General features: G+C 36.1%; 11 protein-coding genes and 1 pseudogene across 14 annotated transcripts; 8 read left to right on the forward strand and 4 right to left on the reverse strand.

Moving 5' to 3' along the window:
* The first annotated feature begins 4,994 nt into the window (after positions 1 to 4,994).
* On the forward strand, positions 4,995 to 6,995 carry LOC147558917 (beta-amyrin 28-monooxygenase-like). Its single transcript, XM_086660675.1, has 3 exons — positions 4,995 to 6,184; positions 6,275 to 6,462; positions 6,592 to 6,995. Exons 1-3 carry the CDS (start codon positions 5,242 to 5,244, stop codon positions 6,892 to 6,894), a joined length of 1,434 nt encoding a protein of 477 aa, XP_086516801.1. The 5' UTR covers positions 4,995 to 5,241; the 3' UTR covers positions 6,895 to 6,995.
* A 1,598-nt stretch (positions 6,996 to 8,593) lies between these two features.
* Positions 8,594 to 14,485, reverse strand: LOC147558918 (uncharacterized). 2 transcript variants are annotated; one of them, XM_086660673.1, is made up of 5 exons: positions 13,959 to 14,485; positions 11,962 to 12,074; positions 11,502 to 11,873; positions 9,735 to 10,422; positions 8,594 to 9,065 (listed from the first exon to the last, which is right to left on the reverse strand). In XM_086660673.1, exons 1-5 carry the CDS (start codon positions 14,203 to 14,205, stop codon positions 8,983 to 8,985), a joined length of 1,503 nt encoding a protein of 500 aa, XP_086516799.1. In that variant the 5' UTR covers positions 14,206 to 14,485; the 3' UTR covers positions 8,594 to 8,982. The 2 variants fall into 2 exon arrangements, with proteins under 2 accessions (XP_086516799.1, XP_086516800.1); XM_086660674.1 differs by lacking the exon at positions 13,959 to 14,485 and adding an exon at positions 12,591 to 13,654.
* A 17,371-nt stretch (positions 14,486 to 31,856) lies between these two features.
* LOC147558919 (small ribosomal subunit protein eS28) lies at positions 31,857 to 33,117 on the forward strand. The gene is made up of 2 exons (XM_086660677.1): positions 31,857 to 31,947; positions 32,733 to 33,117. The coding sequence occupies exon 2, from the start codon at positions 32,741 to 32,743 to the stop codon at positions 32,936 to 32,938; it is 198 nt and encodes a 65-aa protein (XP_086516803.1). The 5' UTR covers positions 31,857 to 31,947; positions 32,733 to 32,740; the 3' UTR covers positions 32,939 to 33,117.
* A 1,275-nt stretch (positions 33,118 to 34,392) lies between these two features.
* Positions 34,393 to 37,686, reverse strand: LOC147558920 (phosphatidylinositol 4-kinase gamma 8 pseudogene; annotated as a pseudogene). 2 transcript variants are annotated; one of them, XR_015234464.1, is made up of 4 exons: positions 37,492 to 37,686; positions 37,152 to 37,189; positions 36,947 to 37,070; positions 34,393 to 36,744 (listed from the first exon to the last, which is right to left on the reverse strand). The product of XR_015234464.1 is annotated as a phosphatidylinositol 4-kinase gamma 8 pseudogene, transcript variant X1 (transcript). The 2 variants fall into 2 exon arrangements; XR_015234465.1 differs by having other exon boundaries at positions 34,393 to 36,784; positions 36,846 to 37,070; positions 37,492 to 37,612.
* Positions 37,687 to 40,061: 2,375 nt separating this feature from the next.
* On the forward strand, positions 40,062 to 41,403 carry LOC147558921 (F-box/kelch-repeat protein At3g06240-like). The gene has a single exon (XM_086657680.1). It carries the CDS (start codon positions 40,091 to 40,093, stop codon positions 40,934 to 40,936), a length of 846 nt encoding a protein of 281 aa, XP_086513806.1. The 5' UTR covers positions 40,062 to 40,090; the 3' UTR covers positions 40,937 to 41,403.
* LOC147558922 (F-box/kelch-repeat protein At3g06240-like) lies at positions 41,000 to 45,887 on the forward strand. The gene is made up of 2 exons (XM_086659122.1): positions 41,000 to 41,020; positions 45,210 to 45,887. The coding sequence occupies exons 1-2, from the start codon at positions 41,000 to 41,002 to the stop codon at positions 45,807 to 45,809; spliced, it is 621 nt and encodes a 206-aa protein (XP_086515248.1). The 3' UTR covers positions 45,810 to 45,887.
* Positions 45,888 to 56,288: 10,401 nt separating this feature from the next.
* Positions 56,289 to 57,446, forward strand: LOC147558923 (F-box/kelch-repeat protein At3g06240-like). Its single transcript, XM_086657681.1, has one exon. It carries the CDS (start codon positions 56,325 to 56,327, stop codon positions 57,432 to 57,434), a length of 1,110 nt encoding a protein of 369 aa, XP_086513807.1. The 5' UTR covers positions 56,289 to 56,324; the 3' UTR covers positions 57,435 to 57,446.
* Positions 57,447 to 60,559: 3,113 nt separating this feature from the next.
* Positions 60,560 to 61,824, forward strand: LOC147558924 (F-box/kelch-repeat protein At3g06240-like). The gene has a single exon (XM_086660678.1). The coding sequence runs from the start codon at positions 60,596 to 60,598 to the stop codon at positions 61,700 to 61,702; it is 1,107 nt and encodes a 368-aa protein (XP_086516804.1). The 5' UTR covers positions 60,560 to 60,595; the 3' UTR covers positions 61,703 to 61,824.
* Positions 61,825 to 66,801: 4,977 nt separating this feature from the next.
* Positions 66,802 to 74,339, reverse strand: LOC147558925 (uncharacterized). The gene is made up of 5 exons (XM_086659123.1): positions 74,276 to 74,339; positions 73,447 to 73,620; positions 70,362 to 70,480; positions 67,370 to 67,487; positions 66,802 to 67,091 (listed from the first exon to the last, which is right to left on the reverse strand). Exons 1-5 carry the CDS (start codon positions 74,337 to 74,339, stop codon positions 67,063 to 67,065), a joined length of 504 nt encoding a protein of 167 aa, XP_086515249.1. The 3' UTR covers positions 66,802 to 67,062.
* An 11,186-nt stretch (positions 74,340 to 85,525) lies between these two features.
* Positions 85,526 to 91,545, forward strand: LOC147558926 (F-box/kelch-repeat protein At3g06240-like). Its single transcript, XM_086660679.1, has 2 exons — positions 85,526 to 86,808; positions 91,216 to 91,545. The coding sequence occupies exon 1, from the start codon at positions 85,574 to 85,576 to the stop codon at positions 86,678 to 86,680; it is 1,107 nt and encodes a 368-aa protein (XP_086516805.1). The 5' UTR covers positions 85,526 to 85,573; the 3' UTR covers positions 86,681 to 86,808; positions 91,216 to 91,545.
* LOC147558927 (uncharacterized) lies at positions 89,707 to 90,657 on the forward strand. Its single transcript, XM_086659124.1, has one exon. It carries the CDS (start codon positions 89,707 to 89,709, stop codon positions 90,655 to 90,657), a length of 951 nt encoding a protein of 316 aa, XP_086515250.1.
* Positions 91,546 to 94,971: 3,426 nt separating the features above from the next.
* On the reverse strand, positions 94,972 to 101,045 carry LOC147558928 (mediator of RNA polymerase II transcription subunit 15a-like). The gene is made up of 4 exons (XM_086660681.1): positions 100,658 to 101,045; positions 100,356 to 100,467; positions 95,540 to 95,657; positions 94,972 to 95,261 (listed from the first exon to the last, which is right to left on the reverse strand). Exons 1-4 carry the CDS (start codon positions 100,744 to 100,746, stop codon positions 95,233 to 95,235), a joined length of 348 nt encoding a protein of 115 aa, XP_086516807.1. The 5' UTR covers positions 100,747 to 101,045; the 3' UTR covers positions 94,972 to 95,232.
* Positions 101,046 to 108,248: the final 7,203 nt, after the last annotated feature.

A 108,248-nucleotide genomic window follows, 5' to 3' on the forward strand; every position in this document is an offset into this window, starting at 1 on the left:
ATAGATGCTCCGGTTAGCTCCTCCTCTTTCCTTCTCGGTTTCCATCTCTTCTTTTCTTTCCTTTTCTATATGAGTCTAAAATCTTCACTTTCCATCTCTCTTCCTTTTAATATAATCACGGAAATGGAACAGAAGGTAAGAGAGAAGAGAAGATTTTGGAAATCTCGGCTGACTGTTAAGTGAGGAAGATTTAGTGTATCACGATGTAGTTGGGGCTTGTACGGCGCATCCCGAGATTCAGCCACGTGTTGCTGAAGGCGAATCAGTCGCTGCATCACGCGGTAGTCTATTGCATTAGTTGTACTGACCCATGAACTCCCGATGTACCACTCTGTGTGACCGAAGACAACCCGAAACCAATCCGAGCCGTCGGGTTAATCCATCTTGCTCGCCACGTGTTGCTGAAGGGATATATGCTGACCTTGGTCCACTGATTTTGACCATAACTTTGACCTGCTCCCATTTTCGCATCCGGACTCCGATTCCACTCCCGCTTTCGCCGATGGACTCGTATTGGACTCTACTTTCACATGAGCACTAATATTGACCAGAATACCCTTGTCATAAAAATGACCAAAATGCCCCTCAAGTATGTCTTCACCACGATGTTTTCGCATCGAACTCCGTAAATGAGACCTGAGGAAGAAAATCAAACAAATAATCAGAGTAACCGCTCGAACTGGACTAACTAACCCGAGTTAAGAGATTCAAATGAGACATTTTCATGTCTCATCAATTACCCAAAATAAGATGAAACAATATGCTGACAAAGGACGAAGGGATGTAGTATTTCAATTAGGAGAGTATGTGTATTTAAAGTTATAACCGTATCGACAAAGTTCTACAGTAAGAAGGGTGTCTCAGAAGTTATTTCCAAAGTACTATGGTCCATATAAAATACTGGAAAGAATCAGCCGAGTAGCGTATCATTTGGATTTTCCAAAGAGGACTAAAATTCATCCTGTTTTTCATGTTTCTGTTTTAAAGAAGACACGTATCTCCAATATTGCAATTGATGATGAAATACCAATTGTCGAAGCTGAGGGAGACCCGGTGTTAACTATGATCAAGACCATCCTTGAGGGCAAGGATGTTGTCAAGGGAGGAGGAATGATAGAGAATGATATTATCTATATTTAAAATTAGGAGTTTTATCTTTTAGAAGATATTTTGTAGTTATTTAATATTAGGAGTTTCTATATTTTAGAGTTTCTAAGTAAATTAGGAGTTTCTCTATTTCTAAATTTCTAAATATTGAGTCTTAGTTGAAGTCTAATTAGAAATTCTAGCTAGTTGGAGTCTAAATTGTCTAGTTGTAGTCTATATATATGGTTGAGTTCATAGTAGTTAAGATATTAATCTTGAAGTTATTAATAAAGTTTTCTATTAGTATTACGTTTATCTTTGGCTGACCTAGTGTTAAGGATAAGTAATTATTCTCTCATTAGGGTTGTAACTTAATCAAATTAGCTTAATCAAGATTGGTTAGTGAGGTTGTTATGAAATCGTTAGAGTTAGTTGAGAAAAGAGTTAGTTGTAACTAACTTTCTCTCTCTACACTTTTCTATTTGGCCAGCGCTTTGGGGAAAGCTAAATAGTTTCCGGGGTGTGAAGACTTGGTCAAAAATTGGTCAATTTTGTTTGACAATTTTTAGGGGGAAAGCAAAATAGCTTCTCCACCTCAGCTCTCTCTCTCTCCACCTCACTTCTCTCTCTCCACCTCTCATCTCTCTCTCCACCTCACCTCTCTGTCTTCTCCGATTAGGTCGTCGGCCGAAAAATTTTCCGGCCGGCGACCATGAGAAAAAAATAAAAAAAAATATTTCACTCTCTCTAGAAACTCCGGCGAAGGGAGTTCCCTTCGCCGGAGTTTCTAGAGAGAGAGAGTGAGTGACAAAAACTTTTTTTTTTTCATGGTCGCCGACCGGAAAATTTTCCGGCCGGCGACCTAATCGGAGAAGACAGAGAGCCAGGTGAGGTGGAGAGAGAGAGAAGTGAGGTGGAGAGAGAGTGAGGTGAGGTGGAGTGTTTTTTTTTATTTCCCCGGAAAATTTCTAAAATTCTACATATTCCCTTTAAAATTTCACACCCCGGAAACTATTTAGCTTTCCCCAAAGCGCTGGCCTTCTATTTCTCTCTCTCTTACTTGAAACTCTATTTAAACTCAAAGAGTTGAATTGTAATTAATATAATAATTGAATGAATTGAAATCAATTTCCTCTTCTTCTTCTATTCTAATACTTAGAGAAGGACTTTAAGGTTCTTATCAGGTTGTTCCAATGATTTGCTATGTAAGATATTAAACTGAAAAGTATACCAAAAAGACAAGTATTGAATGTGTGTTTGCATAACAACAGATGCAGTTGGTGCAGGGAGGCAAAGTTGATCATATTGTTCATTTTTCGGGCTTTAGGCCTCTTTTATGTTGTTGGGCTTTATGCCTCTTTCACTCATGGTTCAAATTAGGCGGTTATCATGTTCATCACATCTTAATGATGTATCAATGCCTTGTAACGACTAACGTAGATTGTAGTCAATTTCTCAAAAAAAAAAAACTTGTATATTTCCTGTAGTTGTTTCTTTATAGCAAATATACGGATAATCAGTCACTACATAAGTGTAATTCGAAATCAAGAGATTATTTTTCCAATCTTTGAATAAAAAATACTAGATGAGCCAACTGGTAATTCTAAAAATGTACTCATTTCATTAGTTTTCAATCAAAACGTTGTTGCCTTCATCTACTGTTCCATAAAACTTGTTGTTGTTGTACCTGCAATACAAATGGAATTCATATTATAAAACGTTGATGAAATAGCAGCGAGTTTGTTTCTAGCAGTACTGGAACATCAAATTGTGTTCTGTATAAATAATTTGTGGGGTTTCATTATTGAGTGACGGCAGTTTACTCGCATTCCCTAAAGAAATTTTGCCATGTTTCTGGAGTTAGTCGACAAAGAGGACTGTGTGCGGGCATATATCTAGGGGATGTAATGATTCATTGTAGTAGTCAAAGGAACTATGTTTGTTGATAGCTTCCGGCTACGCATCTTCACTCAGGGTGCCACTTTGACCTGAATTAGTTAGCTCCTATGAGAATAGTCTTCTACTATATGAGAAGGCAATCTAATAATCAAAAATATAATGTTTAAGTAATCTCTACCCATTGTCAATTGGTTTTCGTGGATGACCACAAACTTAACAGCTCTCAGACGTCGCATTATATCAATTAAACATCTGGTTGAGGAGTGGAATTCCGTTGGCGATTTTGTAGTGATGAACTCATTAACTGTTTTATCGTATTGAGTGCTTGTGATTGTCCTAAAGGCTTACTTCCTGGTATCCAACTTATCAACCAAGATGTTTATATTACCCCTATCTTTTATGTCCCATGTCTTCCCACTGAATGGTTGCTGGCACTTCAAGAGTCAGTTTCGAAAACGGGTCAAGTATTTGACCTTCCTGTTTGTTCTATCGTTTGGAGTATTGGAAAATACTACTAGCTCAGTAGCTCTTCAATAATAAACTACATAAAGAGCTTGATTCATTTTTCTTATGTCTTTGAAGCCAAGACCTCCTAATACTTTTTTTTTTTTTTAGTTGAGTGAGCTCTTACTAGGCTTTGAGATAATACCCATGCTTTTATCACTAAGAGCAAGTCCAATGAAGAGCGGTCCCGGGCCCTTAATTCAAATTAAGGGCCTGGGACACCCCAAACTCTCCATTGGAGTGCAAACGGTCCCGGGCGGAGGGCTGAGAGAAATAAGGGTCGACCCTTTATTAGGGGTCGGCCCTTTGCTCCCCAACCCGCCCGCGTCAACCCGCCAAACTGCCGTTGGATGCGAGTAAACTGCCGTCACTCAATAATCATTACACCATAACCATCATTACTCGGTCATATTGGGGAGCAAATCCCACCGTTGGATCACATCCAACGGTGGGATTATTTTTTTTCTTTTTTTTGTAAAAACAAAATAAAAATAACTCATTAATTTAAAAACTTAAACTTAAAAAAAAATTAGTTAATTTGATTAATTTTTAAAAAAAAATTTAACAAAAATTCACACATTATTTGTTTTTAAAATTTAACAAAAACGCACACATTTTTTAAAATCTAAAGTATCGGTTCCCGAATAATTTTTCAACCTTAGATAAAAAATATTATTTCGAAAATAGTTAGAACAAGTGTTTCGTACATACACAAGTTCTTCGCACACCCACGAAAAACCCACACACGCGTTTCCCACATGCACGTATTAAGGGTCCGAGACCGCTCCCCATTGGAGCTGATTTTGAGGGTCTGAGCCCGGGTCCTTAAATTTGAATGAAAAGGTGAATTAAGGGCCCTTGGACCGCTCCCCATTAGACTTGCTCCCCACCCCAAGTCCATCTGAAGGGATGTTATGAACTTCATCTATTCCAATTTTTGCAATTACCAAACAATAAGATTTATTGTTTGGGAGAAGATAAAGAGGAGTTATCATTGTTTAGTGTCGGGGACCTCTAGTTATATCTCGCCCTAGCTCGAGAGACTTCTCTTGGGGCACGTGTGCGGAAGAGAAGAAGATCTAGATAGTCTTAAGAGAGACAAAATGGGCACCAATAATTCAAAAAGAGTATTTTTGCAATTTCCTTTTTTTCTTAGACAAGTATTTTCTAAATGAAAAAACTTTGTCGCCCAAACCTAACTTGTTAAATGCCGATAGGTAAGTTCGATGTGACAAGTTTCAAACTCCACCACCATATCAATATACAAGACAAGCCACAAATATAAAACCAATGTTTGTGAAAAGTAGTAGGGTAATTGATTAGGGGGATCACATATACACAAAAGGGACACTCATAACCAAAAATATGACAGTAGTTAGATGCCCCAATCAATGTCCTCTATAAAGTCAGATCTTGGATTTTGCAGCCACCAACTTGGATGGGCCTCATTGAATGTGGGAAACTTATCATTTCTAATTTAATTTCTTTGTTTTCTTTGGGAAGACAATAAAATAACAAAATAACAAAAATTTAATAATTTTTTTCTTATCACTTGCTCCAATATCTTATATTTTAACTAGTCCACTTGTTTATCCTTGTTACTTCTCTTTTTAGTTCATTGACCTTCTTAAAACTTCCTTTTTTTGTTCAGGAGAAGAGAACTCTGAACTAAATCAGATCAAATCATAGATCTAAGTGAGCTCAGTATATTTGATTTAGGTCTATCATCTCTTTCTTTCTCCCCTTAGTTAGATGGAGCTACCTTTACATTACTTGTTCTACATCTCACTTGGTGTTTTGGGTTTTGTATATTTAATTTTTCAAAAATTCATCAACAGCAAACATCGATTGCCACCGGGTAGTTTAGGATGGCCAATCGTCGGTGAAACGTTGGAACTACAAAGTTTCGGTAGATCAGGAAAGCCCGACGAATTTGTACGAAGAAGAATGACGAAATACAGTAAAGAAATATTTAAAACATCGTTACTCGGGGAGAAAACCATAGCACTATGTGGAGCAAGTGGTAACAAGTTTTTGTTTACGGGCGAAAAAAGCTTAGTGTTAACATGGTGGCCTACTTCTCTTAACAAACTCTTTGGTGTTTCATTTTTCACGGCGCCTTATGACGAAGCTATTAGAACCCGGAAAGTTATTGCAAGTTTCTTACAACAAGAAGTGATGAATCAATTAGTAGAAAGATTTGATATGACCTGTAAGAAATGTTTTCGAAGCGATTGGATTGGGAAAGATCAAGTTTTAGCCTTCTCGTTGATAAAAAGCTACGCGTTTGCTCTAGCTTGTAATATGTTTGCAGGCATGAATGACCCAAACTGGCAAGAAATGATCTTGAAAGAGTTCAATATTTTGCTTAAAGGAGTATTTCAATTACCTATATATTTTCCGGGTACTAGGCATTATAAAGCGGTGAAATCGGCAACTGTAATTCGTCGAGAATTGATAAAATTGATTCAAAGTAGGAGGAGAATGGGGAATTCGGATAGGAAAATAGAAAAGAACCTGATTTCGCATTTGATGGAGACGAAAAATGAAGACGGGGAGTTACTAAGTGACAAAGAAATTGCAGATAATGTTATCTTACTCATGGATTCAGGACATGATACAAGTAGTTCTACTATGATGATGTTGATGAAACATTTAGCGGAGTCGCCCGATTGCTACCAACTAGTATTTGAAGGTTAGTTTTTCATCTATTTCTCCCTCCATTGATCTAAAAATTTGGGATATGTTTTTGCTTAATTTTGAAGATGTAATTATTTATGCTTAGAGCAAAGAGAAATTGCTTCACAAAAGGGGCCAGGGGAGCTATTGAGCAAAGACGATATCTCGAAGATGAAGTATTCGTGGAACGTTGTTAATGAAGTCCTCCGACTCTCGCCTCCCATTCAAGGAACTTTTAGGAAGGCCAAAGTAGACTTCACTTATGCTGGATTCTCCATACCAAAAGATTGGATGGTAATTCTCCTAGATAACTCCTAATATTCTCACTGAAAATCATATCATTATTCACCTTATTTCGATTAAAGACTAGACAACTACTTTATATTACTCCAACTAATCGTTTTTAATGATTTAATTAATTAGGTCTGGTGGACTACAAGTACTACACACAAATCTGCCGAATACTTCACAAATCCAGATGAATTTGATCCAATAAGGTTCGAAAGAGACAATATAACACCATATAGTTTTGTACCCTTTGGAGGAGGACCAAGAATGTGCCCTGGAAGAGAGTTTGCTAGAATTGAAATTCTTGTTTTTCTACACAATTTGGTTAAAGAGTTTAGATGGGAGCTTGTTTTCCCTAATGAAGTCATTAGTGTTGATCCTATGCCTACTTCATCCAAAGGCCTCCCTGTTCACCTATACCCACACAATAATTTATAAATATATGTATGTATTGAATTTTCATTTTAAATGTATGATTATTACATTGTGTTATCTAATAGAAAAGAAAAACATGGATTCTATTTTTTTTCTTACAAAAATTATGTCGAGTTAACGGTCAAAGTTGGTGAAAAATGAACGTCGAAAGCAATGTCACCATAAAATAATAATAAAAAAAATAAAAATAAAAATAAAAACTAGCCAGACTAGACAGCATCCAAGGATAGTGATAAAATCATGCCAGGGGATTAAAGATAGGTAAATAGATAGAGATAGAGCCAGATTTGACTAACCAGATCTGACACAGATCTGAATTATCACCCGGTGACCCGGATAATAGGAAATGATGGATTTCGAAATCCAATTTGATCTTTACTGGAAAACTTTATTCAAAAAATGTACTCTAGATTCAAGGCATTCATAAATAATTTGTAGTGAGCTTGGAGATACAATCACATGAATGTCAATATCCAATGGTTTGGCAACCAACTTGGTTGGCCCTCATTAAATATCGAAAATTTATAGTTTCTAATCTTTTTTTATCAATGTCTTTACCACTAAGTCCAATATTTGCTTGATGTCCTTTTCGATTAACTTTTCTACTCTTAGTTATAAGTTGTCCTTTCTTTAAGCTAAGTACAGTTGATTATCATCTTGTGTTTTCGGTCTAGTATATTTAGTTCTTCAAAGGTTCATAAACCTTGTTAGCAGACTTCAATTGGCTCCGGGTAGTTCAGGATGGCCGATCATTGGTGAAACATTAGAATTACAAAGATTCAGTATATCAGGAAAGCCCGAAAAAATTCGTCAAAAAGAAGAATGGTTAGATAACCGAGATACTTTTAAAACGTCGGTTCTCAGAGAGAAAACAATAGCAATATGTGGAGCTAATGGTAATAAGTTCTTATTTATAGGCGACAACTTGGGAATGAGAAGATGGGGAGGTGGAGAAGGGGAGAGATGAAATGGAGGTGAGATGTGATGAAGTGGAGGAAAGAACATGAGATGAGGGGACTTTTAATTAACAATTTTGAAAATTAATTCTATTTTGGCTAATTAAAAGTTTTAAAAATTAATTATATTTTGGCCTCTAGGAGTATTTTCGGAAAAAGTTGGAGCATTTGTAGGTCTCACTCCTTGGAGGCCAAATCGAAATTAACCCTTTTTATATAGACTGTGGCACATCCATCTCCACAGTATTCCAAGGACTTCCACCTAAAAATTCTGTAACGGTCAGACAGTTTATCAATGACAATATCCTCCAAAGGTAAGGCAACTCATATTCGCCTTTTCAACAAGGAAAAAAGTCATATTGGCGTGGTAAAACAATACTCTTCGAGTCTTTGTGGGAAGTAAAAATCTAATTGAGGGCTTTTGGATATATTTTGTTAGTCAAGATATCCTTCAAACGATAGAACCGTAGATACAATCAGTCTGAAACGAGTGGCCAAGAGGAGATCGACTTGTATCTTGCATCCGTTCTTGATAATGTTAAAAGATTTTCTAAATGAAATTGTTATTTACTATCTTTCGATCAACTGCACTACGACAACAGTTAGGTTTAGCACTTGGGCTCAAGGTTTAAGCCGAATATACGCACAAGTGTATATAAGATATAAGCTGAAAGATTTGGGTCCAAAAGAGGCGACCTAGCCACTCATGCCCTGATAAAAGAAATTAAAAAAATAACACTGTAATCTTTTCGTCATAGGAAGAAGCTCATTTACCTCATTTTTAACATTTCTGCAGAAAAGAAGAGTATATCATTCATTCATTCATACACAGCAACAGCAAAGACTACATGTATCAAGGGCCTGCCAGCTCTGTGACTTTGACCCGAAAACATGTCTGCTGACTGAATTATAATCAAATATTTACAACACAAAACCAAAATATACCCGATTTGATAATTGTTGTCAGACACGCCCTTTTGCGTTCCTCCAACTTTACGGTGCTCGCTCCCTCTATTTGTCTCTTTTTTTTATATTCAGAAACATTGCAAAACTGACCAAGATCCCCGGTTTTTGTCAGCACAAACACAAGTGCCTATTCAGAACTAGAAGACAAAAGAACACTTCTCTTTTACCCTCATAGTAATAAATGAGATGCGAGCAGAGGTAGAACCAGTGCAAATGGCCATTGAAGAGAAGAAACATGACCACCTGCGGAAACTGCAAGATCGGTAAATTTTAGGTTACATCAGATGCAAAGTAAACTTCGAGAGAAAAGAAATTCAAGTGCATAACATTAGATTGAAAGAAACAAAAAAGATATGATTGACCGATTACGATGCACTTAATCTAAAATTTAACCTACAGTGAGAACAGTATGGTACTATGGTCCCCGTGGAAATCATACTCAATGGAAACTAAGGCATTTCTAAAACTTCCGAAACTTAGCAAAAATATTAGTTTAAACTTCAACTGTAGAAAAAAAAACAACAAACTGGATTACTGGTCTTGTCCTCCCAATTTCCATTAGGAGAAGTGGCTGAATGTGCAATATCTTAATAAACTGTTTAAACAGATCTAACCCTCAATTTGTATATTGTATATGACAAAACCGAACAAATACAATAGACCTATCAAGCAGTATATGGGTCAACTATACTGACTGTAACACCATGAAATTTTCATCAGGAGAAGTTTCCTGTACAGAGATAAACCTAAACAACTTCTCTTTTGTCATATGTACAATGGTGATTTTTCCTCTCTATGCTATCATTATTATTTCATTTCGCTAAATAGATAAAAGAAAAACAGAGGATGATTCCAATGATATGTAGACAAAAAACGAAAGTGACTTTAGGGAAAGTAAAATGAGATGATGATGGAACTCACAGGAAGATGGCAATGGTGAGAACACCGGCGTTAAATCAGGAGGTTCTACATCTGGTGTATTCTCACTTGAACGAGGAACGGGAGCAGCAATCATATCCGATGAAGGGGAAGATGCAGAAATCAAATTTGGAGGTGGAGCTGGTGGTTGTTCACTAGGACTTGGAGAGGCACCATACCAGCGTGGAGCAACAACTGGGGAAACAGTAGGAGTTAGGTACCGATGCTTGTTTTTCCCAAGCCGCCCAATTCCACAACCCGATGGTGGTTTGGCATAGAGATTTCGTTGAGGTGCAGGTGCAGGAGCGTTCTGATAACCATGGTGGTGCTGCTCAGGAGGCTTCCCAGAAGGCGGAGAGTTATGGTGATGGCGGTGGTGGTGGTGGTGGTAGTGATGACCACTCCTCGGATGAGGCAAAGGAGTTGGGCTAGGAGAAGGGAAGCCAGATGGGCCATTTCCCTCAAGAGAGTGCTGCAAAATTGATGAGAGGCTTACTTGTTTAACTCTACCAAATACAGTGTTATTGAGGCCAAGGTTCCTTGCAGGAGAATCTTTGATTGTCTGAGCTAACTGCTTCAACCTTGGCAATGGTGGAGGATTATTCCCTACTGTCAGCAAAACCGATGCCTGAACCGTAGTATTATGAGCCACTGTTGACCCGTTTACATTTGTCAAGCTAACATACACATTCTGCATTCAACAAATGTCATCAGTGAGATACTATATGCTAGATTTACATTTTCATTCTCTGATTTCATTGTTGTAGGATGTTTTACATATTATCTTTCTGTTCTTATGAGAGCTTGCAAAAAGAAAATTTAAACAAATCCGTGCATCTTGGAATATCAAGCACGAAGCGAACTATTCAAAAATGAATATAAATTTTCTACTTTCTAGCTATAAAAGATGAGATAGATTTAACTTTTAAAAAGTTGTGCATATTTGGAGTTGCAAAACGCAAGAGCAGAAAGCAGACGCCTGACTGTAGTGTCTAAGAGCTGACGCAATCCACTCCAATACCTATTCCAACTGGCAGGACCCACTTGCCACAGTACATTCATTAGCACGATTTGGAAGAGGAAGTCCAATCACCATCATATCACCTCGTCATTTAGTGTCCAGGTTAGTGGAAAAACATAGACGCTGCTATGGCTCATTGTTGCATTTTCATGACCTACAATTCTTAGCACAACATAACAAGAGGCTACCATCTTGCCTCGATTCAACCGAGTCAGACCCACACCACGTGACTCTTTAAGTTGTTCGCTTGTATGTTGTTTTAGCTTTCCACGATACAAGTTCTCTATCAATCCACAGGGAGTAGACAGAAGAGCATGTTAACGTCGACAATAGGGAAAAGAATACCCCGCAGGGGATTCCCCATCCGGACAGAGGCTGAGTTTACAAACCACAGATGAGCCCGTTGCGACCGTCGCTTCTTAATTATGCTCCACTTGTGTATTTTAGTTGGTATTTTTTAAGATCTATCTTTATTTCTCGGGTAAGAATCATAAACGTAATATTAGAGGATTTTGTTCACCTGTAAACAAGGCTAGAGATCACAGAGTTCTTAAGATTAATTTTTATATTTTTATGAATGAAGTTCAGAGCTTGTTCTATGACGAATTATTTTCATTATACTAAACTTGCATAAAGGCTTCCTACTACCTTTTTACATAAAGTGGCACTAGCCATTAAGAAGTACGAACGGCACAAAAGATGCACCAGAATGCCAGATATGGAGCAAATGGAGAAGAAAATGATCGAACCTCATAAGAATTTAGATGCAAGCCTGACTTCAATTGACCCTTCAACTCGCCGAAATTTTGTTGTATTTGATGAATGGAGAAGTTCAAGGTGAAATTGAAAAGGATCTGTGTTTTCTGAAGAAGAAATGCTTTCTGTGGAGGGATCACTGTAATTCCTCCTTTAAATTTCAGGACCTCAAACGAGATAGGATCACCAAACAGTGACTGGGTCAAACGGAGAGATGATGGTGTCATCAACAACGCTCCAAATGACTCCCTCAATACACTTAAGCTAGCTGATGAAATTTCTGAGTATTTTGTATCTGGGTCAACGGAGAGCACCACATTTGTGAAGTTTGAATCATCCAAGGGTTCTAGATATATAACATTGACCTGGTTCAGTTAAAAGTGTTAAACAATTGAGACAATTATAAAGGGGGGAGAGAGAATACATGAGAGAGAGAGAGAGGTGCATTTGTACCGTGGAGTTGACAACGCCAATCTCTTCAAAGATGTCGAACTCAAGCTGCTGAATATTAGCCTTCAGCAAGGAAACCGGCTTTTGGAGTCTGAACACCGCCACTACATCATGACCTGAAGTATCCATCTATGTCAGCCTCATAATGTGTCAAATGATAATTTTAAAAGTTTGATATACGGTGCATGATCATTGGCAAGCATTATAGCTGTTAAGATCATTTCAGAAAATACATTCTGGAAAGATGAAAAAGCAAGCAAATATAACAAGCAAGCACAAAACACAAAGATACATCCGATTTTTAATTTGAAGCCTGAATATAACCCGCCTGATCAACCAAAAGAGAAGAGTTCCCGTATATACGTGATGGATGTGCTCCTTCCTGAATTGAGCCGTTCCAGACAGATGTTCTACCTAAGAGTATTAGCCACCACAAATTGAATCGCGGACATTTTCATCATGAAGGTTTGATTTCTTTGTTTTGTTTAAGTTGTGTCAAACAAGGAGAGAGCTCCAGTTGTTGTTCTTTCTATTTCTCAGGTTGTAATAGATATTTTCTTAAAGCATGATTTAAGTAGATAAACACGATCTTGAGTTATAAATCTATAATAAACTAATACATCCACCCATACCAGCTCCATAGTCAATAAGCATAAAATAATCACCCTGCAATCCGTAGAGTAAAACCCATGCTACCACTCACAGAGCCTACTACCGGAATATGATCCAAGAGAAATCTATCAAATGTCACAGAATTGCAACCTTGAACGTTAAAAAGTGTTGAAGGAATCACAAGATGTACTTTTCTCTTAACCAGTAATTAGATTTCATTTCAGCATTATAAAGAACTAGATATGGGCAACTAAACTTTCATAATCTTCCAAGTTTCTAATATCACCATCCCAAACTGTGTTAACAGTCCAAAGATTTAACCACCTACGGATGGTTTTCACATATCCTTCTAGTTCTAAAAACAATCATTGTCCTCTTAGCTTACTGTAGGACAAGAAACACAAATGACATGTCCAATCAATCTTATATTCGAAACATCTTTGCTCAAGGGACAACCTAAGGATCCTAAAATGCAAAGACCCTCTTTCGCTCTGTGTTAAGGGCCTTACGAATATTTTTAAACCAGTAGCTAATAGTAGGAGATAGATTCGCTGTTCAAACCAGTAGAATTTTGACACATATTAGTCATTCAAATGCGTAAAGCCAAATCCAAGAGGCCAAGAAGTTGCGTCAACTGTTGAGACAAACATGGTGATTGGTGATCATGCAACTTCATTCCTATTGTCATTTAGCAGCTATTGATAGTGGACTGCTGACTAAACCAATCTTGTTTTCCATTCCTGTCTATGCAAAAGCATATGGGATCCCAACTCAAACTTAAATCCATGGAGAAATGAGATACAAGCCCACATGCCCGCCAACACCAACCTCCAATTCACAATTTCTTTTCGGGTTAATCAATCGTGCAAAAACAGGCTACGGCCTGAACTGTTCAAGCGATCCGGTGGATCATTCAAGTTTTCAACACCCTCTAATTCCAAAACCATCTAAGAAACACAGGACAATTGGGGGTATTCGCATAATTGTCATAACCACCGAAAAAGTTTAGTTTTTATTACAAAAATTAGGATCACAAATTAGGACACAAGTTTCTAACTCCTTGACCTCCTATCATTTCTTATCCGATAAAAAATCCCCAAACACAGGGATTCAAAGTTTCTATTAATGCCCAAATGCAGGTCAATAGATCCTATAAATCCGATAGAACCACCTAAAATTGGTAAATGCACATAAAACATCGACTCAAAAACAGAATAAAAACCCCCCAAAAAGGAGAAAAACGTTCATAGTTTCATGCCAATTTTATAGAAAACTACTAGAAACCCTAGACCCAAATCATTACAATTTCCAACCAATCCATAACCAGATCGATGCCCTAACCTGAAAAAACCTAAACAAACACAAGAAATCGATAGGAATATTCTTACCTTTCAATAAGGTGGTTGGATCCAGATCCGCTCGATCTCTATAATGATATAACGGCGGCAACCAAAAAATAGCAGAAAGAAAAACAGCAGCACTAAAAAGAAGAACAATTACACATCTGAAACGAACGAATTTGAAGATATTTGTACATGGATTATGATCCACATTTTCATTTGGGATTGAAATTCCAACAACACCTGAAGAAGAAGAAGAAGAAGAAAGTGATGATTCTTCTTCAATTTTACCCATAATGGATAATTGTTTTATAGATCTTGTTATTTCTCATATCCCTTTTTAGATACCCTAATTTTAGACAAAACGATTCACCATTTTTGTTTGAGTTTTTATCTTTTTCCCTCAGCTACTATTTTAGAGAGAGAAAGAGAAAGAGGGGAATTGGAATTGTAGAGAGAGAGAAAATAGTAGTAGTACTATAGGAGTACTATAGTCTGGTTGTGTTACTGAGTTCCAAGGAGTAATGTTTATTAAACTGCGCCACCAAAGCGGCATTTAAGCATATCACTGCGACAAAGTAAATAAACTCACGCGCATCAACGCATCGTTTTTATTGGTAACCTAAAAACAAAGGAGAACCACTCAGCGTCGCGCGTGTACATATTAGGCGCGTCTAATTCTCTACTAATCAGGGGAGTTTAATAGTTTTTACCTTTTGATTATATTTGGCGCCTGAGAAAAAAAATGAATTAGCATAAGAGGGGATGGGAAATTAGGTCGGAAATGGATTGTTAATAGCAAAAAAAAATCAACATTTTTAATTGTTTTGCCGTGTTCTAGGTGTAAAATTACCAAAAGGAGTTAATTAAAAAACAGACTATATTTTGGTTTTTTTCGTCTTTTTTCCTACTATTTATGTTGTTTTTATCTGTTCGTTCCTTTACCAACAATTATTTTCAAAATATTTTGTTCATGATTATTACTTTTTCATTTGTGTGGTCAATAAAACACAACGTCTTGAACAAACCAGAGTTTGCCTAGAATAAACAACATCAGTTTTTTTATATTTTATTTTTCGGATAACATGATTATCCAACTATTTGTATCGAAGAAACAACAGTTTGTATCGACCAAACAATGTCTGTTTGTCTTGAAAATACAATTGTTGTTTACTGTTAACAAACTATTGTTTGTCTTAAACAAATTGAAGGAACTAATGTTTGTCTTGAATAAATTGTTTGTATCAAGCAAAAAAACAGTTTGTTTCAAAAAAAAAAAAAAAAACAGTTTGTCTTGCTTGTTCGTTCTTCATTTTTTATTTTTTATTTTTTTCAGGTTACATGTTTGTCACATTGCCCAAAATGTTTGTATCAAACAAACTACAATTGTTTGTTCATTAATAATTCTTTCGTTTTTTTTTTGTTCATTCTTGTCCAAGTAACTTTTTTGTTACAGTGGCTAATAAATTTGAAAATCACATTCCATATTGTTTTTTTCTCTGGATCGATCTTCATCGAATGAATGTGAATGTTGTATGATATGTTGTTCAACAAAGTAGAAAAAAAATTTCAAACTCGTTTTGTTATCAATCTAGTCTTTCTTAATTAATGCAAGAAAAACATAAATTTGAGAGAGAAAGAGGCGGAGAAGAAATAAAACTCGTCGAAAAATAAAACTAAAACCTAATTTTCGCATTTGGATAGGGAAGAATAATTTTGTTATCATCAAGAAAATGTGAACGTCACCCACATAGGTGAATAGAAAATTACAGTGTTTTCAACCACTAAAGCAGTTTATTTCGGCTGAAGCAACCATCTTCTTACTAGATCAGAATATGCTAAAATCTGAACGCGGAGATCAAAATACTTCCAACCCATTAAAAGAAATAGACAACGATATAATTGAGTCATTCAGTTCGAATTTCGGGTCACTTTTTTCGACTTTGTTATAGTATTGTATCTGGAATTGCAAAATTCGCGATGCGATGCAATAACTTACTTTTCCATTTATCATGAGTTAATTAGTAGAATTTAATTTTATCAACTAATTACGTAATTAATGATTCCAAGATAAAAAAAAAAGAGACTCGTTAGTTTCGAGATACATATATAAAAAATTGTTTATCTGTCAAAATGTGATCTTGGTATAATTTTAGTACAAAAAATTCCATTAAAAACTTGTGATTTGTAGCAATAGAATTTCATTGTGGCCTCTAAAAGCTGATTAATAAACTTAAAAACTATGAACTCGTAGGTAGGGCTGGGAAAACGGTCCGGCACCCCGGGATCCGGCCCGTTCGGCCCGGACCGTTTAGACCCGCTGCCCGCATGTTAACCGAGCCGGGCTTACCCGGCCCGATGGTTCGGGCTTATAGGGCCGGGCTCGGACAAGGACTCAAATCCGAGTCCCGGCCCGATAAACCCGCCCGATGAACCTGCCCGATACCCGAGCCCGATGACCGTCCGCTACCCGAGCCCGCATGCAATAGTATAGATCCAACGGCTGAGATAGGTGCCTCTTCACATTATATGTCAGCCGTTGGATCTAAATAAATGGCCCTTGGAATCTTATAAATTGGTTTCTCAAACAGAAAACCCTAATCACCAGTCACCACCACCTCTCTCTCCGCCTCTCTCTTTCTCTGCCTCTCTCTTTCTTTCTGCCTCCATTCTTATCTTAACCCTAAACAAAAATCTAATCTTCCAATCCCCATTACCATGATTCACAGAAAAACTATTGGATTGGAAAAACGGATGTTCTTGAAAAATCAAAGCCCTCTCTTCACTATCTTCTTCAATCTACATGTGGGTTAATATTTTAGAATCATGAGATGAAGTTTAGAATCATGAGATGAAGTTCGGTATACGCCGATGATCTCGGTTTTACTGTAATCTCTATTGTTGTAATGTTCTTTTTTTTGCTAGGTTATCTTTAGATCTTTTTTTTGTTGCTAGGTTTTTTATATTTTGTTGCTAGGTTTTATGATTCGTTGTTAGGTTTTTATGATTTTGTTGCTAGGTTTTTATGATCTTGTTGCTAGGTTAAGACCAGATGTGAGTGTTGGATTAGATGAAGAACTTGAAGAAACAGAAAAGATGCAAATGGGTTACCTCCAATTGTTTTAGTTCATGGGATTTTTGGATTTGGCAAAGGGGTTTGTGCTTTTACTTATGATTTTCATCATCATGGGGTTTTATCTCTTGTTCTTCATTTTTCACTCTTTACTTTCCATTAATGGAGGTTGCTAGTTGATTATATGCAGAGATTGGGTTTTTCATAGATCAGAGAATTAATTGGGTGCTAAAAACATAATTTTCAAAAAAATAATAATTAAACACATAATTATAAATGAAATGGTTTTTTGTTAAATTATAAAAAAGTGTTTTGATTATTTTATTTTTTTTCTTGGAATAACCCGAGCCCGTCCGGCCCGTTACCGTCAAAGCCCGCTCGGGCTAGCGGGCTCGGACGGGCTACGGGCCCTAAATATGTTGAATTTGTCCGGCCCGATCCGCCCGACTCCCTATCGCGGGCTCGGCTTATCCGAGCCCGATCCGCCCGAGTCCGGCTCAAAGTTGCCCGAGCCCGTCCGAACCCGTCCGATTCCCACCCCTACTCGTAGGTGTTCGGTTACCAAATAAGGTAAAATCTCAACAAAAAAAAAAAATAAGGTAAATAGTGCCAACCTGTTGAATCGAGGTTGAAATGTCAAATTGAATGTGGGTCCTACTTTATGTATTGTTGATGTTAATAGATGCGCCGTCTTTTTCTTGATGTCGCAGTGATATGGGAAATGGTTAAAAGTAGTACTTGTCTCTCTACTTCTACTTACAGAGAGATGATGAGACAGGGTAACCATTATGATGTGGCAATGCGATGGCAAAAGGTTACTAGCTTCTTTCTCTATTTTCTCTTCTGTTTATTCAACCCATTAAATATTTTTTTGGATTATTTCCCTAACGGCCCCCAACTTTGTGACCAACTTCCCGCCTGGCCCTTTACTTTACGAAAAATACCCATATGGCCCCCTTCTTTTATAACACCGTCACTCTCTCTCCTCCATCATGTTTTCTCTCTCTGCCAAGTCACGCCACATCATCTTTTACGCCACCTCATCATCTTCTCCGGCATGGGTCGCCGGCCGGCCAAATTTCCGGCCGGCGACCTTCAAATTTTTTTTCTCTCTCTAAAAAAAAAAAAAATTTTTTTTTTTGTTCTCACCTCTCACTCTCTCTCTAAACTCCGGCGAAGGGAAACCCTTCGCCGGAGTTCGAGTCTGTTCAAGAACAGACGGATTTGTTCTTGAACATACTCGTTTTTTTTTTTAGAGAGAGAGAAAAAAATTTGAAGGTCGCCGGCCGGCGACCCATGCCGGAGAAGATGATGAGGTGGCGTAAAAGATGATGTGGCGTGACGTGGCAGAGAGAGAAAATATGATGGAGGAGAGAGAGTGACAGTGTTATAACGGAAGGGGGCCACATGGATATTTTTCGTAAAGTAGGGGGCCAGGCGGGAAGCTGGTCACAAAGTTGGGGGCCATTAGAGAAATAACCCTATTTTTTTTGGATTAAAGGTCCGAATTTGAATCACATTAGTACTATTAGTCCATCCCTAAACTAATAAATAGCTATAAGGGAGCGGCTAAATGTACTCGCGGAATTGTTATTTTGTCGCAAGTGCCTGTTAGCACTTCGTACGAACTTGGTGCCTATTGTGGAGGCACCAAGTCCACCCAACTTTAATTTTTTTTCTTCTCTTCTTTTTCTCTTTCTTCTTCATCTCTTCTCCTTCTTGGAATGATCATCGACACTTTATCATTATAAACAACTTTGTTTTAAAATCCATCATCATCGATTAACAATGAGGAGTTAGACTGATCCAAAACAACCATTAAAAATATTCTCGGGAACCATACTCTCGGTCAATCCGAGACCTAAGCAAAGCTTCAGAGTGACTAATTTGAAACCCAAAGCAAGGGCTTGGACTGATCCGAGTCCGAAGTCTTGCTTTGGGTTTCAGAAGGGTTGATCCGTGCCAATAGATGTTTATGGTCAAAAGGGATTTACCTTAGTCAATCTCATCCCCCGATTGCTAACAACAATTTTCGGGTGCTTTTAGCCGATCCCCAGTTAAAATAAAATTGTACATCTAGTCTAAGAATCACATCTCCATGCAAAACACACAAATGTATTAGGAGATGAAGTTCGAATTAACGTTGATGGAGCTTTCACATATGGTGAAGGAACTTCTGCTGTTGTGATTGGACATTTTGAAGAGGCATTCATGGCTGCTGAAACAGAGTATTGTATGACAAGTAGTGCTCTTCAATCAGAAGCAAAAGCTGTCTTGATTGGACAACGACTTGTTAAAAGATTACTAATGAGGAAAGTAATCATAGAAGATTTTCTCAAAGACAGTCTCATACACGCATGTGAAACTGAATCTGATCATGTACCTTGGCAAGTTCGTAACATAATCGATGATATCAGGGATGAAACAAGATACACAAATAAGGTGAAGTTCTATCACATTTCAAGGGATCACAGTAGTGTTGCAAATTCTTTAACAAAAGAAACTTTTGCTACTCAAGTTAGTGGTGTGTGGGGAATAGATGAACCACAACATTACATTGTAAGAGCTTTGAACTTTGAGGTGATTACTAATGTAACAACTGCTATTAATGAATAAAAAAAGGCAAAAAACCTAACTTCATAAAAAAAAATATTTATCTAATTCCCATAATAACTTTCGATATGGAATGGCACAATGAGTCAAGTACAAGTTCAGAGTTTAGTGTGCCTTGGTGTTATAGATTACAAAAACAATTTTTTATATCACAAAACATATTTTGTTCGAGAAAGTCCCCTTTTGTTCCCAAAAACAAACCCTAGACTACTCCAAGAACAATCAAAATTCTCCTAATCTACTACCCCAATCCCACATGTAATTACATATTCTCATCCAACCTACTTACATAATTCCACAAACGAATAATCATCACCTTGCCGCTAGTATCCTCTCACAAACACCACATTTAGTAGCCAAGAGTAAACCCAAATTTTAACTACTTCAGTAAGCAACAATCTTCATAAGAGAATCAAACACACATAAACCCTCTCATCCTCTCGATTATCCTTATCATTTCATTTTGAAATCACATCTGCTATTTATCAATTTTAACCCCTTAAATCCTAGGCCGATCAAGCGATTGTTCCAATTAGCAGGAAAAATAACCCCTAGAAGATGAAGGTTTAGACTCAACAACCAATCACATCAATCGTCATGGATGGACAAGAAGACACCGCCATGAACGAGGGTCATAAAAAACCAGGGAAGTTCAACACTAGCTTGTAGTATTCTGGGTTTTTTCTTGGTTTAATTTATTCACTGCTTCATGCACTTGGTTCTTGCTTGATTTTCTTTGCTCGATGCTAATCTTGATTTCCATTCACCTATGCCATGGTAGTAGTAGGATATTCAGGTTAAGGTGGTATCTTCTTTACAGTGGTTAAGCTCCATATGCACTTAATCTCTACATGTTAATTGTTGGCACTCTTTTTAAGTGGTTTTAATGGATTCATCATCCTGAATAACATCAATCCCTTTTAGGGGTGGGATAAAAACCCGAATGCCCGATATCCGACGCGTTCACCCGAGTCCGATAAGGCCCGCGGACGCCCACACCCGTCAGTGGGTAATACCCGCCCAACCCGATAGATTTTAGTGGGCGGGCTCGGGTGAATTGCTTCACCCGGCACCCCGCCCAAGCCCGAGCCCGCTGGTAATGCCCGATGAGAACTAACTGTGGGCGCCCGTATAACCCGCTCGATTGGCTGCCCGCAAGCTCTTCTCTCTTGAAATACGGATTAAACAACAATCGTTGGATCTAGGGTTAAATGTTTTCTTTTCCATCCCTCATATATAAAGTCCAATGTTTCACCTAAATGTGTTTTTCCAGAGAATAGGAGAGAGAAAGAGCAATATGTTTCTTCCAAGACATTTAACCTTCACATCTTTCTCTATTTGACTCTTTATTTCTGCCTTGATTTCTTTCTCTATTTCACTCTTTCTTTCTGTCTCGTTAACCTTCTTGTAATACCTTTCGTTTCTCTTATATCTGGTTTATATCAGTAACAGGTTTGTGTATACTTGTAAGTTTATATAGATAGTACCAGACATATGTTTTTGGTGTCAAATGTGTTTCTTCTTTTTACTATTTATATTCTAGATCTTGAAGGAAGTAGCATACGGACTGAACAACAAAAGATGAAGAATACCATGAAACTATTGTACAAATTATATTTTTCTTTAGAAAATTTAAAGTAGTTGATCTATCTTTTTATGTTCTCCAACTTTCAAATTCTTCAATCATATGTTCAGAAGTTAATGGGAAGATTTATATCTATCTTTTGAAGTGGTTGATCTATCTTTTTTATGTTTCCAAATTTTAGAAAATTTAAAGTGGTTGATCTATCTTTCAATGATTTATATTTATTGAATGCAGATTTCTAGGGTTTTGATTGATACAATTCTTCAAATTAGAGAAGCTTATTCTGAATAAAAATAATATCAGATTAGAAACCCGACGCCCGACTTGCCCGAAGCCCGGCTAACCCGACACTTTAGTGGGCTTGGGCGGGCTTTGATCATAAGAGATTTTAGAAAAGCCCGCCCGAATCCGCCCGAGAACCCGAGTGGGCAGAGGGGAAACTTACCCGACCCGCCCGAGTCCGACTCTGACCTACCCGCGGGTGCCCATACCCGCCCGATTCCCACCCCTAATCCCTTTACTGTTTTTTTGTATCTCTCTATCTCCTCTGCTTTTATTTTCAATTTGAATCTTTTGTGTTAGGGTTTGTATATTAGTGTCTCTTTATCTTTTTCTAGTTTGTATAGTGTCAATTGCTAAGTTAGTGATTATTTGTGTTCTCTCTTTTTTATATATAAAAAAAAAAGAATAATATCTTAGGAGTTATAGATTGGTTTTTTTAAGTTCGTCTATGTGAGATCTGAAGGAGTTGTCCTTCGACCAAGGTGACAATGCGAACAATTTGTCGGATAGGACAATTGATGTGGAAGATCATCAAGTCCGATTGATTTAGGGATCGTAGAGTTGTAGCTAGAGACCAACTACGATCGTCGAATTACGGAGTAATTCGCGGCTAACTTCGATCGGATCCTACAACGGGTTACACATAAGAGTGACAAATTGATCTAGGATATGACTAGTGGGAGTGAGATATAATCATGGGAGTGTCCCATAAACCTATCTCATAGGCCTAAAAAGGAATTAGGCAAAGATAGTACAAAAGGGCCAAAAACAGGGTTTTTGGGCCTAGACCGGTTCGGGTACTTCTAGGACTCGGATTGGGCTGAATTTTGGAGGGTTAGTTGCTGATATAATAAACATTATATCTGCCAGTTTTCGTGGTGTTTGGGCACCTCCTCCTTAGGGAATTGAGAAAATACCAATAGTTGCTATTTTCGACTATTTCCCTAAATCTTATTCTAAAGGGTGTTTTAGGAAACCTAAAAGGAGGTGGATTCTTATTAGGGTTCTATATAAACACTCTTAGGGCAGAGAATAAGGTGTGGAATTTCTCTCTAAGCTTTCTTACTCTACCACATCAAGTAGAGAGGAGAAAGTGAGCTAATTCCCATTAACTATCTATCTAGTCAAGAAGAAAGGAGTTCTTCTTCCAACCACCATTGGTGTGCTAGCTATACAACAAGGTGGGAGATCAAATTTGTTTGCTCGTGTCCCAAGTAGAGGAGCTACACTTGAAGCTCTTGGTCTTCTCATAAGCAATTGGAAAGGTTCGAGGGAAAACTAGCGAACAAGGTATTTATCTTTCTAGTTGTAATTAATGATTATCATAGGTTTATGCATGTGATCCTGGGAATACTAGTGTAGACATTAGATGTCTTAATTCCGCTATAAACACTAGTAGAAGGGTGTAAAACCCAACAGTGGCGTCAGAGCCTCTTGCAATTAGCCTATCTTATCTAAGTTTTGGACCAATTCCATGCTTTCCTAGATAGATTATTGTGTCAAAAGATTTCAAAATTTGTTCTTGAAAAGAGTTTCAAAACCTAAATTTTGATCCAAATTGGTTTGATTAAAAGAGTTGTTTTAAGTTTTTGGAAACTTGTGAAAAACAAAATTTGGAAACTTAGAATTGTTCTAAAAAGAATTTGAAATATTTAGAAGTGTTTCAAATTTTGGAAAAAGCAATTTAAAATTGCAACACAAAAAAAAAGGGGAGACTATTGAGTTTTTTAGAAACTCAATAGGTCCGGCCAGGAAGCTTCCTGGCCGGACCAGTAGCCTGGAGGACGCGTCTGGTAGACGCGTCCCAGATTACTGATGGACGCGTCTGAGGACGCGTCCAGTAGCTACTACCAGACGCGTCTTGGAGATGCGTCTGGGGTCCTGGGTGTCTCGGACTAAGTCCGAGACACCTAGTGCTGGTCCGGTCCAGCACCAGATGCGTCTGGGACGCGTCTGGTGCTTGGACTAGCGTCCTGGCTCCGGCCAGGACGAGATCAGGCCTATTGGCCTCGGCTCGGACATGCCGGCCCTATGGGCCGTGCCATATCCGGACCTTGTCCAAGCCCTTTTGTGGGCTTGGGCCGGGACTTGTCTAGGACTTGTCCTGGGTCTTTTCAAGGCTTTTCGGACCACGAAAAGGGACCACTATTCGAGTGGGAGTTTTATCCAAATTTTCTCCCAAAAAATTCCAATCCAAATATTTCTGAAATTAACCCGGGCCATTCAAGGCCCAAACGGAATTTCTCTTTAAAATCAAATTTTAAAATCAAACCAAGACACACCATTAGTCTAATCTTTTGATGTAGACTTAAGGTGCGTACATGACATACGGATGTCGACAAAAGTATCTCCCGGATATACATGCATATATAATTGATAGCCTTGAAATATATTATATGATTGCATGTGATGTGAATGCGGAAACTAGTATGGCCATAGAATTTATTTCGTGTTCTTGTTTTGAGCACGGATGGGTGCATGTTTTGTAATAATTTTAATTTCAAGTTTACACGATCTGCGAATCGTTTGAGTCTTGTAATTAGAGTTTAGGGTTTATGAGTCCATTGATGAAACTCAAGGAAGAAATCCAAAGGCGAGTGGGAGAAATCAATGGAGGTTCAAAGACGGAGATCTAGACGAACTAAAAGGCGAAACAAGAAGCAAACCAAAGGAGATTAGATCTTCTAGGTTAGGGGCCATACTAGGATCCATATGTGCTTGATTTACTTTCTCGCGCGCATTTACTTACTTATTTACGCTTTATGTCGTGGATGTTAGTTAGGCTAATTAGTTCACTAAAACGAACGCCAGACTAGCGTAAAAGTCCCTAAAAGTAATTTTGAGTACAGTGCCTATCCAAATTAAGACACTCCTTGCGCCCTTGTTCGAGGAAGGTGGGTCGGCCTTCGCAGAGTACCTCCTCTACCTTGGGACATTGCGGGTAGGCCTATAGAAGAGGCCTACATGTCTAAATGATTCTACTCAACGAGATCAGCAAGAGAATCTTGGATACTCGAGGCAAAAGGATGGATTTTACACTAAACATGTAATCCATCAACCGAGAATCATATAGTATGATCAGTGAAAGTATTCACTCACCTAAATCAATGGGAATTAAGGGCAGGGCCCTAGTCCGCTTAATCCTTGAGAGATGGGATCTTGGAATCGCATTATTCATCTAGGGACACGTTTTATCTTGAATAATGTGGCAAAAACTTAGGACTTTTTGCAAAAATTATCGAATGTAATACTTAGCAAAATCCTTTTTCTGTTTCATGTAGTTTTACTATGGCAAAAATCAATCTTTTCAACCTATGTTCAATCCTTGATGAGGACAAATTGAACATGGATAACTTCCTTGATTGGGAAAAGAGATTGAGAAGTGTTCTCAAATCTACAAACAAAGAAAGCGTACTGGATACCCCTATTCCAAGAATAACTGCGAACTCAAAGGATGAGGAAAAAAGCAGGCCAAAAGTATCCGGATGAAATCAATTTCAGTAACTTGTCTTATGTTGGCAACCATGGAGCCTAATCTTCAAAAGAGATTCAGGAAAATGGATGCGCATACAATCATCCGTCGATTAAGGGACATGTCCCGAAACAAATCACGGTTGAGGAAGTACGGAACTTCTAAGGCAATCCGGAGAGGCATTGGAATGTCTGAATCAAAGAAAGAACTTCAACTGATTCAGAAGAACAAAAAGAAAAAGGAAGGAACTCACGATTCCGACCAAGGTATCTATGTTATCGAAGTTAACTTAGCAAATACATTTGATTCTCAATCCTGGGTATTCGATACCGGATGTGGTGCTCATATCATTTATGATGTGCAGGGCCTTAAGGGAATCAAGTATTTATCTGGAAGGGAGCTTGTCCTACGAGTAGCAAATAGAGCAACGGTTGCTGCGAAAGCTGTAGGAACTTTCAGTCTACCTCTAGAAACTGGTCTAGTTTTAGAACTTCATAATTGCTATTATGTACCCTCTATTTCTAGAAACATTATCTCTGTCTCAGAATTAGACAAAGAGGGATATCACCTATTAATAAAAAACCAGCGTTGTTCTTTATACAAAGGTGAAATGTTTTATACCAGTGCTAAGCTATACAACGGTCTCTATATTACGAATATTGAGAACGAAGTCTTCAACATAGAAACCAATAGGCTACGGTCAGATGATTCAAATCCAAGTTACCTTTGGCATTGTCGTTTGGGTCACATTAACATGACACGCATGAAGAAGCTCCATGAACATGGACTTCTAGGTTCGTATAATTTAGAATCATATGACACATGCGAATCATGTTTAATGGGTAAAATGACGAGGTCTTCTTTTAAAGGAAAAGGAGACCGAGCCAAAGAACCCTTGGAACTCATACATACGGATGTATGCGGACCAATGAGTACTCCGGCGAGAGGTAACTATGGCTACTTCATCACGTTCACGGATGACTTCACTCGTTATGGTTACATATACTTGATGAGGCATAAGTCCGAATCGTTTGACATGTTCAAACAATTTCAGAACGAAGTAGAGAATCAACTTGGCAAGAAAATAAAAGCCATTCGATCCGATCGAGGTGGTGAATATTTGAGTCAAGAATTTGACGATCATCTTATGAGTTGTGGTATAATATCTCAACTCACTCCGCCAGGAACACCCCAGATGAATGGTGTTTCTGAAAGGAGAAATCGCACCTTGTTAGACATGGTTCGATCTATGATGAGTTTAGCAAATCTTCCAAACACGTTCTGGGGGTATGCTCTAGAAACGGCTGCTTTCACACTTAACCGAGCTCCGTCAAAAGCTGTAGAAAAGACGCCATATGAGTTATGGTTTGGAAAGATTCCAAAGCTGTCTTTTCTCAAAGTCTGGGGATGCGAAGTTTATGTAAAACGCTTACAAGGAGACAAACTCGCACCTAAATCAGACAAATGTCTCTTTGTGGGCTATCCAAAAGAGACAAGGGGTTACTACTTCTACCACGAATCTGAGAACAAAGTGTTTGATGCTCGAGATGGTGTCTTCCTTGAAAAGGAATTCCTTTCCAAACAGACAAGTGGGAGAAATGTAGATATCGATGAAATTCGATATTAGCAACAAATAAACACAGATATAAAAATATCAAGAGGTTTAGCGGCTCCTATCTATACACAAAGTATGGAAGAGGAAAATGAGGTCGAGAGAGTACCTCCCGCTCAAGTCGAATCAAATTCGCAAGAGACATCTCAACTAGTTGAGAACACTCCAAAAGTTGCTCAGGCCCCTCGTAGATCTCAAAGGCTCCAAGAATTATCTCAGAAAACAGATATCCTACTGTTAGAAGATAATGAGCCGAGTACCTACAACCAAGCTATGACGAACCCCGACTCCGAAAAATGGCTAAAAGCCATGAGATCGGAAATGGATTCCATGTCAGAAAATCAAGTATGGAACTTGATCGATTTGCCCGATGGAGCAAAACCAATCGGATGCAAATGGATTTTCAAAGTAAAAACTGACAAGGATGGAAACGTTAGCGTTTTCAAAGCTAGACTCGTGGCAAAAGGATACAAACAGATTCATGGCATAGACTATGATGAAACCTTTTCACCTGTCGCAATGCTTAAATCCATTCGGATCATTCTAGCAATTGCAGCTCATTATGATTATGAGATTTGGCAAATGGATGTCAAAACCGCCTTCCTGAACGGACACTTGGAAGAGGATGTGTACATGACACAACCCGAAGGTTTTGTAGATTCCAAAAATGCTGGAAAAGTTTGCAAGCTTAAGAAATCCATTTATGGACTCAAGCAAGCAAGCCGGAGTTGGAATCTTCGATTCGACGAGTAAATCAAAGAATTTGGATTTCTCAAGAATGCAGAAGAATCTTGTGTTTACAAGAAGGTTAGTGGGAGCGACCTAGTTTTCTTAGTCCTTTATGTCGATGACATATTAATCATAGGAAACAATATTCCGATGTTGGAATCAGTTAAAGACTGGCTTCGGAAATGCTTCTCTATGAAGGACTTAGGGGAAGCAGAATACATATTGGGAATCAAGATCTATAGAGATAGATCAAGGAGGATGATCGGACTTAGTCAAGAAACTTATATAGATAAGATTCTTCAACGGTTCGAGATGACAAACTCCAAAAGAGGATTCCTTCCTATGTCACATGGTATGGTGCTTAGCAAAGATCAGTGTCCTAAGAGTCCTGATGAGCTAGCACACATGATGAAAGTACCCTATGCTTCGACAATAGGATCAATCATGTACGCCATGATCTGCACTCGCCCAGACGTCTCATATGCTTTGAGCATGTGTAGCCGTTACCAATCAAATCCAGGCCAAGCGCACTGGCACGCCGCCAAGAATATCCTAAAGTACCTAAAAAGGACTAAGGATCATTTCCTGGTATATGGCGGGGAAGATACACTAAAAGTTATAGGCCATGTGGATGCAAGCTTTCAAACGGATAGAGACGACTTCAAATCACAATCTGGGTTCGTCTACTGTCTGAATGGAGGAGAGGTATGTTGGAAAAGTTCCAAGCAGAGCACAGTTGCAGACTCTACCACTGAAGCAGAATACCTAGCGGCCTCGGAAGCTGCAAAGGAAGGAGTTTGGATCAAGAAGTTCCTGATAGAACTTGGTGTCGTACCTGGCATGGAAGAGGGCGTGACTCTCTATTGTGACAACAACGGAGCTATAGCCCAAGCCAAGGAACCAAGAGCGCACCAAAAATCCAAACATATCCAAAGGAAGTACCACTTGATTAGAGAAATCATAGAAAGAAAAGATGTGGTAATTTGCAAGGTTCATACGGATGATAACGTTGCAGATCCGTTAACCAAACCGTTACCTCAGCCCAAACATGATTCACACATGAGGGACATTGGTATAAAGCGCATTGGGGAATGGCAACAAATGTAATTTGGATTCATAATAGAGTTTATGTGCCTAATTACTTACATTCGATAAATAAAATAAAAGAAATTTTATTTTGTCCTTAAAATTTGGTTTGGTATTTTAAGAGACAGTCCACACGATAAAGAAAACGCTCCGAGTAGGCTTGTCAGATACGTGATCTGATGAATGAAACCCTACTAAGTGAACTTGGAGTGATTCATTATCAATTCCCTAGTCCAGGTCATTGCATGGACAACAATGACTCACGAAGACTAGTACGGGAGTCGATGGGATAGCGCAGTTTCATGGACTACAGGAATAGTGTATTCGATTCGACTACGTGAGTGCATAATAGGGATTATACGCTGGAATAACCCTCAACGTGAGAAGTTCATCCAAAGAATGATGAAATCGTCAAACTTCTCACAAAGACAAGATTGAAGAGATTCCTCAAAACATGAGTGCTCAGCTCATCTTATGTAAGGAATGTCTGACTTTGGTTCCGTTAAACGCCGCGCCGTAAAAGGAGGTTATAAAGGCGGATACTGGGAAGGACAGGATAGATATGAAGTTGAGTGAGAGCGCAAGAATGGATTATGTCCTCCTAACCATGTTAGGGTACAGTGTCCTCGGGCCACTTGACGAGCAACAACTGAAAATGCATGGCCGTGCTCAAATGGATTAAAAGTTAATCATTTGTTTTGACAGTTGTACTCGAGATCAAGAAAGTCTGAATGACGTGACGTATCAGATGGGATACTAAGTGACATGGGAATCGAGCATTGTACTTGTTCTTAGTCCAAGTGGGAGTCTGAAGGAGTTGAAGGAGATGTCCTTCGACCAAGGTGACAATGCGAACAATTTGTCGGATAGGACAATTGATGTGGAAGATCATCAAGTCCGATTGATTTAGGGATCGTAGAGTTGTAGCTAGAGACCAACTACGATCGTCGAATTACGGAGTAATTCGCGGCTAACTTCGATCGGATCCTACAACGGGTTACACATAAGAGTGACAAATTGATCTAGGATATGACTAGTGGGAGTGAGATATAATCATGAGAGTGTCCCATAAACATATCTCATAGGCCTAAAAAGGAATTAGGCAAAGATAGTACAAAAGGGCCAAAAACAGGGTTTTTGGGCCTAGACCGGTTCGGGTACTTCTAGGACTCGGATTGGGCTGAATTTTGGAGGGTTAGTTTCTGATATAATAAACATTATATCTGCCAATTTTCGTGGTGTTTGGGCACCTCCTCCTTAGGGAATTGAGAAAATACCAATAGTTGCTATTTTCGACTATTTCCCTAAATCTTATTCTAAAGGGTGTTTTAGGAAACCTAAAAGGAGGTGGATTCTTATTAGGGTTCTATATAAACACTCTTAGGGCAGAGAATAAGGTGTGAAATTTCTCTCTAAGCTTTCTTACTCTACCACATCAAGTAGAGAGGAGAAAGTGAGCTAATTCCCATTAACTATCTATCTAGTCAAGAAGAAAGGAGTTCTTCTTCCAACCACCATTGGTGTGCTAGCTATACAACAAGGTGAGAGATCAAATTTTTTTGCTCGTGTCCCAAGTAGAGGAGCTACACTTGAAGCTCTTTGTCTTCTCATAAGCAATTGGAAAGGTTCGAGGGAAAACTAGCGAACAAGGTATTTATCTTTCTAGTTTTAATTAATGATTATCATATGTTTATGCATGTGATCCTGGGAATACTAGTGTAGACATTAGATGTCTTAATTCCGCTATAAACACTAGTAGAAGGGTGTAAAACCCAACAAGATCAACCCTAGTTTTAGTATTGCGATTAATATTCTGCAGTTGTTAATCTCCATGTTGTCATCCTCCCCTTCCTCCATCCCCTCTCTTCTCCCTGCTTAATAGGTGGTGCCATTAGCGCGTTGTTGGTTTTGGGCTGTAACCCTCTTGGATTCCAAAGCCTGTTAAGCTTTTAGGGGGCCTTTAGAACTCTGGCCTCCCTTCTCCTTTTGTGGGTTTGTCTTTCCTTTCTGGGTCATCACATGGCCGCAATCACTAACACAAACCCTACCACCAGCCTCTCTTGTCTTAGCTGGAATATTAGAGGCACCTCCACGTACATCTCAAAAAAATAATCTTCTTAGCCTCATTACCTACAAGCAGCCAGATATCGGACTAAGAACAGATCTTCTAACATTGCTAAACACATTCCTATTAGTAAAACCTATGCCACCACTTCATAGAACCAACCAATAGAGCGGGTGGCCTGGTCCTTTACTAGAAGCACTACTTAAACCTCTCAATCATTCAATCTAACCCTATCATTATACATGCGGAAATAAAAGATACAAACAAATGGAACTCCGATGGTATTGTTTTTGGTGTTGTGAGGTTATAATTGGCAAAATACTTAAATGACTAAAAAAAATACATTTATTTTTATTGTTGGATCTAAAATCCTTTTTAGTTTTATTTTGGACTATAAACCTATTTTTTAAATTTTAAAAAATTGTCTTGAAATCCATTCTATTATGTCCCGGCCGAAAGTTATTGAAAAAATAGTAATATAGTTGACAGGAGGTCTAAAATCAATTTTTTCAGACAAAAAACCTTTGTGGTTGTGGAATCCCGAAAATTCTCATAATGCTTTATGATTGATAGTAATTTATTATGAACGACCATAATGCATTATGACAAAATCTTATTTCGATCTTGGATTCGAATACAAAATCATTTTTCATTGTAAAACAATTTAAAATGGTGTTTCAATGGTGAAAATCATGAAAAATAGAATACTTTCAATGGTGAAGACATTCTGAAATTACATAGTTATCTTCCTCTAAGATTATATTCAAATTATTTTGATCCAAATAAAATTATAAAGACTGAAGAAGTACTTACTAAAAAGGTATAGAAACAATTATCATCTTAAGTTTTGTTTTCAATGAAAGTGGTCTTATCTTAAAAAACAAAAAACTTTAAGAAGGTAACCTAACAGAGATACAAGTCCTACCGATTGCGTTTTAGGTCGACACAAAAGCTACTGATGCCTTATGTTATACGTCGGTGTCATCTTTCTGTCAGTTTAAGTACAAAATCGTTTTCATCTTACCAATGAAAAGCTTATCGAATACCCTTCAAATGTTACACGTCGATTTCATCTTTCTGTCAATTTGAGTACAAAATCGATTTCATCTTACGAATGAAGAACTTATCAAAATACTCTTCAAATTTTGCTCTTTGTTTTTCTGTAGGTAAGGCTCCTCCGACGCTTTATATTATACACAAGTTTCATTTTTTTTTCCAATTTGTGTATAACATCGGTTTCATCTTACCGACGGAAAAACTATTAACATTCTTTTAAATGTTGCTCATAAGACATGGAGAGATAAAAATTACTATATAACACTTCATTTTTCATTATGTATATTAGAACGGGCCTGAAAATCTTGGGCCGTCTACTTAAGGCCCACTCTGGTAATTCATTTGTTCATATAAAATGTGAACTTAGGGTTAGGTCTTGTTTCTTAAACGTAGCGAGAAAGAGAAGTTCACAGAGAAACAAACCCATTTCTTGTTCTGCCGATTTCTCAGTAGAACTTTTCTAGGTAAAATCTACCCATTAATTTGTTATTATCTTTCTCTTCTTCATAGTAATTTGTTCTTATCTTTCATATCTAGTTAAAATCTACCGATTTCTCATGATTCTTACTTGATTAGGGCTCTTAGTCAAAGCTTATGAACGAATTCGTGACTGATTATTTGTTTATATGTAGTTAACGTTTCTGTTTTTGATCTTAGCTCATCTTATTAGCTGATCTGAAACTATTAGTAACATCCCGGTTTAATTTTACAGCCGAAACCCTAGAAAAATTTGTTGTAAGCTTTTTGTAATTTTTGATGTGGTCATAAGATTAAACCTAGTTCTTGAAATTTGTAGCTGTAGTTTGGCTAGATTAGTTTTTTCAATCTCAAAATCATTTGGACTTGAATTTTCTTAGAGGAGTTTGCCTTATGGTAGTATCTTTTGTTAAAAGAGTTAATGGGGTGCTTGAATAACTCGATTTCCCCGATTTAGAAGTCGTTTGAACCTTGAAGTCAACTTAATAATATTGGAATTGACATGATCATGAAGCCATTTTTGTTCTTGATTTTCATATTGGGTAGTATTTTATGATCTTGAATATTCAGTAAGTAGTATGATCTACTTCTAGATGCGCATATGCATACGAAAAAACGAAACTTGTGCCCTATCAATTGATACATGGATCTTTCGTGGTTAATGATTCTGGTTTTGTAAAATACTAGTTCTTTGTTTTATGGTTTGTAATTGTTTATGCAGATTCTGTCTTAATTGAGGTAACCCATTATGATTTTATTGTATTTTTATCAGGAACAAAAATGGATTCTCAAGTGAAGCTAGCAGTTGTTGTGAAGATTATGGGCCGAACTGGTTCAAGAGGACAGGTGACTCAAGTGAGAGTTAAGTTTTTGGATGATCAGAACCGTCTGATCATGCGTAACGTCAAAGGACCTGTTCGTGAAGGCGACATTCTTACACTTCTCGAGTCTGAAAGGGAGGCTAGAAGACTACGATGATCTTGCATCTCAGTATCTTTAGTATTGGTCGAATTTTGAACCATATTATGCAGTTTTGAAGAGTAATTTGTGTTTTTAATGGGGTCTCAGTTGAATACTATGTTAAAGTTTGGTTCGGATTAAGTCGAAACGATTGCTTATTGTTATATGCTTGAAGATATTGTGCAACTTTACCTTCATTGTTTGTCTTTTGGGGTATTACATTTGAAGTTATTTTACTTCCATTTTCTAGTCTTGGATTTTGCTTGGATGACTTGGCTTGTTTATTTCAAGACTTCACATTTTGAGTTGAATTTTCTTATTGGTTTTGTTCACAAAACTTTCCTCTTATAAGTTTATCGAGGTATGAGACTCTAGAGCCTGATTCAATTTGTTGTGAGAGTTAGACCTTAGGGATGAAACATAACTAAGCTCCTTGAAGTACTATGTTGAGTAAACTTGGAAAGTTGCATTTACAAACAAAATTCACTCAATGGATTGCCTTCCTCATTGCGAAATTGTACTGAGTTGAGGATAATCCATCTTGGTGAGAATAGACTCACAGGTGTGACACCAACATGGATAGGAGAAAGCCTAAGGTTCTTCATGGTGAAATTCCTTGAAAACTTGTTTACCTTGTTATGCTTCAAATAGGTAGGTTTTACCTTTCAGGCTGTGAAGCCTTTAGCCTTCTTTCTTATAGTGGTAACATTTAATAAACAATGTAATAAATGTACAGTGTTGGGCGAGGTTCGATCCTTCGTAGGAACATGTGAAGTTGTGAACCAGTTCACTAGAAAAAGAAAAAAAGAACGAGAGGAGTCTTATGTAACTTCCCCGTTCGGAAAAATCTACCGCCCGATTCATTTGACAATTGTTAGGTGAAGGTGGTTATTAGAGCTTCATGGACAACTTCATGAGGGGAATTATATCAGAACTAGTGTTACTAACACTTAGACTCTATGCATGGACGACTCAGTGTATACTTTCGATTCTACATCATTAAATTTTTTGCAAAAAATTGATAAACTTATGTGTTCAGAAGTACACGACATCAACTTTCTAGTCAAACTAAATAAGATTCAAGCATGATTTCCAAAAAACAAAGAAGAATGAACCATCTAACTCGACGACTTCAATACGTCATTTTTTACTTGGAAAGAAAAAATTGTCTCACTTTGGAGTTATGATATCGGGGTAGGTATTCCTTTAATTTTCTAGGTTTGTTTTTTGAGTACTCAATTCGCTTTACACGGGAGATGATGTTCAAATAGAAACTATTCGTTCAAAGTTCATCATAGGTAAATTGTTGTAAATCTTCTATCCTTAAGCCCTAAATAGATTTATCTATAGGACAAGGATAAGATAAGTGCGGATATTCAATATTTGTTGTGCTGAAACAAGACATATACTAAATTGAATAAATCTGACCACTTCTATGTTAGTAGAAGTAGCAAGTAAATTGAATAAATCTATATCAAAATTAAAGTAATAACTTTATTGTGCAATAATAATTTACATGAAAGTAAAAATAAACAAACAAATTGAAAGTAAAATCTAGAGGAAGGAAATGAGTTGTTAATCTTCACAAAAGGGTGGTTCCTATTCCGCTAAAACTAAAAAATTTACAATTCATTTTTAAAAGTAGGAGGTTCCTCGACCCTACTCTCTCTCTCACCTAACGCCTGCTTCGCTCAAACATTCCAACAGGTTAATAATCTTTTATACGTTACTCGAAATACAAAAAGGCATTATATCTCTTTAACCAATCATTTTACTTTTAACTTTTCTTATGTTGATAGTCTCATTAAAATTCACATGAAGTTCCCAACCTTTGCTTCATTCCTACTTTCTTTCTTTCCTCAAAAGCCTTTGGCAATAGCTTCTCAAAACTATCCAAAAACAATAGAAATTCCTCTTCACTCATCCCCTTAAATGAAATCCCCTCACTTTCACACTTTTGGTTCGATATTGAGAAACTCACACTCTTCATTAATCCCCATCCTCCTACTCCCACACCACCTTCATGATCTTCATTACCTTGTTGCGTTTCTTCTTCGCTTTCTTCTTCATCTTCGTATTTATTGTTTTCTTCATGTAATGGAGACAAGACCGTATGAGGAAACCCACTCATTGAACGTGTAGACGGAAGCTTAATGTGAGGAATTTTCGGAGGCTTACCCATTGTCGTCATTTTTGTCTCGGGGTAGCTTCGAAGGAGTCGAGGAAGATCTAAAACCTCATTATCTTTATAGCTATCTTCACGCTCTAAATCGAATTGAAACATTTCCATTTCTTCTTCTTCTTGGCTTGGAACAATTTCAAATGGTTTTTTCATACTAGCCTTGGCTTTGATACATAAGGTTTCTAGTACACTAGGTTCTTGCCCGGTACCGATAAATTCTCGTGTCATCATATGACCAATATCCGCGAGGCAAATTCCGGCCACAGAGGCAGCAAATTTCAAAAATGTCGTGCATAGAATAAGAACCCGAATTGAAGATTCTCTTAGTGAAGGCAATTCGGATCTTAGAAGATCCGCATCTTTAAGCGGGTCGAGCTGGCTTATATACTCAGCTTCTGACTCCGAAAACGGCAGTGATGCTTGAGGCCAATGTAACCATTCGAAATAAGGGTCATCAAGTAGTTCGGGTAAGCAAAGCCCATGGTCTATTGGGACTAGATCGGCCGATCCAACCGCATAACTACTTTCACTTACATAATGACCATCCTTTTCTTGCATATTTTTCTTCACTAGGATATTTCCTGCATGCCTATCAAGGTTTAGAAGCCTTACATCTAGAATTCCAATCCGATGAACCGAAGAAACCGAAAACCCAGACGGGCCTAAATCACCCGCATCAAAGTCATGATCCACAAACCGTTGTAACGATGCGGTTTTTGACATTTCTGTTATATTAGAGTCATCGGTATGAAATGCGACATGTGAGATTTGTACAAGTGCAGTTGGAGGCACTCCAGAAAATCCGTTATGATCAAGTAAGTATGCGGCTACTTCACGAACCCCGGTTTCACCATCTCGAACTGAACTCTTGAATCCGGTTTGAGCAATGAGCCGAGACGAAAAACCTTTTTGGTCAATAGGTTTAGCCACTGCAATTTTATCCCCATTTCGACTACACAAATAGTAAGCACCACCAAGTCCACTTGAAATAGGAACCGGGTCAACACCAGAGGCCATTGCTATGGCAGCTTCAACAACAAGAGCCCGTATACCGGGGGCTCCACGACCCGCAACAAGCTCAACTCTAGGACCCGAATTTGAATTACTATTGTTGTCGATGTCTTCTTCTACTCTTCGAGAATTTGATAAGCAAGGAGTAGAGAAGCTACGATGCATGTTAGTGACAGCCACAACTGCTTGTTTTAAGGATTGTTCGAGGACTGTCGGATCGAACACATCGAAGAAGAAAGAAGACTCAATCTGCGTGAAAGATCGATGTTGCTTGCATCGATAATGTTGTGGTTTTCGGGTAGCCAAGGGAGGTTTGAATCCATTATGGTGATCAACTACTACGGCCATCAGAGGTTTGAATTTCATGCAAGTGTCTCCTTCCCAATGCTACAATTATTTCTTACCCATGCCCACAAACACTCCTGGTCTGTTCTTCTAGATTTGTCTCGTGTAATAATTATAAGATGAACGGTATAAATCTTACTGTTTCAGTAAGCGGAAAATCAAAGTGTTTATAGATATTTGTCGTAGGACATTCTGAAGCTTATAGTTTACCATGAATTATATTAACGCTTTCTACAAAATTAGCACATTATCGATGTAACCCATATCTTCCGATCATGATGTAATCCTACAAAAAAACAAAGGAAAATTATATGCATATTCCATAACTATATGTAAGAGTAGTAAACGGTGCTTTTTTTTATCTGACTCGTTTCAATAGTCTAATACAAAGCCCATTTCAAAATGTTTATTCCACTTGTTTGTGTGAATCGTCTAAACAGCTAGCTTAAATCGACGAAGGAAAAGCACAATCAATACTAAATACTAACCGCTACCCTCCTTTCGAGGCATCTCCTTTCATGATTTTGTTCCTACAGTTTCTACTTTACAGAAGTCAAGTCAGTTAGTAATTTTATGGCTTATAACACCCAACAGATCCTTCATGAAAAAATCCTGAAAAGATAATATAATCAGAATTATTAAATAATTAAATCAATATTTAATTAAGGGTTAATTAAATAAAGGAAAACATACATATAGCCCTCACACCTCCCCTCCAAGATCACGAATTGCTGTAGAATAAATAAATAAATATATTAACAACATATTTGTCTAAAGATAAATAAAAGAACAAAACACAGTAATGAAACCAAAACAGGAAAAATATCGTAATTTTTTTGTCCAAATATGACTTGTCTTATTGGTTCGGGTGTCAATACACATATAATACTCATTATTTAATAATTTATGCAATTAGATCAAAGAATGTTTGAGACATAATTAAACAATGATCTTCTTATTTAAAAGTACACAAATATAAACCTAACGGAAGTAAATTTTAGAATAAGAACAAGAAATTAGAGTCGCGACATACCCTGAACACGGGTGAGGCATTCAGGGAAACACGAAGGGAGCGCGAGAGAGAAAATCAAAACTAAGACGACCACCGGAAAATACCACCCGGCCTTATACAAGAAACCACCATTCCTTTTTCTCTTTGGCTCCTTTTTATATCTCTTCTCCCTCTCAAAATGGTGGTAGGGGTGGTTTTCTTTTCTTAGGTTTACGTGAAATCAGATCCACCTTTCATTTGTTAACTAAATAATTGTCTTGTCTTTCAACAAAAAAAAAAATAATTGTCTTGTCACCTATTTTGACCAATTCTACTCCTATTGTTAAGATTTGCCACTCATACTATTTACAGACCAAAAGTTGGCCTCTTTCAATGGAAAACAACCCTGATAGAATGCCCAGCCACAACCCCATTTTCCCAATTGAAAAAAATAGTAGGGCTGCTTTTACCATGTCCCATCCACACAAATGGGCAATTGAGTCTAACTTGTTTAAATTTAGAAAGAAAATGAAAAAACAAGCACAACTTTAAAAACAGTAAAATCGAAAATTTTCGATCGATAATTAACATCTAGACTAGACTTTCCAGTAGATAAAAAATCTATTTGTGATTAGAGGTTCATTGTAGTTCTCAACTATGACTCTTAAAAAGTAACAAATCTATAGATCAGATAAAATCATAAAAATACCCCAATACAAATTATATGAGAAAAATAGAATACGAATTTAGATATCCAAATACAACATAGTTAAAACCACAAACTGATTACATTTGGGGATCATCCACCAACCTTTGGTACAGTGGTTTGGACACCCCTCTTAAGCCCATGAGGTCGTGGAATCGAGTCTAGGTGTAAGCAATTTGCCGTAATTTAGACTATAACTAAAGTAAATAATGTAATAATTTGTCGGGCTTTAGGTCTCTTTCATGTTGTTGAGTTTTAAGTCTCTTTCATGCGGTTATCGTGCTAATCACATCTTCATGATGTATCTATGTCTTGTAACGGCTAACGTAGATCGTAATCGAATTCTCAGAAAAAAGAAAGAAAAAAAGATTACATTTAGGGACCAAACAACATTTAATCCTAAAAGTTATCAATATTTACTTATGTAAACTTTAACAAAATCTAAAGGACTTTTTCAGGCTAGAACATGATTAATGAGGTCACTCAGAGATTTTTTTTTTGTTGCAAGAAATAGGAGTTTGAAAAAAAACCGTTTTTAGAGGAAAAACGGGATTTTAGAAAAAAGTTATTCTGTAGAAACTAAAGATTTTATTTTTGGGGTTATTTTAAGTATGAAATTTAGTTATAATAATCTAAAATTCTAGTAAAATGTTTTTTTTTTTGTTGAAGATAGTAAAATGTTAGTATAAGGTAAGGTGGAATTTTGACCAGATACAAATTAGGACTTAGTTTGGGATTCTAGAGTCTTGGGATTTTTAGTAGTCAAACAGATCAAGGAATATTGATTTCCTATCAAATTCTATTATTGCAGGAAATCTACTTACAAATCCGGCATCCAAACACATCGTTAATATTTCTTTGTAGTATGTCGAACTCTTGGTTTGTTCGCATTTCTCTTTATAATGTGTCTCTCTCCAATTAATTTATTTTGCCCCGCACACACCCTTCTTTTTATGTCGTCGGTATACTTGCCGGGAGGTGATTCTTGTCGGAATTCGTTATCTTCTCATCGTCATCTCTTTCCCTCTCTTTTCAGCCTGTCTCCCTCTCCAATTTTCTACACCTTTTTCTTTCTCTATCTAAGTTCCGGCGACGGAGAGACCCTTCCTCCGAAACCCCTCGTCTGAAAATCAGAGGAAGTAGGTGGTTTTCCAGATGACTCTTCGACTGGAAAACCAGATGAAGATTCCGGCGAAGGGGGCCTCCCCTTTGCCAGAACATAGATGAGAGAAGCAAGAGAGGGAGAGAGAGAAGAGAAAGTACCGTCAAAATTGATGGTGGAGGTGTCCCCAAAATTGGTAGTGGAAGTTGTCGGAGTTGATGGTGGTAGGGCCCCTTCGCCGGAACATAGATGAGAGAAGAAAGAGAGGGAGAGAGAGAAGAGAAAGTATCGTCAGAATTGATGGTGGAGGTGTCCCCAAAGTTGGTAGTGGAAGTTGTCGGAGTTGATGGTGGTGATAGGAAGAGAAGACGGAGGAAGAAGAAATGAAAAAACATTAAGGGTGACTGGTGTTTGGAGGAAACAAAACTACCCAAATTTTTTTAACCTCATATTTTTTTTAATCTCTCCAAAACATCCATCCTTATTTCTTTTGGTTAGGACGCGGGGCTGCCCGTCTCTCTTCTAACACTCTTCTCTTACTTACAGAGCTTTTTGAAGTGTTGTCCGTCAAATTAATGGACTGGCACTATAACGTAATACCTGTTTGGTTCCAATTCGAAAACCTGTTACATTCTGAATCCGAATTAGGAAACTACTACTTTCTGAGTAAGTATAGTCTATACCTTAATATCTGTTACATACTGAACCCCAATTAGGAAACTACTATTTGAGTCCGAATTAAACTTCGATTCGAGCTTATGTCTATACATACGTATTACTAAAAAACTATTGAAATCTGAGAAGGAAGAAGAAGAAGAAACACAAGGGTCCCGATGACGAAAATCTCAGAAGATGTTATTATTAATATATTTTCAAGGGTACGAGGAAAATTCATCTTAAGATTTAGATGCGTATGTAAGTCATGGAATAGGTTATTTAGAGATCATTATTTTATTCAAAATCATCTTAACCTTTCTAATCAAAGAAACGAATTCAATCTCATGTTTAGAGCTAAACATCTTTACTCTCCATCTCCAAATCATTATGCTAAATTTTTTTCATTAACAGATGAATCTTTTAGGGCTATTAAACTTGATTACCCAATGAAACTGGATTGTGTTTGTGTTGATATTATTGGATCTTGTAATGGTTTGATTTGTTTAAAACTGTCTCGAGTTTTAATTTGTGTTTGGAACCCACTCACCAATGAATACAAGAGAATACCATTACCACCAAGGAATAGCTTAAGGAATGCGGCCGAATACGGGTTTGGTTATGATGATCAAACAAAGGATTATAAGTTGGTAAGAATTGTGAGAACTACTTCTTGGAGTTCATCTGAAATTTCTGGTGAAGTCCATGTCTATACATTAAGATCCAATTCATGGAGAAGTAATATTATTCAGTCCATTCCTAATAGTTATTATAATGTACCTGGAATCTTTGTTAATGGAGCTCTTCATTGGATGTCGAAATCTTCAAGAGTTATTGTTTCTTTCAACCTTAGAGAAGAGAGATTCTATGAAATTTCACTACCAGATTGTTTTGATGGGAGAGGGCAAACAACTTTGGGTGTTTTGGGAGGTGATCTTTTTTGCTGTTATCCTTATAATTGGAACCGCGGTGTTGATGTATGGGTGATGAAGGAATACGGAGTAAGTCTTGGAGTAAATTGTTAATCATTCCTCGACAGACATGGTTTGAAAAGATTTATTTCAGAAAGCCACTAGTTTGTTATAAAAATGGTGATATTCTATTTGAAGGTATTAGTGGTACTTTAGGCGTGTATGATAAAAAGCAAGAAAGTGTGAGAAACATCATAAAGGTGAATGGCATATCATCATTTTTTCGTACTATAGTTTATGTGGAAAGCCTAGTTTCACTTGATTCGGGTACTTATGTGGGTCAAGGAGAACAAAGAGAAGAATCAATAGAACCAGTAACAAAAAAATTGAGAATACTATGGTGAGCTATAAAGAAAGCCTGAAGGAGAAATTGGAGTCAAAGTTCATTTACTTTGGATTCCTTACGATATAAAAATCATGATTATTGATTTTTGTTTTGCTGGTTGTTTCTTGTGTAAATTCTGATGACGTTTTATCTCTTTCTTTCAAATATAGTTCATAAAAAAAATGTTTGAGTTTAAGGTCTAAAAATAAGAGGGGTAATTAACCATATATTCACTCCTAAATCAATAAAGACTATAAAACCAAAATAATACATGAAATGTAAAATAAGTCCAAACGTGTACTTTTTTGTGGGCACCAAGACTCAAACTTTATTTTATCTCAATATTGCCCTTATATAAATATATTTTAAACTATAACTAAACCAAAAGTTTCTTAGGGTTGAGTTAATCAAAATATCGTTTCCATAAAATATAAGAGAAAAGATTAAAGGCCAAAATTTATTGTCAAAATTTATTTCCGAAATCCATTGTTGCCAAAATTCATTATTAAGGTATTTTCATCTTAAAATATATGAAATCTTCTTATAACAGTTTTTCAATTCTAACAACAAATTTAAATACAACACGTTTTCTAACTTGTTTGGTAAAAAAAGAAGTTGAATTTTCAATCACTGCAATCTTATTTTCATTAAAAATATGTCTGTACACTGATTTGTATTTTGTTGACATTTTCAATATTTTTCAAGCATTTTCTTGATTTTATTAGCATTATATGTGTGGCATGTGCTACTACTTAGTTAGAGTAGGTGAACAATAACTTATCGGCAGGGCCGTGCTTGAGAATTTGGGGGCCCAGTGCCAAATATTAGTTGGGGTCCTTGTATAAACAGATGTAAAATCGTATTTTGAAAACAAAACAACAAAACTTTGAAATAATTTGACCATAAGAGGACAATAAATCGTTTATGAATTAAATCACAATGTATTGCTCTCTAATAATGAATTTATTTATAACATAAAACTATTTTCTTCTTTGGTTTGTTCTTATACCTTTACAAATTTCCAGATTTATATTTTTTTGTGCTAAAGATATAAAATAACTACACAAATAAAATAACTTATCAATAACATAAAAAAATGTTAAATATTAAAATCTAAACTTAGTTGAATATTTACTAAGAAAATATACAAATTATTTATTCTGATACAAAAATATGAAGACTAAATAATACTAAGATGAAAAATAAAAAATCACCAATATAATATTATTTTGATAGAGTTGTTTTCAGTTTCGATACATATTATTTTCTTCCTCTTGCTTGTAAAAAGCTAAAAGTAACACAATTAAGTTATTACAATAATAATAATAGTGTAATTAATACGTATCTAATAACTAATTTTTATAAAAGAATTCAAATTTGTGAATAAAGAGAATTGATTGATATATTATAAAGAGACTAACTAATTAAATATAATAATTACCTGAAAGGTCAAATTGTAATAAAAAGACAAAACCTATATGGTAGAGGAGACTATTGAATATGGAAATAAAACAAAAACTACTTTTGTATGAGATAAATTCTAAAAAATTTTCTACTCTATAGAAAATAAGTAAGAGATTTTTAAATACAGAAATAGGTTCAATATTTAGAAAGGGAATAAATCCAAAGAAAGGAAGAAATGAAAACGAATGGAAAGTAAAATTTAGAGTGAAAAAAAGTGGTAACATATATTACCTAGAGAGTAAGTAGTAAACATGGAAGAGAGAGAGAGAGATTTGTGACGTAACATGCAAAAGGAAAGTAGTTTGGTTTCCCAATATACACAAAGTGACAAAGGGAGTACAAAAAATAACTCCTACCCAATTAATAACCCACACCTATTTAACTTTTTCAAAGCCTCTAAGGTTAAATAAATTTGTGGGCCCCGTGTAGTGGGGGGCCCAGTGCGGGCGCCCTGCCCGCACTGCCCACTGCACGGCCCTGCTTATCGGTCCCGGAGCAATGCGAGAACTTTCTAGCATCTAGGAGGCGATTCTCTGGGAAGTCTACCTTCTCGCCGTAAATCATTACTAGGGATTGATAAATCAGCTAGACTAGATTGCAAAGTAGGTGATCAAGAACTATGGAAAATGATTATTGATGAGATATGAAAATGTCTCATCTGAATCTCATAACTTGGGTTAGTTAGTCCATTTTGAGCGTTTACTCTGATGAATTACTTGTTTCTCTGAATCATGTGTCTTCTAAGGAATTAAGCACGAAAAGCGGATAAAAATAGGAGAAAGACACATCAAGGGCATTCTGGTCATTTGTTGATTCTGGAAATTTCGACTAATAATGATACTCCGATGAAATATAGAGTCCAAAGTGAACTCGTGGGCGAAAACAAAAGTGAACTCAGAGTCCGGACGAGCAATATAGAGCAAGTTGAAGTTTGAGTCAAAATCAAGTGACCAGATCAACATATACCAACTCAGCAACATGTGGCGCAAATCTGACGGGCTGGGTGAAATTTTCGGTACAACTGGAGGACGCACGGGTTCAATTCGGGAAGGCAGATGAAGAATGATCCAGTACTTGTGTGTGTCCAAACTTCCGAGCTCTTGGAGATGATCTGACGGACATAAACATATGGGTAAGGATCAGACGGTTATCCATACTCAAAGCAAAGTAACTCGGTACCCCTTGTTACATCAAATCCTACGTTTTTAAATTTCCTCAATCCCGCGCCGAGACTCTTATTTTCTTCTTTCTTTCCCTCGAATTTATTCTCATGAATAAGAAATTGTAGAGAGGGAAAGAACCGAGAAAGATTTTTAGAAACTAATCAGAAAGGAAAAGGAGATAACTCAGAAGGATGAAGAAAGAAATTTGTTGGAGAGACAACTGTAGATTTCTACAGAGATTGAACGAGAGAGAGGAAACTCTCAGTTATTAGTGAATGAAGCTAGAGAGAGAAAGCTGAATATTTTTAGAGAGAGAAAGCTGAATATTTTTAGAGAGAGAAAAAGATTTGAAGAGAATGATTTGTTTCCTTCTTCTAGATAGAGGACAACAACAGAGAATTTAAGAGAGCGAAAGCTTCTTATTCTCCTCTGATTAATTGGCAACAATATTTAGGGGAATTTCTTTATTTCTTTCTCTTTTGAAAGACAACAGGATAAACTTTAGAGAGGGAGCCTGGTATTTTCGAGTATATAGAGGAGCATTAAACAAAGAGGAAGGAGGATCTCTTAACTGGGGCATCATCTTCTTATCTCTTCTCGGAAGTAAAAATAGGGAGTTCTTCTTCTCCTCTCAGAGCTTGAAGGATATATTTTAGAGAGAGAAGAAGAGCTGGAATTGAAATAGACTACACTATCATTACTCGGCTTATTATTTTTATCATTTTCTTCTCTTTTCTTCTTTCTTTTAGAGAGAGAGAGAGAGAGAGAGAGAGAGAGATTAGAAAGAAAGAGTATTGAGAGAAATAGAAAGTAATTTTAGTGAGAGAAAAAGTGCAATGATTTGAGGGTGTGCATAATAAGTGGAGAATAAAACACGTTCCATCTAGGATCGACATATTGAATTCGATGAACATTTATGTTTTTGAATTATATTGTAGTTTCGCTAGATTGATCAATATGTAGTTCGAAAAAAAAAGAAAAAAGATTGATCAATATGCTTTTATTTTAGCATTATGTTTAGTTCCAATTAGGAAACTACTATTACTCCGTATCTTTTTTTTGTTGAAACAAGGAAATTACTATTTTCTTTTTTGTTGAGGTCAGCGGGCTTTTTTAAGGGAAGCTAGAAACCCAAGTGCCTCAAACCCCTGACCTCGAGGATAGTGAAGCAAGAGCTTCACCACTCGGCCAAGGGGTCTTGGCGTGGAAGGAAATTACTATTTGAAACCTAATTAAACTTCGATTTGAGTCTATGTCTATATATATATACATACTACTTAGAAACTATTGAGATCTGAAAAGGAAGAAGAAGAAGAAACACAAGGGTCACGATGAAGAAACTCTCAGGAGATGTTATTATTAATATATTTTCAAGGGTACATCCATCTTAAGATTTAAATGCGTATGTAAGTCATGGAATAGGTTATTTAGAGATCCTTATTTTATTCAAAATCATCTTAACCTTTCTAATCAAAGAAACGAATTTAATCTCATGTTTAGAGCTTCAAATCTTTACTCTCCATCTCCTAATCATTATGCTAAATTTTTATCATTAGCAGATGAATCTTTTAGGGCTATTAAACTTGATTACCCAATGCCAATGAAACTGGATTGTGTTTCTCTTGATATCATTGGATCTTGCAATGGTTTGATTTGTTTAAAACTGTCTTCATTTTTAATTTGTGTTTGGAACCCACTCACCAAGGAATACAAGAGAATACCATTACCACCAAGGAATAGCTTACGGAATGCGGTAGAATACGGGTTTGGTTATGATGATCAAACAAAGGATTATAAGTTGGTAAGAATTGTTACAACTACTTCTGTTATTTTTTCTGAAATTTCTCATCATCAAGTCCATGTCTATACCTTAAGATCGAATTCATGGAGAAGTAATACTATTCAATCCATTCCTAATAATAGTTCTTTCGGTGTACCTGGAATCTTTGTTAATGGAGCTCTTCATTGGATGTAGAAATATTCAAGAGTTATTGTTTCCTTCGACCTTGGAGAAGAGAGATTCTATGAAATTTCACTACCAGATTGTTTCGATAGAAGAAGAATGACAACTTTGGGTGTTTTGGGAGGAGATCTTTTTATTTGTCGTAATTCTTATCGTCCGATCCCCAATGTTGATGTATGGGTGATGAAGGAATACGGAGTAAGTAAGTCTTGGAGTAAATTGTTAATCATCTCCCAGGTCTTGAAAAGATTAATTTCGAGAAGCCACTATTTTGTTATAAAAATGGTGATATTCTATTTGCAGGTATTGGTAATACTTTAGGTGTGTACGATAGAAAGCAAGAAAGTGTCAGGAACATCATAACAGTGAAAGGCGTATCATCACTTTTTCTTACAATAGTTTATGTGGAAAGCCTAGTTTCACTTGATTCGGGTACTTATGTGAGTCAAGAAGAACAAAAAGAAGAATCAATGGAACCAGTAACAAAAAAATTGAGAATACAAAGGTGAGCTAGTGAGCTACAAAGAAAGCCACACATTGTTGAAAAAGTTGGAGTCGAAGTTCTTTTACTTCAGATTGCTTACGATATAAAGATCATGTTTATGTATTTTTCTCCTCTAGTTATTCCTTGCGTAAATTTTTATGACGTTTTACCTCTTTCTTCCATATACAGTTTATAAAATGTAAAATGCTTAAAAGCTCGTGTGACGTTCTTTTTCATTTACGTAATTCCATTAATTGCTTCGTGAAAATATCACTTATTTAAATTTGAACTACTGTAGCACATTAGCTTAGAGTCATCAATTACATGATAAATCACATTCAAGTATCTTTTTGGATACTTGAATGTGATAATATCAACCTTATCAATCACCTCAAGAATCAGAGGCATAACATCCACTGGTACTCTAATATTCATATCAAGAAGATCAAGGAAGCTACAAGAAGATTGGATAGTGTCCATTTCAACTACACAAATAGACAGCTGAATGATAATGCAGACAAGCTGACTAAATGGGCAAGGAAGAAAAATAAATCAAAGTTGTGGAAAGTTGTTCCATCTTTTTTAATTTAGAAGTACTGTAATAGTGTACTCTTTTGAGTTTATTGTATGTATTTATTAACAAAAAAAAAAGTATCTTTTTGGATATAAAATGATAGTCTTCTGTCTTTTTGTTTGTAATTGCATTTTTTATATTAAAGGCTACTGTGTAGTACATGTACTAGGTTTCCGCCGCGTCATACGATTAGTAATCTTCATACATCAAATTCCAAATTAATAAATCAAGTTGCAGAGAAGAGGAGAGAGAGGGAGAGAAAAATATGTGTGGCGGTGAGAGGAAGTGATCTTTATCAAATTCCCCAAAATTAATAAATTAGGGATATTGTAATCGATTTTCTCCCCACTAATTTCTCTTCCTCCCACGATCTCCTCCCATAATTGTTGGGTATCTAGTAAATGCCAACAATAGACTTGCAGTTAATTTGTTTTTTTTTGAAGACTCCAGTTAATTTGTTAGAAGCTGACATATCTGATAATATCTAATACAAATGAGGGTATAAAAGTCTAATGGCAATTTTAAAAAGTTAGAACTTAATTATTAACACTAATACCCCTTTGTATTGGCTCGAATTACAAAAAGAGGATTTTATATTGGTCGTCAGATGTGATCTTTATCAAACTCCCAAAAAAAATGAATGACCAGACTTATACCTCACATAACCGACATACCTATTTTAATATATAGGATATTAAGTAGAATATTTTTCGGGAGATGGGTTTTAGGTCCAAAATCTCAGGGTCAATGGATTTAGAATCGAAAGATAATATTAAATAGAAAATAAATCCACCAAGAGTAATTTACATGTCTACCCTCTCTTTTCTCTACAACTACCTAACCTATCCCATGTTAAATAAAATTATCCATATTAGAAGATATAAACAACCTTTTCAGTTTCACGAAAATAATTCTTGAATAAGAAGTTTCTATCCCTACAAAAAGTTGCCTTTTCCATTTTTTCCTAATCTTTTGACTAAAAAATCGACCATAACTCTCTTCTTCAGTTCACCGAGATAAATCCTAAAGCAATTGCAGAGAAAATTCATCCATTCTGTTTAGTCTTCACCTGAAGAAAACAAGAAGAACATGGTGCTCAATGGATTACAGATCTCTTTTTATCATATTCTCGTTTTTTTTTATGATAAATTATTGCACCATGCATGGATTGTTGTTCTTATTCTTAAAGCTAGGATATCAATATTTTTCTTAAAAAAATTTCTTCAAATCTTGTTCCATTGTTTCTCTCTCTTCAATCTTGTTTCCTCTGGAAAATTTGCATGGAAATTACTTATATATTTTCAAACTGTTTGTATATTTTCAAAGAATTTTTCTTGATTCTAACAACATATTTACTTTTTATAATTTTCTGGCTTATCCAAAAAAATCATTTACGTTTCGTAATATTGTATGAGCGAGTTTCTTTGCAGTCGGCAACGCCCTCAAATTTCTTGTAGCACTTTATTGATTTTTCATAAATTTTGGAAATTTTACCAACCATTTTCTGAACTCTAACCAAAAAATAATATTTTTACAAACATAACATCGTTACTCTCAAAATGACTTTATCGACAATTGTACAGATTTCCTGTGAAGTTTTACATTTCGATTCTTTTACGTTTTTTATTTTATTATTCCATGAATTACAAGCACTTGTTTGAACACTAATGTATTTTACAAAGTTATAGGCATGATTGTGGTTGTATGTGATTTTTCACGTGGATGAACTTGTGGTCGAACTAATTATAAGCCTTTGTCGCACAGGATGTCAGCCAAAGATCTATCAATGCAATCGTAAAGGATGAAGGTTGAATTGACTTGGATGCTCCTGCATGAATTGAAGGATAAATGGAAAAAATATTGAAGTTATTAGGTCTTGTAATGGATTATATTGTAATTGATTATGTTTTAATGTGTTTCTCTTAATTTTAATTACTCTAAGTTTTAGTACAAATATCGTGAAAGACGTTAAAAATGTTGAGAGTTAATGGAAATGCTAGAAGATATTATAGGAATGCTACAAATACCACAACGATGTCGACAACATTCTTTGTTTATCCAACTAATTTATGTTTGTGAAAATATGATCGATTTTTCAGAGTTTAGAAGATGTTGGTACAGTTGCCAAAATTTATACAAAAAATCAAAGAAATGCTAGAAAAAATTTTATGTAAAATGTTTAACAAAGCATATGATGTTGTTCAAATCAATAAAATGCTACAACAATAAAGAAAATGTCAGCAGAATATATATTAGTTGGGAGATTTTATAGGCAATGCCAAAAGTTGTTATAGGCAATCTCGCTAAAGGCAATTCCTAGTTTGGTTAAAGGCCATGTATGTTTAAGAGGCAATGCCTCAAGCTAGGTTTGACCTAACAGTGTTGGTCGGCGACCGTAACTGAATTTTTATTTCTCTCTCTTCTTCCTTCATTCATTTCCTTCCTTCTTCTTTTTCTAGATTATTAGGGTTTCAAATCAACTATTTAGCTAGTAGTAGTTTCTAATAACTTGTATAGTAATCTCTTCTTCATTCTTCACCAACTAATAAAGGTAATTTAATGGGAATCCCTTTTTTCTCTTTCTGATTCTAGGGTTGTTCTTATACATAGTAATTTCTAGATTATTTGATCTCAGTCTTTAGAGCTTAATCTTATCTCGAACCTTTGTTTTGTTTCTTTCGTTGTGATTATATACGGTTCTATAGTTTGTGTTTTATTATTTTCGTGTGTTTTTTTTTATTATTGTTTGGGACAGGAGAAACCTTAACCCTAATGCGCACGTCCCGTTATATTCTCCATTCAAATTAATTAACAAGTAGAAATCAAACCATCAAAAACAAAAACCCCTTTAACACATGATTTGAAATCCTAAAATTGATAACAATGGAAGTAAAGGTTTGGAATAACAAGCGTGAATGAAAAATGTATGAGAACTTTGTGTACTTTTACGCCATTATTAAAGCAACCGAAAAGCAAGAAAAAGCTTATGATAGAGATATCATCACTTCATCAGAATTTGAACCAGAGTGATTGGAATTGATAGCTCATGGTGAAGATCTAGATGCAGTCTGGTTTACCAGACAGTCGGCGAAGGGTAGACAATAGAGAGAGAAGAGAGGGAAGAAGAGGGAAAGGAGGAAGAAAAAAGGAGAACAAGAAGGAAAAAGATGAAGGAAGAAGATATTTTTTAATTAATGTCGCCGACCGGAGAAGGCCGGATGGGTGAACTGAACCCTAAAAATTATCATTGCCATTAAACAAACTTAGTCATTATGAATTGACCAAGTCAAACTTGCAAAATACATTGCCTTTGATAATAAAAGACATTACTTATAAAATCTCCCATATTAGTTTACATGCATATTTTAGATGAAAACAAGATTGAATTTTTTTAAGATATAATTGGGTTGTTAAAATCTGTAAAATGCCTGAATTTTTTTGAAATTTTGTTAATCTAAACTAAGCAACTCAAAAACATGTTATACCTAAGTGTGTTGTTGGAATCAATAAAATGCTAGGTAAATAATCAAAATTTTGTTCACTTGCTCTAACAAGTAAAAACACATGTTATATATAATTATGTTGTTAAACTCAATAAAATGCTGAAAAAATATTAAAAATTGTTTTAATTTAAACAACTCAAAACATATATTATATATAAGAATAAAGAAAATTCTAAACAAAAGTTTAAAATCTTGTTCTCCTAATTTAAGTAATACAGGAGAATCAAGGAAATGCTAGAGAATGTTAAAAATTTCGTTAACATAATGTAAGTCCGAAAAATATGATACATTATTATGTTGTTGTTAGGCCGATTCATCACCTCAGTTGTTTTAAAAATTAGAAGTATTTTTTGGTGTAAGTATATAATTGTGTTTTTAAAATCAATAAAATGCTAGAAAAATTTTCAAAGTTCTGTTATATCTAAGAATGTTGTTAGGATCAATAAGATGCTAGAAAAATAATCAAACTTTTATCCACCTACTCTAACTAATTTATAACATATGACACACATATTATGCTAATAGAACTAATAAAATGTTAGAAAAATACTGAAAATGTCAGCAAAATAGATATCAGTTTACCTTATGCTTTTTATGACAAGAAGATTGCGGTGATGGGAAGTTAAACTTCTTTTCTTACGAAAAAAGTGATAAAATTTTTACGTTTAAGTATGTTGTTAGAACTAAATAAATGTTTTAAGAAGATTCGAATTTAATCAACATATATATAATTTTCATGACAAAATAGTTTGTAGAGATAAAAACGTTGTAAGAACATATAGAGAGGGAATGAAATCTGGTTTTTAGGACAAAAACTAGTGATTCGGTATGTTAATCTTGACAACTATAAATTTGGGAAATAAATATTGAGAATGAATTTGCAAATTTTTATTTTGGAAATAAATATTGACAATAAATATCCACCATAAAATTTGTTCTTAAAATTTATGGAAAGGATAAATTTCTTAACTCAACCACAAGAAACCTTTGGTGTACGTTGGGTTAGAATATATTACAAAAGGGTAATAATAGGAGAAAATAACTGACTTGATGCATGAGTCCCACCAAAAAGTGAAATTTTGGACTTATTTTCCATTTTCTGTTTATTTTGGTTTTATATTATTTATTGATATAGGAGTGGATATATGACTAATTACCCCCCCCCCCCCCCCCCCTATTTTTGTACCTTAGACTCAAAAATCCAATATTTTTCGAGACCTACACTAGGGAAATACAAAGTTTAAAGAAACTCAATTATCCACGTATGAAAGAAAATCTTAATTGAGACTTGACACATAGGACTGAGTTTTTTTTTTTTTTTTTTTCAGTTTTGCATTGAAGATTCTCTAAAGTTGTTTTTGATATCACCTATTTTCATTGAAATAAAAGAATTTATGTAGAAATAGGTAGGTCTTTGGTATAGGAAGAACAATGTTTAGTAAAGACAGTGCATTAGGCAGATAGAGCATTCTTTTTAGGATGGGGAGAGATAAACACTATTTTCCAAAATGTCCCAAAATTAAACGTTGATCCTTCCCCTAAAACTATGTTCGATGAAAGAGAGAGAAACTCATAAAACTCTGTTTGATCAAATAAAGAGATACTCTTAAAATTTTGTTCGATCAAAGGGAGAGATAGAGATGTTGTTCGATCAAATCATGAGATAGAGATATTGTTCGATAAAAAAGAGATAGAATTGTTGCTCGATCAAAGAGAGATAGAAATGTTGTTCGATCAAAGAGAAATAGAGTTGTTGTTAGATCAAAGAGAGAGATAGAGATGTTGTTCGTTCAAAGAGAGAGAGAGAGAGAGATAAAAATGGAAACCCTAAACCCTAGATGAGTAACACAACACTCGTCTCTATAGTGAAAATTTTCATCTAGAACCACTGAAAAGTTAAACAAATTTCGTCCAGAGCGGATGAAAAATAGAGCCATTTTAGCCAAGTCGACCGAAATTTGTTGTCTATTTCACTCAATCCAACCGAAAATCCTTTACTTGCATAAAAACGACCTAAAACCCTGAAACTGTTTATTCAACCATAGAAAATTTTTTTTTCTTTACCTGAGACATATTATCTTCATTATATATGTCTTTGTTTAAGTCGATATCTTCGTTTAAGTCGATGTCCTCATTTAAGTCGATGTTTTCGTTTAAGTCGATGCTTTCGTTTAAGTCGATGTCTTCGTTTAAGTCAAAGGACTCTTCTTTGTTGATGTAGATTGTCTCCTTCTCCATTAATGGTGGTTCCTCATCCATGAGATCTTGATGCACCATTTAAAAGCGTGTAACTAAGACAATAGTGATTGTAAATTTATATATTTTGCAAGTATTTTATAATATTAATGGTAATGTTGATAGTAGTGGTCAATATTAAGGTTGGATTGTTTGTGTGAGACAAAACTACAAGTGAGTAAAATCTTGGATCTATTGTAAATTTTGATTCAAGTCCTTACATTTGTCATTATTTATTAAATGATTCTTATAACGCTCTCCTTAAATAAATTTGGTAAAGGAAGAGCAAATACATAAATTGACCTTTCTAACGCACTGCCTACACCAGATATCGCTCTTCCTATACCAAAGACCATTTAAAATGAAGTATATTTTCATGACTTAATTCTTTAAAGAATCTATTTCCATAAAATGCCCTACTTTAAATTCCTTGCTCTCCTGGCAATTAGTTTCCGTAGAAAGTCAAAAATCAAAATATCAAATATCAAAAAGGAAAAATATTTTGATATATTCAAATACTGGAAATCTAATATTTATCGCCATTTATGTTCAAAATGATTATTTTAGGAAAAATGACATTTTTCTCCTTTTATAATACCAAAATAACATGTTTACCCTGATGTTGTCAAAATAACATTTTAACCCTCATACCAAAATGACATTTTTACCTTTATGTGATCTCAATGACATTCTTAACTTTATCTTGTAAAGTGATATGTTTACGCTTTTATATTAAAATGATATTTTTATTCTTTTATAATAGTAACATCCTTTTTTTATCTATACATTGTTAGAATAGCATTTCACCCTTGTACATTGATAAATTTACATTTGTATTATGTTGTATTAAGCAATTGACATTCTTACTCTTAAGTTCGCAAAGTGAAATATAAGTTTGACAAAATAAGAATAAAAATATAATTTTGACAATATAAAAGTAAAAAAAATATATATAATTTTGGCTACATAAAGACAGGAATGTCATTTTGACAACATAAAACGACGAGAAACTCTATAGATCTCGCCAGAAACTCTTATCGAGGTCTGGTTCCGGCGAAAGTAACACTTCCCTTCGCCAGAATCGTGTCTGTGTGAGAGAGGGAGAAAGAGCGAAAAACGACGAGAGATCGACCGACAAACATTGAAAAATTGAGATATATATAAACAATGAAAGTTCGAAAGAGGGATAGTGAGAACAATAGAGAAAGATAGTAAGATATAGACAATGAAGAATCGAGGGAGAAAATTAGTGAATGAGAGAGAGAGAGAGAATAAGAGAAAGAGAGAAAAAGATGGTGAGAGACAATGGAAGAGAGATGACAATAGGAGAGAGAGGAAAAGAGGGAAGATGAAGATTAGCGGGTGGAATTTAATCAAGTAAATTTTTGGGGTAAAAAAAATATGCCCCCTAATAAAGACTTGCCCCGGAGACGATCAACAATCTTGATTGATCTAGTATTTATGTCCCGGAGACTTTTTTTTTTGTCCCAAGGCCGCGACCCTCTCAAAGTAGGAAATTAAGCTTACACCTTGGACTTACTTCTTTATTCATTCATTTATTTATTTATTTTAGTTGACGAAGGATTTTCTTTACGTTTGTTGTTGCGGACTTAATAAAGACTTGGTCCAAAGAATTGGACTTTGACCAAGTAAAATTTGGATGTTTTTATGAATTTGTAAAAGTGTTGACATAAACTCCAAAAACCTGGAGGTCCTAGGTTCGATTCCCTCGGAAGGTGGAATATATGGTTATTGAACTAGGGCTATTATAGATGTAAATAATGTAATAAGTTTGTCGGACTTTAATCCTCCTTCATATTTTTGGGCTTTAGGCCTCTTTTATTATAAGTTTAACTTGAGCGGTTATCGTGCTTATCATATCTTCATAATGTATCAATACCTTATAACGACTACAGGAAATTGGGCTGGAGACCCAATATTTTGTTTTTTTTTGTCAAAAAGACAAGTTATCTTTTTTTCCTTCTAGGCACCATGAAAAGTTTGGAAATAGGCTTGAAGGACAATTCTGAAAATCCCTTAATTTTGTATACCTGAATTAACCTTTGTATAAAGGAAAATTTTAGAAACACCCTCAGATTTTCCAAAAACCCTCACATTTTATATAATCTTACTTCTTAGTTACTTATTTTGTTAGGGTTTGATTTTGCGAAGCTTTGCAAACTAGTTTGCAAACTGGTTTGCAAACTGGTTTGCACTACTTTGCAAATTGGTTTGCAATCTGGTTTGCCTTGCAGAGCTTTGCAAACTGATTTGCAAACTGGTTTGTAATCTGGTTTGCCTTGCAAAGCATTGCAAACTGATTTGCAAACTGGTTTGCACTAGTTTGCAATCTGGTTTGCCTTGCAAACTAATTTGCATTGCTTTGCAAATTGGTTTGCAAACTGGTTTGCAAACTAGTTTGCAATAAGGTCAGTTTTGTCTTTTCCCTATATTAGATAATTTTCAAAAATGCCACAGGGAGCTGAAGCCCATAAAAAATTGTCCAATCCTTTTTAACCAAAGGCCAAAGTTTTTAGGGAGTTTTGGCCAAATTTCCCACAGGAAATTGGGCTGGAGACCCAATATTTTGTTTTTTTTTTGTCAAAAAGACAAGTTATCTTTTTTTCCTTCTAGGCACCATGAAAAGTTTGGAAATAGGCTTGAAGGACAATTCTGAAAATCCCTTAATTTTGTATACCTGAATTAACCTTTGTATAAAGGAAAATTTTAGAAACACCCTCAGATTTTCCAAAAACCCTCACATTTTATATAATCTTACTTCTTAGTTACTTATTTTGTTAGGGTTTGATTTTGCGAAGCTTTGCAAACTAGTTTGCAAACTGGTTTGCAAACTGGTTTGCACTACTTTGCAAATTGGTTTGCAATCTGGTTTGCCTTGCAGAGCTTTGCAAACTGATTTGCAAACTGGTTTGTAATCTGGTTTGCCTTGCAAAGCATTGCAAACTGATTTGCAAACTGGTTTGCACTAGTTTGCAATCTGGTTTGCCTTGCTAACTAATTTGCATTGCTTTGCAAATTGGTTTGCAAACTGGTTTGCAAACTAGTTTGCAATAAGGTCAGTTTTGTCTTTTCCCTATATTAGATAATTTTCAAAAATGCCACAGGGAGCTGAAGCCCATAAAAAATTGTCCAATCCTTTTTAACCAAAGGCCAAAGTTTTTAGGGAGTTTTGGCCAAATTTCCCAAACGACTAACCTAGATCGTAGTCGATTTCTCCAAAAAACAAAAAAATTGTGGCACGTGTATAAGTTCCTAAATAAGTTAAAGGGTTGGCATGGAGAAATAATTATAATTAAGTAGAGCCTATGGTTAGCTGAGAAATGTTATATACACTTTCCATTTCTATCTGCCACACTCACATCTCCTTTGACTTCAACACAAATTACCTAACATGTGAGTGTATCTAGCAAAAATGGTGAATGCATTTAAACTTTCCCATGGTTAGCTGGGTAGGCATATGAGCTTTGTTATCTGGGCTGGGGAGTCCATGTGGGCTCGTCCATGAATTGAGGGTTTTATCTTGTTTGACAATTTTTTATGGGCAAGTATCTAAACCCTAATACCTGTTTGGTTCCAATTAGGAAATTACTATTTGAAACCGAATGAAACTTCGATTTAAGCCTATGTCTAATTGTCTATATATATACGTATATTACTAAGACATTATTGGAATCTGACAAGGAAGAAGAAGAAGAAATACAAGGGTGACGATGACTAAACTCTCAGAAGATGTTATTATTAATATATTTTCAAGGATACGAGGAAGATCCATCTTAAGATTTAGATGCGTATGTAAGTCATGGAATAGGTTATTTAGTGATCCTTATTTTATTCAAAATCATCTTAACCTTTCTAATCAAAGAAACGAATTTAATCTCATGTTTACAGCTTCACATCTTTACTCTCCATCTCCTAATCATTATGCTAATTTTTTATCATTAGCAGATGAATCTTTTAGGGCTATTAAACTTGATTACCCAATGAAACTGGATTGTGTTTGTGTTGATATTATTGGATCTTGTAATGGTTTGATTTGTTTAAAACTGTCTCCGTATTTAATTTGTGTTTGGAACCCACTCACCAATGAATACAAGATAATACCATTAGCACCAAGGTATAGGTTAGGGAATGTGGCACAATTGGGGTTTGGCTATGATGATCAAACAAAGGATTATAAGTTGGTAAAATTTGTTACAACTACTTCGAGTTCATCTGAAATTTCTCATCATCAAGTCCATGTCTATACATTAAGATCGAATTCATGGAGAAGTAATACTATTCAATCCATTCCTAATATTTCTTTTGATGTATCTGGAGTTTTTATTAAGGGAGCTCTTCATTGGATGTCGCCAAATTTAAGACTTATTGTTTCCTTCAACCTTGGAGAAGAGAGATTCTATGAAATTTCACTACCAGATTGTTTTGATGGGAGAGGGAACACAACTTTGGGTGTTTTGGGAGGTGATCTTTTTATTTGTCACAAGTCTTTTAATTGGAGGGTCATTGCTGATGTATGGGTGATGAAGAAATATGGAATAAGGTCGTCTTGGAGTAAATTGTTAACCATTTCTGAAAAGACATGTTTAGGAAAGATTTATTTCACAAAACCACTATTTTGTTATAAAAATGGTGATATTCTATTTGAGGGTACTGACAATACTTTGGGTGTGTATGATAAACAACAAAAAAGTTTGAGGAACATCATAAATGTGAAAGGCATGCAATCGTATTTTAGTACAATAGTCTATGTGGAAAGCCTAGTTTCACTTGATTCGGGTACTTATATGTGGGTCAAGAAGAACCACGAGAAGAATCAATAGAACCAGTAACAAAAAAAATTGAGAATACTACGACGAGTTATAAAAAAAAAGCAACAGTGTTGAAAATTAGGAGTCAAAATTCTTTTACTTTGGGATGCTTACGATATAAAGATCATGATTTTTATTGATTTCTGTTTCCTAGTTGTTCCTTGTGTAGATTTTGATAACGTTTTACTTCTTTCTTTCACATGTACGAGCCCGTAATTCTAAGGCCTGGCAAAGGTAGCTCTTTGCTTTATTTCAGCTATTAGAAGGCCTTACTTAGCGGTGGCTTAGAAAATTTGGGAATAACAGGAAACCGGGCCCAATTTGAAGTAATATTTGAAAAAAAAACTTATTTTGTAAAAGTACAATTTTACCCCAAAATCAACGTGAAAAACATTTATGAAAATATCTGAAAAAATCTTAGTTTGCTCTCAACAATTTTGTACATTTCTGACCAATTTTTTTTTTTGCTCAAAAATTGGTTTGCAAAAATATTTTGTTTTGACAAACACAGACTGACACTAACATTTTGGCTAAAGAATTTTTCGATTTATCTTGGGAAGAAAGAAATGATTTCCGCATTTTTTGTTTTGCTTACGACATAAACATTTAGACTAACGCATTTTTTGACTTTGTCTTTTGCAAAAATTAAAATGTTATGCATATCATCCTTTTTATTTGACGGACTCATTAACGGACAAATAATATTTTTGTTGATGCACTATATATGTTGTTAACAACATAATCATGTATGTTATCAAGATTTTGTAACAAGTCAAGAAAATTATATATGTCGTCAACATTTTATAATGAGTCAGAACGTTATTACATATGTTCTCAACAGTTTGTAACAACAAAATTATATGTCGTCAACAGTTTATAACAACATATTTATATATGTTGTCAACATAGAAGGGTAAAAGGGGAATTATGCAAAAAATTAGAATTTAACAAAATAATTATATATGTTGTCAACATTTTAAAAAATGTTACAAAATGAGTTCTTTTACAATATTATTTTTGGGTGGCCCTAATTTCTTATTTGGACCCATTTTGTGGGGTTTTCACTATAAATTTCGTTATAAAATGTTAAAAGTAAGATTAGCCAAGGTTATCCTTTTATTCCGAACCTATCCTAACGACTAGAATTACTTTTCTCCTCTCTTTCTCTATCTTTATTCCCTTCTACTTCATCATTAACTTGGGCGAGACATTGTAAATGAAAATACACGAAGAGAGTGGATATAATCAAACCTGCAAGGCTGCAACCACTTAGAATCGATTATGAGCAACACCATATCAGACCATAACTACAGACCGATATAATGGTTAGACATACTCAAACTATGACCTCAAGCATACATCACAAGCTTCGCTAATGCCAATTCATCATTATTAAGTAAAGAGAACACAAACACTAATAAGAGAGTGACATAATACAACTAATACCACTTAGTTCATAATATATAATTCTCCTCTCTACCTCACAAACATCAGCAGATCCTTTCTCTACTCAGCATCTTCTGCAGATTATCTTACTGAGTACACATCGTTTGACAATGGATAACAATCACAGGCGTTAATTATAAATTGGTCAAGATAAAAGATGCAGGAAACAATAAGCATACTTAATGGAAGAAAGAAGACAAAAATTTCTTTTGTCTACCACGTGTTTCTTTCGTTTAATATTTTTGTTCTTTGCGATGGCATATTAAGAGAAGAAATCATACTTGCTATGTTATACAACTTCTAAATTCTGGGTAGTTAGGACCAAAAAGATTGAAGAAATCAAACCTGCACCACCCGTTGTCTGAGATTTGGTCTCTATCGTCAGCATCTTCAATGCTATTTTTCGAAGATAATCCGACTGAAAAATGGAAATATATAACATTTAAATCCATGAATACTGCACATAAGGTCTCACAAATTATAGATAGCAAATACTACTGGTGCGGCCGTGCGGAGATGAAGAAACATATTATTTAGACGTAAATGGAGAGAAAGAAGAATGCGTCAACTCAATAAAAAGCACAAATCAAAACAAAGAACACTCCAAAATTTAGTAAGGTGGTATTGTTTTTTCTCACTGTCTAGATCTGGCTCGGTGAAATTTGAATCGTTTGACTCAAAGGAACTCAAAATTAGCAAATATCAGTGATTCAGGCGCGTTAGACATCATGAATCAGAAAAAAAAAAAAACATTCTGAAATCTGACTTCAGTCAATCAGACCTCGAACCAGATTCCAAATCTTCTATTTCTGAAAAATTGAATGAAAATGAACGCAACCTAATTGTCTTGTATAAAGAAAAAGAACAAAACTATTGAAACTGCTAGAACAGATACCCTCTAGCCTTGTTTACGGCCTAAGAATAATATGACAATTTGCTGCTCTGTGGTAAAACCATAGAAAGTGGGGCTTTGTCGAGTTTTGATCGTTATTAAAGCGCTAGGCGCCACTACAGAAGCCTGATTTCTGAAATAGGGTGACAAGAAATTGTATGTGCAACTCTTCCAAAACCCCATGACCATTATAATGCAGCTTCAAAGTCCTAAACAAGTGTCTATACGGATACGACTATACCCTAATAATTCCAATTCAAATAACCAAAGATTCCACCTTCTTTAGTGTTCGAACCTGAGACTTCCAGGGCGAGTTTATGTCAACACTTTGGAACCACTTGGGCAACATCTGTTGACAATTTGAAGCAGATGCTTTTATGAGTTTGCAAAAATGGAAAAAAAATATAATTAATTGAGCTTGCCGTTAGTTTTTTTTTTTTTTTTGTTGAACTAGCTTGCCGTTAGTTGTGTAGTCATATGACCTTTGTTATATGGACGGGGTTTGAAGTTTAGAAGTGTTTTTTGAGTGGTAAGTAAATCTGGGCCGGGGGAACAAAATGGGCAACCAAACGTGGGTTTGTGGCACGTAGTGAGTAAATCGTCTGGGGAGAATCCATTTGAGCTCGCCCATGAATTGAGGCCGGGCTTTATTTTGTTTGACATATTTTTATCGGTAAGTATAGTCTAAACCCTAATACCTGTTTGGTTCCAATTAGGAAACTACTATTTGAAACCGAATGAAACTTCGATTTGAGCCTATGTCTATATATATACATATTACTAAGAAACTATTGAAATCTGAAAAGGAAGAAGAAGAAGAAACACAAGGGTCACGATGACGAAACTCTCAGAAGATGTTATTATTAATATATTTTCAAGGGTACGAGGAAGATCCATCTTAAGATTTAAATCCGTATGTAAGTCATGGAATAGGTTATTTAGTAATCCTTATTTTATTCAAAATCATCTTAACCTTTCTAATCAAAATCAAGATTTTAGTCTCATGTTTAGAGCTTCACATCTCTACTCTCCATCTCCAAATCATTATGCTAAATTTTTGTCATTAACAGATGAATCTTTTACGGCTATTAAACTTGATTACCCAATGAAACTGGATTGTGTTTCTGTTGATATAATTGGATCTTGTAATGGTTTGATTTGTTTAAAACTATCTTCAATTTTAATTTGTGTTTGGAACCCACTCACCAATGAATACAAGAGAATACCAGTACCACCAAGGTATAGCTTAGGGTATGTGGGGAAATGCGGGTTTGGTTATGATGATCAAACAGAGGATTATAAGTTGGTAAGAATTTTGATTACTAGTTGTTCGAGTGCATCTGAAGTTTCTCTTCAAGTCCATGTCTATACATTAAGATCGAACTCATGGAGAATTAATACTATTCAATCCATTCCTAATACTTCTTTCGTTGTACCTGGAATCTTTGTTAATGGAGCTCTTCATTGGATATCGAAAAATTCAAGAGTTATTGTTTCTTTCAACCTTAGAGAAGAGAGATTCTATGAAATTTCACTACCAGATTGTTTTGATGGGAGAGAGCAAACAACTTTGGGTGTTTTGGGAGGTGATATTTTTTGCTGTTTACCTTTTAACTGGAACTGCACTGTTGATGTATGGGTGATGAAAGAATACGGAGTAAGTGAATCTTGGAGTAAATTGTTAATCGTTCCTCCACACACATCGTTTGATAAGATTTATTTCAGAAAGCCACTAGTTTATTGTGAAAATGGCGATATTCTATTTGAGGGTTTTAGTAATACTTTAGGTGTGTATGATAAAAAGCAAGGAAGAGTGAGGAACATCATAGATGTGAATGGCATATCATCATCATCATTTATTCGTACAATAGTTTATGTGGAAAGTCTAATTTCACTTGATTCGGGTACTTATGTGGGTCAAGGAGAAGAAAGAGAAGAATAAATAGAACCAGTAACAAAAAAATTGAGAATACTATGGTGAGCTATGAAGAAAGCCTCAAGGAAAATAGGAGTCAAAGTTCATTTAATTTGGATTGGTTACGATATAAAAATCATGATTATTGATTTTTGTTTTGCTAGTTGTTTGTGTAAATTTTGATGAAGTTCTAACTCTTTCTCTCAAATGTAGTTTATAAAATGTAAAATGCTCAAAAGCTCGTACGACGTTTTTTATTTAAGTAGTTTCATCCATTGTTTCGTGAAAATATCACTGATTTATAATTTAATTCAATGTCACTTATTTAAATTTAAAGGTAATTGTACTACATTAGGGTCGAGTCACAAGTTAAATTATAAATTATATGCATGTATCTTCTTGGATATAAAATGATAGTATTCTATCATTTTATTTGTAATGGCAATTTTTATATATAAAGGGCCACTGACTCTGTAGAGTACATTTTGAGATCTCCAATGGATTGCAAAGTTGAAAGAAATTTAATTTAGCCAAAAAAAATCTTAAGTGAGATGAAATCTTTTTCTCTCGTTCTAGTTTGAAAAAGTCTTTTTGGACATAGGACTCCAAGAGTCATTACACTTACATAACATTGATACATCATCAATACACTAACAATCTCTTGCAAATAATAGGCAATAAATAGAGTCGTATATAGAAGATAATATATGTAATAGTAGTTTATTGACCAAATCTATTATAGAGAATGTAATGTTTTGTGTTGATTAAGACAAATTCAGCCGTCTGTTCCGTTTTTTCTTGAAAATAGGTCACCAGATCTATTACCTACCTCAGATTAATAAAAATCGTTCACCTTAACATATCTTACCCTCACATACCAAATGGTCTTTATATTAAACAAATGTCATTAAAATTTCTCCATAACCTCTATAAGATTAATTGTTTTTAGGTTATGAAAAATGGTCCTTACGTCTCAACCATTTGTTCCTCTTGAAATCATAGCCTTTGGTAATTCCTTCATAACCTCTTTATCTCTATAACTTCTCAAGAATTAGTTGTTTTCGGTTGTAAAAGAAGAAGATGAATGAATTTTATCTCGTACTCCTCTTTATATATACTTTCTTCCCGCAACCTTTCTTCCTCGCACCAAGAGCGGATTTACATGGAGACTAGCCCTCGCTGCAGCCAGGGTTAGTTTCCGAAAATCTACACTAACAGGTCGTATTTGTTGAAGGAACGGTCAGGGTTAGTTTTATACACTAGAAGGTAGCATTTGACAAAACAAAGCTGATCGGCTCTATTGGTGTTGTGGTTGGGTGTGCACGGCTGAAGTCACGAGGTCGAATCCCCCTGTCCCCATTCCCCTTTTTCTTTTTCTCTGTTTTTTTCCCTTTCTTTCTTAGGTCATGCTAAGAGAGAAGTCTTAAAGGGGATCATTGTAAATTTTAAAAGCGCCTTTCTCAAATAAAGAATAATCTAAAGGAAACATACTAAATAAAATAATGAAAGTCTATTTTGCTTCACACCCAATCCTCTTTCACTTACAAAATCTAGCGGGTTCAACGTCTTTATTTTTCAGTTTTGGCCTAGATTTGAATCCTGGCTCCGCCCTTGCCTCGCACCTCTATGTCCCTCTATATCTTATTACAATTTCTCATTTGTAAGTAGAAGAATTGCTTTCAACAAGTTAGTTCTTCTGTTACTACTATTAATTCTTATTGTAACTGCTACAAAATAAATATTAACTAGAAATATGCTAAACACAATTTGCTAGGAGTACATAGTTGATGATGCATTTTTTTACCATTTTGATTGTTGATGTCTCTTAGGCTCTTCAGTAAAAGAGATAACAAATTGTGATTTAGAGAGACTGACGAAACAAATTTTAGCAATTCAAAAGTAATTTTTTCATAGTTATTTAATACAAAAAGTATACTCAGCCCGTCTTTAGGGACTCCCACTTGAACCGCATGTGAGAGAAACCCTTGTTTCTCTCTCCACGTGACTAAACATGTGAGATGAGAGAGAAACTCTTGTTTCTCTCACATGCGGTTCAAGTGGGAGTCCCTAAAAGCGGGTTGTGTAGCCTTGTTGTATTAGTATTAGTTTTCCTTGTAAATATTATGTAATTAAATATATGATTAACACCGAGAATTCAATATAACTCTTTTATCAATTTAATTGTAAATACAATTGTGGATACTAAAATGTTTAATTGTAAATACAATTGTGGATCTATCTCTTTTATCTATGTCACTTTTGTTTTACTTTCATTCAATTATACAAATTATATAATGAATTTTGGCTTACCTTTGGATTTGGTTAATATGTTAATTTTTTTTGCAGTTAACAACTCATTTTTGAGATTTTGATTTTCAATCTATTTGTGCCACTCGAGTTGTTTCTAACTGGTTTGAAAGAGTTTCTCTTTTGAAGAGTTCATTGTTGTTCTTTTTCAATCTTGATCATTTGAAATCTACTTTGTTTTTCAAAACTTTTTTTTTTAGATGAGTTTATAGGTCAAAACACGTCATCAGAAGCACCCCGAGAAATCATTGATTAATGGGCCCACATGAGGGCTAAGCTCATGAACCAAATGACAAAGGGGGCCGTCCCACTCATCTCCAGCACTAGGGATAACACGTACATTAAACAAAGAAGTCAACCCTGAATAAAGAAGACAACCCAGCACAAAAAGATTGGTCGTTATTTCCTAAGCGAACCTTCACCCCATATGCCCGTTGAGGCGTTACTGTTATTCGAAATAACAGTTGGTCAACAATATCATCAACATATCTGTTGAATGGGAGTTACGATATCCACATTCATATCAAAGCGTTACCATATTCAAGACGACAACCCACCACATTGACCGAGAAAGACAGTTGACCACGAAAAACTATATAAGGAAGGTCTGAGCATCGACTAAGGCATCCAACTAGGGATAACAACACCAGGCATCCAATTCACCTGTGATCTACTAACTACTTATTTTCTCTCTCGCATCGATCATCCAAACCTCTGGCATGCAACCAACGGCTGCTACTATCATCATCTCTCCAGACGATCCCTCAATCAAGCAGCTGACGATTGATTTTTCTCTCTCCTGACGACCACCTGATTAAGAAAGACGAGTGATCTTTCTGTCTCATGACGACCACCTGATTAAGGAAGACGTCTGATCTTTCTCTCTCCTCACGACCAAGGAGTACAACCACTTTATTTCACTCAACGACCAGAGAATTAGGCAAGCATACACCCGGTTGTATCACTATCTCTTGCTCAGATAACATATTTAACTCGATAGCTCAAACTCTGGTTCATAATTCATATTCATTATTTGCCCAGTTTACTTACTTGACCGTCGGAGCCCCCTTAGACCGGCACCATCCCAGTGTCCCGGGGATCTTAGAGTCACGTGTGTTCTGTCTCTTGTCACAGGTTAAGCCAAAAAACGTTGTCGGTGCCCGCAAAATATTAAGAGGTGAATGTTTGATTTCCGGTCATTGGTCCGGTCCTCTTAACTTATTGACCTGTGATTTCGTACCCTCACAGTTTGGTGCTAGAAGGAGGGATGACAACTAATTACTGAGCTTATCCCGATGGCATATCATCATTTTTGTACAATAGTTTATGTGGAAAGCCTAGTTTTACTTGATTCGGGTACTTATTTGTGGGTCAAGAAGAACCAAGAGAAGAATCAAGTGAAAAACACCATTTCGGGTTCAATTGTTTATTGATTCTTCTCGATTTCGTGCTAATAATAATTTGACTCAAAACAAAGGGGTAGTAGTCAACAATTAAATCAATTAAAATCTCCCTAAAATATCTCTCAACACCCACGATTACTCTCTTACCTCTCTCCTTTTTCTCTCCCGTCCGTAACTTCTAAATAACTTCCGACTCCCCCTTTTAAATCTTAATATATATTATCTTTCTTCTTCTTTCCCAGATTTTTTTAACTGTCGTTCTTTTTCTTCTTTCTTCAGATAAAATGTGGTTTATTAGCGTAACCAAGAGGGTCCTGTCGCGTCTGTAGGACGCGGCAGAAACCTAGTTTATATATAAATGGCTACTCTCCACATGTGTATCTAGTAGAGTACTTTTTGAGATCTCCAGGGTCACATACAGAGTTGAAAAAAACTCAATAGAGAAACATGCCAAAATCTAAATAATATTTGAAAAAAAAAACTCATTCAGTGAAAGTACAATTTTACCTTTGAAATCAACGTCAAATTTTTTCTTGAAAATTTCTGAATTATTCTGTAAATTTCTGAACAAGTTCGTTTGTTATAAAAATATTTTGCAAAAATGTTTCGCATTTTGCCCTTTACATTTGACAAACACAAACTAACACTAAAATTTTGGTTAAAACATTTTTTTGATTTGTCTTGTAAAGAAAAAAATGGTTTCCCCATTTTTTGTTTTGCTTTGACATAAACATTTAGACTAATACATTCTTTTTATTTGTTTTGCTTTTGACAGAAACATTTAAGCTAATGCATTTTTTACTGTCTTCTGCAAACGTTAAGATGTTATGCATATTCTCTTTCGTATTTGAAAAACCCATTAACGAATAATAATATTTTGATTAATGCATTGTATATGTCGTTAACAACATAATTTTGTATGATGTCAACATTTTATAACAAGTCAGGACAAGTACATATGTTATCAACATTTTATAAAAATTAGGATATTGCATATGTTGTCAACCGTTTATAAAACATAAAAATTTATATATGTTGTCAACATAGAAAATAAAAAGGAGATTATGGAACTGTCTTGTTAACAACAAAATTATACATATTATCAACAATTTAAGAAGCGTTAAAAATTGTTTTTCTTTTACATTATTATTTTTGGATAGTTCTTTCCCTATTAGGGTCTAGATTTTGGGGTTCACTCATTTTTTTCATAAATAAACAACTATAGCATGTAAGGAGAGACTTGTATGCTTTTAAAGTTAACAATAAAATTAGCTAAGGTTGTCCTTTTATTCCGAAACTATCCTAATGACTAGAATTACTCTTCTCCTCTCTGTTTATCCATATTTATTCCATTCTACTTCATCATTAACTTGGGTTGAGTACATTGTAAATGAAAATACACGAAGAGAGTGGATATAATCAAACCTGCAACCACTTAGAATCGATTACGAGCAACACCATATCAGACCATAATTACAGACCGATATAATGGTTAGACATAATCAAACTATGTCCTCAATCATACATCACAAGCTTTGCTAATGCCAATTCATCATTATTAAATAAAGAGAACACAAACACTAACACTAATAAGAGAGTGACAGAATACACTAATACCACTTAGTTCAAAATATATAATTCTCCTCTCTACCTCACAAACATCAGCAGATCCTTTCTCTACTCAGCATCTTCCGCAGATAATCCAACTGAATACAAATCGTTTGAAAATGGACAGGCGTTAATTATAAATTGGTCACAAGATAAAAATGCAGGAAACATGTACTCTTAGAGAAATAACAAGCATACTTAATGGAAGAAAGAAGACAAAAACTTCTTGTGTCTATTCACGTTTTTCTTTCGATTAATATTTTTGTTCTTTGCGATGGCGGCATATTAGGAGAAGAAATCATACTTTCTATGTTATACAACTTCTGAACTCTGGGTTAGTTAGGACCAAAAAAGATTGTAGAAAAATCTGTGTTACCTTGGAGAGTTTGGCTACTACTAGCAGTGTCAGACCGTAAGGTATTAGCACCACCCGTTGTATGAGATTTGGTCTCTATCGTCAGCATCTTCAATGTTATTTTTCGAAGATAATCCGACTGAAAAATGAAAATATATAACATTTAAATCCATGAATACTGCACATAAGGTCTCACAAATTATAGATAGCAAATACTACTGGTGCGGAGATGAAGAAACATATTATTTAGACGTAAATGGAGAGAAAGAAGAATGCGTCAACTCAATAAAAAGAACAAATCAAAACAAAGAACACTCCAAAATTTAGTAAGGTGGTATTGTTTTTTCTCATTGTCTAGATCTGGCTCGGTGAAATCTGAATCGTTTAACTCAAAGGAACTCAAAATTAGCGCAAATCAGTATCTCAGGCGCGTTAGACATCATGAGTCAGAAAAAAAAACATTTTGAAATCTGACTTGAGTCAATCAAACCTCGAACCAGATTCCAAATCTTCTATTTCTGAAAAATTGAATGAAAATGGACACCAGCCTAATTGTCTTGTATAAAGAAAAAGAAGAAAACTATTGAAACTGCTAGAACAGATACCCTCTAGCCTTGTTTATGGCCTAAGAACAATCTGACAATTTGCTGCTTCTTGGTAGAACCGTAGAAATTGGGGCTTTGTCGAGTTTTTATCGTTATTAAAGCGCTAGGCGCGCCACTACAGAAGCCTGATTTCTGAAATCGGGTGACAAGGAATGGTATTTTCAAATCTTCCAAAACCCCAATAATTTGTACACAATTCACCCTAGCTCTAAATTCTCCCAAATTTATTAATGAAAACGACATGACCATAATAATGTGGCTTCAAAGTCCAAAACAAGTGTCTATACCTACAATAACAAATATAATAAAATCAAGCAAGAAATAACTAACAGTAAACAGATTTAGAAAAATTAGGAAGTTAGACTTTTAATGGGATCGGCTATAGGTTGTTCCCTCCAACGTAGCACGAGCCAGGTTTGACCCTATACTCTGTTGGGCCGACTAGGCCTGGGCTTACAACTTATGATGAGATTTCACAACAATTTGTCATTGACTTCAAGTTACTTATTTCTTTTTTGAGCATTGAAAAAATTGTCATAGGAAGGAACAAACTATTCTATTTAATTTCCACTTTGGGGCCATGCTTGGCACACACAAAGGGTCGCGCTCCCGTAATGTTGTTCCCAGTAATCGCAATACCACCCTTTACTGTTTGGTTTGGTTAAGAACATGATTGGTAAGAATTAACTTTATTGGTATAATATTTAATTGATGATTTCTGAGGCATAGGATAGCAATCCCATCCACCCCTGGGTTTAGGATTCCCCTTCTTAAGGGAATCTTATTATGCTAAAAATGTGATTCTTGGTGCATTCTCGCTCACCAGCATTTTGGACTTCTCGACAAATATAATCTGTTTCCCTATTCTAAGTGGTTATTGTATTCTTGGTAATGAAGAACTTGTCATTCTTAATTCTTGGGTTCTGGAATTCTTCTACAACTTAACTGACACAATAAAATCATTTTCTATTCTTTTATTAACTGATTTATGTATTGGACTCCACTCGCCCCGTGGTTGGGAACTAATGATTGGTTCTATCCAAAGATTTTGGGTTTGATCATAACGACCAAATTATATCGGATCTTGTTTCCACTTTTCGAGTCATTCTAGATACAATTTTAAAATATTGAATCTTCTGGTATTTAAATAGCGTATCTCCGTCACTTGTAATGATTTATCATTCAATGAATGACTAAAGACTGATCCACCAATATTGGTCCAATCATAATGTTTGTTACTTCGTACATAAACAAACCATTAAAAATCTTACTCACTTTTTAAATTTCTACCCATCTAGGGAATCTTCCTATATTCCAGTAAAAGTATTCCAATACAATAGCAGAATCGTGGACAGGGAGGGAAGTGGGAACTACACTAGCAACCTACCTAATTTGTTGCAGAAATTTTGGGATCAACAAATGGGCAATGCAAAATAGAAATACCTTTTCTTGGATGAAGGAACAGATGGCTCGATCCATATTTGTATCAATCATGATATAAAATATAGCATCATAGGCTTATCTATTTCTTCATATATCGGCTTCTATGAAGTCTCTTTCTTTGCTAAACCTAATAAAAATCATTGCTTGGAACAACACATATGTAGAAAGCCAATTTTTTCATTTTAGTAAGCGGATTTTATCTTTCTTTCCCTCTTTCAATAGTGGAGATAGTCGCACGTAACGCCAGATCACGGCCATCTTATTAAAAGCTTGTGGTAAGAAAGGGTTTCAGAGTATAAATCTAAATAAAGACTCCGGGAGTAAAAGGAGCCTCTGGGGATAAAGGGACTTGAACCCTCACGTTTTCTAAAATCGACGGATTTTCCTCTTACTATAAATTTCATTGTTGTCGATATTGATTTTGACATGTAGAATAGGACACCGTCTTTATTCTCGTCCGATTAATCAGTTCAACACCATTATGGAATCACATTCCATTCCCACACGCCAATTAAGGCAAAAAGAGATCTATTTGCACCTCGTGTTGGATATACACTCAAGAATCGCATTCTGAAATGGTCTTTATTACACAAGAAAGAATCAAAAGTCGCACCTGAAATGGTGTTCATTAGACAAGAACGAATCAAAAGCCGCATTCCGAGAAGAAATACAGTTCCTCCTAAAAGGGGGAATCCTAAACCCAGGGGAGGAGGATTCCTTTATGACTCTCTTTCCCTTGGAATCGTCAATCAAATAATCAATTGACAACATCAATCTCTAACAATCATGTTCTTCACCAAACCAAAACAATATAATAAGGTAACCGAATCTCTAGAAACCAAATTACAAGCTTGATAATCATCGTAATGGAATTCCTTTCCCACGCCCCAACACATGCCCATTAATATAGGAGGATTGAAAAAAAACTACCAGAATATATGTAGAATCAGGTAAGAGAGACATACCTTACTTGTAGCAGAATAATATATCTTTTCCTCAAACCTTTCAGCAACTTTAGTAAGTTCAGACAATTCGTCTGGGCCAGAAACAGAAGGTGACCAAACAGTAAGTTCAGACAATTCGTCTTTTCCTCTCTCTCTCTCTCTCTCTCTCTCTCTCTCTCTCTCTCTCTCTCTCTCTCTCTCTCTCTCTCTCTCTCTCTCTCTCTCTCTCTTCTACAGTAAACAACAATAACAAGAAAAGCAAGGGGGAGGAGAAAGCAGTCGATTAAAAACACAAATAAATGCTTTAAGACGGACATAAACCTAGTTTAAGAGGTATAGTTAGTCCTACTATTATATAGGCATTAACTTCAATAGTATTGGGACGAGATTTGTTATATTGGGGCCCTGGTACCAGTATCGGATGGTATTGGTCCGGAAACTCAGAATCTGCCCACGACCGTCCGAGTTCGAAGGGTCCGTGACCACTCGATGTCCAAATCGGTCTGTACCCACCCGGCCGAAAGAGCTTAAGCGAACGGACGCATTGGTCCTCTTACTCGGTGACTCGACTGAGTCCGCATGCTTATACAGTCCGCCCGACCGAACCTGTCCATGCCCGTCCGTGTATCCTACCCTTTATAGCCGCCCTCCTACATGATTGATTTTAAGTCTTTAGATTGGTAAGGTTAGCTACAATCGTTAGATTTCAAGAGAAAATATATAATCCTTGAAATCACTTTTCTTAATCTTGTCTTCGCCTCTTCTCTAGTCTCCATTTCGTCCAAAATCTCAATATCTCATCAGTAACCTGAGAATCCACAATACACCGATCGTATCCATGAGAAGAAGAATATGACCGATAGTAATCCATGAGAAATCTCAATGATTATCTTTTAATTTTATATTGATTTACTTTTTTGGAATTGTAAAGTGGGAGTTTAGAAAGTTGTATTTAGCTACTAAACAGTTCTAATTTCAAACAAAATTTCTTTATTTGTTCATTAGTGACCGGTGTCCGACTGATCGACACCCGGTTTGTCCGACTATCCAAACAGTCACAGACGGACACTTTGTTGGAGAAAAATCTGAAATGTCCGCCCGTTTTGTCCGAATGTCCTAGTGAGCACTTAGGACTTATGTCCATTCCGTCCGGACCGGTTGAGTTAGTGTCTGTATCCCACCCGTCTGGACCGATTCCCACCCCTAGTATTGAGTCTCGCTCACCCTAAAAACTAAGGAGGTAAGGTCTTTCCCACACTATAAACTCATCATATGCTCAGTCTACGAGCAATGTGAGATTATTCTACCAAAAAGTGTTCATAAACAAAATTTTTGTAATATATTTCCTCTTTACCTTTTTATTTTGTAAAAGTAATTTCCTCCATCTCGTACCTCTGCTTATTCGTTGAAAAAAGAGTGGTCTGCAACAACCTAAGAAAGTCCTTCATCAAGAAAAAAAATCTTCTTCTTACGGCTGGTGGTGGAAAATGAAAAAAGAACTTCTCGAAAGAAAGGTTGTTGGCTGTCTGTTAATGACTCCTCAAATGGAAAAACATGAGATATGATATTGAAAATAATAACTTTCTAAAAGAAGGATAACGAGGAAAGAGGAAGCCAAATTAAAAAAATTAAGAAAATCAAATCATTTTGGAAGTTGGTCAGGTTCATTTTGGTGAGTTTAGTCATCTTTGCATGGTAAACAAAATAGGATGCGTCTAATAATAGAAATAGGGAGACTGAATCAAGACATCGTCAGACACTGGATATCCGTGGCATTGGTTCAGGACATCTGAAATGTCTACCAGTGGTTGTGGCACAGGTTAAGAATTTTTCAAATTGGCATTCATTAGGATACTTTGAATGTCTATTAATGTCTAGCGCATCGGTTTGAGATATGATTTCTTGCACATTTGAAATATTTTAGTTTCAGCGAGTTTCCGATTTAAAGAGATAAAGATGGTGAAGGATACGGTGATGGCGGTGGTAGGAGGGAGGATAGAGAGGTGGTGGAGGGAGGGAGAAAGAAAAGGAAGAAGAAGAAGACTGTTTTTTTTTTAGTGAAAGGTCGTCAGCAATTGGTGGTCGACTAGAATAGGTAAAGGACGTGGAGGAAACCCATCAAATGAAAGGTAAAGTGGAAATGAAAATATGAACGGTTAAATATGACTAACAAATCATAGCGTTTAGATCAAATTAGAACGTTAGACAAATATAAGCGCCAAATTTTACAGTTGATCAAAACTATGGAGGCAAGTTGAAATTAACGGTAATACTTTTTTTTTAAGAAGAAAACATGTGATCAGTTCAACAAAAAAAAAAGATGTGATAATAAATATCTACACAAGTCCAACAAAATATTTTTGCATATTAATAAAAACATGTTAATTCATATAATAAAGTAATAATAATATTAACACTAATTATAATAATGTGATAATAACTAAAGCCTGGTAGGGTATTTTTTTGAAATATCAATAAAGTAACTTTTTCGTATAATAAGATATAATATTATAATAATAAATGGCCACCAATTATCTACAACTACACATTTCTACAAAGGATCTAATATCTTGAAACATTCCAAATGATATTATTCTAACTTCTTACATCTTATTGAAGATTTTTCTCCCAACACCAGATGAGAGTTTGTTTTCCTAGTCATCCCTCCAGTTGGTGTTCAGTGGAAGAAGTTGGGGACCTATCTGCATGATTATTCAAGCTTCAAACCTTTCTCTCGGTCTCAGATATCTTCTTTTAACCACAGTGAGCCACAAAAAGAAACAAACAAAAGAAAGTTGAATATCTTATTTTTTATTTTTGTTGATAAGACACCTTAACAATCCTTTTGCAAACTATTCGAAAGCATGTTTTCAGTCATAGAAAATTTTTATGGGAAAACCCTTTATGGTTTTTAAGAGACACAACTAGCAAATTTGGTGCATATCCCCTACTACTGATCCATCCTGAGATAAAGAAAGAAATCTCTCAATTTAGAAAAAAAATAATCAAGGGCCCTGAAATTTTGCGAAATTACATGAAAAGTCCCTAAAATTCGTTACTGGAACTACATACTGCGTGAGATTCTATTTCGGAGAAATGAACAAACTGCTGAAGGAACAGTAATTAGGTAATAAATAAATAATCAGAACTTTATTCAAATGAAGTTGTGTATTTCGGCCGCTAGCAGAAGAGTTTGAGGGTAAAGAGTGAGCAGCCCCACTTATCTGAGATTTTGCTCCAACATCAGCATCTTCGTTGATATTGTTTGAAGATAATCCGACTGAAGAGTGCAAATGTATAACACTTAAATTCAAGAATACTGAAAATTAAAATATACCTAAGTTAAGTACTCCATAGTTCAACAAAAAAAAACAAGTTAAGTATTCCATAATTAATACTACTTGGCGATGGAAAAAAAATATCTCACGCACTTTAATTGAGAAAGAAAAACTTCCACTCAAGAAACAAACAGGATACTAAATGAAAAGAAAGAACCCTAAATCTAATTTTCTTATAAAAGAAGAACTGGCCTCTACTGGAACCGACACCCTCTACCATCATTTGTAGTAGAAGAATAATAAGTTAATTAAAACTCCTACAACTCGGAAACCAAATCATTTCCGAAAATGCTCCACCACTAAAAATATATAGAACCTAAGCCTATCCTTGTAAAACACAAGATTGATTGTTATAGATTGAGAAACAAAAATGCTACTACTTATGCACAAAAGCTGACTACTAGGCGTAGCTTAGTGGTAAAGACTTTAGATTTTGGATAAAAGGTCAAGGGTTCGATTGTACTCTTTGCATTGTTTAAATTTAATTTATTTTTTCTTAATATCCATTGTATGGGACTCCAATTTTTAATTTTGCTTGGAGCCTCCGATATACTTAGGCCGGTCTTGGCAGCAATTGCTGTTGTGGTCAGGAATCACGAAGGATCTTAGCTGTCAAAACTGAAGTTATGGTGTTGTCGGATGCAGTGGTGGCGGAAGCCATGGCAGCAAAAATGGGCGTCCGCTTGGCAAAGGAGTTGAACCACCGAAACGTTATTATTGAGGGGGATTCATTGCAAGTTATCTCGGCTTGTATGGCAGTTAACGAACAACCACCGTAGAGGATTGAACATACAGTTTCGGATGTTCAGTTGGCGGCGCAAAATTTTCATAAACTAGAGTTTGGGTACTGTGCTCGAATCATGAATAATAGTGCTCATTTATTTGCAAAATTGCATTTATAAATAATGTAACTCAAAATTGGGTATATCCGAACATCCCTTCTTGTATTGTAAGTCAATTGGCGACTGATGTAGTCAATATTTCGTCTTAATAAAATCAGACCAAGGCCCCTTCCCCTCAAAAAGAAAATAATCTTCTTCTTTCTTTAAATCAAAAGCTAAGACCTACCTTATATGGAAACCATTTTGAATTTAATAAAAAAAATATAAGTTATAAAACTAAATTATTGTGTTATATTATCACAAATGTGTGTGGCTAAATAACAATTTATGTTCAATTACTTTAAATCTTAACAATCTCATTATTTAAGCAATAGTTTTGATAGGCGCCCTAATTACATATAAAACCACCTGATTTTGACTGGCATGATATCAATTATAAAAAGAAAAAAAATCAACTATTCATCATAATTCATACGATAAACCAGAATTTTAATGCAACTGTTCTAACCGGCGAAAGAAACTTGCCCTACCTCAAAATCGTATAACTCAAAGTTATCAAACGGTTAGATGACACACATTTAAACAGCTAGATCAATAATTTAATACTTTTTTTTTTTGATAAATCGACTATGATCTACGTTAGTCGTTACAAAAGCATTGATACATCGATATGATAAGCACAATAATTGTCGAAATACTGCTGAGCCTAAAGCCCGACAAATTCTTATGCCGCGGCTTTGGGGAATAAAGAAAAATCTCTAGGAAATAAAGACTTAGTCAACTAGATTTGACCTAAAGAGAATATTTATTTGGAGTCCAAAAATTGACTCAAATGATTTTCACCCCTTAATCTTCATCTCCTTCTCTTCCTGATTCTCTCCTGCTCATCCTCTAAGTGTTACTAACACCCTCTAGAGAGAAAAAAAATTATGGTCTTGTAAGTTTACTATCCTTCACACCGGATTGAGTTATAATAACATCATTATAGGGTTTCGCATTCCAATATACCCAAATTCATTACCTAGTATATGAAGCAAAAATGTTGATTTTTATAATTGGGAACATAAGCTAAATATCTCATGAAACCCATACTGCGTTTAAAAAATATCTTGTGTTCACTTTCCAAATTGAAACCTAAATGAAGTTTGCTTCAACTTCTATAATAATCTTACCAAGTTCAAATTGATGATGTACCAAAAACAGGTTTGCTATCGTTTAATACCAAAGATTGTGGGATTTACAGGATGTTATGATTCCTCCATTGAAGATAATCTTCTCTGTGTTGAGTAGCATCAACTAGATATTGCCCTATATTTGTGTAGATAGTACAGAGTCACAAAGATGGAGGGTAAAAGTTCTGAGATTAAAAGTAATCAGCTAGATCTTGCCCAATTTTGCTTATTAAAGGCGATGACCAAAATTGCTCTCTTACACAAAAAAGAAACCCTTGAAGAACGATAAAAACTTGAAGAAGAAAATAAGGTTTACCTCATTGACTTCAATAACAAATCATAAAAGAATTTGAGAGATCAAAGGAAAGGGACAACGATAGAAAGAAGGGCGTTTTAAGAGCCACAACGATTTCGACAAAGGCGTTTCCAGATATCTTATTCCGTGGTTAGGAATGGTGGTAGCCGGAATGATGGTGGTGAGAAGTCTTCCACAGGATCGAACTTGGGACCTCTGCATTATTGAGTATATGCACTGACCAACTGGGCTACCGGTGGTTGGGAACAATTTGAGAAAGAAATTAATCTTACATTACATCTTAGAGAGGAGTTTTTACCGAGGATTTGGTTGAAGAGGAGTTCTCCGGGCTCCAGTAAGAAGAACCCATGTTCTCTACCTCACAAACATCAGCAGATCCTTTCTCTACTCAGCATCTTCTGCAGATAATCTTACTGAGTACACATCGTTTGACAATGGATAACAATCACAGGCGTTAATTATAAATTGGTCAAGATAAAAGATGCAGGAAACAATAAGCATACTTGATGGAAGAAAGAAGACAAAAATTTCTTTTGTCTACCACGTGTTTCTTTCGTTTAATATTTTTGTTCTTTGCGATGGCATATTAAGAGAAGAAATCATACTTTCTATGTTATACAACTTCTAAATTCTGGGTAGTTAGGACCAAAAAGATTGAAGAAATCAAACCTGCACCACCCGTTGTCTGAGATTTGGTCTCTATCGTCAGCATCTTCAATGTTATTTTTCGAAGATAATCCGACTGAAAAATGGAAATAGATAACATTTAAATCCATGAATACTGCACATAAGGTCTCACAAATTATAGATAGCAAATACTACTGGTGCGGCCGTGCGGAGATGAAGAAACATATTATTTAGATGTAAATGGAGAGAAAGAAGAATGAGTCAACTCAATAAAAAGCACAAATCAAAAAAAAGAACACTCCAAAATTTAGTAAGGTGGTATTGTTTTTTTCTCATTGTCTAGATCTTGCTCGGTGAAATCTGAATCGTTTAACTGAAAGGAACTCAAAACTAGCGCATATCAGTGACTCATGCGCGTTAGACATCATGAGTCAGAAAAAAAAAACATTCTGAAATCTGACTTCAGTCAATCAGACCTCGAACCAGATTCCAAATCTTCTATTTCTAAAAAATTGAATGAAAATGAACACAACCTAAGTGTCTTGTATAAAGAAAAAGAACAAAACTATTGAAACTGCTAGAACAGATACCCTCTCGCCTTGTTTATGGCCTAAGAACAATCTGACAATTTGCTGCTATGTGGTAGAACCGTAGAAATTGGGGCTTTGTCGAGTTTTGATCGTTATTAAAGCGCTAGGCGCCACTACAGAAGCCTGATTTCTGAAATAGGGTGACAAGAAATTGTATGTGCAACTCTTCCAAAATCCCAGTAGTTTGTACACAATTCACCCTATCTCTCCCAAACTTGTTAGTGATAAAACGACATGACCATTATAATGCAACTTCAAAGTCCTAAACAAGTGTCTATACGGATACGGCTATACCTACAACAACATATACTAAAATCAAGCCAGAAATAACTAACAGTAAAGAGATACAGAAAAACTAGGAAGTTGGACTTTTAATGGGAACGGCTAAAGGTTGTTCCTCCACCGCAGCACGAGCCGGGTTTGACCCTATACTCTGTTGGGCCGACTAGGCCTGGGCTTACAACTTTAAATGTATTAAAATAACTCACAATGTCTTCAATTTATGATTTCAGAGGAATGGAATAACAATCTCATCCACCCCGGGGTTTAGGATTCCCCTTCTTAAGGGAATCTTATTATGTCAAAAATGTGATTTTTGGTAATGAAGAACTTGTCATTCTTAATTCTTGGGTTCGGGGAATTCTTCTACAATTTAAATGGTACAATAAAAGTTTTTTCTATTAGTTTATTAACTGATTTATGTGTCGGATTCCACTCGCCCCATGGTTAGGAACTAAGAATTGGTTGTATCTCCAAAGATTTTGGGTTTGAGTATAACGACTAAATTATGTCGGGTCTTGTTTCCACTTTTCCAGTCATTCTAGATACAATTTTGAAATATTGGATCTTCTGTTATTTAAATCGCGTATCTCCGTCACTTGTAGTGAGTTATCATTCAATGAATGACTAAAGACTGATCCACTGATATTGGTCCAATCATAATGTTTGTTACTTCGTACATAAACAAACAATTAAAAATCTTACTCACTTTTTAGATCTCTACCCATCCAGGGAATCTTCATATGTTCCAGTAAAATTATTCCAATACAATAGCAGAATCGTGGACAGGGAACTATACTAGCAACCTACCAAATTTTTTGTAGAAATTTTGGGATCAACAATTGGGCAATGCAAAATAGAAATACCTTTTCTTGGATGAAGGAACAAATGGCTCGGTCCAGATCTGTATCAATCATGATATAGAATATAGTATTATAGGCGTATCTATTTCTTCATATTTCGGCTTCTATGAAGTCTCTTTCTTTGCTATACCTAATGAAAATCATTGCTTTGTACGATACATATATTGAAAACCTATTTTCATTTTAGTAAGTGGATTTTGTCTTTCTTTCCCCCTTTCTATAGTGGAGATAGTCGCACATAATGACAGATCACAGCCATACTATTAAAAGCTTGTGGTAAGAATGGGTTTTAGATTATAAATCTAAATAAAGACTCCGGGAGTAAAAGGAGCCTTTGGGGATAAAGAAACTTGAACCCTCACGATTTCTAAAGTCGGCGGATTTTCCTCTTACTATAAACTTCAGTGTTGTTGGTATTGACATTGACATGTAGAATGGGACCCCGTCTTTATTCTCGCCCAATTAATCAGTTCAACACGATTATGGAATCACATTCCACTCCCACACGCTAATTAAGGCAAAAAGAGATTTGCACCTTGTGTTGGATATACACTCAAGAATCGCATTCTGAAATGGTGTTTATTACACAAGAACGAATCAAGAGCCGCAACTGAAATGGTGTTTATTAGACAAGAACGATTCAAGAACCGCATTCCGAGAAGGAATACAATTCTTCCTAAAAGGGGAATTCTAAACCCAGGGGAGGGTGCCTTTATGACTCTCTTTCCTTTGGAATCGTCAATCAAATAATCAATTGACAACATCAATCTCTACCAATCATGTTCTTCACCAAACCAAAACAATTTTGTAAGGTATTAGAATCTCTAGAAACCAAATTACAAGATTGCTAATCATAGGATTGAAAAAACTACCAGAATATACGTAGAATCAGATAAGAGGGACATACCTTACTTGTCCCAGAATTATATATCTTTTCCTCAAACGTTTCAGCAATTTTAGTGATAGACAATAAGGAATCGGGAGAGAGAATAAGAGAATGAGAGAGAAAGAATAAGAGAATGAGAGGAAAACAGTGAGAAATCGACTTACAAATAATGAGAGATTGAGATATAAATCGTGAAAGATCAAGAGAGAGATAGTGAGAGCAATAGAAGGAGATCGTAAGAGATAAACAATAAGGAATCGAGAAAGAATAAGAGAATCAGAGAGAAAGAATAAGAGAACAAAAGAGAAAGATGGTGAGATACCGTGGGAGAGATAACAATAGGAGAAAGAGGAAAAGAGAGAACATGAAGATTAGGTGGTGGAATTTAATCAAGTAAATTTTTGGGGTAAAAAAAATATCCCCCCTAATAAAGACTTGCGCCGGAGACAATCAACAATTTTGATTGACTTCGTATTTGTATTGGCCAAAAACGGCATTGGGCTTAACAGAGACGGAATTCGTGTTGGGCCTTCCTTCTACGCCCGCCTTCATACGACGTGCGGTGTGCCTCTCTAGCAACTCAGCTAGCCTAGCAAGGAAGCCCATCGAAAGTTCCTCACTACCAAGCCCAACACGCTTAATAGGCCCGGTCAGTCTGGCGTTCTCGCCCTAGCCCACTCTTCTAGCGGGACAACCTTAGTCTGACGTGTCAACTTACTCAGACTCCGCATGGTCACGCCACCACGTGGCTAGCAGTTAAAGAACGAGTCACCTCAATCCCTAACATTTCGCTATACGTTGGGGTCATGGTAGAAGACCGAGTCTTGCGCTACTTTAAAGGAGTAGTGGGCCACTTCTACTAGTAACAAGCAGACTAAGGCGGCAAGCATCGTAGGGCTACGACACCCCATCCAGAGATCAACGACTACGAAGGCACTCTAGTGAGATCCTACTATTCCGGATCTAACAAACCCACACCCATGGGTGGTTATCCTTCTCTAAGTTCTATAAATAGAGGATGCCTCATTCTCAGAAGGGGATCTGACTCTCATTCGAAAACTACTCATTCTCTACTTGGCATTTCAGAAACGAGTTATTCCAATCTCTCCACTTATTCTCTACTAAAGCTCCGGTTAGAGTCCATCTACTCCGGTGACTTCTCATCCACGTTAGCCGAAGGAAAAAGTTCCGGCCAGAAGTGTCTACGATATCTCACCAGATCTTACTAGAAACTTTCTGTTCCTCTTCTATCTCGTTAAGTCTGCTCTACCATCATCGAAAGTCTACCCTACCGTGACCAGAAACCTACTCTGGCATCACCAGAAGTCTGCTCTACCATCATCAGAAGTCTACTCTGTCGTGAATAGAAGTCTGCTCTACCATCATCAGAAGTCTACTCTGCCTAACCAGAGGTTTACTCTACCGCCCGAGTAGACCAGAAGCTACTCGACTCATCTTTCCGTAGAACCGAGCTCCGGCCACTCTACGAGTCGCGCCACCTCCGACACCATAACGACTCCACTATCATTAGTAACTCTACTTTCGGTTTATTAATTTACTTTATCGAACTAAGTTACTGACTTGACCGTCGGAGGGTCCTTGGCCGACACCATCTCCGGTGCCCCTTTGAACTTCACGGTTCTACTTTCTCTTGTGCAGGTCTACAGGTCACCAGTACTCGTTTCCTACCCAGACGTTGGTCTACCAGTAGCCGTTTTCTACTCAGACGTTGGTCTACCCGTATCCGTTTTCTACTCGGACGTTCGTTTATCCATCTACCCGACTACCAGATCCGACCTTCTGCCCGTCAACCCGTCTATTTGAAGGCTCGAAGCCTAGTTGCTGGTGCCCACCTAACATTCTCTCTAACCGTGTGACTTTCTATCCGTCCACAGTATTTATACCACGCAGACTTTTCCTTTTGTCCCAAAGTCGCGACCCTCTCAAAATAAGAAATTATGCTTACCCTTTGGACATAGTTCTTTATTCATTTATTTATTTATTTTCGTTGGTGAAGGATTTTCTGTACGTTTGATTATTGTGGGCATAATAAAGACTTGGTCCGAAGAGTTGGACTTTGACCAAGTCAAATTTAAATGTGTTTTTTTTTTGGAAATTGACTACAATCAACGATAGTCATTACATTTGACATTGATACATCAAAGATGTGATAAGCTCGATAACCGCACATTCAGACTCTTCCAGGACCGGGCCTATAGCCCAACTAAACTATGACCTACAACCCAACTACATTATTTATACCCTAACGGACGCGGTAGATCCCTTTTGGCTGCGCCGTCGTGTTAAGAATATTGTAACAGTTGAATAGTCATTTTACATTTAGAGAAGACAATAATTATACATTAAACAACCAAGAGGAGCAATCAAATACTAAGTTATTTACATTTAAAAAAAGAGAACAACATTTAAAAAAGAAAAATAATATTTCATTGTACATTTAAAAAAAGATAATTACATTTAAAAATGAAAAGTAATGTTTCATTAAAGCCTGAACTATAAAATAGATGTGAGAGATTATTTTTTTCTTACAGTGAAAAGATATCAGTCTGGCAAGAGTCCTATTTATATATTTTTCGAAGTAGTTACTTTGGGAAGTTTTTCATAAAAAACAGATCAAGAATGTGGAAGAGAGATTTTCTCCCCACTAATTTCTCATCCTCCCACGTTTTTCCACTGAATAGAAAAAAAAAAAGAGAAATATAAGGGTAGTAGTTACTCTAACCAATTTTAGTTGATTTACATAAATACCCTTCTTTTTGGAGTCCATTTACATAAAAAAAAAATTATATCATCCATCGGATGTGTTCCCAACCAAATCTCTAAAATAAAATGGACGATCAGACTTATATCTTAAGTAACCGACCGAGCTGTTTTAATATAATAGATAATCCCAATTCAAATAACCAAAGATTCCACCTTCTCCGGTATTCTAACCTGGGACTTCCAGGGTTTTTATGAGTTTATGTCAACACTTTGGAACCACTCGAGCAACATCGGTTGACAATTTGAATGCTTTTATGAGTTTGTAAAAATGGAAAAAAAAATATTTTTTTTTTTATTTGAATTTGTCAACGGGTTAAAGTGCCCGACACTTACAATAGAATAACTTTAAAATAAAGAATGAAGGACAATTAAATAACTACAAAAAAACTAACTAGTAGCTAATTATATCGAACTCTAATCACGCCTCGTTTGTCTTCTCTCAATATCTTCTTGAGATCCTCCGGCATTTCTGGTGGTAACATTTCTAGTATGTCCGTATTTGGTTTCATCTTCGATAGAAAGTCCGCTGCTTGGTTGGTCTCACGGAACACATGTACAATAGAGCACTCCTCTAACCTTTCCCAAAGTGAAATGATCTCATGGTAGATGCGTAAGACTCTCCAAGGTGGTTTAATTTCTCTGTTCGACAGAATGGTAACCGTGAGTGACGAGTCAGAGGCAATTTTAACTCGCCTAAAGCCAAACTTGATTGCTAATTGCAATCCCAACTTTACTCCTTGCATCTCATGCATTAGCACCGATTTGCTCTCTGTTTTTGCTGCTGCAGCCACAATTGTATCTCCTTGCGAATCTCGTAAAACAGCTCCGAATCCCCCTAGTAGCTCATTGAATGCCCCATCGGTGTTTATAAGAATCTGGCCAGTGGGTGGCCCGTGCCATTTACAAGTCGTGGGTGCTTTTATAGGTACCACTATATCTAAATTCCAGCGGTCTAAGATGAGTTGGGACACCGTTGCTGAACTGGGTTTTATCTTCCACGCCGACACCTTGATTTTAACGTCACTAACTACCACCTGGAGAACAGATTGTGATAGCCGTTTACCCCTCTGAAATACTCGAGAATTCCTCTCTGTCCATATGTGATATATGTATGCTGCAAAGACCAGTCTCCCTAGTCGGCTGAGTATAGAATTGTCTTGAAACGTTGCAATACACCAGCTGATTTCATCATCCCATATACCCGTATGATTTCGATAAATACCGAGCATAGAAAGTAACTCTGACCAGATTGTGAGAGAGTAAACACATTGAAAAAATAGGTGGTTGTCCGTTTCACTAGCTTGCATACATAACGGGCATATGTCATCCACTTCTAATCCCCATTCACGCAATTTTGTTTTTGTTTTTAATCCACGTTTCATTGCGATCCAGGAAATGAATGAGTGTTTAGGAATACCATCCGAGCACCACACTAGGTCTGCCCAGGGGACTTGGTTCTTCTTTTTCCGGATGAAGTTATATGTGTCTTTAACCGTATAATCACCGGAGGTGGAAATCTTCCACACCACTGTGTCTTCCCCTAAGCCTCCAACCTCCACCTCATTCAGCGTATCAAATAACTCACCAAGAACAGGATGAATTCCAGTCGGACGGACCCAGTTACCATTACTTAAGAAATCAGAAACTAGTGCATCTTCCCTTAAATTTGAAGCAAATCTAACATAAATCTCGAAAGGAGGTGTTAACGGACCTGTTGGGTGCCACACATCCCTCCAAAAGTAGGTATGTCGTCCATCGTGTATTAGATATTGAACCATATTTGTCGCCAACTCTCTACTGCCAAGGATCCTTCGCCAACACCAAGAACAATTCGATGGAATCTTCATGGTCCAGAAATTTTGACCCCTAATCAAGTTGCGTCTAACCCATTTGACCCATAAGGTGTTCTTCTCGCTAACAAGATCCCAGACATGTCTAAGATTCATGGCTAAAGTCATCGTTTCAATATCGCGAAGCCCTAAGCCACCTTCATTCTTCGGGAGACATATATCACACCAATTAACAGCTGGTCTATTACTTCCCTCCTCAAGCCCTTTCCAGAGAAACCGGCTGAAAATTCGATTGATTTCTTTATATACTCTTTTTGGTAGTACAAAAACCGATGACCAGAAAACCACCATGCTTCCCAAAACGGTTTTAATAAGAAGAAGTCTTCCCGCATAAGATAGAAAACGCACCTTCCAAGATTGAACTCTGATTTGAATCTGATTTATAAGTGGAATACAGTCTTTATATGCAAGGCGTGATGCAAGTAGAGGTAGCCCTAGATACCTCACCGGGAGGACGCCTAGTTGGAACCCGAGTACTGACTTAACAGCCCCAATCTGGTCTGAGTTCATTCCTGCACAATAAATTGAACTTTTCTGCTCATTAACCGCTAGACCAGTACCTTTGAATAACTTGCTCACTGCTGTTTTTAGTGCTTGAGCTGAGCCAACATCCCCTCTTGTAAAAACCAAGAGGTCATCTGCGAAGCAAAGATGTGTCACAATCGGGTCTCGACACCGAGGATGGAGTTTAAAAGTACCATTCTGTCTTTCCTGTTGAAGTAGGACTGAGAAGACCTCCATTACCATAACAAATAGATATGGTGAAAGCGGACAACCCTGTCTTAAACCCTTCTTGCCCTCGAAATAACCATGTGCGCCTCCATTAACCATAACCGAAAATCGAGAGGTAGACACACATTCTGTTATCCATCCAATGAACCGGTCTGGGAGGCCAAACTTCTTGAGAATTTTAAATAGTGCTGACCATCTGACAGTGTCGTAGGCCTTTCGAAGGTCTATTTTGACTGCACACCTATCCAGACCCTGTGCTTTACCATAATCTCGTACTAGTTCGTGTGCCAACATTATGTTATCTTGTATTAGACGCCCGGATAAGAAAGCTGATTGATTTTCGCTGATAAGTGAGGCAGCATACACTTTCAGCCTATTTGCTAATATCTTCGTAATACATTTATATAAGACATTACAGCATGAGATTGGCCTGAAATCACTCAGAGAAGATGGATTAGTAACCTTAGGAATCAAGGAAATAAGGGTTGAGTTTACCCTCCTTAGCAAGCGTCCCGAGCGGAAGAAACACTGAACGGCTCGTGTGAAGTCATCTCCCACTATCTCCCAGAGAGAATTGAAAAATAGTGAAGAGAACCCATCTGGTCCTGGTGCCTTATCCGACCCAATGGCAGAGAGAGCTGCTACAAAATGTTTATGGAGTGCTAACTAAACCTGGGCCGGGGGCAACAAAATGGGTAACCAAACATGGGTTTGTGACAAATAGTGAGTAATCCTGTGGGAATCCATGTGGGCTCGCCCATGAATTGAGGGCTTTATTTTGTTTGACATTTTTTTATGGGTAACTAGAGTCTAAACCCTAATACCTGTTTAGTTCCAATTAGGAAACTACTATTATTTTTTTTTATGGGTAACTAGAGTCTAAACCCTAATTACTAAGAAACTATTGAAATCTGAAAAGGAAGAAGAAGAAGAAGAAGAAACACAAGGGTGACGATGACGAAACTCTCAGAAGATGTTATTATTAATATATTTTCAAGAGTACCAGGAAAATTCATCGTAAGATTTAGATGGGTATGTAAGTCATGGAATAGGTTATTTAGAAATCCTTATTTTATTCAAAATCATCTTAACTTTTCTAATCAAAATCAAGATTTTAGTCTCATGTTTAGAGCTTCACATCTTTACTCTCCATCTCCAAATCATTATGCTAAATTTTTGTCATTAACAGATGAATCTTTTACGGCTATTAAACTTGATTACCCAATGAAACTTGATTGTGTTTGTGCTGATATTATTGGATCTTGTAATGGTTTGATTTGTTTAAAACTGTCTCGAATTTTAATTTGTGTTTGGAACCCACTCACCAATGAATACAAGAGAATACCATTACTACCAAGGTATAGCTTAGGGTATGTGGGAAAATGCGGGTTTGGTTATGATGATCAAACAAAGGATTATAAGTTGGTAAGAATTTTGATTACTAGTTGTTCGAGTGCATCTGAAGTTTCTCTTCAAGTCCATGTCTATACATTAAGATCGAATTCATGGAGAATTAATACTATTCAATCCATTCCTAATACTTCTTTCGTTGTACCTGGAATCTTTGTTAATGGAGCTCTTCATTGGATATCGAAAAATTCAAGAGTTATTGTTTCTTTCAACCTTGGAGAAGAGAGATTCTATGAAATTTCACTACCAGATTGTTTTGATGGGAGAGAGCAAACAACTTTGGGTGTTCTGGGAGGTGATATTTTTTGCTGTTTACCTTTTAACTGGAACTGCACTGTTGATGTATGGGTGATGAAAGAATACGGAGTAAGTGAATCTTGGAGTAAATTGTTAATCGTTCCTCCACACACATCGTTTGATAAGATTTATTTCAGAAAGCCACTAGTTTATTGTGAAAATGGCGATATTCTATTTGAGGGTTTTAGTAATACTTTAGGTGTGTATGATAAAAAGCAAGGAAGAGTGAGGAACATCATAGATGTGAATGGCATATCATCATCATCATTTATTCGTACAATAGTTTATGTGGAAAGTCTAATTTCACTTGATTCGGGTACTTATGTGGGTCAAGGAGAAGAAAGAGAAGAATAAATAGAACCAGTAACAAAAAAATTGAGAATACTATTGGTGAGCTATGAAGAAAGCCTCAAGGAAAATAGGAGTCAAAGTTCATTTAATTTGGATTGGTTACGATATAAAAATCATGATTATTGATTTTTGTTTTGCTAGTTGTTTGTGTAAATTTTGATGAAGTTCTAACTCTTTCTCTCAAATCTATTATATAAAATGTAAAATGCTCAAAAGCTCATACGACGTTTTTTTTATTTAAGTAGTTTCATCAATTGTTTCGTGAAAATATCACTGATTTATTATTTAATTCAATATCACTTATTTAAATTTAAAGGTAATTGTACCACATGAGGGTCGAGTCACAAATTAAATTATAAATTATATGCATGTATCTTCTTGGATATAAAATGATAGTGTTCTGTCGTTTTATTTGTAACGGCAATTTATATATAAAGGGTCACTGACTCTGTATCTTCTTGGATATAAAATGATGGTGAACCCAAACCCCTGCCTGGCTATGCCAAAAATATCCTCTCCTTCATCTAAAATTTTGGTCTTCAGGATCTAGGCTTTAGTGGTCCTTCTTTCACCTGGTCAAACCGACAATTCCGGGGTAAATTGATCCAAGAACGCCTCGATAGGGCCTTAACGAATCTCTCTTGGCTTTCTTCTTATCCGGAAACTAAGGTCAAGCATCTTCAGGGTGTAGGTTCGGACCATCTTCCTATTCTCCTTACTACCGAACCTAATCTATCCAAGGACAGGAAACCTTTCAAATTCCTGCGTACTTGGATGTCTTACCCGGAATGCCGCAACTTAATTCAGGCTTACTGGCCTCCCCACACTTATCTTATTCAATACAAGCTTAATTCTCTAGCTATTAAACTTTCTCAATGGAACAAACATACTTTCGGGCATATTGAGTTTAAAATCTAATCCCTTACTGCTTCGATTCAAACCACTACCGACCCAGATACTTTATTTACTCTAAACCACCAGTTAGCTGATACCTACAGTCTTCAAGAAAGTATTTGGAAAGAGAAATCTCGGGTGTCTCACATCCAACTCGGGGATCGAAATACTAAATTCTTCCATGCCAAGGCAGTTACCCGCAACCGTAAAAATCAAACCAATGCTATAAAGCGGGATGATAACTCCTGGTGCTCGGATCCTGCGGAGATAGCCCACATTTTTTCCAATAATCAGAAAATCATCTCCTCTTCCTCGTTGCCCTTTAACCAGGGCCTTATACCTGATATGTTCCATGCTCAGATCAATGCCACTCAAAACCGTCTGCTCACAATTTCTCCGTCTGAGAATGAAATAAAAAATGCTACCTTCTCCCTTAAAGTTGATGCAGCTCCCGGCCCGTATGGCTTTCCCCCTTTTTCTATCAAACCAACTGGGATACAGTTAAACATGATATCAACAAATTGGTGGTCGATTTTTTCCGCACCTCTCATCTTCCTCCGGCCACTAACCACACCCACATTTGCCTCATCTCGAAAACCAAAACCCCTCAAACTACAGCAGACTTTAGACCCATTAGCCTGCTCAACACCACTTACAAAATTATCACCAAAATCATGGCTAACCGTCTGAAAAGCACTCTCCCAGATATTATATCTCCGTTCCAAGCGGCGTACGTCCCCGGTCGTCAGATTACTGATAATATCATCATTAGTCAGGAACTATCACACTCCTTCAAACTGAAGCGTGGTTCGAAAAGTTTTTTTGGTTTGAAACTGGGCATGTCTAAAACTTTTGATCGCGTGGAATGGTCCTATCTTGAGCAAATCATGGTTAAGTTGGGTTATGATAACCACTGGATTCGTCTAATTTACACTTGTATTTCCACCTCTTCCATGGCGGTCTTAATCAATGGTCGCCCGGGACCTTCTTTCAATGTTTCTAGAGGCATTAGACAAGGTGACCCCCTCTCTCCTTTCCTTTTCGCGTTAGCAATGGAAGGTCTAAGCAGGCTCTTGGATGCTCCGAATAGCCCTCACAAGTTCATTGGTTTCTTTATACCTCGCTCCAATATCACCATTAATCACCTTCTTTTTGCAGATGACTGTATTATTTTTGGGCGTAATTCCCTTGATAATATTACTAATCTGTTAAATATTCTCAAAACTTTCGGCGATGAATCTGGCCAGATCATAAATTATAACAAATTGATCCACCATCTTTTTCTCCAAAAACACCCATCCTAAGTTTAAACGTATGATCATTAAATCTCTCAAAGTTCAACAATCATCGTCCCTCGAGAAATACCTCGGTACTAAGATGTTCATAGGATCCAACAAAAAGCAAGCATTCTCCTCTCTAGTTGATCAAATTCAGCATAAACTTTCCAAATGGCAAACTCATCTTCTCTCCCAAGTTGGTCGTTCAGTAGTCGTCTCGTCTATTGCACCGGTCGTTCTCCATTACCAGATGCAATGCTTTGCCATTTCGACAGGCATTAGTCATCGCATTGAGGCCATCCAAAGGTCTTTTTGGTGGGGAAAAAAGAAATCCATTCACACCATCCACTGGGCGGCTATTTGTCGGCCCCGCAAAAATGGAGGCCTGGGCTTTCGTGATCCTTTTAATGATAATATTGCGTTCCTCAGCAAACTCATCTGGCGTCTGCTCAAATTTCCGCAGTCCCCGTGGGCTCAACTCCTTAAAGCCAAATACTTCCCTAAAACTTCCAAACCTACCTAAGCTAAACAATCCCATTCGTGGGTGTGGAAATCGATGGCCGCTCATTTTGACAGGGTCAACAGCCTTCTTTTCTGGGATGTAAACAAAGGTACCAATGTTAACATTTGGGAGGACTATTGGATCCCAAATCATCCTCCCCCTATACAAGATAAATACAATTGCCCTTTTAATCAAGTGGCTAATTTGATTACTGATAACAACTGGAATTTCAGTATGATACGATCTTATTTTGACAACGACATCGGTAACGCTATTCTCAGCATTAACATCCATTCTGGGGTTGTGGACTCCTTGATGTGGACTTTAACAAAATCAGGCAAATTTTCTATCAAATCATGTATCTTAACCTGCTTTCGGAGACAGCCAACTACGAAGTTCCTGATTGGAACTTCATATGGAAAATTCAAACTATCCCTCGAATTAAACTATTCCTTTGGAAGTGTTGTACTAATAGCCTCTCGGTCAGGGATAAAATTGGTAAATACATAGGGAATTATTACACTTGTGGTTTCTGTACAGCCAGGGAAACGCTGACGCATGTTCTCCTGCATTGTCCCTTTGCTAGAGCTATTTGGTTTGCTTTTGATACCCGTAGAGAAAACTTCTCAACTATTCAGGAATGGATCATATATTGGCACACATGGGATGCGGATCAACAGGTGCTATTGGCCAAGGTGATGTGGTTTATATGGAAAGCTAGATGTAGTCAAAGTTTTAGTAAGCAAGATCAATCACCTATGCAAGTTTTAAAACTTATCAAATCTTACGCTACGACCATACCGGAGTTTAAGTGTCCACAACCTAATCCAGCTATTTCTACATGGAAGCCCCCGGAACCATCTTTCCTGAAAATTAATGTCGATGCTTCATTTGTGACTCTTGACGAACCGGCGGGGATTGGTGGCATAATCCATGATGAAAATGGATATTTCATTATCGCTATGGCAGATACCATCAGAGGACAAACCGCGGAAGAATGTGAATGTATTGCAATCCTGCGGGCGATTCAATGGGCCTTCGATCTACAGATTTCACTTCTCCAGATAGAAAGCGACAATCTGAACCTGATACAATACATAAAAGGTAGAAGACAAGAACTTAATTGGCAAACGGTGAAGAATATGGACCGTATTCTTACACTCCAAGCGAACTTTGATAAGATAAATTTCACCTATGGTCCTCGTTCCACAAACACTTCGGCGGACAAATTAGCCAAATGGGGAAGAACAAGAAAGGTCAAGCGTATCTGGCACTCGAAGGAAGCAATGATCGTGGATTGTAGTTAATTTCCTGTTTTTTTCTTTTTTCTTTTCTTGTTTTAATCGTTCTTAGTCAACAAAAAAAAACTCTGTAGAGTACATTTTGAGATCTCCAATGGAGACGTGCAAAGTTGAAAGAAATTTAATTTAGCGAAAAAAATCTTAAGTGAGATGAATTCTTTTTCTCTCGTTCGAGTTTGAAAAAGTTTTTTTGGACATAAGACTCCAAAAGTCATTACACTTGCATAACATTGATACATCATCAATACACTAACAATCTCTTGCAAATAATAGGCAATAAATAAAGTCGTATATAGAAGATAATATATGTAATAGTAGTTTATTGACCAAATCTATTATACAAAATGTAATGTTTTGTGTTGATTAAGACACATTCAGCTGCCTTTGGTAATTCCTTCATAACCTCTTTATCTCCATAACTTCTCAAGAATTAGTTGTTCTTCGTTTGTAAAAGAAGAAGAAGATGAATGAATTTTATCCTGTACTCCTTTTTATATATACTTTCTTCCCGCAAACCAAGGGCGGATCTACATGGAGACTAACCCTGGCTGCAGCCAGGGCTAGTTTCCGAAAATCTACACTAGCAGGCCGTATTTGTTGAAGGAACAGCCAGGGTTAGTTTTATACACTAGAAGGTAGCATTTGACAAAATAAAGCTGATCGGCTCAGTTGGTGTTGTGGTTGGGTGTGCGCGGCTGAAGTCACGAGGTCGAATCCCCTTATCCCGCTTCCCCTCTTTCTTTTTCTTTGCTTTTTTCCCTTTCTTTCTTAGGTCATGCTGAGAGAGAAGTCTTAAAGGGGACCATTGTAAATTTTAAAAGCGTCTTTCTCAAATAAAGAATAATCTAAAGGAGACATACTAAATAAAATAATGAAAGTCTATTTTTCTTCAAACCTAATCCTCTTTCACTTCATCTACAAAATCTATCGGGTTCAACGTCTTTATTTTCCAGTTTTCTTTTACAGGCTAGCCAGGCCTAGATTTGAATCCTGGCTCCGCCCTTGCCTCGCACCTCTATGTCCCTCTATATCTTATTACAATTTCTCATTTATAAGTAGAAGAATTGCTTTCAACAAGGTAGTTCTTCTGTTACTAATATTAATTCTTATTGTAGCTGCTACAAAATAAATATTAGCTAGAAATATGCTAAACACAATTTGCTAGGAGTACATAGTTGATGATGCATTTTTTTCCATTTTGATTGTTGATGTCTATTAGCCTCTTCAGTAAAAGAGATAACAAATTGTGATTTAGAGAGACTGATGAAACAAATCTTAGCAATTCAAAATTAATTTTTTCGTAGTTATTTAATATTAGTTTTCCTTGTAAATATTATGTAATTAAATATATGATTAACACCGAGAATTCAATATAACTCTTTTATCAATTTGATTGTAAATACAATTGTGGATACTAAAATGTTTAATTGTAAATACAATTGTGGATCTATGTCTTTTATCTATGTCACTTTTGTTTTACTTTCATTCGATTATACAAATTATATAATGAATTTTGGCTTACCTTTGGATTTGGTTAATATGTTAATTTTTTTGCAGTTAACAACTCATTTTTGAGATTTTGATTTTCAATCTATTTGTGCCACTCGAGTTGTTTCTAACTGGTTTGAAAGAGTTTCTCTTTTGAAGAGTTCATTGTTGTTCTTTTTCAATCTTGATCATTTGAAATCTACTTTGTTTTTCAAAACATTTTTTGGGATGAGTTTATAGGCCAAAACACGTCATCAGAAGCACCCCGAGAAATCAATGATTAATGGGCCCACATGAGGGCTAAGCTCATGAACCAGGGGTCGTCCCACTCATCTTCAAGCACTAGGGATGACACGTACATTAAACAAAGAAGTCAACCCAGAATAAAGAAGACAACCCTGCACAAAAAGATTGGTCGTTATTTCCCAAGCGAACCTTCACCTCATATGCCCGTTGAGGCGTTACTGTTATTCGAAATAACAGTTGGTCAAGGATATCATCAACATATCTGTTGAATGGGAGTTACGATATCCACATTCATATCCAAGCGTTACCATATTCAAGACGACGACCCACCACATTGACCAAGAAAGACAGTTGACCATGACAAACTATATAAGGAAGGTCTGAGCATCGACTAAGGCATCCAACTACGGATAACAACACCCGGCATCCCATTCACCCTTGATCAACTAACTACTTATTTTATCTCTCGCATCGATCATTCAAACTCTGGCAGGCAACCAACGACTGTTACTATCATCATCTCTCCAGACGATCCCTCAATCAAGCATCTGACGATTGATTTTTTTCTCTCCTGACGACCACCTGATTAAGAAAGACGAGTGATCTTTCTCCCTCATGACGACCACCTGATTAAGGAAGACGTCTGATCTTTCTCTCTCCTCACGACCAAGAAGTGCAGCCACTTTATTTCACTCAACGACAAGAGAATTAGGCAAGCATACACCCGGTTGTATCACTTTCTCTCCCAACGATCGTCTTGCTCAGATAACATATTTAACTCGATAGCTCAAACTCTGGTTCATAATTCATATTCATTATTTGCCCAGTTTACTGACTTGACCGTCGGAGCCCCCTTAGACCGGCACCATCCCAGTGTCCCGGGAATCTTACAGTCACGTTTGTTCTGTCTCTTGTCACAGTTTAAGCCCAAAGATGTTGTCGATGCCCGCAAAATATTAATAGGTGAATGTTTGATTTCCGGTCATTGGTCCGGTCCTCTTAACTTCTTGACCCGCGATTTCGTATCCTCACAGTTTGGCGCTAGAAGGAGGGCTGACAACTAATTACTGAGCTTATCCCGATGGCATATCATCATTGTTTTTGTACAATAGTTTATGTGGAAAGCCTAGTTTCACTTGATCCGGGTACCTATTTGTGGGTCAAGAAGAACCACGAGAAGAATCAAGTGAAGAACACCATTTCGGGTTCAATTGTTTATTGATTCTTCTCGATTTCGTACTAATAATAACTTGATTCAAAACAAAGGGGTAGTAGTCAACAATTAAATCAATTAAAATATCCCTAAAATATCTCTCAACACCCACGATTTCTCTCTTACCTCTCTCCTTTTTCTCTCCCTTCCGTAACTTCTAAATAACTTCCCACTCTCCCTTTTAAATCTGAATATATATTATCTTTCTTCTTCTTTCCCAGATTTTTTTAACTATCGTTCTTTTTCTTCTTTCTTCAGATAAAATGTAGTTTATTAGCGTACCTAAGAGGGATCTGTCGCGTCTGTAGGACGCGGCAGAAACCTAGTTTATATATAAATGGCTACTCTCCACATGTGTATCTAGTAGAGTACTTTTTGAGATCTCCAGGGTGACATACAGAGTTCAAAAAAAACTCAATAGAGAAACATGCCAAAATCTAAATAATATTTGAAAAAAAAAACTCATTCAGTGAAAGTACAATTTTACCTTCGAAATCAACGTGAAATTTTTCATGAAAATTTCTGAACAAATTCGTTTGCTCAAAAAATATTTTGCAAAAATGTTTCGCATTTGCCCTTCACATTTGACAAACACAAACTAACACTAACATTTTGGTTAAAACATTTTTTTGATTTGTCTGGCAAAGAAAAAAATGGTTTCCCCATTTTTTGTTTTGCTTTGACATAAACATTTAGACTAATGCATTTTTTTTATTTGTTTTGCTTTTGACAGAAACATTTAAGGTAATGCATTTTTTATTGTCTTCTGCAAACGTTAAAATGTTATGCATATTCTCTTTTGTATTTGAAAAACCCATTAACGAATAATAATATTTTGATTAATGCATTGTATATGTCGTTAACAACATAATTTTGTATGATGTCAACATTTTATAACAAGTCAGGACAAGTACATATGTTATCAACATTTTATAAAAGTTAGGATATTGCATATGTTGTCAACCGTTTATAAAACATAAAAATTTATATATGTTGTCAACATAGAAAATAAAAAGGAGATTATGGAACTGTCTAGTTAACAACAAAATTATACATATTATCAACAATTTAAGAAGCGTTAAAAATTGTTTTTCTTTTACATTATTATTTTTGGATAGTTCTTTCCCTATTAGGGTCTAGATTTTGGGGTTCACTCATTTTTTCATAAATAAACAACTATAGCATGTAAGGAGAGACTTGTATGCTTTTAAAGTTAACAATAAAATTAGCTAAGGTTATCCTTTTATTCCGAAACTATCCTAATGACTAGAATTACTCTTCTCCTCTCTGTTTATCCATATTTATTCCCTTCTACTTCATCATTAACTTGGGCTGATTACATTGTAAATGAAGATACACGAAGAGAGTGGATATAATCAAACCTGCAACCACTTAGAATCGATTATGAGCAACACCATATCAGACCATAATTACAGACCGATATAATGGTTAAACATGATCAAACTATGTCCTCAATCATACATCACAAGCTTTGCTAATGCCAATTCATCATTATTAAATAAAGAGAACACAAACACTAACACTAATAAGAGAGTGACAGAATACACTAATACCACTTAGTTCAAAATATATAATTCTCCTCTCTACCTCACAAACATCAGCAGATCCTTTCTCTACTCAGCATCTTCCGCAGATAATCCAACTGAATACAAATCGTTTGAAAATGGACAGGCGTTAATTATAAATTGGTCACAAGATAAAAATGCAGGAAACATGTACTCTTAGAGAAATAACAAGCATACTTAATGGAAGAAAGAAGACAAAAACTTCTTTTGTCTATCCACGTTTTTCTTTCGATTAATATTTTTGTTCTTTGCGATGGCGGCATATTAGGAGAAGAAATCATACTTTCAATGTTATACAACTTCTAAACTCTGGGTTAGTTAGGACCAAAAAAGATTGTAGAAAAATCTGTGTTACCTTGGAGAGTTTGGCTACTACTAGCAGTGTCGGACCATAAGGTATTAGCACCACCCGTTGTATGAGATTTGGTCCCTATCGTCAGCATCTTCAATGCTATTTTTCGAAGATAATCCGACTGAAAAATGAAAATATATAACATTTAAATCCATGAATACTGCACATAAGGTTTCACAAATTATAGATAGCAAATACTACTGGTGCGGAGATGAAGAAACATATTATTTAGACATAAATGGAGAGAAAGAAGAATGCGTCAACTCAATAAAAAGAACAAATCAAAACAAAGAGCACTCCAAAATTTAGTAAGGTGGTATTGTTTTTTCTCATTGTCTAGATCTGGCTCGGTGAAATCTGAATCGTTTAACTCAAAGGAACTCAAAATTAGCGCAAATCAGTGTCTCAGGCGCGTTAGACATCATGAGTCAGAAAAAAAAAACATTCTGAAATCTGACTTGAGTCAATCAGACCTCGAACCAGATTCCAAATCTTCTATTTCTGAAAAATTGAATGAAAATGGACACAACCTAATTGTCTTGTATAAAGAAAAAGAAGAAAACTATTGAAACTGCTAGAACAGATACCCTCTAGCCTTGTTTATGGCCTAAGAACAATCTGACAATTTGCTGCTTCTTGGTAGAACCGTAGAAATTGGGGCTTTGTCGAGTTTTTATCGTTATTAAAGCGCTAGGCGCGCCACTACAGAAGACTGATTTCTGAAATCAGGTGACAAGGAATGGTATTTGCAAGTCTTCCAAAACCCCAATAGTTTGTACACAATTCACCCTAGCTCTAAATCAGGGGCGGGGCCACTAAGGGGCCTGTGGGGGCGCATGCCCCCACAAGTTCCTTAGTGACCTTATTGTCTTCTTCATAAATGGAAACTAAACCTTTTTATATGGAAACCATTCACCCACGGCGGGCCTAAAGCGAAGTAAAATTCGGGGCCTTAATTTTATACACTAATTTAACTCAAAAAGTTGTTGGCCGTAACAATTTAAATTCGCGTGAAAAGTATAATTTAAAAACATAAACGTGAACTATATACTTTTTAAGAACATCCAATCTACATGTAAGAATGAGTGAAATATGTTTTGTAAACATTTTTCTCGCCGTTTGAGATGCAAAATTACTAATGATGTGTTCATAGTCCAATTCTTCCGTCATATCTTGTTCAATTGATAAATAGCTAATCCATTCAATCTCTCATATGACATGGTGGAACAAAGGTAAGACTTGGTCAATTTTAGTTTAGAAGAACTTTTCTCGACAGAAGCTACTGTAACCGATATAGTTAATAAACTCACTTGATACATTGTAGAAATTTGTTTTAACAATAAAATTCAATTTAGATTAACTCTCACAAAAACAATTCAAAAGAGAAAAGTGGAAGTAGAAGGGAGCGGGGCTGAGAGAGGAAGATTAACCTAAAAAAGATCGAACATAACAGGGAGATAGGGAAATTAGGGTGAAAGACTGAAGGAGAGAACACTTAAATATGATGAGGTTTTGCCTTTTAGTTTTAGATTTTAGGATGACAAAAATAAAAATTATGTGCTTATATAACAGGTGATTAGATTTCCTTTTTCCATTACAATTAGGTTAACTTTGCAACAAAAAAAGATTACAATTAATAGGTCACCTCTAGGTCAGTAGGTGACATTTCCCAATTGCAATTAGATTATTAGGCCTAGTGTCACGGCCTTTTAGTCCCGTTAGGTCGACCCGGCATATTATGCTCAAAAGACACGGGTCGATAGTGCGGAATATCAAATCCTAACGTGCCGTGCGGCGTCATGTATGCATGCTCAACAATATACACGTGGCACTAGGCATTACGGCACTAGGTTTCCTTTCCAATCTCTTAGCCTTAGGTAGTCACGGGATCTCTTAGGTAGCCAGGCGGGACTCTTATTAGAATTCCCGGACCAATTCAGAGGAACAGCCAACAGTTGCTCCTTTAATTCTTTTTTCCAGTGGGTGCTTATAAAGATACTTGGTTCTGGGGCCTTCTCCAAATGAGGCCCAAAGCAGCTGCTTTGGGCCTGGGCCGCCCCTGCATTCACCCTATATATCCACCACATATTAACCAATTAATAATCTAAGTTAAGCCTATTTTGAAAATAAATCAATTCCTAGTATTTTTCTACTTCAAACTCATAAGTTTATTAAGATCCTTATTATAAGATCAGAAAATGTTTTAAAGGCGCTTCTCGTTCTTGTTAAAAGAGTCTCTAAGTTAAAAGTACTCGCAAGTTCTAAAATTTAAAAAAACGCTCCTAAGTACGATTTTGTTTTGCTCAAAATCGATAGACTCGAGATTCAAGATTCAAAACTACCATTTTCTAGCAAAAGACAATGAAACCATATTTACCAAGTCAAAGAGAATGCGTACCAAGAAGGGCAAGATGGCGTTGTCAAAGCTTTTCTAGGATCAAACAACACCATATTAATTGGATTTTTTTCTAAAGTTGTCGTTTTTTAAATATGGTAAACTTTTGTGTGACTTAAACTTTTTCCATTAAGGCGACCCAGGAGGAATGCAACATGGTAAATTAAAATATTATGAATAAATAAATAACGCCTTATTTACTTATGATACTTTTTTTTTACAATGAAAATGTGCCCCCAGAAAAGAAATTTTCTGGCTTCGCCACTGCTCTAAATTCTCCCAAATTTATTAATGAAAACGACATGACCATTATAATGTGGCTTCAAAGTCCAAAACAAGAGTCTATACCTACAATAACAAATATAATAAAATCAAGCAAGAAATAACTAACAGTAAACAGATTTAGAAAAATTAGGAAGTTAGACTTTTAATGGGATCGGCTATAGGTTGTTCCCTCCAACGTAGCACGAGCCAGGTTTGACCCTATACTCTGTTGGGTCGACTAGGCCTGGGCTTACAACTTATGATGAGATTTCACAACAATTTTGTCATTGACTTCAAGTTACTTATTTCTTTCTTGAGCATTGAAAAAATAGTCATAGGAAGGAACAAACTATTCTATTTAATTTCCACTTTGGGGCCATGCTTGGCACACACAAAGGGTCGCGCTCCCGTAATGTTGTTCCCAGTAATCGCAATACCACCCTTTACTGTTTGGTTTGGTTAAGAACATGATTGGTAAGAATTAACTTTATTGGTATAATATTTAATTGATGATTTCTGAGGCATAGGATAGCAATCCCATCCACCCCTGGGTTTAGGATTCCCCTTCTTAAGGGAATCTTATTATGCTAAAAATGTGATTCTTGGTGCATTCTCGCTCACCAGCATTTTGGACTTCTCGACAAATATAATCTGTTTCCCTATTCTAAGTGGTTATTGTATTCTTTGTAATGAAGAACTTGTCATTCTTAATTCTTGGGTTCTGGAATTCTTCTACAAATTAACTGACACAATAAAATCATTTTCTATTCTTTTATTAACTGATTTATGTATTGGACTTCACTCGCCCCGTGGTTGGGAACTAATGATTGGTTCTATCCAAAGATTTTGGGTTTGATCATAACGACCAAATTATATCGGATCTTGTTTCCACTTTTCGAGTCATTCTAGATACAATTTTAAAATATTGAATCTTCTGGTATTTAAATAGCGTATCTCCGTCACTTGTAATGATTTATCATTCAATGAATGACTAAAAACTGATCCACCAATATTGGTCCAATCATAATGTTTGTTACTTCGTACATAAACAAACCATTAAAAATCTTACTCACTTTTTAAATTTCTACCCATCTAGGGAATCTTCCTATATTCCAGTAAAAGTATTCCAATACAATAGCAGAATCGTGGACAGGGAGGGAAGTGGGAACTACACTAGCAACCTACCTAATTTGTTGCAGAAATTTTGGGATCAACAAATGGGCAATGCAAAATAGAAATACCTTTTCTTGGATGAAGGAACAAATGGCTCGATCCATATTTGTATCAATCATGATAAAAAATATAGCATCATAGGCTTATCTATTTCTTCATATATCGGCTTCTATGAAGTCTCTTTCTTTGCTAAACCTAATAAAAATCATTGCTTGGAACAATACATATGTAGAAAGCCAATTTTTTCATTTTAGTAAGCGGATTTTATCTTTCTTTCCCTCTTTCAATAGTGGAGATAGTCGCACGTAACGCCAGATCACGGCCATCTTATTAAAAGCTTGTGGTAAGAATGGGTTTCAGAGTATAAATCTAAATAAAGACTCCGGGAGTAAAAGGAGCCTCTGGGGATAAAGGGACTTGAACCCTCACGTTTTCTAAAATCGACGGATTTTCCTCTTACTATAAATTTCATTGTTGTCGATATTGATATTGACATGTAGAATGAGACACCGTCTTTATTCTCGTCCGATTAATCAGTTCAACACCATTATGGAATCACATTCCATTCCCACACGCCAATTAAGGCAAAAAGAGATCTATCTGCACCTCGTGTTGGATATACACTCAAGAGCCGCAACTGAAATGGTGTTTTATTAGACAAGTACGAATCAAGAGCCGCATTCCGAGAAGGAATAGAATTCCTCCTAAAAGGGGGAATCCTAAACCCAGGGGAGAATGCCTTTATGACTCTCTTTCCCTTGGAATCGTCAATCAAATAATCAATTGACAAAATCAATCTCTAACAATCATGTTCTTCACCAAACCAAAACAATATAGTAAGGTAACTGAATCTCTAGAAACCAAATTACAAGATTGATAATCATCGTAATCGAATTCCTTTCCCACCCCCCAACACATGCCCATTAATATAGGAGGATTGAAAAAAAACTACCAGAATATATGTAGAATCAGGTAAGAGAGACATACCTTGCTTGTCGCAGAATAGTATATCTTTTCCTCAAACCTTTCAGCAATTTTTGTAAGTTCAGACAATTCCTCTGGGCCAGAAACAGTAATGTGTTTCTCTAATGTCGTCATTCTACACATTAAAACAATCAACTTATCAGAAACAAATAGCCTAAAACCCTCTCTTCTTCATCTTTTGGTCAAAACTAAACAATAATTTGCAGACGAATTTAATTGGATCGGATGGCAGAAATCAACCAAATGAAGGAAAAAAATTAGGGAAGATCAACACAAGGGAAAGAAGATCGATGAATAGTACTTACATCTTACTGACGATGCTTTGACGATCATCAGATGAGAGTTGGGGTCTCCAATCATCGCCATCAGAGGGAATAGGGTATACTCTGCCCATCTTTTTTCCACCTTCAATTCAACCCTTTCTCTCTCTCTCTCTCTCTCTCTCTCTCTCTCTCTCTCTTCTACAGTAAACAACAATAACAAGAAAAGCAAGGGGGAGGAGAAAGCAGTCGATTAAAAACACAAATAAATACTTTAAGGACACAAACCTAGTTTAAGAGGTATAGTTAGACTTAGTCCTACTATTGTAAATTCACCTCTATACTATATCCGTTTAGCAACCAACCTGAGATATTATCTCAACAAAAAATAAAAAAAAGTGAGAGATTATCTCAACAATCTACCCTTAGCATTAACTTCAATAGTATTGGGACGAGATTTGTTATATTGGGGCCCTGGTACCAGTGTAAGTTGAGTAGGAGTGGGATTTTAGCCCGGAAACCCAGAACTTGCTCACGGTCGTCCGAGTCCGAAGGGTCCGTGACCATCGGATGCCTAAATCGGTCCGTACCCACCCGACCGAAAGAGCTTAAGCGGACGGACGCGGGTATAGGTCTTCTTTACCCGGTGATCTGACTGAGTCTCCCCGCTTATATAGTCCGCCCGACCGAACCCGTCCATACCCGTCTGTGTATCCCACCTTTTATACCCGTCCGCCTATATGATTGATTTTAAGTCTTTAGATTGGTAAGGTTAGCTACAATCGTTAGATTTCAAGAGTAAAAATATATAACCCTTGAAATCACTTTTCTTAATCTTGTCTTCGCCTTCTCTAGTCTCCATTTCCTCCAAAATCTCAATATCTCACCAGTAACCCGAGAATACACAATACACCAATCGTAATCCATGAGAAGAAGAATATGACTGATAGTAATCCATGAGAAATCTCAATGGTTATCTTTTAATTTTATATTCATTTACTTTTTTGGAATTATAAAGTGGGAGTTTAGAAAGTTGTATTTAGCTACTAAACAGTTTTAATTTCGAACAAAATTTCTTTATTTGTTCATTAGGACCGGTGTCCGACCGATCGACACCCGGTTTGCCCGACTATCTAAACGGTCACAGACGGGCACTTTGTTGAAGAAAAATCTGAAATGTCCGCCCATTTGTCCGGATGTCCAAGTGGGAACTTAGGACTTGTGCCCATTCCGTCCGGATGAGTTGAGTTAGTGTCTGTTTCCCACCCGTATGGACCGATTCCCACCCCTAGTATTGAGTCTCGCTCACCCTAAAAACTAAGGACGTAAGGTTTTTCCCACACTATAAACTCATCATATGCTCAGTCTACGAGCAATGTGAGATTATTCTACCAAAAAGTGTTTCATGAACAACATTTTTGTAATATATTTCCTTTTTTCCTCTTTACCTTTTTATTTCGTAAAAGTAATTTCCTCCATCTCGTGCCTCTCCTTATTCGATGAAAAAAGAGTGGTTCGCAACAATCTAACAAAGTCCTTCATCAAGAAAAAAAAAATCTTCTTCTTACGGCTGGTGGTGGAAAATGTAAAAAGAATTTTTCGAAAGAAAGGTTGTTGGCTATCTGTTAACGACTCCTTCTCAAATGGAAAAAAAATAACTTTCTAAAAGAAGGATAACGAGGAAAGAGGAAGCCAAATTAAAAAAATTAAGAAAATCAAATCATTCTGGAAGTTGGTCAGGGTCATTTTGGTGAGTTTAGTCATCTTTGCATGGTAAACAAAATAGGGTTCATCTAATAATAGAAATAGGGAGGTTGAATCAAGACATCGTCAGACACTGGATATTCGTGGCATTGGTTCAGGACATTTGAAATGTCTAGCGTATCGGTTTGAGATATGATTTCTTGCTTATTTGAAATATTTTAGTTTCGGCGAGTTTTCCATTTAAAGAGATAAAGATGATGAAGGATACGGTGATGGCGGTGGTAGGAGGGAGGGAGAAAGAAGAAGACTTTTTTTTAGTGGACAACAATTGGTGGCCGACTAGAATAGGTAAAGGACGTGGAGGAAACCCATCAACTGAAAGGTAAAGTGGAAATGAAAATATGAAGGGTTAAATATGACTAACAAATCATAGCGTTTAAATCAAATTAAAACGTTAGACAAATATAAGCGCCAAATTTTTACCGTTGGTATAAAATATGGAGCCAATTTGAAATTAACAGTAATACTTTCTTTTTTAAGAATAAAACATGTGATAATAAATATCTACGTACACAAGTCCAACAAAATATTTTTGCTATTAATAAAAACATGTTAATTCATATAATAAATTAAAATCCTTATTTAATTATGCATATTGTTTGGAAGTCCTTCTCAAAATTTAAAATATAATCCTTCGTAGAAATAAAGTTACCTATTTAAAAAACAATAATATTTTCCTTCTTAGAAATAAAATAACTAATTTAAGAAAAAAAGAAACAAAATAAATTTCAAGGGTTAAAGAAAGAAATTAAAATCTCTCTCTCTCTCTCAATAAAATAATAACTAATTTAAGAGAAAAGAAATAAAAAGATAATACCCAAAAATAATAACTAACAAAAATCTCCCTCTCTCAGTAAAATATAAAATAAATTTTGTAACATTTGATTGATATAAGTGACCGTGCCCTAGGGCACGGGATATACCCTAGTTATAATAAAGTGATAATAACAAAATCCTGGTAGGGTATTTTTTTGAAATATCAATAAAGTAATTTTCGTATAATAAGATATAATATTATAATAATAAATGTCCACTAATTATCTACAACTATACATTTCCACAAAGGATCCAATATCTTGAAACATCTCTAAATGATGTTGTTCAACTTCTTACATCTTGTTGACGATTTTTCTCCCAACACCCGATGAGAGTTTGTTTTCCCAGTCATCCCTCCAGTTGGTGTTCAGTGGAAGAAGTTGGGGACCTATCCGCATGATTATTCAAGCTTCAAACCTTTCTCTCAGTCTCACATATCTTCTTTTAACCACAGTGAGCCACAAAAAGAAACAAACAAAAGGAAGTTGATTATCTTATTTTCTATTTTTGTTAATAAGACACCTTAACAATCCTTCTGCAAACTACTCGAAAGCATGTTTTCAGTCATAGAAATTTTTTATGGGAAAACCCTTTATGGTTTTTAAGAGACACAACTAGCAAATTTGGTGCATATCCCCTACTGCTGATCCATCTTGAGATAAAGAAAGAAATCTCTCAATTTAGGAAAAAAAATAATCAAGGGACCTGAAATTTTGTGAAATTACATGAAAAGTCCCTAAAATTCGTTACTGGAACTGCATACTGTGTGAGATTCTATTTCGGAGAAATGAACAAACCACTGAAGGAACAGTAATTAGGTAATAAATAAATAATCAGAACTTTATTCAAATGAAGTTGTGGATTTCGGCCGCTAGCAGAAGAGTTTGAGGATAAAGAGTGAGCAGCCCCACTTATCTGAGATTTTGCTCCAACATCAGCATCTTCGTTGATATTGTATCCGACTGAAGAGTGCAAATGTATAACACTTAAATCCAAGAATACTGAAAGTTAAAATATACCAAGTTAAGTACTCCATAATTAATACTACTTGGTGATGGAAAAAAAATATCTCACGCACTTTAATTGAGAAAGAAAAACTTCCACTCAAGAAACAAACAGGCTACTAAATGAAAAGAAAGAACCCCAAATCAATTTTTCTTATAAAAGAAGAACTGGCCTCTACTGGAACCGACACCCTCTACCATCATTTGTAGTAGGAGAATAATAAGTTGATTAAAACTAGGGGTGAGCAACGGTCGGCCGGACCGACCAGACCGAATGGTTTTTAGGCCGAACCGAATAGTATTCGGCTCGGCTCGGCTGAAAAACCGATCAACCGATCTAAATTTGGTTTGACTTCGGCTTGGGATATTGAAAACCACCAAAACCGAACCGACCAAACTACATATATTTATTATACATATATATATATATATATATATATATATATATATTGTATAAAATAAAACTAAAAATAAGTATTGAAAAGCTGAAACTAAATAGTAAATAGGGATTGGAAATTAAGAAAGGAATATTCTACGGATTGAAACCTTTAATAGAATAAAGAGCTCCTTTGAATTATAAGTTTCTGTTTGTTTTGTCCTTAAGTGAAAAGGTTAAAATCTAACCTAATTTGATATAGTTTTCAACTATTCTTCTCACCGTTTCCTGTAAGGTGTGAAGTCTTAACATCAAAGCTCCCAATCTCTCATCAAACTAATACACCACTATTCAAGTTTTATATACTTGTCTGACCTCTACTTGGAAAAGTATGTTATTGATGAGAAATTTTATCAAAGAGGGGATGTGTTATTCGGTGGGAGATGGAAGGAACATTAGAATTTGGGACGATCCTTGGGTACCGAATTTGAGAGGGTTCAAGCCCGGAAAAAAATATGAAGACATGGATCTCCCAAATTTATTCTTGGTGAGGGACTTAATTGATGCCTCAAGTTCTTGGAAGAAGGAATTAATAGAGAATATATTCGATGAACTTTCGGCTCGTGCTATATTACAAATACCATTAAATGGAAGATGTGTAACCGATAAATTATTCTGGATTCATACGGTGAAAGGTAATTTCTCCACTAAATCTCTTTATAAAACAATCGAGACAGCGAATCCTTCATCTTCACATAATACGGAACTGCCATCGAGTATCACTTGGAACCAGTTTTGGAAGAAACTAAATATAATGCCAAGAGTGAAGTTCTTTTTATGGAGACTCCTCCATAATGCATTACCTACTAAGCAGAGAGCACTAAGATTCAATCACGTAGTATCCAAGCTATGTCCATTATGTGATGAAGAAGACGAAGATATTGATCACTTGTTCCGCAAGTGTAGAATTGCTAGAGAAGTTTGGAGTAGTCGACCTTTGTTGATTCGGCTAGATGGTGTTGAAACTTTTCAGACTATTTTGGTAAGTTGGTTGTTGGGAGATGAGGATGAGACTACTATACACTTGAGAGTTTATACGAGTTGGTTTTTGTGGAAAGCTCGTAATAAGAAAGTGTTCGAGGGTACGACTCCGTGCATAAATTCAATTGTCACTCAAGCTTTGAACCTGTTAAGAGAATATACACTCTCAGAGCCTAATCATGAAATCGAGGTGAGAATATCTGACCATGTGAAATTGGTGAAGTGGGTTCCCCCTCCTTTAGAATCAATGAAATTCAACTTTGATGCGGCGTTTAAGGAAGGGGTTGCGGCAATTGCAGTAGTTTGTAGAGACTATGAGGGAAACTTTGTTACAGCCTGCACAGAGATCATCACAGTTCCGAACGCTTTAGTAGCTGAAGCAATGGCGGCTAAACTGGCCATTGCTCGAGCGAAATCATTACATAGTTGGAATTGTGTTATCGAAGGTGATGCAATGGTTGTGACTGAAGCTTGTTCAAAATCAGATGAAGACCCCCCGTGGAGAATCAGGAATGTAGTATCGGCAATACAATCCGAAATTGCAATTTTTGAAAACGTTCAATTTCAATATTGTCCGCGCAAGATTAATGAAGTTGCTCACTTATTAGCTAAGTTTGCTCTTAATGAGAATGTAACTCAAATTTGGGAGGTTCCTAATACCCCTAATTGTATTGTAAGTCCATTGGCGACGGATAAAGCCAATATTTTGATTTAATAAATAAATTCTAGGCATATATGCCTACTTTCATCAAAAAAAAAATATACTTGTCTGACCTTTGTGTATGGAATTTATCTTTTTAAGTTATTTATGTGTCTATGACGGTTACAAGACAATTGAACTTAAATATATGGTTGTTGAAAGATTTTAGTTATTTTGTGCCTAATACGTTATCTCTTTACGTTTTGATTGGAATTACATTGTTAAACATTAACATTTCAATAATTTCATTTTTCCCACATTTTATTTGGTTTATTGTGTTCGGCTGAACCAACCAACCGAAGTCAATCGAACCAAACCGAACCGGGCCGAACGAAGTCGGCTGGCAATTTGATCGGCTCGGCTTCGACCGGTGATCTAGTCAAACCGCCATTAATTGGTTCGGCTTCGGGGCGACTCTAAATGATCGGCAATCAACCGCTGCTCGCCCCTAACTAAAACTCCTACAACTCGGAAACCAAATCATTTCCGGAAATGCTCCACCACTAAAAATATATAGAATCTAAGCCTATCCTTGTAAAACACAAGATTGATTGTTATAGATTGAGAAACAAAAATGCTACCACTTGTGCACAAAAGTTGACTACTAGGCGTAGCTTAGTGGTAAAGACTTTAGATTTTGGATAAAAGGTCAAGGGTTCGATTGTACTCTTTGCATTGTTTAAATTTTATTTGATTTTTTTTCTAATATCCATTGTATGGGGCTCCAATTTTTAAATTCACTTGGGGCCTCCGATATACTTGGGCAGGCCTTGGCAGCAATTGTTGTTGTGGCCAGGAATCACGAAGGATCTTAGCTGTCAAAACTGAAGTTATGGTGTTGTCAGATGCAGTGGTGGCGGAAGCCATGGCAGCAAAAATGGGCGTCTGCTTGGCAAAGGAGTTGAACCACCGAAACGTTATTATTGAGGGGGATTCATTGCAAGTTATCTCGGCTTGTATGGCAGTTAACGAACAACCACCGTAGAGGATTGAACATACAGTTTCATATGTTCAGTTGGCGGCGCAAAATTTTCATAAACTAGAGTTTGGGTACTGTGCTCGAATCATGAATAATAGTTCTCATTTATTTGCAAAATTACTCTTATAAATAATGTAACTCAAAATTGGGTATATCCGAACATCCCTTCTTGTATTGTAAGGCAATTGGCGACTGATGTAGTCAATATTTCGTCTTAATAAAATCAGGCCAAGACCCCTTCCCCTCAAAAAGAATCAAATCCAGCAACCAAACCGTTGGATTTTGTATGAACCCCTAGAAAATCCAAAATCTTCCGAGGAAAATTGGTCCCTGAAAGTCATCAGTTATCTGGGAGGACTTGCGCCCAAAAGTAGTAGACAAAAGAGTGTAAAGTTCATTTGGTACTTGAGTTTTACCCCTTTGACTAACTGAAATCGTGAAATGCCCCTCCAGCAATTTTATTAACAATGATAGGAAGTCAGTAAAACTGGTCCGACAAGACTAGCCGACCAATCAAGAGAGAGATAAGGGTCAAATCAGGCGTCCACCTTTAGTCTTTACTTAGATTCTTGTCTAGTATTTCAGTAACTTCTCATTTTGTTAATGAAAATATTTGCTGCTAATTAAATTGAACTAGATTTGAACGGTCAAAATTGACTCGACCACGTCGGTGCACTTGGGGGAACCAAATGTGGTTCAATTATTTTTACTACAAAAATAAATGAAGTAGTGGCAATGTTTTTTACATATTGGAAACAAGAAAAATGTTTGTACATATTTTTTTTAGATGATTGAAGAAGGATAGTGTAAAAGTTTTCAAGGGAGACAATTTTTTGAATGTAGACAAAAAAAAAAGGTCATTCTACAATCTAAAAATTCCAAATTTGATGTACTTAAGCATGTTAATGTTATGTTAGGGTTTAGACCACAGTTTTGACATGTCAATGATCATTTAT

Source organism: Eschscholzia californica, unplaced genomic scaffold, assembly GCF_041429995.1.
Source record: "Eschscholzia californica isolate CP2 unplaced genomic scaffold, dmEscCali1.0.p SCAF_2, whole genome shotgun sequence".
In the NCBI taxonomy this organism is placed as follows: Eukaryota; Viridiplantae; Streptophyta; class Magnoliopsida; order Ranunculales; family Papaveraceae; genus Eschscholzia; species Eschscholzia californica.

Bases quoted from the DNA above. Each gene is read 5' to 3' on its own strand.
- LOC147558917 (XM_086660675.1), top strand. From the start codon at position 5,242: ATGGAGCTACCTTTACATTACTTGTTCTACATCTCACTTGGTGTTTTG. The intron at 6,185-6,274 runs GTTAGTTTTTCA...ATTTATGCTTAG, and splicing joins CTACCAACTAGTATTTGAAG to AGCAAAGAGAAATTGCTTCA. The intron at 6,463-6,591 runs GTAATTCTCCTA...TTAATTAATTAG, and splicing joins CCATACCAAAAGATTGGATG to GTCTGGTGGACTACAAGTAC.
- LOC147558918 (XM_086660673.1), bottom strand. From the start codon at position 14,205: ATGGGTAAAATTGAAGAAGAATCATCACTTTCTTCTTCTTCTTCTTCT. The intron at 12,075-13,958 runs GTAAGAATATTC...TGGATACTTCAG, and splicing joins TCCAACCACCTTATTGAAAG to GTCATGATGTAGTGGCGGTG. The intron at 10,423-11,501 runs GTTCGATCATTT...TGTTGAATGCAG, and splicing joins TGCATCTAAATTCTTATGAG to AATGTGTATGTTAGCTTGAC.
- LOC147558919 (XM_086660677.1), top strand. From the start codon at position 32,741: ATGGATTCTCAAGTGAAGCTAGCAGTTGTTGTGAAGATTATGGGCCGA.
- LOC147558921 (XM_086657680.1), top strand. From the start codon at position 40,091: ATGACGAAAATCTCAGAAGATGTTATTATTAATATATTTTCAAGGGTA.
- LOC147558922 (XM_086659122.1), top strand. From the start codon at position 41,000: ATGGTGATATTCTATTTGAAG. The intron at 41,021-45,209 runs GTATTAGTGGTA...TATATTTTCAAG, and splicing joins TGGTGATATTCTATTTGAAG to GGTACATCCATCTTAAGATT.
- LOC147558923 (XM_086657681.1), top strand. From the start codon at position 56,325: ATGACTAAACTCTCAGAAGATGTTATTATTAATATATTTTCAAGGATA.
- LOC147558924 (XM_086660678.1), top strand. From the start codon at position 60,596: ATGACGAAACTCTCAGAAGATGTTATTATTAATATATTTTCAAGGGTA.
- LOC147558925 (XM_086659123.1), bottom strand. From the start codon at position 74,339: ATGGCTTCCGCCACCACTGCATCCGACAACACCATAACTTCAGTTTTG. The intron at 67,488-70,361 runs GTATGTCTCTCT...TTCATTTTTCAG, and splicing joins ATTATTCTGCTACAAGTAAG to TCGGATTATCTTCGAAAAAT. The intron at 67,092-67,369 runs GTAACACAGATT...ATTTGTATTCAG, and splicing joins TAGTAGCCAAACTCTCCAAG to TTGGATTATCTGCGGAAGAT.
- LOC147558926 (XM_086660679.1), top strand. From the start codon at position 85,574: ATGACGAAACTCTCAGAAGATGTTATTATTAATATATTTTCAAGAGTA.
- LOC147558927 (XM_086659124.1), top strand. From the start codon at position 89,707: ATGTATCTTAACCTGCTTTCGGAGACAGCCAACTACGAAGTTCCTGAT.
- LOC147558928 (XM_086660681.1), bottom strand. From the start codon at position 100,746: ATGGGCAGAGTATACCCTATTCCCTCTGATGGCGATGATTGGAGACCC. The intron at 95,658-100,355 runs GTATGTCTCTCT...TTCATTTTTCAG, and splicing joins ACTATTCTGCGACAAGCAAG to TCGGATTATCTTCGAAAAAT. The intron at 95,262-95,539 runs GTAACACAGATT...ATTTGTATTCAG, and splicing joins TAGTAGCCAAACTCTCCAAG to TTGGATTATCTGCGGAAGAT.